This window comes from Talpa occidentalis, unplaced genomic scaffold, assembly GCF_014898055.3.
Source record: "Talpa occidentalis isolate TD23 unplaced genomic scaffold, MPIMG_talOcc4v2.1 talOcc4.14, whole genome shotgun sequence".
NCBI classification, from domain to species: domain Eukaryota; kingdom Metazoa; phylum Chordata; class Mammalia; order Eulipotyphla; family Talpidae; genus Talpa; species Talpa occidentalis.
In genome coordinates this window covers 78,354,626-78,476,773 of record NW_023601433.1, presented here as the reverse complement: position 1 = coordinate 78,476,773, position 122,148 = coordinate 78,354,626, and the positions used below count along the sequence as shown (strand labels likewise).

The 122,148-nt window shown below is 47.7% G+C and overlaps 4 protein-coding genes across 6 annotated transcripts; 1 reads left to right on the top strand and 3 right to left on the bottom strand.

Annotated features, from left to right (window-relative positions):
* Positions 1-16,432: 16,432 nt before the first annotated feature.
* HNF1A (HNF1 homeobox A) lies at positions 16,433-34,196 on the top strand. 2 transcript variants are annotated; one of them, XM_037511026.1, is made up of 10 exons: positions 16,433-16,985; positions 24,171-24,370; positions 27,292-27,478; positions 27,911-28,152; positions 28,957-29,105; positions 29,230-29,431; positions 30,118-30,309; positions 31,430-31,551; positions 31,636-31,777; positions 32,929-34,196. In XM_037511026.1, exons 1-10 carry the CDS (start codon positions 16,663-16,665, stop codon positions 33,054-33,056), a joined length of 1,887 nt encoding a protein of 628 aa, XP_037366923.1. In that variant the 5' UTR covers positions 16,433-16,662; the 3' UTR covers positions 33,057-34,196. The 2 variants fall into 2 exon arrangements, with proteins under 2 accessions (XP_037366923.1, XP_037366922.1); XM_037511025.2 differs by having other exon boundaries at positions 31,430-31,777.
* On the bottom strand, positions 34,111-41,764 carry CUNH12orf43 (chromosome unknown C12orf43 homolog). Of its 2 annotated transcripts, none has more exons than XM_037511028.2 (6): positions 41,612-41,764; positions 38,569-38,629; positions 38,316-38,414; positions 36,319-36,392; positions 35,986-36,076; positions 34,111-35,463 (listed from the first exon to the last, which is right to left on the bottom strand). In XM_037511028.2, exons 1-6 carry the CDS (start codon positions 41,757-41,759, stop codon positions 35,121-35,123), a joined length of 816 nt encoding a protein of 271 aa, XP_037366925.1. In that variant the 5' UTR covers positions 41,760-41,764; the 3' UTR covers positions 34,111-35,120. The 2 variants fall into 2 exon arrangements, with proteins under 2 accessions (XP_037366925.1, XP_037366926.1); XM_037511029.2 differs by having other exon boundaries at positions 38,569-38,611.
* Positions 41,765-43,919: 2,155 nt separating this feature from the next.
* On the bottom strand, positions 43,920-59,906 carry LOC119245302 (2'-5'-oligoadenylate synthase-like protein). Its single transcript, XM_037511525.2, has 6 exons — positions 59,695-59,906; positions 55,040-55,313; positions 53,831-54,006; positions 48,815-49,062; positions 46,380-46,524; positions 43,920-44,935 (listed from the first exon to the last, which is right to left on the bottom strand). The coding sequence occupies exons 1-6, from the start codon at positions 59,887-59,889 to the stop codon at positions 44,435-44,437; spliced, it is 1,539 nt and encodes a 512-aa protein (XP_037367422.1). The 5' UTR covers positions 59,890-59,906; the 3' UTR covers positions 43,920-44,434.
* A 5,957-nt stretch (positions 59,907-65,863) lies between these two features.
* LOC119245301 (2'-5'-oligoadenylate synthase-like protein 2) lies at positions 65,864-76,042 on the bottom strand. Its single transcript, XM_037511524.2, has 6 exons — positions 75,762-76,042; positions 72,384-72,672; positions 71,101-71,279; positions 69,450-69,691; positions 68,817-68,958; positions 65,864-66,769 (listed from the first exon to the last, which is right to left on the bottom strand). Exons 1-6 carry the CDS (start codon positions 75,954-75,956, stop codon positions 66,290-66,292), a joined length of 1,527 nt encoding a protein of 508 aa, XP_037367421.1. The 5' UTR covers positions 75,957-76,042; the 3' UTR covers positions 65,864-66,289.
* Positions 76,043-122,148: the final 46,106 nt, after the last annotated feature.

Below are 122,148 nucleotides of genomic sequence, written 5' to 3'. Positions count from 1 at the left end.
CGGAGTCTTTGTTTCACTGCCTCTGAGCTGCAGTCTTGGTGACATCCCAAACCAGGTTTCCTCATCTAGAAACCAGGTTTCTTCATCAAGCACACCTAGTTGTTGGCAGGACCCAATAACCGTGTTTTGGAAAATGCTAGCTGTTGCTATGGTATCAATAAGTTGCAGGGACCGATTTTACAGGCAGTGTCTTGTCACAGAATTGTGCAGTGACCAGCCCCTCCCCCCCCGACCTGATTCAGCCTGCCCAAGTCCAGTAACACTCAGAATTTGAATGCATTTAGGCTGAATATGATTTTTTTTTTTAATCACCATCTCTGTCATTACCTATATATGTATATTCTTGTCTTAATTTGCTTGCTTTGCTTTGCCTCTCTGGCCCCTAAAGTCTTCTGAGTTTGCAACTTCCCACCTAAATCGAGACTTCTAAAAAAAAAAAAATAGAGACTTCTGTGCCAGTCAGATGATATCTGACATGCTGCATTAATAATTCCAATCACTGCTATTTTTTGAGCCAGGCACCAAGCTGGATGAGTAATATACATAAGCCAAATATAACCAGGGCTTCTGGTTGCCTGGTCGCTCTGCATGGTGACTTATTTGGCAGAAAAATGTAATTGAAAGTCATTAAAATCGTTTCTCCAATCTCTCAAAAAAATGCAAAGGAGTGAATATGGTTTTAAAAAGAGCTTTGTTGAGGTATAAATGACATGCAGCCAACTGTACACATTTAAAGTGTGTGATTTTGATGTGTTTTGACGTAAGCATACACCTGAAAACCTATCACCGCAATCAGCATTTGAACATACCTTTAATTCCTAAAGTTCCCTAATGTGCTTGGCAATCCCTTCCTCCCACCCATCCTGCCCTCCTGGCCTCCCCCTTCACCGGTAACCATGACTCTGCTTTTTATCATTGCAGATTAGCTTGCATTTTCTAGAATTTTATTTAAGCGAAATCATACAGCATGTTCTCATTTCACTCAGCATAGTTATTTTGAGACTCACCCATGCCGCTGCTGCCCAAACCGTCCATTCCCTTTTGTTACCGAATTTAACACCATCAATTTTCTATCCATTATTTTCCCCTTCACTGGTTCTGCTCATTTGCTTGCTTCCAGTTTTGGGCTATCATGTAGACAGCTGTTAGGGACATCTGGGGTCCTCAGCCATGTGTGGACATGTTTTCATTTCACTTGGGTAAGTCCCTAGAAGTGGAACCATCAGATCATAAGATAGTTACATATTTAACTTTTTAGGAACTGGAACACTATTTTCCAAGGTCGTTGTACCACTTGACGTGCCTAACAGAGAGGATGAGAGTCCTGGAGGCTCCACATCCTCCAGCACTTGTTAAGGTCAGTCTTAAATTTTAATCCTTCTAGCTGTGATTTTGGAGTAAGCACATTTTCAGAGGAGAGTAGGAAGTCTTTAAACACCTTTTTCCTCCCCAGGGTGTCTCTGAAGGAGGCAGTAGTTAGTTGGAAGTAAAATCCTTAGACCCTGTAGTGTCAGCAAGGGATTGGGCAGGTTGGATCGATTGGGAGACGGGTATAGAAGAGTCCTGGAGCCCCCAGTGCCTTTTTCAGGCCTTTAATGTTCTTTCTACACCATTTGTAGTGAGGCAACCAGGTACAGGGCCGGCATGGGCGCCGGGAGAATGGCTGGCAGGCCTCCCAGCCCCCAGTGAATCTTTATTCTCCCTGGTCTGGGGTCCTCTCCTGGCCCTGACTCCATAGTCTCGTGTCCTCTCGTAGCCGTTCTGCCATCGTCTCGCCATTCTGCACTGTCCGCTATGACGCCGCTCTTTCAGGCTCCGTTTCTTGGCTCAGGTGTGGCCACTTATGCATGCCCACACCATGCTCCAGGTGCCCGCCGCAAGCATGCGTGCCTCGAGCCCGAGCTCCCAAGTGCCTCCTGCATTCAGGGCCACAGGTGATAGCCACAGAGGCCAGCTGTGCAAGAGCCCTCAGGCTTACCTCACTTACCCTGCAGACCCATACTCAGGTTTCCAGCTGGCTGACCACTTTTCTCCCAAGTGTAACCCATTGCTGGGGTCCTGATTATAAAAGGAGAGCTAAGGAAGTGAACCCTCTTCCCTTGGGAAGTGAGGAGGCAAAGAGTATGAAAAATCACCCCTAGATAATAAGAAATTAGCTCATCTCTGCCTCATATTAACCCCAAGAGATTGTAAACATTCTTTACCAAATTGTAGTGATAAAGTAAAAGGCTCAGGAAGAAGATGATTTGCCCCAGGTCACACAGCCAGTTCTAGGATTTGAATCCAGTCCCACTTGTTTCCACTGTTGGCTCCTGCAAAATTCCCTATTCTGGATACTACAGTCTTGGAAGGTCCCCAAAACTCTCGCAGAGTCACAAAGGTGCAAACAGACTGTGTGAAATATGTCAGCTGAAGATTGGACAATGGAATTAGGACTGTTTATCTAGGAAGAGAAAACTCCCAGCAGTGGTGTGAAAATAGTCTCCAGACATTTGAAGGATGGTATTTGACCCAGAACATTTTATTTTTAATACCCCCTTTGTCTAGGGCATAGAAATATTTTCCATATTAATCATGTAGAAGTCAATAAGCATCGTTGATTCAGTCTTTCATCTTAAAACAATGAACAATTGGACACTAGGAAGACATTTTAATTTTAAAGATATTATTGAAATTTGGTAAAATATTTCAGGCTGGAACTAAAATCAGCACGGACCAAACAAATCACACCTTGCCCTTCACACTTTTTGAAATTTTAAGCACAAATAAAAACTCCAAGTGGTTACATAGAGTTAACAATATTGAAGTAGAGTAGGTTCTGTTTCTTAGTCTTTATAATCACTGGGCTGTCATTGTTTTTATTTTTTTAATCTGTTGTTTAAATGAGGACTCTTTCATATAATTGGGTGTGGAGTACTGAGCTGTGCCCAGTGATTCTGTATTGTATAAACTTACTCTTGAAATCAGCATAGCTAGGACCATCTGGATCACGGGTCAGCTGTGTAGCTGGGAATTCTCCAAATGAATGAATGAATGAATGAACATAGATGACAATGTTTATTAAGAGGCAAGTTATTCAGAAGTGTTATTTTTTATAAAAATTTATTTATTTTTTACTTTTTATTTATTTTGCATAAAAGAATTGGGGTGTAGGTCATAATTGGGGTTGGTGAGAGGATTCACCAGAGACAGAGTGGGGAGCAGAACAGGCAGATCCACTGAAATACACTGCTTAAGGGGACAGCGGGCAAGACAGGTCTGCTGCGCCCTACGTGGGTTAGCTCCCTGGCCAGGGATCGAACTCAGGCCATCACATTGCTAGTGCTGAGACTTAAGCTCTAGGTGCCACAAGGTCCAAGAAGTGCTACCTTTAAACTTCTATTATTTGTGTTATATTTTATAGTATATTTATATTACTATATTATCATTTACATTATTAAAACTCAATGGTAACTGCAGCCGTGGTCTAGAACTTAAGCTCATGAGGGGAAGAATATTTGATCGTTGACAGTGTTTAGAATTGCCATTGCCTTTTGACAATCACTGACTTTTAGTTCTCGGTTTATATTATTGCTTTAAAATCCCCTACACATGGACCTCCCCGGTGGCGCAGCGGTTGAGCGCTGGGTTGCGAGGCTGCCCGCAGCCTCTGCAGCGCAGGTTCAATCCCCGGCTGCTCCCCAGCCACCAGGAGGAGGGTCCCACATGGCGCGCAGACCTCTCCTGCCGTCTGCTGCTCCCCTCAGCAGTGTACTTCGGTCCTTCTGCCTGCTCTGCTCCCTGCTCTGGCTCTGGTGAATTCTCTCACCCTCCCACGCTTCTGACTGTACCCAGTGCTTGTATAAACAAACAAATAAATAAATAAAACATGCCTCTATAAAAATAAAATAAAATCCCCTACACAAAATGCTCCTCTCTGTTATTTATCACTCCCTCTGGCCTGTCACTGGCCCATCACTGGGTGCATGGACAGGTTGGACGCCTAGTGAGGCAGAGAGGTTGGGCAGAGAGGGGTGGCCATGCTACCCTGGGAGATTCTTTCCATCTTCTCCAGTTTTAATACACTTCAATGTGCACATGGACTGTCCATTCATTTTCATCACTGTGCAACCTGGGGGTGGGATTAGTGACTCTGGGGGTAGTGGGGCTGCTCGGTAATTCTTGGAGGAGACGGGGCCAGCAACCTCAGCACTTAGACATCACACATGAGCAGCGCTCAGAGCTCATGACACTGACTGCCCCCTCGTTTCCTCCTCAATAGAGGAAAAGACAAGGTGCGGGGAGCTGGGGGTCAGCCTGAGCACAGAGGACACTGAGATTCCACAACCTGCAAACTAAGATCAGCCTCTGCATAGCCCTGCATGGACTGGACCTGATCTGGGAGGTTTCCATTCCTTGCAATAAAATAGCACGTCTGTTCTCATTTCTGTTCTGCTCAGAAGCTAATATGCCAGGGATGCACTTGCCCCAGCTGCTCTCAGCTTGTAGTCCCCATAACCTCAGAGACAGGCGCAGGAGTGCTCTTTGCCATCTGCTGTCACTCTCTGGAGACCCAGAGGTGTTCCATGAAAGGAGATAGTCGCTGAGAATGTTGTTCGAGTAACTTACACAGCTGTGTCTCTGGCAGGCTATAGTGTACAGTGAAACAAACAAGAGGGGGTCCCACACATGGAGAGCCACACTTTAAAAAGTACCTCCCCTGTCAAGACCTGGAACCAATCTTGTCCACTGAGGAATAAATGAATGAATGAAGAAAATGTCACACACACCGAGAGGTGGGGGAGTACTATTCAGCCACGAAAAGAAGGAAATCTTGTCAATTGTGACAACATAAACAGAATTTTGAGGGTATTGTGCTAAGTGAAATAAGTCAGACAGAGAAAGGCAAGGATTACATGATCGCACAGGTGGAACCTAAAAACAACAATGAACTTGTAAATAGAGAGAACCAATTGATGGCCAGCAGAGGAGATGGGAGAGGGTTAGGTGCAATGAGTGAAAGTAGTGGAAAGGGACAAACTTCCATTTACAAAATAAGTCCTGGGGATGTAAGGTACAACATGGAGACTAGAGTTGATAAGACTATATAGTGTATTTGAAAGTTGCTAAGAGTACATCTTTAAAGTTCTCATTACCAGAAAAAAATCTGTAACTCAACTCGACTTATGGTGGTAATCTTTTGCAATATATGTAGATAGATAGATAGATATCGCTATATATTTATCAAATTATTTGGTTGGACACCTGAAACTAATGAAAAGTTATTGATCCATTAGATCCCTGGCCTCTCCCATGTCTGGTGTCGCTGGGACTCCTGCCTGACAACTGCAGCTCCGTTCGCCTCCGCTTCTATCCCCACATAATGTCCTCTCTGTGTGTCCAGCTTGGGATTGTTTTCGCCGCTGACTTCCATAGGAAAACATCCTAACTGACCCCTACAGGGTTAAAGTTGCTTGATATTGGGGGCTGAGGGCGAGGGTGGAGGAGGTAGGAAGATAGCCAAAGAGAGCTCTGCCTTCGCCCTGGGCTCTCAGGAGGCCATCTCTGGGTCTCTGGGATGTCCTGGCTCACAGGAGTGTCTTTGTTTGCTGGGGACTTGGCCACCAAATGGCCTAACAAACAATGTGGTTTGTGACCAGGGAGGGCTTGGATTCTAAAGGTCAGCGAGGCAGGCAGCATGTGATAGGGGCCCAGTAATTGCCCGGGACACCCAAGGCTTGGGTGAGCTGGGGCGGGGGGAAGTACTCTGAGTATTGTTGCACAGCATAGCTGGGGGGAATAACTGTCCAGGACTCCCCAGAAAGAAGCTGCCTGGACCTTGTCCTGTACAGGTCTACATCAGGCTGGTTCTGATGTAGATCCTTTTGCTGTAATAAATCATCATCGTAAAGGCAGTGCTTTCCTGAGTTCTTCTAGTGAACTATTGAGCCAGAGGCGGTAGTGGGAACCCCCACATTTTTAGCCAGCTGGTCAGAGGTGAGGGCGGCCCAGGCACTCCTGCCCCCCCCCACACACACACACACTCATGGCTGGGTCTGCACTGAGGGGTCTCTGCAGAGAACGCCGCGTGGCACCTTGAGTTTAGCAAACTCATCGAGGTGCCTGGTCACCTGCCTCTAAAGTATACCCCATTTCCTTGCAATGTGGAGGAGGAATGGGTTTCTGCCACAGGGACTAGAATAGCACTTATTTCTTTCTGAAATCCAATCCTTCCTGACCCAAAACCTCCACATGTCCCAGGTCTTCTTGTTTACATCCAGTCTTGTACAAAGGTTGTGAGATTCTTACCCGGGTAACAATGTTTGAGGGGAGGCCTTATGGTCTTTGTCAACACTGGTTACCCTGATATGCCTCCGTTCAAGCCTGCAGAACCTCCCCAGGCTGGCAAGAAGACAGTCTCCATGCCAATTTTGGTGCAAGAATCTGCTCAGTCTATTCCAAACGTAGGCTCTCCAACTTTTGCCTCTGGAACCCCCAAACCACTTCTCTAATCTTGGGGCATCTCCCACGTCCTAGAATAGGGTTCCCTTTCTTCAGCCCCAGCCCTCCAAGCGCCTACCACCAGTGCCCCTTCCCGGGAGGGTCCATTGCAATCTCCTCCCCCTGGGCCTTAGAAATGGCCTGGGCCTTTTCTCTATGGGTGAGTGTGCTCTGGAGTTGTACAAAAACCCTGTAATCTTGCTCCCCTGCTGACCTGCCTCCTCCTGTCCTTCCTTTTTACAGCTCGTGCTCTCCCTCCTGCTCACTGCCCTGGTCCTCAGATGGAACATCACCCATCCCTGTAAAGATGTCAGACTCCAGGCCCAAGCCCCTTTCTGTAAATTGCTAAGCACACAGTTCCCAGTGTCTGGTGACTGTCAAAAGTCTTTGTTCTAGGCGTTTCTGCTGACTCTTGGAGGGGAAGGTAGGACTTCGGTCTCACTATTCTTGGCTCCTCTGGGGCAGGAAGGGGTGGGGTCAGCTGGAATGAGGGGGGTTGCCACACAGGTAGGGGCTGGTTTTCTCTTGTCCTTCTGAAAATATTCCCTCTTTATTTTCTACATGGGAAATAACATTTTCCTCCTAGTTTTGATTTTTTTTTTTTTTTTAGATTTATTTATTTATTTATACAAGCACTGGGTACAGTCAGAGCGCGGGAGGGTGAGAGAATTCACCAGAGCCAGAGCGGGGAGCAGAGCAGGCAGAAGGACCGAAGTACACTGCTGAGGGGAGCAGCGGGCGGCAGGAGAGGTCTGCGCGCCATGTGGGACCCTCCTCCGGTGGCCGGGGAGCAGCCGGGGATCGAACCGGCGCTGCAGAGGCTGCGGGCAGCTTCGCAATCCGGCGCTCAACCGCCGCGCCACCGGGGAGGCCCTCCTAGTTTTGATTTAATTTAATGAGCACCAATGATCCTGACCTTATTTTGTTAAGGAGACGTTACTCTTCCCTGCCTGGGTTCACAGTGGCTCACAGTGAAGGGACCCTGCTGAGACTGAATCCTCTCTCTCTCTCTCTCTCTCTCTCTCTCTCCCTCCAACCCCCACAAGGGGCATGTAAAGTCAGGAATGGACACAGGGCAGGTTTTCTAGGATCCCATGCAGACCGGGTAAAGGAGGAGTCAGAGTCCTCAGTGGTTTTGCAGGTCTTTTATTGGGGTTCACCAGGTACACGGCAGGCAGGGGTGCTGGGGGTGCCGGGAGGCTGGCAGGCCTCCCAGTCCCCAGCAGGTCTTCACTCTGGGCTCTCCGGCCTTCTCTGCTTCTCTCGGCTTCTGCTACTTCTTTCTCGGCTTCTCTTTCTGCTTCTGCTTCGGCTTCTCCTGGTGTCCCCGTGACGCTACCCTTAAAAGCAGTCTTGGGGCCTCCCCGGGGGTGCAGCGGTTGAGCGCTGGGTTGCGAAGCTGCCCGCAGCCTGCGTGGCACCGGTTCAATCCCCGGCTGCTCCCCGGCCACCGGAGGAGGGTCCCGCATGGAGCGCAGACCTCTCCTGCCGCCCGCTGCTCCCCAGCAGTGTCCTTCGGTCCTTCTGCCTGCTCTGCCCCGCTCTGGCTCTGGTGAATTCTCTCACCCTCCCGCGCTTCTGACTGTACCCAGTGCTTGTATAAATAAATAAATAAATAAATAAATAAATAAATAAATAAAAATAAATAAATAAATAAATCTTTAAAAAAAAAAAAAGGCACAGTCTTAGCCCAGGTGTACCCACTTCAGGTGCCCGCCATCAGGCATGCATTCAGGATCACAGGGTTCCCTCATCTATCCTGATGGCGGGAGGGCAGAAAAGCCTGACATTTTTCCTTACCCTACAGGGCACAAGGAATCTTGTTTGATTAGCCTATACTTACTAAGTGCTTAGCTCTATGTCTGGTACATAGTTGATGCTCAATGAATTTAATCTCATTGAATTCTCATCACAGCCCTGTGGAGACCCAGGTTCCCCTACTTCACAGATGAGGGGGCCAAAGCTCAGAGAGGTGGCGGCCTTGCCCCAGGTCACACAGCAGAGCAGTTTGCACGGGCTTGGGTCTGTGCTTCGTGGCTGCAACTAGCCCTGGAACTAAAGTGTTGTAAAGGCAGGAAAGACCACTGAGCAGGTTTCCTATGATCCAGCAGACCAGGTGAAGGAGGAGTCAGAGTCCTCAGTGGCTTTTGCAGGTGTTACTGATTTACTAGGCACATGGCAGGCAGGGGTGCTGGGGGGCTGGGAGGCTGGCAGTCCTCCCAGCCCCCAGCAAATCCTCACTCTATCTGGACTCTCTGGCCTTCTCTCTGCTTCTCTGCTCTTCTGTTCGTTCTGCTGCTTCTCGGCTTTTCTTTTGGCTTCTGCTGGCGTCCCCATGACGCCGCCCTTAAAAAAGCACAATCTTAGCTCAGCTGAATCCCATCTACCTAGGCCCACACCCTACTCCAGGTGCCCGCCATCAGGCATGCATTCAGGACTGCAATGATCCATCATCTATCCTGATGGCGGGAGGGCAGAAAAGCCTGACATTTTCTTTACCCTACATAGGGTAAGGAAAAATGTCAGGCTTTTCTGCCCTCCCACCATCAGGATAGATGATGGATCCTTGTCCTGAATGCATGCCTGATGGCGGGCACCTGGAGTAGGGTGTGGGCCTAGGTAGATGGGACTCACCTGGGCTGAGACTGGGCTTTTAAGGGCGGCGTCACGGGGACGCCAGCAGAAGCCAAAGCAGAAGAAGCCCAAAGAGAAGAAGCCCGAAGCAGAACGAACACCAGAGAGCCCAGATAGAGGGAAGACTTGCTGGGGGGCTGGGAGGCCTGCCAGCCTCCCAGCCAGCACCCCTGCCTGCCATATGCCTGGTGAACCCCAATAAAAGACCTGCAAAAAAGCCACTGAGGACTCTCACTCCTCCTTTACCCGTTCTGCATGGGATCAGGAAACCTGCCCTGTGTCTATTCCTGCCCTTTACACCCTACAAGTGTGAAGTCGCAGCGAACGTATTTATTTTTCACTTTGTTTCCCAGTGTTGATCTATAGTCCGTCTCCGGGCTTCTGCCCGTTGGGACAGGTTATCTGTCTTCTAAACACCTGGAACGCGGAAGCCACACCTGAGACAAGCAAGAGGTGGTATGAGACGTCTCGGTGTACTTGACTCTGAGAAAACTGCCTGAGGTGTTTGTTCCCACAGACTCTCTGGCATTTCTAGTGGCGAGCTGGATTCAGGAACAACTGGGGGCAGGGCCCTGGAGTCTCCATTATTTTAACCCAGTGACTGAAAATTCTTAGACGATGGCCAGTTTAGAAACCTTCGCCGAGTGGAGTCAGCGCGCCCTCTGCTGTCGATGAACGGGATGACAATAAAGGAGACGGAGGCTCTCTGGGGCCGGCCCCCAACTTTCTGCAGGGTTTTTCCCTCCGTAAAGTCTTTGCTCCAGCCTTGAGGATCAGGATGTGGCCAGATCAGAGCCAGGCAGGGGCAAGGGAAAGGAAAGTCGAGGTTCTTCCTTCAGAGTTTATAACTGAATCGACTTCACCTGGATTTAATGGGCCTCCCTGAAAACACCTTCAGAAAATCATGAGAAAAATGTTGGGATAGAGTGGATTGGGCTCCTTCTGGCAAGATTTCTTGGGCTCGCGCTGTGTGAAACTCAGGTGCGGAGGGACATTTACCAGCACCAGGAGATCATATGTGGTTCTTGTCATCTGTGATCCAGAGCCCTGGAAACCCAGAAAAAGCACCTGAGATGGGGCACAGAACTGTGCTTGACAGGTAGCCTGGCTCTTTGGCGGGGACAGGAAGGAGGTACCACCCAAGTAAAAATGACTTAATTTTTTTCTGAAATGAAAATATTTATGTTAAACTGTTCAACTAGTACAGAAAAGAATAAGCAAAAAAATAAAAACCACTCAATACCCTATGAGTTATGACAGACTTATCTTTTTTTTTTTAATAGAGGCATGATTTATTTATTTATTAATTTATTTGTTTGTTTGTACAAGCACTGGGTACAGTCAGAGGCGCAGGAGGGTGAGAGAATTCACCAGAGCCAGAGCAGGGAGCAGAGCAGGCAGAAGGACAGAAGTACACTGCTGAGGGGAGCAGCGGGCGGCAGGGGAGGTCTGCGCGCCATGTGGGACCCTCCTCCGGTGGCCGGGGAGCAGCCGGGTATCGAACCGGTGCCGCAGAGGCCGCGGGCAGCTTCGCAACCCAGCGCTCAACCGCTGCGCCACCGGGGAGGCCCATGACAGACTTATCTTTGGAGATTAACTTTGCACGTGGCCTCCCGTGCATGCTGACAGGATGGTGGTAAAGCTAGGTTTACGGCAGCTGAGGTGATAAAAGCAAGTATCATGTAAAAATTGGTGTGGAACGAACAGGAAATGAGGTCATGTCCAATCTAATTCCAGCTTGTATAGAGCGGAATAGCCTACACCCTTGAGCAGACAGAGTCATGTTCTGCATAAGATGGCTTTTGGTCCACAGCTTGTAGCAGGATGGCCCACCAAATCCTTATTGCCTAGTGACATCCCAGGCTAGTGTCCTATTGGAGCAACAAGGAGTCACGGATGACCCAGTTCCTCTTCCAAGAAGCCCTCCTGAACTGCTGTGCCAGCAAAATGAAGTACTGTTTGGAGAATAACGTCCACTCTGTGATGTTTGCACAATAAGAAACCACCTAAGGGTACATTTCTCAGAAATACCCCTGTTGTAAAGACACTGTGCTTAAGATTATTTGAGAAGGAAGTAAAATATTATTGTGTCCTTCAATTTGTGTACATCTGTCAAGTGGCTACTAAGTTGTCAGACGTATCTTCTTATGAGTTGTTTAGATCTAACTAGCTACTAACAGAATCAGTAGGGGTTTTTGTGTGTGTGTGTGGAAAGTACTGTGAAAAAATTATTGAAGTACCACCACCACCAACAACAACAACAAAAAAACAACCCAAAAAACCCCACAAAAGTCCCAGAAGCCAGAAAGCTTTTTTTCCAAATTGTATTATTTGTTTTAAGGAAATGTCAGTTTACAACACTGAGTATGGTTTAGGGTACAGGTTCACACCTTTTCAGATGTATGTTACTCCACCGTTAACCTCTACCACAGTCCCTAGGACCCCTCCTCTCTTATCCCTCACCTCCAGTCTCTCCCTTTGGTAGCCTCAATTATGCAGTCAGATCAGTTAGTGTCGTCTAGAACCCAGAAGATCTGAAATGTCTGCATTATGCTCTTACAAAAAGTGGTTTTAATCGACCCAGGAGATCCGCATCTCTATTTTATTGATGAGTCAAGAAAGATTAACTCACTTGCTTGAGGCCAGCTAGCAGGGGGTTGGGAGTGGTGTAGGGGGTAGTGAAATTCAAGATAGGTTCTATGTGCTTCTAAGAAGGCAAACTGGCACAATAGCTAAGATGTGGCAACGACATCAATACCCCAGATGAATGGATAAAGACGTGGTATGTGTATTCAGTGGAGTACTATTTGACTATAAAAAAGATGAAATCTTGCCCTGTGTTCCAAAGTGGATGAAACTGGGGCGGGATTGTGTTATGTGAAATGGCAGAAAATGTAGGATAATGGTCGAATTTAGACTATAACAACCAAAGCAAACAAATCACAACAAAAATGACTCTGACTCTCAGACTCTAGGAAAAATGTAACAGTTTCCAGAGGGGCAGGGGAGGGCGTGGGAGGGAAGAGAGGAGGTGCCAACCTGCAGGTGGGAAGGGCTTTACTCAAACATTGGTGTTGGGTGAGGGGATGTTTACACACTTAGCGCTGAAGAGGTCGCCCTGAAATCAATATAGTTTTGTAAATCAGTGGCAAATTAATGCCATCTTATTAAAAGAAAAAAAAAAAAACCAACTCCTCAGCTCAGTGTGGACACCCAGCCCCTTCTCCCTCTATAGCCAGAGGGGTGGGAGGAGGGGGTGGGAATTATCACCCCATCCTGCTGTGGGCAGATATTTGGCGCTTCCAGTAGAAGGAATTCTGCCTTGGGGCATGGAAATCCCTACAGGCCTTTGAGGAACTCTGGAAGGAGAACCACTTTAACCTGAAAGACCCCTGTGTTCTTCTGCAGCTGATAAAATCCTTGAACTCGGGCTGGTGTGTTCATGGTCTGGGAGGGGCTGCCTGCATTAAGACAGAATGAGGGTTGCTAGCAGAGTCCGAGCCAGCCCCACTTAAGGTGCATCTGCATTCAAGTTGGCAGGCACACCGCTCATAGAATGAGTCAGTAAAAAGCGCCCAGAAAGAAACCAGCTCGTGCTTAAGCCCAAAGAATAGCAGGTGGACAAAGTCCTCTTTGGCACTGCTTGGCGTGTGCCCTGGACCCAGCTCTTCATATTATTGACTGGGAAGCATATTTCCTAAGGCTGCTTTACTAATAAAGCTTTGAAAACTGGTGGGTTGGGGCCTGGTGAATATGGCAGACTCTCTCTCCTGATGTCAGATTAATTCGGATTTGTCCCCTGATTGCGTCAAGGTGCAAGCTGGGGCTGGAATGAGCCCCTTCTGATGGTGGAGAAGTAGGGTCAGGCTCCTGATGGCCCTTCTCACTCATCAGTGGGCTCCCCACCACAGGGCGCTGGGCTGGTCACCTCTGTATGTCCTACGAGAGTGGAAGTTGGGCCTTGGAGGTGCATCTGTCCCTGGACTCCCTGGATACTCTGCCTGGCTGCTGCTGCTCCTGCTTCCCACCAACTGTATCCACCCTCTGCCCTGGAGTCACCAGCTCAGCCTCTTGGCTGCTGGAGGACCTGGTGGTGAGTCCACGAGTTGTGCAAAGAATGCAGGTCCTATCCTGCCTGTTCCCTCTGGATCCTCCTTCCAGGTGAAAGTAACCAACGGACAGTGCAGGCAGCAAGCAACATTTTGGCTAGAAAGCATAAGCAGGAGAACCAAGCAACCCTAAGGGGACAGTAGCTGCATCCCTGTGGCCTTTACCCTGGATTTGAGGATTCTGCTTTCCTAGAGAAGTAGCATGTGAACACATGCATAATTAAAAATTTCTGGTAGTACCATTAAAAAGGTAAAAAACCCCCCAAAACCAGATGATCATCTTAAAATACAGAATGGGGTATACATATAGATAATGGAGGCACCTGACTTCAAAGCTGCACGCCTTGGAAGAAAATGAAAGCACTGGAGGAAAAATGGGGTTCCACTGCCCCCCCCCGAGGAAGGGGTGGCTGCCAGCATCATCCTGCACAAACTGCCCACCTCCAGGAGACTCAGCAGGTCATTCAGCCTCTCTGAGTTTCTGTCTCTGCAGAATGAGAATAATAACAGTGCCTACTTCATAGAGTTGTTTTGAGGATTATATAGATGATTACTAAAGCTTAGCGCAGAGCTAAGAATACAGGTCCTGTGTGCAATGAAGTCTAGTGACTCGTTCATCCAACAAATATTTATTGAGTATCAACTAGCAATATTCTAGACACTAGGAAAACAGCAGTGAATGAAACAGACAAAAGTCCTGCCCTCACAGAGCTTACATTCTAGCCAAGGAAGACTGACCTTATATAATAAACATAACACAAACATTATAGAGCAGCGCTGTTCTAGAGAAGTAGCATGTGAACACATAAGTAATGAAAAATTTCTGGTAGTGCCATTAAAAAGGTATAAAAGAAACAGGTGATTGTGGGTTCCTATGAGCTGACCTCTCATGGGCAACTGTGAACTATTTGCTATCTGCAAATCACAGCAAAGTATTCCTGGTTGACTGCGGATGAACAATAGCCTGTGTCATGAGGCAGTCCTGGGGATGCCTAGGCTGCTGTTGACCAGATTATGTGACTATCTCCATGGTGGTCTCAGGACAACTCTGCCTGTGTGAACATCAACATAAACTGTGCTGATGCAAATGTCTCTTGACATATGGTCACAATGTCTCCTCGTAAACCTTTGTCCTGGACCTTATTCCTCATACCATTGTCGCATGATCAGTTTTTACTAGCTTGTGTGCTTTCAATAAATGGCACAAAAATTTCTGCTCAAGCAGCAGAGTCTTGCCTTGCAAGCCTACTCCACAACTGTTGTGTCCCTCGTCATGTTCCTGTTGCAACAGGTGATCACTTTAAAATACAGAATGGTGTATACATATAGATAATGGAATATTACTCAGCCAGGAAAAAGAAAAAGGTGCAATAAATGTTTCTAATTTTTAATTTTGAAAATTTGAAAAAATTTACATTTCACCCTGTATTTCCAAAATATTGTCATTTAAATCTGTGGCATTGATTGTGCTCAGTAGCCACAGGTGGCTCGTGGCTTCTGTACTGGGCAGCACACTTGTGGTGTATGTTATAAGGGGAGTGTGTGAAGACATAATTTAAGGTCAGGGTGCTGGAATAGCAGGTAGGGGAACAGACAGACATTGAAGGTGGACTTGAGCTCCACTATCATTGTTAACCAGCCTTCTCTCCTCTCTGATGGCCTGGCTGGGCTGCAGAGAGGGTCTTGTGGCCAACCGCATCTTCTCTCTTGCTCCTTTGCCAAGCATGACCTTGGTTCTGCAGCCCCGGGAGAAATGCAGACCTTCAGGAAATGCTCCTACCTGGGGGCAGTCCCTCAGCATTACCCTGTCTACTCTTGGGCACACCCCCAGTTTGGGGGTGCAGGACATCAATTCAGGGATTCTGTTAAGACTCTGATTGCAAGAGGGAAGAGGTGGGTAGGGGTGTGTGAGTGATGGGTCTTGCCAGGGCTGGAATTAGAAGGGAGGTAAGTCAGCCCTGGAGCCTCTCTAAAAATCTTTGATAGTTTGTTCATCACAAGTTTTTTGCATTAATTAAAATATTATTTTTTAATTGACTCATACAACATAAAATCCAACCCATTTGAAAGTACACAATTTGGTAATTTTTATTACATTCATGGATTGGCATAACATTCTCCCAATCAATTTTAGGACATTTTCACCATCCCCAAAGAGACCCGTACCCATCAAGCTGCTAGTCCCGCTTCTCCCCACTCCCAGCCCCTGGCAATGGCTTACCTGCTTTCTGTCTCTATGGATTCGCCTGTGCTGGCTAGTTCCTAGAATAGAATCACACACTGTGTGGTCTTTTATGGCTTCTTTCTTTCAGCAAAATGCCTTCAAGTTTCACAAATGTTGCTGCCCATGCCAGCACTTCATTCCTCTTTATGGCTGAATAATAGTCCACCATACGGCTAGACTACATTTTCTTTATCCATTCATCTGTTGATGGATATTTGTGCTTTTCTTACTTTGGGCCTATCATGACAAATGCTGCTATGAACAGACATGAGCCAGTTTTTGTGCGGATGTCTGTATTAAATCCTTTTGTGTTTCTTTTGATTTTGCAATGTATTGTGTAAGCATATTGTTTTTCTTGATGACTGAGTTTTTCGGTGCACTTAATGTTTTCACCCCAGTCAAGGCCCTCACTTGCTTCACCCCATTCCCACCCCTCAAGTCTTGTCCCTTCAGAGCCTGGGCTGCCTCCCCTGTAAAATGGGGAGAGTCTCTGTAGCACCTACAGCTATCGGGGTGATGGGAGATAACGCTGCACGTCACAGACCCAGCACACAGTAGACAAGTGAACACGTCTTCACTACGTGGAGGCTGTGCTGGGGCTAGGGTGGGGCCATTCCCAAGATGGTTGTGAACTAGCTCTGCCCTTGAGGAGAGCTGGCCCACCTGCCTGGAACTTCCCACCACTCCTGTTCCTGCCGGACACCTCCTGTTTTTGCTTTCCTGCCTAGGCCTGACCCCCTACCAGGTCCTCTGCAGGGGGGACCTGACGCTGCTCTCCCGAAGGCCTCCCCGGCTCCTGGCACCTGCCATCCCAGCCGCCCTGGGCCTCACCACTGCCTCCCCCACCCTCTGTCAGCCATTCCGAGTGAAGGCCGCGCTCCCTGTCCTCTGCCTGCCATGAGGCCTGTGCTTTGCAGGGCTGAAGTCCAAAGTTCAGCCCCTTCGTTAAGCACACGGATAAATATGAACCTTGGAGAATTTCCCCAGCTCCAATGTAAACAGAGCGGGCAGGGGCCCTGATTCACCGGCCGCTGGGGCCAGGGTAGGGGGTTGGGGGTGCCCACGGGGCTTGGCTAGTGGGGTTTGGGGGGCAGTGGATGCAAGGAGCCTGGCTCGTGCCCGCCTGCTGGCTGGCCGGTAAGTAGGCAGGCCACGCGGTGGGGGAGGCGGCCAGCTTGGTGGCCCGGGCTCGCGTGGTCCAGTGGAGGCAGAGCCATGGTCTCTAAGCTGAGCCAGCTGCAGACCGAGCTCCTGGCGGCCCTGCTGGAGTCGGGGCTCAGCAAAGAGGCGCTGATCCAGGCGTTGGGTGAGCCGGGACCCTACCTGCTGGCTGGAGATGGCTCCCTGGACAAAGGGGAGGCCTGCGGTGGTCGCGGGGAGCTGGCCGAGCTGCCCAATGGGCTGGGGGAGACGCGGGGCTCCGAGGACGAGACGGATGATGATGGAGAAGACTTCACGCCACCCATCCTCAAAGAGCTGGAGAACCTCAGCCCCGAGGAGGCGGCCCACCAGAAAGCCGTGGTGGAGACCCTGCTGCAGTAAGGCCCCCGCCCCAGCCTCCCCTCCTGAGCTGCCCCCAGTCCAGAGCTCTAGGAGCCGCAGCTTTATCCTCCCCGTAGGCGAAGGGGTCAGTGCCCCTGAGAGCTGGTCGGGGGGTCCTTGCTTTGGGGTTGGAGCCTCCCCAAGCTGCTCTCTGCAGAGTCCCCAGTTCCTTGAGAGCCAAGGCTTTCAGCCCAGAGCCTGGGACGTGGGGACATGCCCCGGGGAGCTCCACAAAGGGGGCAACAGCAGGAGAGCCAGAGGGTGGTGGGAACTTTCACCCGTCTCAACCCTTTCCTCTCCCCAAACCCTAACTTCCCTGCTAAGCGCTCAGGCTGAGGCTCTGGGCTGGGAAACACGACAGAGGGGGGGACGCAGAGGATGGGGTTTGGGGGCTCCCCAGGCTGCCCCAGAGATTCGAGAATTCAGCCAGGAAAACCCAGGTCTTCCTTACCTGAAGGAGACAGAATCTGGGACTTGAGCTGCGCACATTTCCCAGGACAGCCTTAGCCCCCGCACCCCACCAGTAGGTGCCATTAGAGGCTTCCCGGCTATGTACCCCCATCTCCTGGCTGACTCCCCATCTCCTGGAGAACTGGGTGGGTCTGAGCCAATGCCTCCCCTCTCCTCAGCAGAGCTGACCTGGTTACTAATTACCCACGGGCGTTATTATTTCTCTTTTGTTTTATAAATTTATAAACAGCAAAAGGCTCTGATAAGGCCTGTGATCATTAACTCGTAGGGCTGGTGGCCTGGGAAGGCCTGGGTCAACCAACCTGGCCCCCAGAGGGGGGTGGGGGCTGAAGCGTGGGGAGTGCGGGGTGGGAGAGGTGGCCTGGGGGCTGCAGGGACAGCCCCCTAAACACTGTAGACCCCCCCCACCCCCACAGCTGCTTATGCATGGGTTCCTTGCGTATAATTTTGGAGAACGTTGAGGGGAAACCTGGGAGGAAGCCATGGGGGACTCTTTGACAGAACAGAAGCCCAGAGAGGGAGGTAGCTTGGTCAAGGTCACCCAGCTGGGGCCCCACACAGTAATGCTCTTAGACACTGTGACTGGTGGCCAGGGCCAGGCTGTGTGGGCTTGGGGGGTCTGAGGAAGAGCCCCAAAGATGCTCTGCAGGGGGCCACCTCTTTTCTGTTTAAGGTCCTGGTCCCAGCTAGGGGTGGGGAGACCTGGTGCCCTCCTCAGTGAGTGCTCAGGGTCTGCCAGGCCTCAGGAGGGCCTGGGCAGGGGGCAGGGGCCCAGTCAGGGCCCCCTGACTTGGCAGGAAGTGGAGGGCAAAGGGCTGCCGGGCCCGCAGGGGAGGGGCACTGCCAGACCCAGGGTGAGGGCAACAGGGACAGGGACGGGGTGGGGCTGGGCAGATCTGCTCAGGGCCCCAGATGGGATTGGGAGCCTTTGGGTGGGAGTGAGGGCTGGGGGTGCCAAAGGCCTTTCTTACCTGACTGGGTGGGGCCTCTTGATCAGCAGCCCCTTTGGTGGGATGGTGGGTGGGGGGGTGGCTTGATCCACAGCACCTGAGGGGGGAGCAGAGGTCAAAGTGCTCCCTGGGACCAGCAGAGACCTGGAGGCCGAGGGAGAGAGGGGAGACAGGCAGGAAGAGCGAGGATGCCCAGGGAGATGGAGAGCTGCTGGGCAGCAGAGAGCAGGAGCCTGGAAGGGAGAGGGGCTCACGCCCAGGGGGAGAAGGGGCTGGGGAGAGAGCAAGGCGCCCCAAGCTGAGAGGAGGCTGGAGTGTTTCTCGCCTGCCCCGATTGGGTTTTCTTTAATGCTAACAGCATGCTATTTACTTTCCATTTAAATTTGAGATGTTGCTATAAATTATCAACCAGCTCCTTGTTCCTGCGGAGTTTATAACTAACTACCTGGGTTACTTATTGTTCAGGTAACAAAAGGGATCTGAAAACGCCCCAAGGGAAAAAAGTGGGGCTTCCAGCCTCAGGGCACAGGAAAAAAGCAAGGGGTTGAGGTGGGGGACCCCCATAAAGTCTGAAGGAGGGAATTGAAGGCTGGGCAGGCTGGGGCAGAGTCAGGGCTTCAGGGGAAGCCACTTCTCTGACAGGACAGTGTCTGGGGTATGTGGGGACAGGTCTGGGTGCCCCCAGCTTGTGGTTACAGCAGGAACTTGTGCTCTTCCCTCAGCTCTTCTCCTTTACTTCACCATGTGACCTTGGGCAAATCTCTTCTCCTTCTGCCTCAGTTTTCCTACCTGGTCAATGAATAAAATTCAACTCCTTGGCCTGGTTTCCTGACCTCTTCCCAAGGGATCTCTCTTCCTCCCTTGCTTCAGTTACATTGACTCTGCCGATTCCCACCCCAGGGCCTTTGCATGTGCAGTTCTACCTGGAATCCTCTTTCCACATCTTCCCATGGTCCATTCCTTCTCTTTCTTTTGCTCAACTATCACCTCCTCAGGGAAGCCCTCCCTGATTGCCCCCATCTAAAGATAGCCACTCAAGTCCCAGTTCTCTCTCTTTCATTACCTTCCTTTACCTTATCTTTTCCATTATCATCATCATCATCATCATCATCATCATCATCATCTAATGTGTCTGTCTGTGTTCTATCCTGCCATGAAAATAGCAGTTCTTCAAGGGCAAGGCTTGTATTGGCTTGTTTACCACTTATACCCACTCATAGTCAGCCCAGCTGGCACACAGCATGAATGAATGAATGAATGAATGAGAGATAGGATTCTCTGAGTCCCTGGGTATATCTGCTGCCCCATTGACCAGGGGCCCAGGAGACTAAAGCTGTGGCCATGGGGTCCTTCCTGGGTATCCTTCTAAATCCTCCCTGTCCCTGACCACCTCCAAGTATAACCTTGAGGCCTCTGATTTTCTCCATCTGGTAGTGCCAGGGCATTGAGACCCAGGAGTCAGCAGCCAAGCTAGGACAAGCTGACATCGGACTGAGGCCAGTTGGCATGGGTCTGAATCCCAGCTCTGCCCCATTCTAGCTCGAGCAGGTGATTTCATTTTTCTGAGCTCATTTCCTCTTCAAGGTAGAGGTAATAGAAACACCCACGCATGGGGTTAAAGAGCACAGTGTGTGTAGAGTGCACATGTGGGGCGGCTGTAAGTGCCTGGAATCAGTGTAGTCCATGGTTGCTGTTATTAGCAGCAGAAGAGCAAAGGAAGGCTCACAGAAGTGAAGTGACTTGCCCAAGGTCACTCCTACAAAGCAGTAAGGCCAGGACTTGGACCCAGGTCCCCCAAGCCCCACATTCAGCTCAGCGTGAGGTTGGACGCCTGTCCTGATTGTGTTTATCTCTCTTTGACCCTCCCAGTCATTCTTGCTGCTCACCTTCGCCATCACCTCATTTTCACGCAGTGCTTCAGTGCTCACAAAGAGCGTACAGAGGCTTTAAACTAATTTCCTGTTCCTGACAGCCCATGAAATATTCTTGACCCATGTCACAGATGAGGAAACTGAAGCATATGGAGGTTAAGCAACTTCCAAGGCCTCTTGAGGTGCTGGGGTTCAGAGTGAGATAGAGGGTTCCACACTGAGAACTTGGGTCCTCTTCCAGGGGCTTGGTCCCTAAAACCTCAGGTGCTGGCTCCAGAGAGTCCCAAAGCCTCGAAGCCGACTCTAGAATCAGTAGGAGGAAGAAGGAGCAGATGGTCTTGTCTCCTGGGCCCTCTGCTCTCTGCTGTGGGGCCAGGGCCCCAGGGCTACATGGTAGTGGTGAGGACGAGCATGAGGATGATGGTGATGATGACAATGGGGTTCTGGTAACCGAGCGCTTAGTGTGCTCGCCCAGAGCTAAGGTTTCACTCCTATTTGAAAATCATTTACTTTGCCCAAAGGCACGGCGGGCAGGTGCGGATCACCTGTGTTAGGGGCTGTGCAAGGTCACACATGTGTGGGATCACACTGGTGGGATTCAAACCCTGGTTATTTTGAGACTCAAATCCATTAGACTCAAAGCAGGAGATGACTGGGGACTTGCCTCTTAGTTCTGGATTGGGGAAACTGTCCTGAAAAAAAGTCAAGTGTGTGTGTGTGTGTGTGTGTGTGTGTGTGTGTGTGTGTGTTGACTTGGCACTGCCAGATGGGTGAGAACGAGGTGGAACACACAGAGAGACACACAAAGATGGCAGGGAGAAGGAATCAGATGGACAGAGACAGCAAATCTTTAGTGTGAGCCCAGGAGTGGCTTTGCTGAGAGGGGGGCTCCTTCTGTGTGTGTGGGGGGGGAGGGGGGATGGGCAGAAGGGAGGATTACGCAGGAGGGTGGGGAGTTGGGGAGGCGGGAGGCCAAGGGACAGCTCAGCCCCAGAATCAGATAACCATGTTTGCCATGGAGCACAGAACTGGACTTTGTCCTGCCGTTCCCTCACGGCTCTGACTGGCGCCCAGGACGCAGGGGAGGTAGAGAAGAGAGGATTGGGGAAAAGCAGAGAGAGAGAGAGTAGTTACGAGGGTCTGGGGGGGTCAGAGATAAGTGAGCTATTCTTGAGTCCCAGTCAGGTCATCTGGAACAAGTGAGTCTCGCCTTTCTAAGCCTCAGTTGTCTCACCTGGAAAATGGGCTTATAAGTAGGCCTTGCTTCGTTGGGTTACAAGATTTATATGATCAGCTCCCAGCACAGTGCCCTCAAGAAACACACCTACTCAGGAAACATTCATTCTCACACTATCATTTTTCCACCAACGGCACTTTGCTGACCAGTTCAAGTTTTATCTGTCTCTACCTTTGTTTCTTTGTTTGTACGAGAACCACAGTAAAGCAGAAGGAAGCCCCAGGGCCAAAGCTGATGAAAGGTCCAGGAGTGCTGGACCTCTGAGGGAGGAGAGAAGGGCTGGCAGAGAAGACAACTCAATGGGCTTCAGAGTGCTGGGGGGCTTATTGGCTGGTAACTTTTACAGTTCTTTTTTAAATATTATATATGCATATGTAGTGCATGCGGAAAATAAAATAACATCTCACGCCTATGGTAATACATGAGGGCATATTAGCATCATAGTATAACATAAGCATTATGCTATATTATAGTGCCCATATTATGATATCTTATACACTTTTAAAAAGTACGAGACAGTAACCGCCCCACCCACCCTGTCCTCTGCACCCATTCCCTTCAATCAGTGTCGACACTTCCTTCTGGGCACTTCTGGTATTTCACGCAAGCACGACCAAATATGTAGAAATCTTCTTTCACCCCACTTTAAATTTTATACAAATTTATACACGGCAAACCTATCGGAGGGACCCTGGTCCCTCTGGGCACCTGCAGGGCTTCCTGGGGTGGGGGGGGGTGCAAGGCTTGAAGCTAATGAAGGTGCTGCAGTTGAACCACCGCCCTCCTGTTGGGCGCCTCTGTTGTTTCCAGTCCTTCGCTGCGGCAAGCCACGTGCAACAAACTGCCTCCTACAGGTGCTGTTTGTCACAACTGCAAACATCAGAACACACGTTCCAGGAGCAAATGGCTGAGTGCGGGGGGTGGTGATGATGCACTGAATGCCAGACCAGTCTGGTCCCAGCTCTGCCTGTTTGAACTGCTTTTTACGGGACACATATTTGTAACACAAGTGCAGGAGAGGAGGAAGGGGAGGGAGGAGGCTGGGAAGGGGGAAGACGTCTGTATCAAAGGCCATCTGATTCTTTCCCTTCCCCCACGAAGCAGAGGACAGGAATATGAACCATGGCTGACCCAGGTCCCTTGAGTCTGTCTAGAAAATCTCAGCCTAAAGAATGTGGTTCTGGGTCTCCCTGGTGGCACAGAGGGTTAAAGTCAGTGCTATCAAGCTATCACCAGCCAGTGCAGCATGAATTTGATCCCCGGCCAGGGAGCTGACCCACATGGCACAGCAGACCTCTCCTGTCTTACCCGCTGCTCCCCTCAGCAGTGTATTTCAGTCAATCTGTCCCCACTCTGTCTCTGGTGAATCCACTCACCACCTACTTCCCTGCACCGCTGGCCTACACCCCAGTTCTTATATGCATAAATAAATTAAAAAAAAAAACTTAAAAGAAAAAAGGAGTGGGAATCTGGTGCTCGAACATGCATGTCTCACAGTGAGGCTGCAGAACGCCAGCCCACAGCCTGCGCATGGCAGCCTGGCCTGGCGTTGCAGGGAACTGTCAGGCCACTCCCAGGATCAAGGGTAAACTTTCAGGAAGTGTGACCCTGAGTGATTTTCACCTGCTAGTTTGACTTAGACTGAGTCCTTTGGGTGGGATGGGTTCTTCTGGGTTGCTTCTGTGACCTTGGTAAGAGACACAGCACTTAACCTGTATCTTCAGGGACCTCAGCTGTGAAATGGGAGGATCCTGTTTCTTACCTTGTTTTCAGATCCAATTTTTTTCTCCAATAAATCTCCCTTATCCGTCCGTCCATCCATCCATCCATCCTTTTGTCCCTCTGTCTGTCCATCTATCTGTCCATCCATCCTCCCACCCCCCCACCTACACACTCATTCATTCATGCATTCATCAAGGGTATACTCTATGTCAGGCCTATTTTGGGTGCTGAGAACCAGACAGTTCTTGTCCTCAAGGTGTTTGCAGTCGCTTACAGTGGATAAGTATACAGCCAGAAATAACACTTCCAGTGGAATGAGGAGAAAAGGTTTATTTATTTATTTATTTAATATTATTTTTAAAATTTTTTTACATCACTGTTCATTTTTAAACATTTGCTTCCCCCCACCCCCTCAGGTGTAGTCCCCATAGAGTTTCCTTCCCCAAGGCACCCGTGCACCATCACCTCAGCCCCCTCTGCTCCTCCCTCCCTCCCTCTGATCCCTCTCCCGCCTCCTCCCCTGCAGGATGTCTCTGATTTATAATTGAGGAGACGAGTTTCAAAGAAACTAGATGGCCTGTGCAACTTCTTCTGGGAGTCTGTTCATGTCTGTCTCTGTCCTGTGTCTGCATCATGTTTCCAAACCCTTCTCTGCTCCCACGTCTGTGAGAGAGGACCGAGGCCTGTGACAACATGTCTGTAGTGTGTGTGTGTCTTTAAGTCTGTTACCCCACATCCGTGTACCGTGCCCCTGTGTCCTGGCATGAGAACCCACACCTCCCTGTCCCTGGGTCCAAGTGTAGGCTCTGGGCTCCGGACATGGTGATGGCCTCCACCATGTGCCCTCCCAGGGCGGACAGGGTTTCTAGTGCCCAAGACCCTGCCCTGCCTGTACCCCGCACTGAGTGGGCCTGCCTTGCTTGCTTCTAGGGAGGACCCCTGGCGCGTGGCTAAAATGGTCAAGTCCTATCTGCAGCAGCACAACATCCCCCAGCGGGAGGTGGTCGACACCACCGGCCTCAACCAGTCCCACCTGTCCCAGCACCTCAACAAGGGCACCCCCATGAAGACGCAGAAGCGGGCTGCTCTGTACACCTGGTATGTCCGCAAGCAGCGAGAGGTGGCCCAGCGTAAGTAACGACTGACCACAGCCCTCCTTCCCCGGCAGGGCTTGGGACTCAAGGGGTGGGGACCTGGAATTTTCCCCACCCCCTTTCTCCAACTGAGACTGAGAGGGAGTCAGTGGGATTCAATTAAATATATTACTTATTATGCACAAGGGGCTCTGGGGGCAGGGAGCAGGGTCCTGAGCATCCTGAGATTGATAAACTGAGTCTCTGCCTTCCAGGAGTTCTCTGCATAGTGGGGCAGCAGAAGGACAGCTCATTATGATACAGGGGAACATGTATTAGAATGCAATAGCAAAATAACAATAGCTAGCGTTTCGAGAGCACTCACTGTGTGCAAGGCCCAGGGAGGAGCCCTACGCAAAATATTTCGAAGTGTTGAGCTGGCACAAGAGGAGCGAGGGATCTCTTCTTCCTCAGGGAGGCAGGGCATCGGGGAGGATCACACTAGAATTAGAAGCTTTCAACTAGATTTTGAAGTGTAAGTTGAACTTTGATCCATGGACATGCAGGGAAGGGTGTTTCAGGCAGAAGGAACAGCATGCGTAAAGGCTCAGAAATGGATGCACAGGGAATCCCCCATTGCACACCATGGAGGACCTATTATTCAGGAAATGATGGGTTTCCGTAGGCAGGCTTTATGCTCTACCAAATCCTAAGTTCACATCCACACTTTTTTTTTTTAAAGATTTATTTATTTATTTATACAAGCACTGGGTACAGTCAGAAGCGCGGGAGGGCGAGAGAATTCACCAGAGCCAGAGCGGGGAGCAGAGCAGGCAGAAGGACCGAAGTCCACTGCTGAGGGGAGCAGCGGGCGGCAGGAGAGGTCTGCGCGCCATGCGGGACCCTCCTCCTGTGGCTGGGGAGCAGCCGGGGATTGAACCAGCGCTGCAGAGGCTGTGGGCAGCTTCGCATCCCAGCGCTCAACCGCTGTGCCACCGGGGAGGCCCTATTTAGATATTTTTTAGTTATCCAGGTTTTTAAAAAGGCAATACAGGCTTAATTTTAATTTAATTCCTCCCAAAGGAACCACTGGCATTCCATCTCATATGTCTCCTTCCGGAGATATTTTATGCATGCATTAACAATATATACAGATATATACATATATATGTATGGATGTGTGTACATATGGAGTTGATCCCTGGACAACACAGGTTGGGACTGTGTGGACTCATTTATATGTGGATTTTCATGTAAACAGTGGACATAAATGCATGGTATTCATAAATACAGTCCAGTACTAGAAATGTCTTTTTTTTATGATTTTCTTAATAACATCTTCTTTTCTCTGGATTCCTTTATTGTACGAATACGTATCACAACATAGAAAGTACAACCATGTGTCAGTCTTCTGTTGATGCTACTGGTGTGGTCCATGAACAAGTCGACACTGGTGCACTACCATTAAGTCAGGGCCAGAATGGGTTCAGATTGAGGTTTCTCCCCATGGCCTCTTTCTGGTCCAGGACCCATCCAGTTGTAAACATCTTACATTTAGTTGTCATATCGCCCTAGTCTCTTCGTGGTTGCGACCGTTTCTCAGATTTTCCCTGTTTTGCATGGCCTATGCAAGGTCACTTTTTTACCTGAAATATTTTCATTTGGGGGGGCTAAGTCATAGGGTCCTGGTGCCAGATCATATCGAGGCTGTGGGTGTAGATAGTCAGGCTCACTGGGCGTCAGTGTGATGGATGCTCCAGCCACAGCTGCTGAGATTGTTGGATTCTTGGCCAACTTGGCTTCTAGTCATGTCTCTGGTTGACTTCTGAAGGGTCTAACTGGTGCCGGCTTCTGCCTCTTGGTACGTGATGTTGGGGCACCCCTATTGCTTCCCCGCTAAGAATCTTCTTTCTCCCCTTTCATAAAAACATGCTGGCCCCTGTCTGCCCCATCCTTCTGGTGGCCTGCTCAGGGAAAACCTAATAGACTAGTTTCCACTAAAGTGGAACCAGCTGACAAGGGCTGGCTGGCTTCCTTCTCTCCTGGCTAACCCTTGCCCATAAGCCTGATTTCTTGGTCTGGAAAGTTGCAAATAGCTCTGAATCTCCTTAGGAGATAGAATCCAAGTTTCTGCCTGTAAGGGCAGGACCTGGACACAGGGCAGGTTTTCTGATCCCATGCAGACCGGGTAAAGGAGGAGTCAGAGTCCTCAGTAGCTTTTGTAGGTCTTTTATTGGGGTTTACCAGGCATATGGCAGGCAGGGGTGCTGGGGGGCCGGGAGGCTGGCAGTCCTCCCAGCCCCCAGCAAATCCTCACCCTCTGGGCTGTCTGGTGTTCTCTTTGCTTCTCTGCTCTTCTGTTCATTCTGCTGCTTCTCTTTCAGCTTCTCTTTGGCTTCTACTGCTGCTCTCTCGGCTTCTAGCGTCCCTGTGACGCCGCCCTTAAAAGCACAGTCTTAGCTCAGCTGAATCCCATCTTCCTATGCCCACACCCTATTCCAGGTGCCCGCCATCAGGCATGCGTTCAGGACAAGGATCCATCATCTATCCTGATGGCGGAAGGGCAGAAAAGCCTGATATTTTCTTTACCCTACACTGCCCCACTGTGTGACCCGGGGCAAAATAATCTCCCTGACATCAGCTTCCTCATCTGTAAAATGGGCTAGCAAGTGTGTCAGCTATGAATAAACACGTGTGCTTGACTGGAGCCTGGTATTGGGAAGGATTGGGAGAGAACGTCTTGGCTCAGTACAGCAGCGTATAGGGCTTGATTAGTGATGTCTTCCCTGGACACAGGTTAAGAAAGTGGTGGCATGTTTGGTGTGTGTATGTCATCCCTGGATTAGATGATTTTTAAGTTCTAGATGTAAACACTTCTGTATCTGCACCCTGGGAATGGGAAAACATGGGGTGTCAGGGAAGCCATGTGGGAAGGTGGAAGTGGCCGGTTCCCTGCTCACATCTCTCTGTGCCTGCAGAGTTCACCCATGCAGGGCAGGGTGGGCTGATTGAAGAGCCCACGGGCGATGAGCTACCAACCAAGAAGGGGCGGAGAAACCGTTTCAAGTGGGGCCCAGCATCCCAGCAGATTCTGTTCCAGGCCTACGAGAGGCAGAAGAACCCCAGCAAGGAGGAGCGAGAGGCGTTGGTGGAGGAGTGCAATAGGTAGGCTGGCCGGTGGGTACAGGGCTGGCGGGGTCTGGACTGGGGGAGAAAAGGGGGGCTGAAGGGCTCAGGGAGGCTACCCTGTTCTTCAGAGCTTCAGCTGTTGACCCAGGAGTTCTCAAGTCCTGCTCAGTGACTGGAATCTAGCTCCACAGCACCCCCCAGGCCCCACCTACCCAAGCAACCCTTGAACGGCTCCTTCTCTCTCTTCATCCTCACTACAACCTTGTGGCTATTTTGCTCGTTTTATGAATGAAGAGTAAAATAGCGATGTCATTTGCTCAAGGTCACACAGGCAGAACTGGGGTTGGAACCCAGATCTGCCAGCCTCAAACATTCAGGTAGAACCTCACTTCGCAGAACCCTCCCCCCAACCCCAGGAGAGGGTTTTCTGAGCCTGGCCTGGGGGCTCACCAATGGCCATTTCTGCAGAGCGGAGTGCATCCAGAGAGGGGTGTCGCCATCACAGGCCCAGGGGCTGGGCTCCAACCTCGTCACGGAGGTGCGTGTCTACAACTGGTTTGCCAATCGCCGCAAGGAAGAAGCCTTCCGACATAAGTTGGCCATGGACACGTACAACGGGCCCCCGCCTGGACCAGGCCCGGGCTCTGCACTGCCCGCCCACAGCTCCCCGGGCCTGCCCCCACCCACCCTCTCCCCCAGCAAAGTCCACGGTGAGTGCTACACAGGCAGGGGGATTCAAGGAGATGGTAGTGGAGACAGAGGGTAGGTTGGAGGGCCGGGTAGCACTTTCGGTTGGTTCCATATTCTACTCTACCCTAGTCAGGCTACTCTCTCCGCTCCAGTGACAGTTCAACTCCAGCCACTCCACTCCATCCTATTCAATCCATCCACCTTCATTTGAGTTCTTCATTTCCATTCCTTCGTTTCAGATTGAGTCCACACAATCCAATCCAATGCAGTGCTGCTCTCAACTCAGTTATCCAAGTTAGCTCACTTAAACTTGGTATAGTTTAATCCATTCCCATCCAATCCATTCAGTTTCCCTACACGTAATCCAGAGAAATTTGGTTCATCTGGTAGAGTTCAAGTCAATCCAATTCAATTTGATTCGATTCAGTTGAGCTCAATCAAGCTCCATTCATTTCAGGTCCCATTCAACTGGATTCAGATTCATTCCGTGAACTCTACTTCATTCTATTCAGTTCTGTTCAGCGCAGTTTCATTTCATTAGACTGGATTCCATTTGGTTCAACTGTCGTTTAATGAGCACTTACTGCGGTCAGGTGTTGCTGTAGGCGGTGGCAGTCACAGGCTGATCAAGCACAGCCTCCTAAGGAGGAGTCAGGAGCAGGGAGCACAGGGCCTGGCAGGAGGGGCACATGCAGGCCAGGTTAGCTGGCTGCCCAAAGATGGCACGCCTGCCTAAGCAAGCCATGTAGCCTGGAGAGATGTGGGCTGTGGAGGTGGGGCGGGCAGGGCAGGGCAGTGCTGAGGCTGGCCTGCTCCTGCTCCAGGGGTACGCTACGGACAGCCCACAACCAGTGAGGGAACGGAAGTACCCTCAAGCAGCGGGGGGCCCTTGGTGACGGTATCTACTCCCCTGCAAGTGTCCCCCACTGGCCTGGAGCCAAGCCACAGCCTGCTGAGCACAGAAGCCAAGCTGGTGAGTATCTACCGCTGCGGGAAGACCCTTCCAACCTCACCTTCCCTTGGCTGGAGATCCTGCAGTGGCCCCCAGGGGGGAGGTGTGGGGCTCCAACCTGACTCAGTGTGGCTTCCCCTCCAAGGTCTCGGCGACTGGAGGTCCCCTCCCCCCTGTCAGCACCCTGACAGCACTGCACAGCTTGGAGCAGACATCCCCAGGCCTCAACCAGCAGCCCCAGAATCTTATCATGGCCTCGCTTCCCGGGGTCATGACCATCGGGCCGGGTGAGCCTGCCTCCCTAGGCCCTACGTTCACCAACACAGGCGCCTCCACCCTGGTCATTGGTAAGCTGGTGAGATGGGGGTTTGGGAGCGACTGGGTAGGGGCCACATAGGACTCACATAGACTCCAGGGGCTGGAAGGGCTACAGGGGCTGGTCTATTTGTCTGTCCATCCATGCATGCATTGAGTGTCTACCCTATGCCGAGCACCATGCTTGGTCCCTGACACGGATCACACGAAAGAGCCAAACCAACCAAAAGCTCAGCAACTCTAGTGGGGAGCAGGCAATATACAGGAAACATAAATAGCATCTGAAAAGGCACAATGTTTATGGAAAACGGAGCAAGGAATGGGGGGGGGGGTGACGTTTTCCAAGTTTTAGTTTTTTTTTTTTAAGATCAGAAAGACTTTTTGCAGGAACTACATGCAGAATTCAATATAGAAGACGGAGAGGGAAGTGCTAGGAGAGGAAACAGTTAAGCCCCAGGGCCTTTGCTCTGTGGTAGCACCCCAGGGCCCCAGGGAACCTGGTTTCACATCCACCCCAGCTCTATAATGAACTCAAGGCTTAGAAACTGGGAGAGACTTGCCAGGGCCAGGGAAGTCAGGGAGGTCCCAGAGCATGGGTGTTTCCTGTCCCAGGGCATGGTCCCAACTCATTGGTGCTGGGAGGGAGGGTGCGGGGGTCTGTGCTGGTGCTAGGGAGTAGTGGTGGGAGGCCTGGTTGACTCCTGCCCTCCCGCTCCAGGCCTGGCCTCTACACAGGCACAGAGTGTGCCAGTCATCAACAGCATGGGGAGCAGCCTCACCACCCTGCAGCCGGTCCAGTTCTCCCAGCCACTGCACCCCTCCTACCAGCAGCCACTCATGCCCCCAGTGCAGAGCCATGTAACCCAGAGCCCCTTCATGGCCACCATGGCCCAGCTGCAGAGCCCTCACGGTGAGCACCCTGGGCCCCGGGCTTGGCAGGTGGGGGAAGAGGTTGGCTGCCAATGTGCACAGGGGAAGGGTGTGGCTTAGATCCCGTGGGGTCTGAGAATGCGTGGTACAAGTGTCCGTGCTTCTGTGACAGGGCGTGACTGCAGGCCAGAACATGTTTTGTGTGAGTACATGTGGCTGCGTGTACACACGAGTGTGTGAAGGGCTGTGCATCTGAGGGCTCGTCGCTGTTTGTGTGTGCCTGCCCACGAGTGGGATACAGGGCGCAGCCTTTCTCTGAAACCTTGGGTGTTTCACAATTTCTCAGGTGTCAGAGTGCAATGTGGTAGCCACACCCCATATTCTATAACACCTCAGCAGGCCTGGGGATGGGGGGGCACCTGGTCTTCAAAGCACTGCGATTTCTGCAGCAGGAGGTAGAATGCCATGGAGTCGCTTTACTGAGCACTCGCACCAAGTTCAGGTCTGATTGTGCCAGGAGCCCCAGTGCAGACCCTATGAAAGCGTGTTGGTTTTCAGGCCTTTTAGGCATTTGGGCCGGGGCGTCAGGGAGTGTGCGTCTGTGTGTATGTGGCTGCACAGATTTATGAGCGTATGTGGGCGGTTGTCTTCATCTGAGTCAGTGTGAGAATATGCGGTTTATGTGTTTTTCTGCTGGTATCTCCGTGTGTGTGTTTTCTTCCAGGGGGGGGAGGGGTGCCGTAGGTGAGACGGGTACATTTAGGAGCAGTGTCCTGGAGATGGCGACGCTGCTGACTTCGGCTCCCCCTCACCCCTAGCAGGGGTAGTGGCCTTTTCCTCTGCAGCCTGGACTTAGTACACCCCCATCTCCCACTCCCTTTCACACCTGTCATCTCCGGGGGATGGGAGGAGCTGAGTGTGGGTTCCTGGCTGCCCTAGGCTTCTTTCCACCAAGATGGGCTGAGCGGGCCCCTGTAGTCGGGGAGAGCGTCTACCTTTCTACCTGGAAACCAGCCCTGAGTCCCCAGGCACTGCCCCATTGGGCATTTACCAGGTCCCACCCTTCTCCCCCCAGAGCACCAGGCCTTGAGGACCTCCTGGGAGGGCTCCAGCCCCGCCCAAGGTGCATGTCTATACCCTATCTCCTTCCCCCTGCCCAGCCCTCTACAGCCACAAACCTGAGGTGACCCAGTACACCCACACGGGCCTGCTTCCGCAGACCATGCTCATCACCGACACCACCAACCTGAGTGCCCTGGCTAGCCTCACGCCCACCAAGCAGGTAAGGCCCAAGCCTGCCCTGGCCCTCCCTCAAGACCTGTCCTGGGGTATACCTCAGGGGCTCAGGAGGCTACCGTTCCCCCAGGTCTTCACCTCAGACACAGAGGCCTCTAGTGAGTCCGGACTTCACACGCCGGTGTCCCAGACTACCACCATCCACATCCCCAGCCAGGACCCTGGCATCCAGCACCTGCAGCCTGCCCATCGGCTCAGCACCAGCCCCACTGGTGAGCGGTCCCCTTGTTGCTGTCACCACGGCGGGGGGAGGGGAGTGGGAGGAGCCACAGCCAGGCATTGGTGGTGCCTTGTGCTTCCCTAAGTGGGCCAAGAGGGGTGTGAAACGGAGGGAGATGGGTTCCCTCCTCAGGAACATCTCGCTGACTTGATGGAGGAGAAAGACCGAGTCACTGGGAGGGTCAGTAGAGACCAATGAGTAAACTGGGCTTGCTGTGGGATAAGGGGACGCATGGCGGTGTAGATTTGGCTCAGGGTTTAGCACTCTTTTAATTTGCTGCCAATATTTAAACATCAGGGGTTTTTGCAATGTAGTCCTGACATCTGGCTTCTCTGGGAAAATTAGACTGACTCCATTCCCAGAGCACGGCAGCTCAGCAGCCACCACGTCCCACCTAGTCCTTCATTCCCAACCCCCAAGGACCTGAGTCTGCAGCCTATGGTCACAGTTAAGAGAGCGGGCACTTGAGACGGCAGTTGGGCCTTGAGGCCTGGCGCCTCCGCTTGCTAATTGCGTGACTTTAGCTAAGCTGTCCTCCCTGAGCCTCAGATGCCTGGTGGCTGCCAGGGCAGTCCATGCTTTGCCCTGTGAGGTGCCTGTCTCATCACCCCCACTGTGATGATGCCCCAGCAGGCTTGAGACTTGGCCTGGCTACTGGGTGGCAGGGTGAGCATGTGAACCCAGGCCAGCCCATTCTTTAGCCATCTGCATCTGTCAGACCCCCCTCCACCCGGAGACACAGCACCAATAGGAATCTATACATGTAAGGAGTTGGGTGGCAGGACTGAGGGGCTGGCAAATCCGAGAGCTTGGAGCAGGCCAGCCTGCAGGTGAGGAGGGAGGAGTGAAGGCTGCAGTCTTGAGGCAGAATTCCTTCTTCAGGGAACTGGAGCCTAGAGCTCAATGACCGGGCAGGACAGCCGAGCCCCCCACGCCATCAGCTCCTGCTAAAAATGTCCTAAGGCCACTCCCAGGCTGGCCCCTGAGTTGGGCTGGGGCTAATGAGGACAGAGAGGTTTTGCTTTGGGATCCCGTTAGCTGCTGAGATTCAATTCAGCAGGCGAGGCACTGCCTCCCCCGTGCTGGGACCCCCTGAGGACCAGTGGGTGGTCTGGGTGCTCAGCAGCATCATTTGTCCCGCAGTGTCCTCCAGCAGCCTGGTGCTGTACCAGAGCTCTGACTCCACCAACGGCCACAGCCACCTGCTGCCATCCAACCACAGCGTCATCGAGACATTCATCTCCACGCAGATGGCCTCTTCCTCCCAGTAACCATGGCAACTGCCTCCCAGGGAGTGGGCCCTAGAGCCTGCTTGGGGGGTGACAAGGACATCTGAGCCTGCAACTTTTGCTGCCGTGGGGTTGCTGCTCTTCCCTGGAAACCTGCCATGGTCCCCAACCCTCTCTGCCAGCGTCAGAAAGGGAGGCTCTAAGGTGCCCAAGGAGCACAGCTTGGGATGACCCATTGCTGCTGCTTGTCACTGGCAGCAGAAGGGGACAGACTCTGGGTTCTGGGCCTGTGGACAGTCCTGGTACCACGAAGGGGACTCTGCTGCCACACCTCAGGACACAGGCCAGTGTAGCCGTGACTTGCTGAGCTCTGAGAGGGCCTAGATCAACATGGCCTCGTTCTGTCACCTTTGACCTGACCAGGCCACTCCACCTGCCCTCCTTAACCCACATGCCCATCTGGACCTGCCCGTCATCCACTCACATTATATTCCCTCAGTGGCTCCTCTGTACTAGGGCCTGAGGCGCCGAGCCCTGGGGGACCCCAAGCTGATAGGGAAGGCCTGCTGGGCTCTCCCAGCATCCTCATCCTGAGTCATCCCTCTCCTCAGTCCCCATGACCTCATTTTGGACATTTGTCCCCCTGAGCATCACGCCTTCTTATGCCAGCCTGGCATCTTGCCTCCACCGGACATCTCCTTCTGGACTGGGACGCCCTGTGCTCCTGTGGGAGCCTAGAGACTCCGTGCCTGGTGCTAAGTCCAGGTCCCTGGGCAGCCCTTTCTCAGACTATGGACCCTGCAGACCCTTCCTCAGTTTGGGGGAGAAGCTGCTGAGCTCAGCAAGGCAGAGCAGCTGGTGGAGCGCAGGAGCCTGAAGGGAGAGGAAATAGCTGTGTGGCCAGAGCAGTGCCTGGGAGCATGGGAGCCTGGCTGGTTGAGGACGGGGGCGTGGTCTAGGCGGTTTGTAGCCACCCTGAAGAGTGTGAGGCCCCAGGCACCACTGGGGGGCAGGGTCATGTGCCTGGGGCCCTCATCTCCCTGGGGCTGCTGCAGATGAACTGGCCTGCAGCGACCATCTCCCTCCTGGGCTAGAGAAAGCAGCCGGGAGAACCAGTACCATTGTGGGTGAGCCTGTGCATTTATTTAACTTTTAGTAAAGTAAATGAGGAACATAAGGAAATTTCTTGCTTGTTCCCCTGGCCCTTACATGCGGTTGAGCAGAGGGAGGCTGAGGGGGCTGGGGCCTGAGTAGCCGGCTCAGAACACCCTCACACCCCGCCCCTCTCCCCCACCAGAGCCAAGGCCGGGTGAGAAGGCCCGCATCTCACCTTGCGCCCTGGCTGCTTCTGCAGACTGTCTACAGCAACCCAGTCCACGAGTGCTGGGATTCTCCCTACAGTCTTGAAGTGTGCAAAGGAACACAGCTGGGGTACAGGCAGAAGGGCACCCCGACTGTGACACTTACCTAACATACAAAGAGTCAGCTCTGGTAGGGACGCAGCACCCACACCACTCTGTTGTATTTTGTGTCCCGACAACTTATTTCCAATAATCTGTTTGGCTCAGGCACGATTGTGCCTGGTATATTCACAGATAGGCAGAAAGAAAATTCTAGAAAACAAGGGGGAAAAAAAAATCTCTCTCCTTGTTTTTCAGACAATGTTGTATCAAGTCTGTGTGGCCTGAAGGGAGAAGTACAAAACTCTGTGGGCGCTGGCATCTCGGGATCCCCTTCCCTCATGTTTTAAAGGTCATCACCCACACCAGGCTGAGGAGGTGGAGGGGAAGAGAAGGCCTCCCTTCACTTGCTGGCCTCAGACAGTCCTGGGGAGATGGAGGGAGCTTTACTGAGTGGCTATCAGTCTTGAAAGGCTGGGAGGCACTTCTGGAGGCCATGGAATGTTCTGGTGTCACAGGTTTACCCCAGCCTGCAGCAGAACACAGCAGGGCACTGTATCACTCAGGAAACTCACCCTATGACCAATGCCTCAGACAAACCACACCATGACTGAGTCTGGACTTGTAGGGAGGCAGGGCTTGGAAATGGCTGTTCTCGGGGGTGCCTTGTCCTCAGAGCTGCTGGGCCCCGAGCCCAGAGGCTGGGTCAGTTTGCAGGCACGCTTGCTGCGCTCTGTGCTGGTGGGAATGGGGAAGCCTCACTGGCTTTCTTTGCCTTTTTCTTCCTTTTCTTCTTTTTGGTTCCAAATGATACCTGGTCACCGTTGAGCTGGGCTGACTCCTTTTCCTGCCTCCCGACCATGGCCTTGTTTATGGTGGCCAGGTCGGCGCTGGCCTCCTTCTTGGCTTTCTTTTTCAGCTTTTGCTTCTTCTTTTTTGCCTCTTTCTCCACCTTGACAGGGCTATGGATGGCAGACTCCTGGAGAATGTCAGAGGCCGACACGGCGGCCTCCCGGCACCTCTGCCATTCTTCATCACCACTCTCACTGCTGCAAGGGGAGGGCAGACTGGGTCAGCTGGAGTTGGGATGGGGCCTCACAGCTGCTGCTTGCTGGCCTCCCTCAGTCCAAGCCACCAGAGAGAGGCCACAGTGGGAGGCAGTTAGGAAGCTTGGGCTTGGGAATGAGGCCAACCTGGGTTCCAATACTGGCTTCTGTGCTTCCTGCTGTGTGACCTTAGTAAGTGACTCAACCTCTCTGACCTTCAGTGTCTTTATCTATAAAATAGGGACCTTCTATTCTTCTCTCTAAAAAAAAGAGCCCAGGCTTCACAGGCATGTCCCAGGAGTGAGTTGTCTGGCACAAGCTGGGTGCTCAGGAAGAGTAAATGTACTATCCACTCTTACCAGATGCCTATCCCCTCCTACTGAGGGTTACTATTTCTCCAGCTACCTGACAAGGCTCCTTCTTGGCCTGGACCTGACTGGAATCTGCCTGGCTATTTGGGGGTTCTTGCCAAGACAGAAAAGGGTCAAAATGGAGGGAACTTGAGGAACTGGTGGGAGAACGTACCTGGAGCTGGAAGGCAATCGCTTTCGGCGGGGCACAGAGGAAGTTTCCTTCTCAGGGACTCCAGGGATGGACGTGAAGAAAAGGCGGAAGCCTAAAATTCCAAGGGGCAGAGTCAGCTCTGAGTCAGACATGCGAGGGGACCTCAGAGAAATGGCTTCATTTCTTAAGAGTCTCAGTTTTCCTTACAGTTCCCCCTATAAATGGAAGCATCATATGTGCCTCAGGGCAGGGCTGCGGATGAAAGAACACACCAAACCACGCTTCCTGGCTCCAGGCTCACGGGAGGCGTTTAACAAAGCAGAGCTGTTACTATCAGCATGAAGAGCTACTTACCGTCATCCTCGGAGTCAACATTTTGTACCCCAACCTTTGCTGGTTCCTTCACTACTTCTGAGATGGTAATGGAGCTAAGGGGAAAAGAGATGGCTGATTTAGGACGAGGTTTTGGATAACAACAAAAAATTAGAACAACTTGTTTTTCTTTTTAAGATTTATTTATTCACACATACAAGAATCGGGGTACAGGCCAGATGTGGGGGAGGGTGAGAGGATTCACCAGAGACAGAGTGGGGAGCAGAACAGGCAGATTGACTGAAATACACTGCTGAGTGGAGCAGTGGGCGAGACAGGAGAGGTCTGCTTCGCCATGTGGGATTCTCTCCGGCTGGCTGGGATTGAACACATGCTGCAGAGGCGGCGGACAGCTTCACAGCGCTGCGCTCAACCGCCTGCCCCATCAGGGGAGGCCCTAGAACAACTTTATTTTAAAATGGTGGGAATAGGATCATGTTTTTGAAATGCAATAGCAGAAAAAAAAAAAAAAATGCAACAGCAGAGGACAATGGCCTGAGAAGAATGCTGGTGCCTACAGCTACTGAACAGCTTAAACTAGTGTTTCATTTATTTAAGCCTCACTTTATTCCAGAAAGTATTGAAGAAGTTTTAAAGATACAACATAAGGAATGCAATTTCAAGTAGGGCAAAGAGAAAATAATGGCAGGAGGGTCTGAAGAGCCAGATGTGTGGTCAGGATGTCCTAGAGACTTGTTAGAGGGCACACATTGTGTTCTGAGTTTCCTGGCAGCAAGCAAGAAAAGGGAAATATGGCCAGTCTAGACATGTGTTTTAGAGGTCAGGTTCTAGGGGAGGACAGATTTGTTATGTTTTTCTAAAATTTTTAAATTTAAAAAAAAAAAATTGGTTCTTGATTGGCATGCATTTGCAAGAAATAATACAAAGATCCTAAAATCCTCTTCACCAAATTTCTCCCTAAGGTAACACTGTACATAACGGAAGCTCTATCACAACCAGGTAACTGACATTGATAAAATCCATCTACTTTATTCAGACCTCAGAGACCTGGTTTCAGTCTGGCTTTGTCACTTACTAGCTGTGTCTCCTTTGGCAGGAGACTTTTCTCTCCAAGCCTCTGCTACCCACTTACACACTGGGAATGATCCCAGTCCCCTCTCTTAGGAGGGGACTAAAGTGTCACAAAGACTAAAAGTGACAGTGGACATCAAGCACTTAGCGCAGGGCCTGTCACAAGCAGGTACTCAGTAAATGGACTATGAAGAAGATGAAAATGATTACTTTGTCAAGACAGGCAATAAGCTTTGCAGAACCTCTAACATGAAAACAAACCCTCTCTCTAGGAGCCTAGAGAAAGCAGGGAGCACTGCCGAGGTCAGGAAGCCTGTTTCGGGTGAAGGCTGACGGAGGTGTCTGCATGTGCTACAGAGAACAATGCTCTCGACAGGGCCCGCAGCAGACACAGCCAGGCTCTGGGTGCTTTCTCCTAACTACCTTCCTGGGGTGCCAAAGGTATCCCCCAATAGTTTCTCAACTTCCTTACAGTTGGATCCCTTTCTTTTAGAGCCACACTTTGGACTAGGATCCCTTGGCACCTGCTTTACACATGTGTAATCTCAAGTGTAAGGAAGAGAACTGGCACAGTGCCTGGCTAGAGAAAGCACCAAAGAAAGAGCAATTCTGTCTCGTAATCGCTTGCCCTCTTGTGGCGATCTCAGGTGCGTCCATTCTCACAACAGCAGGCCAACAAGGTGGTTAAGAGCGCTGCTTTTGGGTCAAACATACTTGAGTTGTGTCCCAGCTCTGCTCCTTACTCCCTGTGACTTCATGCAAACACTTCTTGTAGAGAATCTGCTTCCTCACTGAGAGGTCTGAGGACCATATGACTGACGTGGGAGGGGGATGATGAGTTACGAGGGGATGTATAAAGTATGGGAGCACATCTGGAACTCCCAGTCAATGTGAGCCATTATGGTGTACATTCAGGAGGGCTGGGAGAGAAATGCGTTCTTGCTTACCTGTCCAGTAGCGCTCCCAGCTTCTTGGCTATGTGGGCTCGGAATTCAGGGGTGGTCTGAAGCTCGTTGCCATCTTGCTCATGCTCATCCACCTTATGCCTATAACACACACAAAAGGACCTCACTTCCTGCCAGCTCAAAAGCTGCCCCCTTGAGGGCAGGAACTTCGTGGGTCTTGTTCATGCTGACATCCCAGGGGCTAACCTAGCAAGGAACAGTATTTGTTGAACATATGGATGAAAGTGCACAGTACCTGAGACTTGGTTGTGTGGTTGGCAACTGATTATTTGCAGCATCTGTGGAAATAATGGAAACTGAGACATTTAAGGAGGAAAAACAAGAAACATCTATTATATGCCAGGAAATATTTTAAGTGATTTACATGTATAAATGATTGAATCTTCCCACCAACCACATTAGACAGGTCACTATTATCCCAATGTTGCAGAAGCAGAAACTGATGCAAGGAGATGTAAAATAACTTAGAGTCAAACAGTTAATAAGTGAGAGATGGGATGAAGACCCAGGCCATTTGGTTCAAGGGCCCTCCCCACTCCAACCAGCATGCCGAACAGGTAACTAAGTTACTAAGTGTAACTTGATTCCAGCATTTATTGAGTGCCTACTATGTGCCTGTTGTGTGCTACCATGTTGGGAGAAGACAAAAAAAGGTGGCTCAGTTATGTTGATTACATTTTTTAAGCAAAGACATTGGAGATGGTGGTCATTCACTCAGCTAAATACTGGATGTCTAATATGACCCAGGTGGTGTCCTAGTTGCTGAACAACTTACACAACGATCCTGCCCTCGTGGAGCTTACATTCCAGTAGGTGGAGACAGATGACAAAAAGTATAGATAATTAAAAAACAAAATTGCTTGAGACTCACAAAAACTTAGGAGTTAGACATTTAACTGATAAGGAAACTGTGGCTCCCAGGAGTTATGTTACTTGTCCAGGACCAGCATTCACTGCCATATGGGAATTCATTCTGTCAAGGCAGAATCAAGCACGGGTCCGGGGTGAGTCTCCCCGCTCATTCATTAGAGAAGTGCCTTTATGGCAAGTTCATTCATTCCAGCACTATTTTCCTGAGCACAGAGCCAGGCCCTGTGGATACCAAAATTAAGGGACAGCCCAGAACCCTGCCTTTATGAAGGTCACAATATGTAAACTTTTAATAAATATTTGTGTAGCAAGTAGGTGCCCTGGTTTACTCAAGATGTTAGGGATGCAGGGATGAAAGGAAAAAGACATGTAAGGGGGCAATAGTAGGAAGAAAGGAAAGCACTATCAAGGAAAGGAATCATACAAAATATGATGGCGGTACAGAGAAGGCATGCAACCCCGTTTCCCTTAAAAGGTGGGAGCTCAACTAGATTAAAGGATGATTGAGCGTTAGGCAGGAGGGAGAAAGTAGTCCATGTAGAGAGATCGAACACAAAATTCTGCCATTTATTAGGCCTATAATATATGCCAAGTACTGCAGATGTTGTAGACTCATCATCTCAGTTACTTTTCAACCTGATGGGGTGTCTACTACCTACCATTACACCCATTTTACAGATGAAGAAATCCAGGCAGAGTGCGAGTTAGGTACCTTGCCTGAGTTCTCACTAATTGCTAGTACTAGTGAGTGGTGGAAATGGAAAGAGATCTTTACATGGAAGCTGAAGAGAAAACTGCAGAACTGTGGTACCAGAGATGAGAGGGCATAGTGTGGGTGGGGGACTACTTTCCGGAGGTGCAGTGTGGCTGGGAGGCAGGAAGGGAAAGTCAGGCAGGGAATGGATTACCAAAGGGTTTTAAAGTCCTTTTAAATAAAAGCAGGGATCTTAAACTTGTTTTGCCTTGGCTGATGCCAGCTAGCTCTGAAAGTCTGGATCCCTTCTCAGAATATGTTTTAAAATGCATAAAATACAATGCCTAGGTTACAGAGAAAACCAATGATACTGAATTTAGTTATCATCAATAGTAAAAAAAAACAAATTTGGGATATTAATACAAATAAGAGCTACTGATGGGCCTAAAAAATTACTGCAATTTTAAAGCAGAGATGGTAGAATAACTTTTTCCTAGCATTTTGTTGTGAATAAAATGACATTTTGCTATCTGCAGAGATAGAAATTGGATATGAAAATTTGTGACTTTTGTTAGGACAAAATAACAGGTTTTAACAGACCTACTGTGGCTTGTTGCTCACAAGCACAATGGAAATTGAGGTGTTAAATTTCAAAGGGAGATAAATAAGAATAAAGATAAAAGTTTTCCCATTCCAAATTTACAGGCCACCCATGAATTCTATTGTGATTCCAGATCAGGCTGTCCCAAGATGTGCCAAAGTGGCATACAGATTGTTTTAAACTAAAAAAACAGTCCATGAAATTACTGATTTCCTAAATTTCACTTTCAACTAAAAGTGGGAATTTTCTCTAGCTCTTCTTCTGTCTGTACCCCTTGAAAACAGTAAATAAATGTGTGAAAGGTATTTCCCTTCCTTCCCCATCCACAAATCTGAGACACCCTTGCGGACAGAAATAGGGATATGAAACTATGCAACAAGTTCTACTTAACTCATGAAATCAGTTGTTCAAACTTTCAAACATTTCTTTGTCCTATCTGTTCTTTACAGATCTATTGCTTCTTTGTTGAAAATTTTATTATATAAACTTGCTGTTTGGGTCATTTACAGCAATATGTCATATTCACAATGGCACCTTCATGAATAGGAGATTAAATTTTTTTTCTCTCCTATTAACCTGTCTTGTGCCAATTTAATTAATTTTCATCCATAAGGACCTAAAAGAATAGAGGAAGATTAGCTTCCTCCCCAACACTATCCATGGTTAGCGACGCTTATGTTGAGGGGTTCTGGGTTTATTCCTAGGGTGCTGGGGAGTCAAGGTTACAGTTACACGTTGAACACAGCTCGCTGCAGTCCCAGCGTGTGAGACCGCACAGAAGTGATGAAGACTGGAAGCGAGAATCCAAGGGGGCTGGGAGCATCGCAGTCATCTGAGAGTTGCGGGCTGCCCAGTGTGAGGCAGTGTGCTGCAATGAGGATTGACGGAAAGCATCGGAGTACAGACATCCATGTGCCTCAATTTCTCTGACTAGGATAATGGGGTCCTCCCTGCCGTACTCACCCACGTTTGAATCTGAACCCCACAAATTTCAGAATTCTCTCCGGGAAGGTAGAGAGCAGGTGAGTACCTCATTATTCTCATTATCCTGCCTCTCTGCCACATGGGAAAAATCACGCCCTGAAGCCAAACTCCCCGAACATAGTTCCCTACCGGCTCTCGGTTTCTCTGGGCCCTTTGAGCACTGCTTCAAGCCCCAAGCAGGCATCGCTGCTTCGCGACACCGCGCCAGCTCCTCCGCATCGCTGCCGCTACTGCTACTACTTTCCGAATCGCTCACAGAGCCATTGGGCGCCGCCATCTTGGCCATCGCAAAGGATTGTGGGAGCTCTGCGCATGCGACCAGCGTTAAGACCCAATGTGCGAGGGAAGCGCAGGGCATTGTGGGGATTGTAGTTCTTTGGTTTGGTCCTCATTGCCTCTGAACTGTCCTGGGGTTTCCTCAAAAGTGAGCGCTGAAAGGGCCCAAGAGATCAGCTTCTCCATCCCTTTCCCGATGAGGAAAATGAGACCTAGAGAGGGTAAGGAATTGCCTAAGGTCACACCAGGTGTAATGACAAAACCAGGATTGGTTCCCATGGTTTGAATCAATGTAGTTTCAATAGTATTTCTTTACTCCAGTTATTATTCTAAGATCCATCTGGGAATTTAAGCGCCTTAGGGAGCTTGTTAAAATGCAGATCTAACTAAAATTAACTGAATTTTAGTTGAGTCTAACTAAAATTAACTGAATCAGTATTTCTGGGAGTTGGGACTCAGGAACTTCTATTTCCTCCAGTGCTTTAGAGTCTTGCTACTGGAAGTTTGTTACAAATACAGAATCTTGATTTCAATGCATACCTGAACAGAAATGGCATTTATTGTTTGTTCATATATTAAAATAATTATCTATTTTTGCATAGAGGAACTGGGGTGTAGGCCAGAAGTGTGGGAGGAGAGGGGTTGGTGAGAGGATTTACCAAGACAGAGTGGGGAGCAGAACAGGTGGAGCTACTGAAATACACTGCTGAGGGGAGCAGTGGGTGAGACAGGAGAGGTCTGCTGTGCCATGTGGGTCAGCTCCCTTGCCAGGATTGAACTCAGGCTACAGTAGTGATAGCTCTGAGACTTAACCCCTAGGCTACCAGGGAGGCCCAGACACTGCATTTAAACAAGGTTTCCAGGTGATTTGTGTGCACATTAAAGTTTGAGAGGTGATTCTGATGCATAGTTTGGGAAACATCCTGCAGTTTTCTAGCTCAGGACTTCACTTTGCCTGCACTTTGGAGACATTTGTGGGATCTTTTCAGTACTGAATCTCTGAGGATCCACTCAAGTCCTCCATGCTAGAATCTGAAGTTAAGGCACTCCTCTAGTAAGGATGAACAAAATCATTTTTTGTCTTTGGCATGCTTTTCTTCATGTTTTGTTTTTTAAGTTAAGAGTGTCAGACTTGGTTTTTTTGTTGAAACAAATTTTCTCACTTTGGGCTTTTCTATTACAAAAGAGAGGTGACTTACTTCTTTTTTAAAAAACAACAACAACAACAACAACAACAAGAATTTGCCACTACCTACAATGTGGGCTGTACGAATATTGCAAAGGGTACAAAGATGTGGGGTGAACCAGCCTGTCTACCCCATGGAAAGGAGACACTTTCTGACTGTGAAGGCAAAAAGTGGTGGGAAATAGGTTACTGTTGATACATTTCCCAGAGACTGTTAAGAACCACCTCTAAAGTGCAGTTTATATTCTATGGTAAGAAATCTACCAGAAAGCAGGGCAAAAGGGAGGGGGGAAAAGAAATGTCATTGGTTGGTGTCAATGTGGTCACATGATGTCTTTGGGTAATAAAGAGGCTAACATTTTCCTAAACTCATTGGACCATTATGCACTCTCTGTTATGTGTACTTCAGGAATTGAGGGGATTTTTTTATACTATTGAAAGGTCCATGCAGGAGGCCGGAATGCAGAAGCCAACCAGGAAGCCCACCTGGGGGGCAGGAATGCGGATACCTGCCTGGAGGATTCAGGCAATGAGCCTCCCGCCTCCCCCTACGAGTCTCTTCTCAGACAAAGAACCTCTACCTCCCCCCCACAACAAACTTTCTCCCGCTATAGGAGCCCAACTTCCCACCTGACCCCTCCTTACCCTATAAAACCCTGCTTCCCCCTAACAACGTGCATGGCTTCACTGACCCCCACCTTGGGTGTGTGAGGTCCGCCCAGGGCGCAATGAACTTTCCCTCCCTTTGAGAAATTTAGCCTGGCTCTCCTTTTCTTTACCGCACCGAACCTTTCAACTATGTCACCCTCGCTTGTTCAGACTTTGCCTCTCTTTGTCTCAGTTTCTTTATAGTCTTCACTTCCAGAGTTGAGAGGCTCAAATGATTAAGCAATAGCAACTGGGATGGCATTAGCACTATGGAAATAAACAAAGGACACCTAAATGAGAATGAATAAAGGTTATTTATTCCCAACTCTCTATAGAAGGGAGTCAGTCATTATCCCATGTGTTTAGCAGAGACTTAAAGACAGGTATGGCAGTGGGAAAGCTTTATAGTGGGATCAGAAAAGATCCTGATTAAGGTTGTTGGCATGGGGTAGGTGTAGGTAGGCTAACAAGAAGCGGGGCATCCTGAGTGACTGGTTAGGGAGCTTATTTGGCTTTTTCTGTTTATCTTAAGTTGGAAGCGGGGCTGGGGATTAGGGAATCTGTCAATTGTTGACCAAGTCTTGATGGTTTTGGGTTGACTACTTGCAGAGATTGTGGTCAGGATTCTATTGTCATATATGGTCTGGCCATTGTCCATTTGTATGTCTGATCTTTCAAATCTCTCCTCTTTCCTCTATTGGCAGAGCTAGGATAACTATTTACAAAGTTGGTTGTGACATGGGACCTCCCCAACAGAGAGCTGGAAGGACGGCTTGATAGGATGAGTCCAGGATTAGAGTGCCGTCAGAGGTAGAAACTACAGAGAGGTTTCCCAGAGGAAACTAGCTGGGTGGGAGTAGAGCCTTTCCAGCTATTTTCCTGGAAAGCATGATTATGTCATTGTTTTGGATACCATAGTTCCTAAAAACCAACCAGTCCTGCAGGACCTGGCCTCGGAACTCCAGCTGTTGCTGATTTTTGAGCAATCCCTGCTTGTTTTCAATTTGCTGCTTCAGGCTCAGGATTAAGCTGTTGGGGTGGAGGGTATAGGCGTGACTCCCACCATTAGGATTCTTCACAAAGATCTGGATTTCAAGGGAGATATTCTCCTCCAGACAGATGTCAGTGTCATAGAAGATCCCGTAATCAGCCAAGGAGCAGTGGGTTTTGAGGAACTGCCTCTTGCCACTCGGTTCCTGGAAGGACAGATGATGCTGGTCGAAGTAGCCCCAGGCCCGCTGAACTTTAATTTTAATCTTCTTTATGATATCATAAGGGTTCACCCAGAGGGTCAAATCTGAGGAACCCCATTGCTCCACCGTCACTTGGATGTCTCGTGCTCCCTGGAAAGGAGAGGAAAGAGGGGTTGAGTGGAGCCCATATTCCTCTGTCTGATGTGCAAAAGTTCCCTTCACCTGTTCTTATCTTTCCAACAACAGCAAAAGCAGCAAACATTTAGGGGATGCCACCTACCTTCTAGTTCCCGTGTCACACACTTTTCAGATTCTTAGTGCCTCTTATTCTCAGTCTGAGGACTGGTTCTACGAGTATCCCGTTTTACACAAGAGCACAATGGAGCTGAGCAGGGCGAAGTAATTTACCAACCGTCATAAGGTAGTGACAGCAGAACAGGTATTCAGACTGAGGTCAGACATACATTGGACCTTCACCAAAATTCTGTCCTTTTAACACCCGGGCCCACCTTCAAGGGCCTGAGATTCCCTGGGGGCTGAAGAACATCTGGGCTCCTGGGGAGGGCTGGACCTCTAGCAGATGTATGCCTGGCATTGCCAAGTCTTCTAATTTTTCCAGATAAAAATCTTTGCACGGTACTTTCTTTACTCAGGAAAAAACAAAAGGCATGTATATTTCAGTCTCATTTGCTTTCCCAGCTTGTAATCTCTGCACCTTATTAGAGAGGCTCTGTTCTGCTTCTGCCTTTTGCTCCAAGCAGGCCAGTCTTTTGTTCCAGCCTCCATCTCCATTCAGCCCTTTGCCCTAACCCTTTACCAGGGGGAGTGCCCTATGGTTTGAGTGTCTACATCCACCCACAGCTTTTAGGGCCCATTTCAAGCCTCAACTTCTTCAAGTAATCCACTGCAGTGACTTCAGATAACATTTACTTTCCATTCCCAGAGCCCCACAAACTCCTGGGTGTGAAAGCTGGCTCTGTTGCCTCTCAGCTGAGTGACTTTGGTTAATTAACCTCTCTGTTACTCGGGTTCCTTATCTGCAAAATGGGGATGATAATGATGATGATAATCATGATAAAGTACTTGATCTTTCTACTTTACAAAGATGTCCCCGTCAAGCACTTTGCGAATTGTAAAGCACTACGTGAATAAAACAGATTGTTAACAGTATTGGCTACAAGCACAGACGTTAGAGATTTCGTCTCCTGTGTGAGCCCCCATTAACCAGGTCTTGTTTCTATCCTATGGTTGCCCCCTTTCCTCCACCTTGGGGCTGGTGCAGTAGAGCTCGTTGACTTGATTTGCCTGGGTTCAGCTCATGCAAAGAATGATCAGAACCAGGACTGATTCTCAGATAGGTTATGGGATGAAGAACCAGAAAAAAAAGGCGGAGGGATAGAGTGAGGGAATAAGAATTTGGAGGTAAGAAATCTGAAACTCAGAGAGTTAAACAATTTCTCTAAGCTCACTAGCCTTAAACTATCTAACTTGCAAGCCCTGTTTGCTGCATTGAGGCAGGAGTAAAAACATAAATACTACATAGTTATTTCATTCTCAGTCTCACGCTCCTGGCAGTCCAGAGCTGTGTCATTACCCTCACTTCCCAGGTGGGGACTGGGTCCTCCCCATCGTAGCAACAGTCCTGCTTCAGGCAATGTCTGGCGCGCTGGGCAACTATGTCCCATCTGTATCCTTCTGCCACGTTGTGGGTGGGGTCAGCTGGATCCAGGATGATGGGCCTGCAACACAGGAAGAGGGTGATCAGGCTCCTTGTTTGGAAGCCGGAAGGAAGCCTTCTCCAGAGTCTTCATTTCAAGCCACTGAGCATCCGCTACATTCAGAGTCCCGGGTTGTGAGTGCTGGAGGGCGGAAAGCAATAGCAGAATGGAATGGAGATGATTCTTTTTCCAGGAAATTCTCTTGGGAAGAATAGGGGTCTGCAAGACATTTTGGGGGTGGGACCCCAAAAGCTATGCTGGTCAGGGGACCCAGAACTGGATGCTCTGGATTCTGTGTTTGTTCCTCCCAACATCCCTGGACCATTCCTGCCTGGAAGAGTCTGGCAGCAGTGCCAGGCTGTCTCCAGGCTGGGGGCCAACATGCAGGGCCTGTGTGCACTGATCAGACTGGCTCCTTTGGGGGTTTGCACCAGGGATGATGGAAGTCCCTCACCAACAGGCAGTAGGAGAGCTGCGGGACAGGTGGGCGAGAGAAGCAGAGCATTGAGGGGAGAGGGCACCTGGGCCACGAGAGCGTGAGAAGGCGTCTACAGGCTTGTCTAGGCCCCAGCAGTTTCCAACCTCAAGTTTCTTGGCATCCTTGCTAGTATCCTCTTTTCATAAGGAAACTGGATTTTTCTTCTGTGTAAAATAGCACCCAAAACTCACGTAAGGGGCCATAGACATTCTGGTGACACTGATCATACTGACCTGGAGCTTCCAATATAAAAATGGCTTCTGCTGCTGGGTCCCCCCAGGAGCAGATCCCAAGATAAGGATCTTGGAGTGCAAGTAATTTATTTGGAAGGAGTTGCCAGGAAGCACCAATTAGGGAGTGGGAGAGTAAGATGGGGAAGGGAAAGAAGCCAATAAAGCAGCTGTGTTATGGTTACCACTGTGGGCAACTGGAGATTACTCTGACAGGGGGGACTCTGGGAAACAGTAGAGGCCACGTGATCCAGAGAGACTTCTTCCATCAGAGATGTGAGGGAGCTGGGGAATTTAGCCAACAACTGCCACCAACCATTGGGTAAGCTGCTTTCAGAGCGGGAGGAAAACCCTCAGCCAAGGGCTGCAGGCACCAACAACTGAAGACTGAGCCAGACTTCACAGAGTTGGTGAAGGCCCAGGGGATGTGGACAGGGTGCAATAATTTGAGCATCAATCTGATATCTCCCAGAGGTTAGATACCGTAGGCCCTTTATATATGCTTTCCTAGCGGCCAAATATTATATTTTATGGGCAAGGCACAGGGGCTCACAAAGTGGGGAAAATGGCAGAGCTGGGCAACAACTTGGGTTTCCACAATCCTTTCCACTTTCTTTTTTTCTTTCTTTTTTTTAAATTTATTTTTATTTTTAAACAATATTTACTTCCCTCCACCCTTTCCACTTTCTTATGCTCAGACCATTTCAAAAGCACTGAAATGATCTGAGGGCAAAGAATGGGGTAAGGTGAGTTGCAGCTTAAAAAACAAGGATAAGCTACTGGGTCTCTATCTGAAGGACATGAAAACATTAATTCAAAAAGATATATATGCTTCATATGTTTGTTGCAGCACTAGTCCCAATAGCCAAGATACGGAAACAACCCGAGTGCCCGATGATGGATGCGTGGATAAAGATGTGGTGTATATACACAATGGAATACTACCCAGCCATAAAAAAGGTTGAAACCTTGCCAGTTGCAACAACTTGAATGGGCCTTGATGGGATTAGGCTAAGGAGAAATAAATCAGAAGGAAAAAGACAACATTATATGATTTCACTTACTTGTGGGAGATATAGAAAGAAACACAATCAAGCAAACAAAACAAAACAAACAAATCCAAATCCAAACCCTAGACTCTCACACCGAAATGGTAGTTACAAGTGGGGAAGAAGTGCAGAAGCAATAATTTGGTGGTGAAGGATGACCTGACATTTGGTAGGTGGGGAGGTGTGAAATATACATATACGGTCGCTAAGGTGGGAAACTGTCCACCTAAAGCCTATACAGTGATGTAAATCAACCTTACCTCAATAAAAAGAAAAAAATTGCTATAAAAGATCAAATGATTCACAGAACTTTCCAGGTCCTCACTTAAATGTGTATGCATCGTATGTAAATTATACTTTAATGAGGTTGATTTAAAAAAAAGAAAAAGCATAGATACGCCTAATAGCTCAAGGCCCCTGGCAATTTTAAAGGTGCTGACTTGAGGAGTCAGCTATGTGAGCATAAGATCTTGGGTGCAGTTTTTTACTTAATAATGTGTAATACCACCTTTTTCCTTAATACTTTTTTCTCTGTGGGAAAGCTGGCTCAGTACCTCTCTTTTTTGAGCTGATTTCTGACGAAGTCGCTGATGCGTGTGTTCTGGAGCTGGAACGTGTAGAACTTGGTCCAATAGATGCATAGGTACTGGTATTCCTTCAGCAGCAGCATCACAGTGGCAAAGCCCTCATCCAGCTCGAAATTCACATTCTCCTGTGTACCTATTTCCCAGGCATAGATGGTCAGGAGCTCCAGGGCATAGAGAGGGGGCAGCTCCACCCATGGAGACTTGGCTCGCACATACTGTTGCAAGAGAAGGAGAGAGAGAATCCCCAATATGCCATGTGAGGACACTGGCCCAGAAAGTGGGAAACGCATGTTCTTGTCTCAGCTCTGCCACCTGCTGCTGTGCTATCTTGGCCAAGTCACCCTCGCTCTCAGCTCCTTAATGGGGTTGCCCATCTCCCAATTAAAGGGCTGGCTTAGTCCACTGATTCTTATGTTCGAGGTAACTCCTGGAATGGAATTCTGAAGAGGTGTCCCAAGTTATGAGCACATTGGGCTCTGCCTTTGGTATCCCAGCCCAAGCAGCTCCATTTTAGCTTGTTGTAAAGTCCTGGGCTTCAGAGAAAGGATTCTTCCTAATGAAAAGCTACCTCGCTAAAGGGAGGGGGTGGGGAGAGGGAACTCTGGGACTAGGTAATAGCTGGGATTCTGCGGTGAACAGAGAGATAACATGGGGGTTATCTCTCTAGCAGTGGTTGAAAAAAAGCCCTCTCTGGTGTTGGGTGTAAGGGCAGGAACAGCGGTGGCCATTTTGTCATAATAAGGGAAACCAGTCTGAGGACCAAGTTGACATAATAGAAGAGAGAAAGTGAGAGAATTATTGAGAAACAGAGCCAGGGCTCTCACCAACAGAGCCTGAAACTCCCTTCCCACCTTAGGGGTTTTCACACAGGAACTGATAATTTTCTTCATAATTTAAGCCAGTTTGAATTTTTTTTTTTTCTGTTACTAGCAAAGGAAAGCACCTTAGTTCAATCCAGGCACTTGCTGTCTTAAAAACCTCTCTAGTATTCATCTAGAAAATGAAAATTTTTCTTTATTTAACATCCAGCTATTTAGTTTGTGGAAGCAAAATTAACATCTTGTCCTATGGTCATTATAAATAAGATCTATATCACCTTACAGTTAAAGGGGGACCACCCCTACCTTCACCTTGAAACAAACAAAAACAGGGTCATCTTATCTAGTTCTAGCTTAGTCCCCAAAATAAATAAAACCTTGAGCTTTTCCTAGAAGTTACTGCCTGATTCACTAACAAAAACAATTTTATCTGTGACTTTAAAATAATTTTTAACGGTGTTCAAATTGATTTAAAAATTTGTGAATTTGTTTTCATAACATTTTGTGAATTCACACCTAATTATACTGTAAATCTTGATCAATAAAGTTATAATTTTAAGAGTGAAAGCTCATTTATTTTCTCCAGTACTACTGAGGTTTTATATTCTTAAAACTAAGATGATAAATAAAATGTGGAATGCTTGTAATCATACGATGTTAATGTAAGGAAAAATGAATGCATTTGCTTTGATTTCTTCATGTTTTGGATTTCTCTGACTTTTGCAAATTCCTGTCTGAAAATATATCATGACCTTACTAGATGTTATAAGCATGTGATAAAATTATTATTTTTCCATCATCAACAGAGACTAACCATAAACCTAGTAATCTTGGTAATCATTTTTTTCTTTAACTATCTATCCTATTGTATATATAAATACAAATATCTACTATATATATTATTGGATTAAGCCTTTTCTTCTGCAGTCTGATTCCCTTGCAACTTCCCTTGCAAGTTCTTATTTAATAAATGATTTTTATCTCAGTTTTTTTTTTCCCTGCAGTTGAAGATTCCTCTGAGATTGAACTTATTTCCAAAACTGACTAAACTGTGTCACCTGAGAAGTGTACCCAGGGACTGTTTATACTCAAACATGCCTCGTGTTCAAGCTGGAGGATGATTCTTCTCCTCTCTTAAGTGGCAATAGCTTTTACTCTTGCTCATGTGGTCTCTCTCTTCCAGCTCTATTTCTATTTCTGATTCTGGATTAGAACTGATCTTGAGTAAGAGGAGAAAAAAAAAAAAAAGACAAAACTACCAGGCAAACTATAGATCTGAGACAAACAGCAGGGGAGGGCGAGGGAGGGGGTCAAAACATAGGGGGAACAGCACAAGGGACTATGGTGATAGTATTAAAAAAAGAAAAAATTCTTTTCCTGATAAATGTGTTAGCTAACAATGTTTATGCATGCGTAGCCATGGAGTATTAGCTCTGGAATGAGGCAGAGTTTATTGAGTTGGATCAATTTGTTCACAACATATTTCTCAAATTTCTTGATGTTTCTGGATATTGTAATTTCAAGGTCATATATTTTGTAAAACTAGAATTAGAAACTGGGCCCTTACTTCTTTCCCCATAATATTAATTACAGCAGGGCAGTCCCATAAGACATACTCTGTGCATCAAGAAATAAAAGTAAGATTTCAGGTTCAAAAAAAAAACCTGATCTTGGTGAAGTCAGTTTCTGGCTTTTGTTCATATTTGTATGGGCTCACTTTTGTTCCTGTGGATAACAACAACCTGTGAATCTGGTTTTATGATTGAACCATCTGGTCGTCCCTACTGGGAGACAGATGATAGGAAGTTATTCTCTGCTGGGTGATATTCGATAGGAATTTGAATGTATGTATTTCCTCTCATGCTTTTGGTTTGTTTGTCTTAAGAATTCTCCTATCTCCTGGGAGCCTCACTACTATTGTCATGCACACCCTGATGCATTTAAATCACTCAGAAATGTGTGTGTGCCTGTGAGTGTGCACAAGACTTGGGATATTAGCTTTATGAGATTAGGAGCTGATTGTCTGGTGGGGCTTTCTTATGCTGTTTGTTTTTAACACATAATTAAAGTAGGAAAGCCAAAGCTACTAGGTCATTTTGTCTTTATGTAAGGAAATGTAAAAAGTATTTTACAAAAGAATGGTCTGGCTACAATACAATCTATCTGCAGACTGATGTCTTTCTCCCCACTCCATGATAGAAAGTGCGGGGAATGTATTGGGAATAAATTCACAGAGAAAGGCTCATACCCTGCTCCCCGGCCACCAGAGGAGGGTCCCACAGGGCGCGCAGACCTCTCCTGCCGTGCCCGCTGCTCCCCTCAGCAGTGGACTTCGGTCCTTCTGCCTACTCTGCTCCCCGCTCTGGCTCTGGTGAATTCTCTCACCCTCCTGCGCTTCTGACTGTACCCAGTGCTTGTATAAATAAATGAATTAAAAAAAAAAATCTTAAAAAAAAATCCTACCATACATTATAATTAACAAATAACCAGAATAACAAAGATAATTATTCTGTAAGAACAATGGCCTTAAAATAAAATGAACATAAACTGACCTTGCTTACAAACTTTTTAGAGTGATAGTGACTATTCAAAATGTCTGTTTTACATGACTGTGGTATTTATATAAGCTCAATGAAAAATTTGTCTGTCTTTCTAAGATAGATGGATAAATTAATTTATCAATAAATCAATAATAAATTTATAAGTAAATTTATATTCATGCCAGAAATTTCACTCATATAAGTATGCTTAGCCCACGATTAAGAATCAGGACATGGGCCTCTGTGGCACAGGGGTTAAATCTCAGTGCTATCAAGCTATTGCCAGCTACTGTGGCTTCTCCCCTCAGCAGAATGGGCCAATATAATGTTCTGTGGAAATAACAAATAAATGCGATTGTACAAGGAAAAAAAGACGTTGTAGCCTGAAACCAAGCAACCCAGCAACCTAGCAACCTAGCAACCAAGCCATCTAGCAACCAGACAGACATCAAGCCAAGCAGGCAAGCACATGAACCATTCTGTTTAGTTCTAGTTCTCCGAATCCACAAAACCTGGGCACGCTTCCTGTGACTGACTCATCAATAAAAACAACGTCATCTTTAGCTTTGGCGTTGCTGTGGTATGAAGATAGGTCCCAACTCTGGCTGGTGTGATGGCCATGTAAGGAAATTGTTGCTTTCCTACCATAAGCAGAGTGTAAATTTACTAACTTCGGTCAGAAAATGACAGTCTGCTTTCTTCTTTTCTCACTGAGCCAGTTAAAAAAAAATTGACCTATTTATTTTCTAAGAAAACATTTTTTCCCTGCTAATTTTTGTGTTTGTTTCTGAGTCTGCTTTCCTCAGTTTATTTATTTATTTATTTATTTATTTATTTATTTATTTATTTATTTTTAAAGGTTTATTTATTTATTTATACAAGCACTGGGTACAGTCAGAAGCACGGGAGGGTGAGAGAATTCACCAGAGCCAGAGCGGGGAGCAGAACAGGCAGACTGACGAAATACATTGCTGAGGGGAGCAGCGGGCACGGCAGGAGAGGTCTGCGCGCCATGTGGGACCCTCGCCGGCAGCCGGGGATCGCGAACCGGCACTGCAGAGCCTGCGGGCAGCTTCGCAACCCAGCGCTCAACCGCTGTGCCACTGGGGGAGGCCCTGCTTTCCTCAGTTTAGATGACTCTGGATCATCTGGATATTTTGAAATACACTCAGCACTATTGCAAAAGTCACATGTGAAATCTAAACAGTGACTACCACATATATCCATGTATCCACTCGGTAAGCGTCATGGTACTCAGGAACTCGGCCATTTGGAGGGGAAATTGGTGTGGGTAGAATTTAATGAATTTCTCCTTCTGTTTGTTCTTAACCAGCTGGGATTAAGTCAGGGCACCCTGGTAACTGACATTACTGGGCTGTCACTGGAGCATTTTAAGTCCTTGTTGACTGAACTACTGTAAGTTCTTTATTTTCCTCTCCTCCTCCTCCAGCCCTCTCTGTCTCCATGTCTTCATTGTTTCACTTGACAGTTCAAAAGGCAGCGGGTCCCTTCTCTTCCCTCCCACTTGCCCTGGAAGCAGTTTCCTGAGATGGCAAATCTGCTCCTGTCTCTCCGCCCCCTCCTGTCCCCTCCTTCCCTGCTGGCTGTCCTGGCAGCCCCCTTACCTGCAGATACCAGTGTTTCACCAGTCTCAGGAGGCTTTTCAACTTGGTTGGCCGATGTTTCACGAAGTTTCTCTGCAGCTCGCTGAAGGATGGGGAGAAGCTGCCAGGGTAGCCCTCGGCCTCTATCAGATCGTTGTAGATCTCAGGATGCAGCTGCGAGTTGGGAACAGAAGGCCCTGGGGAGGGAGAGGGAGGCACTGAGGAAGCGCCAGGTGGGGTGTACCTGGGGAGAGCCTGCTAAGTCCTGGGAGTGTCTCTCTGGGGAAACCTGAGACCTCAGAGTGGAAAGGGCCAGAGGTTTGCCTGGCTCTTTGTCCTGGACAACCCAAATTTTTTTCTTTCCTTTCCTCAGGCCTCCCAAGGACTCTTGTCTTCTCTGGTTTCCCTTAATCTTCTGGGTCTCTTTCTCGCTGTTTATCGAGCCTCCCAACACCTATAAGGGAGACCAAGTTCCAGAAGAGAAAGCTGGGCTCAAAGAGCTCGTTTACAGAGGGGTGTGTTCTGTGGCACCTCATGAAAGCATCCAGACACTCTGTCGCTCAGGTGGGGACCCATGACACCTCTGCAGAGTGACTCTGGCAGCCTTCTGGTTAATAGGGGCCGGCACACAAGATGAAAGCTCTGATGTTGGTGCTGTGGCCTATACGGTTAACAGCACAGGCCAAGAACTCTTCACCTGAGGATAAATTAGAAGCAGCTCTTGGTCCGTGGCTGATGGGGATTTATTTGGTGGGTAAACTTCCAACATCCCCCTGGGATATGGCTGAGCCCCACTGCTCCCACAGGTGGCTTGCTCTGTGCCCACCTGGCAATGCTCCTTCCCTGCCCGGCTCTCTCCACTTTCTTACCCGTGTTTCCTGGGACTGCTTGTCTTTAAACCCTTGTCTCGGGGTTTGTATCTGGGAAAACCCCAGACAGGACCCCACACCTGGAGGAAGTGTTAGGGAGGCACCCTTGGTTGTTCTTCCAACTCCTTCCTCTCCCTGTGTCTCACCTCCCCCTGACTGTCCTCCTGAGAAGGCTCTTCCCCAGCAGGCTTTCTGTGGTCACCCAGTTCCTTTCCTGTGGCCTTTACCACCATTTGCAATCATCTATCTGCAAGATTCTTTGATAAAACTGTTTCCCAAGCTGACTGACAGAGTTGGGTCAGTGGATGGGGAGTTGAGGAGGGAAGGGCGGGAGTGAGTGGGGTGGGCATCCCTCCCTTACCCAGGGCCCTGTAGGCAGGCATGATGGTGACTGTGATGGGCTCTGCCATCCTCCAGTTCTGGATGGTGCAGACGAGGGCTCCCTGGTCCACCCTCACATTCTGGAGCCCGAGGTCCTTCAGGTCTTGGCAGCGCCAGGCCTCCCTCCGTAGCAGGTGCAGAGCGGCTTGGCTAAGATTGGCCTGATCCTGGAAACTTCGGAAGCAGCTCAGGAAGGCCACCAGTTCCACCTCTGCCACGTCCTTGAGCGCCGTGCCGTTCCCGAAGGAGCCCACCTGCCCAACACAGAGGCGGTCACCCACAGGCCGCTGCTGGGGCCAGGCGCTCCTGAGTCCCCAGCCTCCCCACACGGCGGGTCCCCATTCATGCCCACTGCCCTCTCCATGGGTGAGCAGACTGAGACATCAAGAGAATGAGCCACTCATCTGCGCCACACAGGATGGCACGTGGCAGAGCTGGGGCTGGAACCCAGCCTGCCTGATGCTGGGGCTCAGGCTTCTTAGCCAGCACCCAGCGCAGCTTCTGAGAGCGCTCTGCCCAGTAATACCAATCCCAAAGAGGCCATGTCTACCCCTGGGGTTGGAGAGAGAGAGAGAGAGAGAGAGAGAGAGAGAGAGAGAGAGAGTATGTGTATGTAGTGTGTGAGTATTCTGAGTAGTTTTCTGACATTAAAAAGGGGGCAGCAGGGGCCTCCCCTGGCGCAGCGGTTGAGCACTGGGCTGCGAAGCTGCCCGCAGCCTCTGCAGTGCCAGTTCCATCCTGGGCCACAGCGAGGGTCCCACATGGCGCGCAGACCTCTCCTGCCGCCCGCTGCTCCCCTCAGCAGTGTACTTTGGTCCTTCTGCCTGCTCTGCTCCCCGCTCTGTCTCTGTTGAATTCTCTCACCCTCCCGCGCTTCTGACTGTACCCAGTGCATGTATAAATAAATAAATAAATAAATATTAAAAAAAGGGGGGGGGCAGCAGGATTGCTGGTGGGTAAGAGCCATGGCTCTGTAACTGGGCATCTGACTTGGATCTTCCTCCCACCCTTGTTCCTTAGCTGCATGATCATTCTGGATCTTAGTTCTTTATCTATTAAATGAGAGTCGTGTTGGTGCGTGAGTCATCGGACTGGGCTCCAGTGAGTTAGTGTGGGTGAAGTTTGCATGGCGCCTGCCACAAGGAAGTTGCTGGCATTTTCTTCCTCTTTATCTAGTTGACCAAATGCGCCTCTGCGCTGCTTGGCATTCAGTTTCCTCCTCTGAAAGGAAGAAGCCTGAGCTGAAACTTCTAAAGGGCATTTTTGATGTCCTGGCTGCCCTCCAGTCCTGACTGCCTCTGGTGGACAGAGCCTGGCAACTCTGCCCTCCCTCTTTTTTTTTTTTTATTTAAAATTTATTTATTCATACATACAAGAACCAGGATACAGGAGGGTGAGAGGATTCACCAGAGACAGAGTGGGGAACAGAACAGGCAGACTGACTGAAATACACTGCTGAGGGCAGCAGCGGGTGAGACAGGAGAGGTCTGCCGTGCCATGTGGGTTTCTCTGAGTTTCTCACCGGCCAGCTGGGATCGAACCTGTGCTGCAGAGGCTGCAGACAGGTTCACAGCACTGAGCTCAAACGCCTGTGCCATCAGGTGGTTTGTCACTCTGTTATAGGACAGGGAGAGGGGCAGCCCAAACCCCGCAAACCTGCCTATTCTAAATGGGTTCTGCCATCCGCCGCATCAACACAAAACACATGAGACTAATGGGAAGGATCTTTAATAAAACTAGGAAACAATACAGGTAAGGCAAAGAGTCTAGTTTCTAAATGAAGCACCCAAAGTTACCTGTCCCCTCGTGGGTAAAAGTCCATCCATATGGGATCGGCCCAGAACAAGGCCCCAAAGCCTGCTACAAGTCTAAAGCATCTTCCAGTGGGGACCCACAGAAAAGGGTCACAAACAACCGGACAAGCCCGGAAGGAAAAGAGCAAAATCAACATCAAGATAAAAGCTGCCATTGTCACCTCTCCACAGGTCTCACCCACATCTGTGTCACCCAGTCCACGACCAAAAGACAAGCGCAGTTTCTTTACGTGTCTCTAGGCTCCATGCGCCTCCTCCAGGTCTCCTGGCTCCATCCTGCTTCCTTCTTAGTCTCTTCTCCAGCTTCTCCCCTTCCTGCTCAGCTCCACCCTCCCTTGGGTGGGGCAGGGAACCTCCCCCTTTCCTGGGGACCACCCTGTTGCAACTCCTGCAGGGAGTCAGCCCCCGGGTCAGCTGCTTCTCCTGGCAAGTGGGGTCATTGCTCACAATAGAATCCTGTCGTCTCAGGTTGAACACTCTTGTGTCTTTTAATTTTCACATCCGCTGATGAAGTGGGCACTGTGAGAATTAGCCCTGATGTACGGACAAGAAAGCTGAGGCAGCAGGGGTTAACCAGGCTGCTGTGGACTCAGAGCCAAGAGTCATAGTCAAACTGAGGGTCAGATGACATGGGTTCCTCCACTTCCTCTGCCTTATGACCCGAGTCTATGAGCCAGGCCGTGCTTCTGGGGACTCTGCCATCTTCTTTTGCCTTTGTTTCCCATTCTCTTTCCCCAACATCCTTCCCTATGTGAGAGGGCCAGGGAATGGGACACTGTGTGTGGATGAAAGGCACATTCCCCCCGAAGGCTGTGCCTTAACTGCCTTTCCCAGTGGTGAGACCCAAACGGAGAGGAAAGAACATTCTAGAATCAACCTCATAACTTGCTTCAGTTCAAACCTCTTTAAACCCAATTCAATTGCAAGGACAAGCATTCACTCATGTGTGAAAGGTCCATGCAGGGGGCCGGAATGCAGGAGTCAACCAGGAAGCCCACCTGGGGGGCAGGAATGCGGATACCTGCCTGGAGGATTCAGGCGGTGCGCCTCCCCCCTTCCCCCACGAGTCTCTTCTCAGACAAAGAACTCCTACCTGCCCCACGAACCTTTTCGCGCCCTACAAACTTTTCCCGCTGAACGAGCCCACCTGACCTCTCCTCACCCTATAAAACCCTGCTTCCCCCTGACAACGCGCGCGACTCCACTGACCCCCGCCTTGGGTCTGTGAGGTCCGCCCGGGAGCAATAAACTTTCCCTTCCCCCCAAGGAAACTTGGCCTGGCTCTTCTTTACCGCGCCGAACCTTTCAATGTGGACCAACCCAGCTCACTAGATTTTGGGGATGGGATGGGAGTAAGGTTTAGGTTTCAGATAAAGTTACTTCTCATCAGTCATTGCTCTTTGGGTATTTCCATTATTTAGTAGTCTTGAGAGGAAGTGGCTATGGTCCAAGGGCAGAAATTGAGTGTTGGATAAATACCACATCCTGTGGCCAAAACTCATTCTGTTTGTAACACCTGTCTGTCCCTAGACTTCCCCATTCTTTATTTTCAGGGTTATCGGGGGTCTGGAAGGGTCTCCTTGCCTCAGGCTGGCACCCAAGCTCAGAAGGAAGGTTCAGTAACAATTCATGATTTAAAAAAAATTTTTAACCTGTGTCATGCACTAATCTAACCTACACTGCCTCGTTTGCTTAAAGGGATACTATGTTGAGGATGAGGATGGTGTCTCAATTACAGATAAGTAGAATGAGTGTTTAAGAGAGAAGTCTAAGGTCACAACTGGCCAGGGGAGAAGTCAAGAGTCAAACTTAGGCCTTATCTAATGTTAAAACTTTTGGTTTCTCACTTCTAAATCATATAACCACAGTTTCCAGATGTTGAGAACAGGTGTCCAGATGGAATGGGAGCCTGAGGTTTCTAAATCCTTCCCTGTTGTGGCTGCCACTGGAGAGGGAACAAAGGAACTAGGCAAGTAGCTCTTGCCCTTGCTACTCATCGGCCTGTGACTTTGGAACGTCTCTTACCTTCTCTGAACCCGAATTTCCCTCATACTTAAATGAGGGCTTGGTTGAGGCAGGGTTGGATCTCAAGGACCTGTCTAGCTTTGGTGCTCTTGAATTTTGATACTGTGGCAACAGTTGGATCTTTGGCGTCAGATAGATGCTGGTTCAAATCTTAGTTCCACCATTAGCTGTGATATCGGGCAAGTCACCTCCTCTCTCTGAACATCCACTAAGAAAACTTTGTTTTATTAAATCATTTTAGAAGAAACTGCAGACGCCAAGGAACTTTGTCCCTAAATATTTTAGCATTTGTGGCCAACAGTGAACAGTATTTCCCCCCATAACTAAAAAACTCTTTCACCACCAAAACCAACCATAGTTCTCTTATTTGATCTATTTAAAGTTGTCCCAGTTGTTTCCCAACTATATTCTACTGGCGGGCTATCCACCCCAGATCTAATCAGAGATCTTACATTGCATTTGGTGGTTTTAAATCTCAAGCCTCCATTTTTTTCTCCTCTCTACAATGGGAAAGGAATAGTACCTCCCTCACAGGGTGCACAAATTAAAGCTAATATACGTGGAGGGCTTGGTTAGTGTGCCCGCAAAAGTCAACTATTATTAACTTCCTTGCCAGACTCATTCTGCTCAAGGCAGCAGTGAGGTGGGGTGCAGGCTGGTAGGTGGGGTGTTCTGAGATGTCAGCAGCATGGGCTGGAGATAATGAGACAAGAGGACCCCAGAATCTGCAGGGACATGGACCCTCAGCTGGGTTTTCCCCCCACCTCATCTGTGGATAGGAGGGAACCAGTCTTACCTTGACCACCTTCAGCACCCGCACCTGGTCCAGTCCCCGCTCCCCTTGGAAGTGGCCTTCCCTCAGGAAGTTCTCCACTGTCCACACAGCCCCCAGCACCTCTTCTTTCCACTCGCGGCAGGGCTGCAGCCATTGGGCCACAAAGGAGTTCAGCCGGGAGGCAGGGATCTCATATAGCTCCGGGGGCAGTGCCATCTCGGTCTGAAGGGTACAACTGCAGGGCAGATATAAGGCCACAGGCTCATCTGGCTCCTGATGCACACACCCCTTTTTTAAGGGGGCTCCTCTTCAGCTGACCTCCAGCATCTTATGGGATAAAGGACCAGAGCCAAGGGGAAACCAGGAGTGACTGGCTGACCTGGGGCTCCCTTTCTTGCAGATCCCTTGTCACAGCAGGGGTACTGGGGGACACTGCACTGGGGCTGGAAAACTTCGGGCCACCTTAACAGACTTGGCTTCTAGCCAAACTCTCTGCTGTCGGTTTCGATTCTCAGCTGGTAGAATTTCCCTTTTATGACGTTTGGAAACTGAAATTGGCTTGACTTCGGCTCTGGATGAGGCAACTCTCCTTATAGGTCAGAGTTGGATGGTGTGTTGATCTAATCACCCCATCCTGGAATATGAGGCTCATAAAGAGAGTGGGCTTGTGCCTCCCTCCCCAGTGGTGCAGCGGTTGAGCGCTGGGTTGCGAAGCTGCCCGCGGCCTCTGCAGCTCTGGTTCGATCCCGGCTGCTCCCCGGCCACCGGAGGAGGGTCCCACATGGCGCACAGACCTCTCCTGCCACCCGCTGCTCCCCTCAGCATTGTGCTTCGGTCCTTCTGCCTGCTCTGCTCCCCGCTCTGACTCTGGTGAATTCTCTCACCCTCCCGCACTTCTGACTGTACCCAGTGCTTGTATAAATAAATAAATAAATAAATAAATAAATAAATACATACATACATACATACATCTTCAAAAAAAAAAAAAAAAAAGAGAGAGTGGGCTTATGATTTGGGGTGAGCTGTGGGAACTCTGGAGTCCAACAGAACAGTCTTTGAATGCCAGACAGTCCTTCACCATCTGTCAACCTCTCTAACCCTCACAAATTTATGCAGAAAGTGGGTTTAATAATAATACCCACTCCATAGATGGTTGTGTGTAAACTTGAGAATGGTGAGCAGAGAAAACAGCAAAAGTGGTATTATTGTTATTTTCAACTTCTGAGTTTTTATTAACATGAGTTTTCAGTAACATGCTGATAAGCATCTTTATCAGTGAAGGTGGGAGAATGGACGGGGGGAAGAAATTCTGCTGTATTGATAATGAAGTTCCAGCTTCATCTCGTCACAAGACTCATGGTCCTTCAAAACTATGTGCCACTTCTTTGAGACAATCTGTTCCAATGTGCATCGGTTTGGGCTACAGTCAGCTTCTTAAGGGCCCCGATGGTGTCACGTGTATTGCACTTAACACGGACCTTCTTTCCATACCATCATTTCAGACCCCCAACATTCTGTCGGGAGCCGGAATGGCCTGGACCCTGCCAATGCATGACATCTTTGTCCAAGTGTGTGTTCTTAGTCCCTCATTAAACAGCTGTTGAGTGCCTGTGAGGTGCCACATATTGTGGTAAGAAAACAAAATAAGTTCCTGCACCCAGGGGTCCCCAGAGCAGTGGGGGAGATGGACAAGAAACTCTGAGTGCAGTGTGATGCATGCTAGGTAAAAAAAAAAAAAAAAAAAAAAAAGGCATAGAAACCTGGTGGAAATTTATGAAGAAGAGTTTCTTTTGGGTCACCTGTGGTATGAGTGGACACCTGCTTGAAATGAATCTTAAAAGACTGGGGCTGACAGTCCGGATAACCCTTGTGTATCCCAGTTTTGATTTAGTTGTCAAAAATGCCTTGGAATGGAGGGTAAGGATAAGAGAGGTAAGCCATAGGCCTGCATGGGTAGGGGCTGAATCTTGGAATGCTGTTGACACAGCAAATATATATTGAGCAGCTACTATGTGTCATGCAGATGCTTGGAATACAGCTGTCACTAGGCAAGGATATCTGCTTGCAGAGGGCTTCTATCAGTCATAATGAACAATATAGTGATAATACTAAGCAGAAAAATAAAGCAGGAGGGGGCCTCCCTGGTGGTGCAAGGGGTTAAGTGTCAGCACTATGAAGCAATCCGCAGCTATGAGTTTGATTCCCCAGCACGAGTTTGATCTCTGGCCAGGGAAATGACCACATGGCGCAGCAGACTTCTCCTGTCTTGCCCACTGCTCCCCTCAGCAGTGTATTTCAGTAGATCTGCCTGTTCTGCTCCCCACTCTGTCTCTCATGAATCCTCTCCCCCTGCCCCGTGAATCCACACCTGCAGCCCGTAACTCAGTTCTCGTATGCAGAAATAAGTAAATCTTAAAAAAAAAAAAAGAGAGAAAGAAAGCAGGAAAGAGATTAGGAGGTACTGTGGGACATGCGCGTTGTGTTGAGGTGTTCCATTTTAAATACTGTGGTTAGGGAAGGTCTGAAAAGGCATTTGAGCAAAGAGGTGAAGCAGGGAAAGACTGAATCAAGAAGGTGTCAAATGGGCCTCCCTGGTGGCGCAGTGGTTGAGCGCTGGCTTGCGAGGCTGCCCGCAGCCTCTGCAGCGCTGGTTCCATCCCTGGCTGCTCCCCGGCCACCAGAGGAGGGTCCCACATGGCGCGCAGACCTCTCCTGCCGCCCGCTGCTCCCCTCAGCAGTGTACTTCGGTCCTTCTACCTGCTCTGCTCCCTGCTCTGGCTCTGGTGAATTCTCTCACCCTCCCGCACTTCTGACTGTACCCAGTGCTTGTATAAATAAATAGATAAATAAATCTTAAAAAAAAAAAAAAAAGAATGTGTCAAAGGGAAAAGGATCATTCATGACAGAAGGAACAGGAAGTCCAAAGGTCCTGTGGCAGCAAAGCCTGGTGTGTATGAGGAAGAGTGGTGACTGGATGGAATGATCAAGGTGGACAAGAAAGGGGATGAGGCTTGAGCGGTGAAAGGGGTTTGAGGGTGGTGTTGGTGCTTGAAGATTACTGAGACTTTGCCTTAACGCGATTGAGATGAGGGGACCTTGGAGACTTTCAAGCAGGGGAGGGATATGGTTTGATTTTCTTTTTATCTTTTTTTTTAATTGATGTCAATTACATTTATTTATTTACTTTTTAAATTTTAAACCATGAGTTTTTTATTTTTATTTTTTAAAGATTTATTTATTTATTTATACAAGCACTGGGTACAGTCAGAAGCGCGGGAGGGTGAGAGAATTCACCAGAGCCAGAGCGGGGAGCAGAGCAGGCAGAAGGACCGAAGCACAATGCTGAGGGGAGCAGCGGGTGGCAGGAGAGGTCTGCGCGCCATGTGGGACCCTCCTCCGGTGGCCGGGGAGCAGCCGGGGATCGAACCGGCGCTGCAGAGGCTGTGGGCAGCTTCGCAACCCAGCGCTCAACCACTGCGCCACGGGGAGGCCCTCTTTTTATCTTTTTTGACTTAGTCATTTACTTTAATATTCAAAACACTTTTTTATTAAACTTTTAAATTATCTTACATTGTTGTTCATTTTTGTATAATGTTTGATTTCTCCCCCAGGTGTATTTCCCACAAATCTCCCACCACCACCTCACCCAGTGAACCAACCTTGTGCTCTTCCCTCCTCTATTTGACCCTTCTCCCTCTCCCTCCCCTCCGAATAACTCAGATTTGTAGTTTGCAAGTTTTATCTTTCTTTTTCAACCCTTTGTTCAGTTTCTCTATAATTCTCCTATAAGTGAAACCATCTGATATTTTTCTTTTTTCTTCTGACTTATTTCCTGAACAGGATCACATGGTTGCAGGGCTGGGGTGGGAAGATTAGATTAAAGCAGAGGGTGAGGATGGAGGTGAGAGGGGAAGCAGGAGTTCAGTTAAGAAGCTCCTGCAATAGTGGAGGGAGAGAGGTGGCAGCTTGGATCACATGGCGCAGAGAAGGTAAGGAGTAGTCTGATTTATTTCTTTTATTATGGGAAATTTCAATCATAACAAAAGTAGAATAATATAATGAACTTCCACACACCATCTTCCAGCTTCAATAATTATCAGCCTGTAGGCAATCTTGTTTCAGTTATACCCTCTCACATCGCTTCCCTCCTGTATTATTGTGAGGACAGGGAAGGAGAGGAGGCGCCTTCAATCGCCAAGCTCCAGCTCACTGATCATCCAGCGTGATGCCCTCCCAACCACTTCCTCCAACAAGTGGTCACTGATACCATGGGGAAGGATGACTAATGCCAACATTTAAATGATGGGCAGAGAAAGTGAAATTTGGAATACTGGATGGAATGGCCACATCGGAGGGGACAAAGCCAGAGAACTTAAACATGTGGTCCAGAAGTTAGTGCTTCTCATAAGTTATGAAATATAGTTCTGAGAAGTACTCAGGAAGTCCCTGGTGACTGGAGGGGGCTGTTTCAGGGGAGAACTGAGAGTTGAAGGCAGATTAAGGAGAGTCAGAGGAGTCAGAGGAACAAACACCAAGAGTGTGGATAACCCTTTGAGGAAGTTTATCATGACAGGCGAAGGGGGAGAAGACAGGTTATGAGCTAGAGCAGATAGATAGTAGGGTGCAGAGTGCTGCTTGTCTTAAATATCATTCCGAAAAGCCCCCTCAATCACTACACATTTCAATTTAAACCTCCAAACTGGCTCACTCTAAATGGAAAGCATGACATCTTTTATTACCTAAACTTATGTATTTATGTATTTCCAATGCTTGGTAGTGGCTAGTCCTTAAATATTGTAGTAGTTTAAAGAGCAGAGGCCATTTCATACCTAAGTCAACAAGAAAGTAAGACTTGCCAAACATTTGCCAGAGGTTTATGACGGCAGGTAATTAACTCCCGGGGCATGTAGAATTTATTCAAACAACAAACATTCAGACCTTATATATCTGTCTTTATTCAGCTTCATGAAATATCTCAAGAGTTGAACAGCTTTCAATTAGTTGATTGGTAAGACTGTGGATGGCATTTGAGAATTTTACAAGGGAACTTGGAGTGAGTAATGGGCTGTCTTTATGGTTTGTCAAAATGCCACCCAGTTGGGTTTGTTTCTATGGGCCAGACAAGAGCCAGTGCGTAGGAAGGGAGTGCTCCAGGCTTGGGGCAGGAGGAAGAGATGTGAAGTTGGGTGTTGTCTTAGCTTGGGTTCCTCCAAGAGCAGAGCCTGAGACTAGGGTTTCCATGAGGGTGGTTTGTTTGGGAAATGATCCCACGGGATAGGTGTGGGGGTACCCCCTTGAGAAGGAGGGAAAACCAATCTAAAAACTATTATTAAATTGATTACTGTGGGAAACTGGGGTTCAATCTCACTTGGGACCCCCTGAGATGTAGCGTAGAATATGCCTTAGAAGTACCCACCTGAGAGGTGGAGGAGGGGTGCCTACATTCACTGGTGCCTGTCCCCCCAGTGACTCCCCATCAGTCAAGGGTTTCCCTGTGGGATGTTAATGCCCTTGAATTTCCAGGCTTGTTCATGCATCATAATGGCTGCATGGGTGCCCACGGCAGAGAAGACCCCGTCTCCATTTCCCCTCCCATGCAGAGAGACATTATCTTAGAAAATCAAAAATAACGTCTTTAAAAATTTTCCCATCTCTTGTGTGCACATCCCTCTGTGATGCTGAATTTGCAGTTCCCTCCATCAAGAGGCACAGCCTATTTCTCCACTCTTTGAAGCAGGGCTTGGGCACGTGGCTAATGTGACATTAATGAGCATAATGCACGTAAAGCCTTAAAAAATACTTGTCTGTTGGGGCTTGTCTTATTTCTCGCTATTTGCAGTGCCCAGTGACTGTGAATGGGCTCAGACCAGCCTGTTGGATAATGAAAACCACATGGTAAAGGCATTTCTAATTTTCGAACTTCCATCCACGTGAGGGTGTTGTGGACTTCCAGCTTCGGGGAGGCCAGAACAAACCAGAAAATCTGCTCAACCAATTCAGAGAACCAAGCACAAATAAAGGTGTGCTTTGGGATGGTTTGTTATGTGGTGTGAACTAACTGATGTGCCTTGTAGAGTCACTTGAATTCCAGGATCCAGCTGTGCCGGATGTTAGTTATCCCTAGACTCTTAGGGGTTGTTGTGGTCTACTTATTTTTACTTCATTTTTTTAAAGATTTATTTATTTATGCATACAAGGAATTGGGGCACAGGCCAGAGGTGTGGGGGGTGAGAGGATTCACTAGAGACAGAGTGGGGAGCAGAACGGGCAGATCTACTGAAATACACTGCTGAGGGGAGCAGCGGGCAAGACAGGAGAGGTCTGCTGCACCATGTGGGTCGGCTTCCTGGCCGGGGATCGAACTCCTGCTGCAGAGGCTGTGGATAGCTTCACAGTGCTGTGCTTAACCCCTTGCGCCACCAGGGAGGCCCGCTTCAACTTAATTTGAATAGGGTCTCCATCACTTGAGATGAAAAGGCCCTTGATGATTCAAGGTTAAAATGTGTGTTCTTAGTTATGCCTCAGAAAAGTGGAGTGGTGTGGGGAGAAAGGAGTGGGATGTGGGGTGTAGCCGTTCACATTGGACCTCTCCTGCCTCCATGGGCATTCGTGGGGACTAGCGGTCTCCCTTAATGAACATCATGATGGTGTCACAGTCCTTGATCTGCAGGTCGGAAAGGGTGCTGCTATTCCACACCTTCCGATCTGGGAGCTTCAGGGTCTGGCTGTTGGCGAGAGGCCCTCCAGCCTCCTCAATCTTATATTTCAAGTCACGGATGGTGTCATCAGGCTCAACGGCGTAAGATTTGCTGCGGCCACTGGCCTCCTTCACAAAGACCTGGATCTCCGGAGGGAAGGTCTCTAGCATCCAGACGCGCACCTTGGAGAAGATCCCGTAATCTGCCAGGGTCTTCCGGCTGCTCAGCAGCTGCCGCTCCTCCCCACGCTCCTGGAAGGAGAGACGCTGCCTCCCACTGCAATAATATTTCTTCTTGAGCTCCGCTTTCATCTTCCAGATGGGCTGGTAAGGGTTCACCGAGAGGGTGTGGGCTTTCTCCCCTCTCTGTCTCACTGTCACCAGCACATCCCTGGCTGGCTGCAAGGGAGGAATAGATAATACAAGGGTAGCTGGTGGCCATGGCAGTCTGTGGTTTCTGTCTCCTTCCCCTTCTGGCTACTGACAATATAATTTATTGCCTACTAAGACACTTTTAGAAGTGGAAAGAGCTGTTAGGAATAATGTTCTCAGCCAACAGGCATAAACCAGGACTGTCCCAGGCAAAGTAGAATGTTCGATGATCCTAGACTTTCCGGGGCCTTAAGTCATCTTGTTATAAGGCAGCCCCAATATTGAATGGGTTGGACATCCTTTTCCCCCTAACAATCTTTGTCCTCTGACTCACCTCAACCAGAGGAATGACTAGCAGTAGTTTTCCAAATAACCACACCTCCTATCTGGACTGAGTTTCCATTCCTCAGATGGAGATAACATTAGCCTGTACTCCATAGGTACATCATGGGGCTGTCGTGAGGTTAGGTGATTTAATGTATGTCAGGCACTGGAATATATAGTCAAGGATATTTACTGTAATAGTGAAATCTGAAACATCCTAAAAACATATCAGAGGGGTACTTAAGTAAGTTAAGGGACTTTCATTCACTGGGTGATATTTTCAGTGATACAATGGTGATCTTTTTGGTGATCTTTCAGTGATATAGTGATATAGATTGAAAAGATTGATTAGATCCAGGATGACTCTATGTCCCTTATCCAGGGCAGCCCTGGTACATGCCCCTTGTCCTGGCATAATTAACAACACCCCATTTCATGCTCCAAAGTATCCCTGGTTCAGACCTAATGTTCCATGTTATGCCTTTTAGGTCTATGTGTGTGGATATGGAATTGTCTTTCAGATCATTTGATTGAGTCATCGAATAACCTGATCATTTAAGCAAATAAAAGTAAAAGCTCAAAAGATAGGATGTCAGACCCAGGCATGCACTTTTGTGCAAGGGGAACACCCATGGAAGAAGGTGTGATAAAGTGATAAGTGGGGGTTGGGCAGGGAACGGTACTGGGAGAACGGGGGTCAGGATGAGAGGAAGACAGTTGCTTATGAACCCTTTCCAATAGTTTGGTTTTGAATGTGTGTTGCCTTTTTACAAGACATGAAATACTAACAACAACGCTGCTGCTGATGAGGACGATGACAGGGGGACGGTTCTTGGCAAGAGCTGGAGGACTATTCCCTGGATCTTGTCTCCTGGGAGACCCCGGTCAACCCACTGGACATTCCACACAATGGGATGGCTGGGTGACAGGTCCCTTGGATGTGTTACGTATTTGGTCCAGTGGTGGCTGGTTTGCCTATGAGATGAAACTCAGAGTTTTTCCTACAGGATATGAAATGTGGGACGGGCTACAAGATTTCTCTGGGAGTAGCAGGTTGGGGAAATTAGAGCAGATCAAGCAGAGTCCTGATCTTCGAACCCTGCATTGAGACCCAGGAATGCTGAGATTGTGCTGGACGCGCCATGTGGAGGGAGGGGGCCTGGGCAGCCAAGATTGCTGCCTACAGTAGCATCTTTCCTATGTTCCTCATTTGTGGATTTTGGGGATGTATTTAGTCATGTGTTGTAATGAAATACCGAAGGGGATGTATTTTGAGAAATACATTGTTGGGCGATGTCATCATTGAGTAAGCATCATCGAGTGTCATTACAGGACCCAAGGTGGTGTAGCTGACTACACACCTAGGTGGGGGACCACTGTCTACTGTCTGTCCTTGACCACAGCATCATTAAGCAACGTGTGAATGTAGGCAGTCTCTTCTTGCTTGAACAACAAGAAGTTGAGCTTTCAACAACCCATAAAATCTTACCTCTCCAGGATGTATGTAGGTTAGTAAATTCTTCGACTATATCCTTCAAATAGCTACTGAGCAGGGCAGACATGGTCTGCCCATTTTACAGATGAAATAACTGAGGCTCAGACACTTAAACCACACAACTGGTTGGCTGGAACGTCTCCATGGAGGTGTTGCCTGTTCTGGGGACTGACAAGTGATGTGACAGAAGTTGGGGAGATTCATGTGGGGCTGAAGTGAGGAGATCACCAAGTCGTTGGTGCGGGTGGGTTGTACCTGTACGTGCCAGCCTTCGGTGGGGTCTTCAGTTCTGCAACAGGCCTGCTTCAGGCAGTGAGCAGCCTCCTTGGCCACCAGGTCCCATCCTCTTGTTTTGCCCAGGTTGTTGGTGGGATCAGCTGGGTCCAGTATAACGGGCCTGGGAGCGAGAAGGACAGTGAATTTCCATTGCGCTCAAGACACTGGCCTCTGTCACTCAAGTCTGTGGGATTGTACAGGTCTCTCTGTAGGGAGGTCTCCCCAAAAACTGAATCTCTGGGTTCAAGATTGAAGACAAAGTAGATGTCAGCTCAGTCAGAGTGAATCTCAGAGATTTTGCTGGAATGCTAGGGCAGACATGCCCTCCCTCTTGCACTAGAAGGTATGAGTTCAGTTGAGAATCCTGGAACTGGTGCAGCCATGAAGGAATTAGCCTGAATTCGATAGTAAAACTGGGAAGGGCAGAGCTGAGTCTCTCACAGAATAGTAACCTGATGACATAACAAACACCTGGATCATGCTATACCTGAAACTTCACTTATTTTCAGCCTTTTCAGCTACAAAAGCCAATATATTTCCTTTACTTTTAAACTTGTTTGAGTTGGATTTTCCAGTCCTTGCAGCTGAAAGTAGTGCAACCAACATACCCACCTGCTTTCTTTCAACTGTCGTTTGATAAAGGTTCTGACAACCTTATTTTGGAAATCATAGTACTTGGTCCAATATATGCAGATAGCTTCATATTCTCGGAGGAGTTTCATCACAGCTATAAATCCTTCATCCAGGTTGAAGTTCTCACTTTCACTTGTACCCCATTCCCAGGAGTAGATAGTCAGTAGCTCCATCGCATATTTTGAGGGCAGTGCTACTTTTTGATATTTAGGTTTCAAACACTGGAAAGAAGATAGATAGATGAGGCATTTGGGGGGAGAAAGAATATGAGATCATTGCTCTGGGAACTGAAATGTTTTCTGGCCACTCTGTTTTCAGGTACTATTTCATCAACTTCATTTTATATCTGGATTATGGGGCACATCCATAACATTACATGTAGACCCAGCAGCCTGGGGTCCAGATGAAATTATGTCTTGGGGTCATCAAGGTTTTAATTAAAGAGGAAGTTATGGCCTCTTGTGGATCTTCTGGGTCTTAACCCATATTACTCAGTTGGAATGGGGGAGGCAATATAATACAGTGAATATAGGGTATAATTGGAGAAAACAAAAACACACAGACTCTGAAATTATAAAACAGTGTCAGAATAAACAGAAAGGTGAAGAAGACTGGGTGATAATCTGAACTTTCCAATTCTTCCAAAATTTAGAAAGTTATTGCAATTATTTTTATGATCCACAATGCCTGAGGTCTGAAGCCTGTGGAAAACGAGGTTTGTGCACATCAGGAAGCATTTACTGGTCATCGAGCAACCTGCCATTGGAATCAGAGTCTGTAACCGGGACATGATGCCTCAGAAGTTAACAGAACACAGCTGCAACAAACAATAGAGTGCAAAACATTGTCCAGCTCACTATCGTTTACAAAGAGCTTCTGATAATCCTAATTCATCTATATGCTAATTCCCCTTATAGGAGGGGGGATACCTTCCAAGACCCCCCATGGACACCTGAAAGCTGCCGATAGTACTGAACCCTGTAGTTATAGACTATATTTTTTCTATACATACATACATACCTATGATTGTTTAATTTATAAATTAGGCTTAGTAAGAGATCAACTACAATAACTAATAATAAAATAGAATAACTATGGGGCCTCCCTGGTGGCCTAGGGTTCAAGTCTCAGTGCTATCACCTTTACAGCTTTAGTTCGATCCCCGGCCAGGGAGGTGACCCACATGGCGCAGCAGACCTCTCCTGTCTCGCCCACTGCTCCCCTCAGCAGTGTATTTCAGCAAATCTTCCTGTTCTGTTCGCCACTCTGTCTCTGGTGAATCCTCTTACTCTTGCACCTCTGGCCTACCTTCCAGTTCTTCTACTTAAAAAAAAGTGAAAGTACTAAAGATGTAAATTAAAAAAAAAATAGAGCAACTGTCATAATAGACTGTAATTGAAGTTATGCGAATGTGATCTCTTTCTCTTACTCCATTTAATATTTGCAGATCAAGGTTGACCTTGGGTAGCTGAAATCACAGAAAGGCAAGATAATGCAAACTACTGTTCTATTTAACCCAGTCCCTACCCTGAGATAGGTTGGTTCCATTTTTTTCCTCTTTGAAAAATGCTAGGATGCACCCCCCTCCCTCTTTTCCCTGCACCTCCCAACTCAACACCCGTGCTCACACCTGCAGGTACCAGTGCTTCACCAGCCGCAGCAGATTCTTCAGCTTAGCAGGGCGACTCTTCACAAAGCGTCTCTGCAACACCACAAAGCTGGGTGAGAACTCCCCAGGGTGGGAATAGCTGTTTATTAAGTTTTCATAGATTTCTGGTGATTTTTTTAATGTATCTGGACACATGTTTCCTGGGATGAGAAAAAGACCTGGTCAGGAGAATCCAATTTCTGAGGGGAGGAAGATGGAAGGTGTATATAAAAGATCCCAAGCCATCCTCACTGGAGCTTTATCTCCCTCATTTTACATGCAAATAAGTGGAGGCCTAGAGGGCTTAACAGTCCACCCAACAGTCACGTAGATTTTATTTTATTATATTATTATTTTTAAAGATCTATTTATGTATGCACACAAGAACTGGGGTATAGGCTAGAGGTGCGGGGGGGGTAGGGGGGAGTGTGTGTGTGAGAGGATTCACCAGAGACAGAGTGGGGAGAAGAACAGGCAGATAGACTGAAACACACTGCTGAGGGGAGCTGTGGGCGAGGCAGGAGAGGTCTGCTGCACCATGTGGGTTAGCTCTCTGGCCGGCCGAGGATTGAGCTTGTGCTGCCGATAGCTTGATAGCACTTGTGTCTTTAACCCCTGCGCCATGAGGGAGGCCCCACAGAGATTTTAAATAACTCGCATTAACCACAGATTTGCCAAGTGTCAGGCATGACTCATGGAGTCCTCAGAACAACTCTACAATATAGGTAAAATTAAGCTGAACCATAGAAAATTGCCTTTTTGGGGGGGGGAGGCTTCAAATTTGATAAAATACTGTCAGTTTTCTGTGGCTCAATCCAAATTATTATCCTGTTTAACAGGTTGGTACACTGAGACTTGGAGGGGTTACATTTCTTGTCCAAGGTCACACAATTACTAAATCTTAGAGTCATATTTGAAGACATTAAGAACCCTATTTTTAAAATGATTCTAATTCACTTCTAAACTGCAAAGACCTTCTAAGGGCTTGTTTCCCAGGAAGTCTGAGAAGAACCTGCTCCTTGAGCTGGGTGGGAATCCATTCTCTGGGAAAAGTCCTCTTTCCCCCAAGATAGTGGGACATGGCTGCACAAGCATTTATGGGAGGACTGAACCTTCAAAGTGTCACTCCAGTCACCTCCCTCCACCCCTGAAAAGAGCAAACTCCACTTTCTTCCCATTGGTTTCCACTTTCCCAAACCTCCCGCAGGCCAGCTTGGTGAAGGGCCCCCAGTAGTTCTCTGGATAAGACCCAACACTCTTTTTACCTAGAACATCGAAAGCTGGGAGCAGGTCCACCTTAATAGCTTCACTGCGCTTCTTGGCCTGCACATGGAAGGACAGGGATCGGGGGTCCCTCTTCCCCTCTCTGTGGTGGACTATGCTGATGCTGTAGGCCAGTGTCTTGCTATATTGAGTCAATTTCAACTCGATGAGGTCAATGATGACTTTACGGAGCAGCGCCTGGTTTTGGAAGCTGGAGAAGCAGCTGAGGAACAGGACTAAGTCCACGTCGGAGGTATGGTTCAGTGTTGTCCCCTTTCCAGAAGAACCACCCTGGGGAGGACAGCAATATTGAGTTTTACCTTCCCTGAGGCCTAAAGCTTAGAGGTTGGGGGAGAAGCCAGAGGCACCCATGTCAGAATGCTCACACGAAAGGTGTCCTGGTCTCCATCGGACACGGTGGCCTTTGCTGTGGGCATTACCACCTCTTTTCATGGATTGGAAAATGAAACACCTGATGCTTAATTCAAATGATACAAATGAAATGCAAAACTCCATCCCACCCACACCCTACCGCCCTTCTCTAGAGGCAACCACAGTTCAGTTACCCTGCCTTTTGAATACTCATTCAATAAATAGACGTCTGATCTCTAGACTTGTGCTATCCAACATGGTAGCCGATGGCCACAGGTGATTCTTTAAATTTAAATTAATTCAATCAAACTCCATCTTTCAGTCTCACTAACCTTGAGTGCTCAATAACCACCCAGGGATAGCGACTATGATGCTGGACAGCACATATAGAGAACATTTTCATCATTGTAGAAAGTTCTATTGGATCGTTCTGGCTACACAACATAATTTTGTGTATGTATTTGTGTATATATCTTGGACACATGCTTTAGGTGTGTGTATGAACACGTTTGTCCTTTTAAACTCTTTTATTTTGAAATAATTACAGATTCAAGGAAAGCTGTCAGGAGAGGTGTGCCTTTCACCCAGTGGGCTTTGAGGGTCACAGTTACATAACGACAGTAGAATTCCAAACCTGGAAGTTGATACTGCTGTGGGGTGTGCGTGTTTATGTCATTTATACAGCTTCTTGTAGTCACCACCAAAATCAATATACAGAAATACTCCATTTTACTTTCTCATTCTATTTCTTTGAGGCAGCACCCCTGCCTCCCTGCCACTACCCTTACACCCTGGAAGACACAAGTCTGTTTTCCATCTCCATAATCTTGTCTTTCCCAGAATTATCCAAGTGGAATTATACAGTATGTGACCTTTTGACGCTGACTTCTCCCCCCACCCTCAGCACAATGCCTCTGCTACCACCCATGTTTTGCATGGATTCATAGTCTGTCTGCTGTAATCGCCCTCTTACGGCTTGTCATTTTGAAGCAAGAAGTCGCTCAATCTGCTGCTGGGATTCTGTTGTTGCTGGAGCGGAAAGTTCCCAGGGTGTGCTGCTTGCCACAGCAGTAGCCATGGCTGCCTTGACCCCCTTCCCCAACAAAAAAGAAAGTCCATGATGGATGGGGTGACAAGCTTCTGCATACAAACTGTGTAAAACCTTACCACGCCTGCAATTCGGGGCTCAGACTTTTAGGAACTATCCCACTGGGCCCACCAGTGTGACAAATAAACCTCTCTCTCCACCTCTCCGAGTGCCGTCTCGTTTCTCTGGGAAATAGCAGTAACAATTTCAGTTTTGATTTTGCAGTCCCCAATTGGCCTGTGATTGTTTACTTTTCAGAGTGAACGCTTGCTCTGATGTCTGTCTAGAGTTTTAGTTGTATTTTGCATGAGAGGCCATTTGCAAGCATCTTTCTCCATCTGGGTTGCCACCAGAAGCTTATAATCCCTTTGAAAATAAATGTATTTATTAATGCACAGGAAGATGTTTTCTGAGTACTTGTAAGCATATAAAACGTGATCATAGCCTACTGATGTAAGATGAGCAAGACTGCAGCCATCTTGAGAGATAACTGTCATCTCAAAAGGGCACAGCTAGTTTCGTTTTGGGGCAAAAACCACAAGCCAAGGGTAAATGAAACCTAGCTGGCACCATGAGAGCTATCCAATCAGGGTGGATCCTGCCCCAGGTGTGAAAAATCCCCGCATCCTGTCAACAAAGTACAAAAACAGCTGGTTGCTCTGGGAGGGGGTCCCTCTCTCAACCTGATGAGACTGCTGTGTCAGTCCTCCAGGCAGAGTTGGGCCCTAGCTTAAGCTAGCAATAAAGCCTTTTTGCTTTTGCATTTCTGGCTCCGTGTGGTCTTTAGGAACCCCGGACAGAGTTGAGGCGCCAACTCCTAACACTAAAATGTGAATAGTGCTTCTTGGTGCATGGTAACTTTGCAGTTTCTGGGGGTACTTTCTTCTTTGTTTTTGTGACGAAGTGTGTGATTCAAAATCATGAAGTAATTTTGACCTCTGATTTCTATGTAGCCTGGAACATTTTCAGCCCATTTCTGGTGCTGATGGGAATTTCCTTTTTCGGTTTTAGATCCTGGAAGCAAAGATGCCTGATAACATAGTTGTAAAGCAGAAAGCATAAGATGCACTTTCTCCAGGAAGTTCAGATATTTACAAGTCAGAGTCCAGAAGTGCAAAGTTGAGTTTCTGTTCTGAAGCTCTGGGTTTGTTGAGAGCACCCTGGATCCTTGGTTTGAATGCTTAAAGGTTCTTTAAGGAGATATGTCTTTCCTTTTCAGTCTCACCCTTGGGAGCTGTTACCATTCTCAGGAAATGCCTAATTTACTAACGTTAATGCTAAGTGGTCAAGACACTGTTGTTTAGATACATTCAGATTTGAATTACAAGTGAGTCCTTTCCCAGGTGAAATCAAGCTATAAAAGGGTGTTGAATTACATGGTCATTCTCTAAAAACCCATTTCACTGAGGAAATACTCAGCTATCACAAAATTCCTCTGATAGCACATAACTATAATGGAATAGTGTCATTTCAGAAGAAAAAGATAGGTGATCATCTTTATGAGTGATGGAAAGTAGGTTTTCTTAAATAAGACACAAAGTATCAATTTTCTAGAGATCTGCTATCCACATTTCACTGGCCTCTCTGGTTCTCCGAGAGTTGGATCCCAAATCATGCACCTAATTCTAACCACAGCAATAATTAAGATCATGGGGATAACAGTTTATCAAACTTTAGCTTTGAGGAGTGATTTACTGTTTAAAAGCACTGTCCCACATTGCATCTCATTTTAACTTCTTATAACAATCCAGGATAAAGAGGAGGAGACTGTCAAGGGGGAAAAAACATACATAAAAACAAAACAAGCAAGCAAAAAAGGTCGAGACTGAGGTATGACTTAGGAAATGACCCCTCCCCAAGGTTGTACATGCCCCAAGCAGCAGACCTGGGAGTCCAGCCCCCGGGGCTCCTGTGTGCTTACCTTGACTATCTTTATCACTCGGGTCGAGCTCAGCAGTGGCTCATCCTGGAAGCAGTGATCCCTTAAGAACTTACAGATTCTCTGCCAAGCATCCTGCACTTCCTCCTTCCAGTCCCCCTTTGGCTGAAGGCTCTGCTCCACAAAAGTGTCCAAAGAGTCTGAGGGGGTCTCATACAGGCTCTGGGAGGCCTCCATCTCGCCACAAGTCCTGTCTGCCCAGCCCTCTTAAGTGAGCATTCACCTTTCGGCCTTTCTCCAGGGGACTGCAGGACTGGCTGGCACTTTGCTCTTCCTTCCCGGACTGTCTTCCCTGTTTCGGCTGAATGGAAACTGAAACTGAATTTGTTGGTCTGCGGTTTCTGTTTTTGTGTAAGCTGCCAGCAGAAAAAAGACTGGGAAGTGGGACTTTGTGTCCCTTTGGATTTCCCTGACAGACTCATCTAGGAATTTCCCGGTGCCCCGAAGTTGAGGTCTCTCCATGTGTTATAGGGCAGGGAGAGGGGCAGCCCAAACCCCGCAAACCTGCCTTTTCTAAATGGGTTCTGCCATCCGCCGCATCAACACAAAACATAGGAGACTTTAATGGGAAGGGACTTTAATAAAACTAGGAAACAATACAGGTAAGGCAAAGAGTCTAGTTTCTAAATCAAGCACCCAAAGTTACCCATCCCCTCGTGGGTAAAAGTCCATCCAAATGGGATTGGCCCAGAACAAGGCCCCAAAGCCTGCCACAAGTCTAAAGCATCTTCCAGTGGGGACCCACAGAAAAGGGTCAGAAACAACCAGACAAGCCCGGAAGGAAAAGAGCAAAATCAACATCAAGATAAAAGCCGCCATTGTCACCTCCCCACGGGTCTCACCCACATCTGTGTCACCCAGTCCATGACCAAAAGACAAGCACAGTTTCTTCACGTGTCTCTAGGCTCCATGCGCCTCCTCCAGGTCTCCTGGCTCCATCCTGCTTCCTTCCTCAGTCTCTTCTGCAGCTTCTCCTCTTCCTGCTCAGCTCCACCCTCCCTTGGGTGGGGCAGGGAACCTGCCCCTTTCCTGGGGACCACCCTGTTACACATGCTCCATTTGCAGCTGCATGGAGAGGAGTCCCCCTATAGCAACTGGATCTTCTCTGCCCCTGGGGTTGAGAGGGGCTGATGTACAGGTGAGGGCGTTGGGAGGCTGAGCCTGAACCCCAGGATCTGTCACAGGGCAACCCCAATGTATAGTCCTTGGTGTCTTGGGGGGCTTCCCTGGTGGCGCAAGGGGTTGAGTCTCAGTGCTATGAAGCTATCTGCAGCCACTGCTGCGCGAGTTCGATCCCCGGCCAGCGAGTTACCCACATGGTACAGCAGACCTCTCCTGTCTCTTCCAGGGAACTGACACACATGGTGCAGCGGACCTCTCCTGTCATGCCCACTGTGCCCACTGCTCCTGCCTTGGTGTCTTGGATCTCTTTGGTCTGGGGTGAAGGTGGGTCCATAAGACCTATTTGTGGAGTTTGTTCAGGACATCCATTCCCCCCCCCCCCAATAGATCCTGGGGGCTAGGATGAACTAAGCTCTTTATTTTCTTACTTTTTAATTTTCTTACATCATTGTTCTTTTTTGTACAATATTTGATTTCTCCCCTGAGGTGTAGTCCCCCTAAATCTCCCAGCACCACATCACCCATGAACCATCGCCATAGTCCCTTGTGCTCTTCTCTCCCCTGTTTTGATCCTCTCTCCCTCTCCCCTGCGGTACGCCTCAGCTCTATGGTTTGCCTGCCAGTTTTGTCTTTTTTTCTGACACTTTGTTCAGTTTCACTATATTCCTCCGATAAGTGAAACCATCCTATTTCACTGGAAGCTCTTTATTTTCTAAGAGCAAAGGTGTCTACCTCCTTTATTTGCTATTTTGGTCCTGATACTTGGTTAAACATCTTCCTCATTCCCAATAACTCCAACCCTAATAATTCAGGTGGCAATTAAAAAGGCAAAGCATGTTTATTTCATATCAAAACATTCCAGTCTGGGGTACCCGAAGAACCTAAAATGTTCTCCAAGTGAGCCATAGGCAAGAGGGTAGTTTCTGGGGTCATTATAGCATAAGGAAATGCCTCAGAGGAATAAGGGAGGCTCCAGAGACAGGTGCAGCAAATTCCAAAGGGAATTAACCAGACGCTCCCTGAACTAAGATCAGTGAAGGACTAACAGGACATTCCTGGACAAGGACAATAAAGAAAAAAGGACTCTAAGCTAAGGGCTGGGATGTAAGCTGTAATTGAGGCACAGCAGCATTAAGGCAGAATGCGTGAGACCATCGCGAGTGAACCATCACAAGGAGACTGATGGGGCTTCAGAATAATTAGGGGAAGAAGATAGATACTCTCTGAGGCCTGACTCCATTGGGGCTGGAGTCCCACTTTATTTCTGCTTCTTTTCTCCTTAATAAGCTTTCCCTCATATCTATTTCTCTAAACAAATTTACCTCTTTCGCTTGCTTGCCTGAGAGTCAGTGAAGTTGCTGCCGTGGCTTGGGGCAGACACCACCCCCCGCGGTGCTCTGCTGGTTAGGACTCAGCGTCTGGCTGGGGAACTAGACCTGGAAACCTGAAATTAAAACCACAATAAATAGGGATAAAAGTTCGTTTATGTTCCTATAAGGGAACACTTACTAGACTGCCCAGGGACTTTTTAATGGAAAACTCACCAGCAAGAGGAACTGGCAAGAGATATTTAAAGTAATCAAAGAAAAAGATTTCCCGTCTAGAATACTTTATCTTACAAGACCATCATTCTGGACAAGAGAAGGGTAAGGAACTTCACTGGCAAGCAAAGATGAAAAGGATATATACTACTAGGGAATTTTAACACTCTTACCTACAACCATGGACAGATCAATAACAAAGAGGCTAAGGAGACAATAGCCGTAGATGAGGAGCTAGAACAAAAGTTCTATGTTCTGCGATGTTGACTGCAACACAACTAGAACATGGAAAAAGCATGAGTGCCTGCTGACAGAGGGCTGGATTAAGATGTTTTCTATCCACATAGCACAGCAGGGTGCTTGGAAGGACTGTGACAGGACGCAGCAGGGGACCTGGTGAGCTGTGCTTGTTCTGAGACAAAGGACATGCAGAGGTGGCAACTCCAGCAGATTCCAAGACAGCTAAGGGCCTGGAGAGTTCTGCTTCCTCCTGCATTTCCCCCATGGTGGATTAAAAGGGAGAGTGGGAGTGAGGGTCGGGGGGAGTGGGCTGGAAAGACAGCTGGTAGGGGGGCAGTGCCTGCAGGTGGAGCGGGGCTCAAGCACACACACTGGGGTGGCAAGGAGGGGTGCTCTCAGCTGCCAGGCCACACACAGTGTGTTCTGTCATTCCCTCCTTTGTCTGTATATTAATCTGGGGGGGGGGGTGGGTCTCCGCTCCTGCCTGGAGCAGTGGGTGGCATCTGCTTTTCCTTGTACCCATGGGTGCCACAGACCTCAGGGGGACCAGGATCTGGGACCAGCTCATCAACCCAGACTCAGCCTGCACCATGGACATGATGGGAGCTCAAGCAAGTGTTGCTCTCAAGACCCAGAAGAGGCTGTGGAGCTCAGGACGTGCATAAAAAATCCTGGGATGGGATCTCCCCTGATCCTCAAACCTGATTTGCTTTGCAAATGGTCCCCCAGGACAGAGGACCTTTGTCTGATTTATTTGTTTTGTAGTTCTAGGAGTGGGCGGCATGGAAGCTACCTCAATGTCCATTTGCTGGATGATTGGATCAAGATGTGGTTATCCACACCATGGAGTATTATACAGCCACGAGAAAGGATGAAAGCAGTCATTTTCAACAAAATGGAGGGAATTTGAGAGAGAGTTTTATGTAGTAAAGTAGGTCATTTTGATAAAAATGATAAAAACAAACTGGATATTTACATAGCAGACAATTCAATAATGTGAAACATTCAAAATCCAGCGGACATCACTAAACACCCTGTGGGAGCTGAGGCTCAGAAGGAGGAGGAAGGAAAGAGACGAGGGGACATAAGCAATGGTGGGAGTGAACGGGGAGAAAAACGACAAATGCAAATAAGAGAAAAAAAGAAAGTGGGAGGTAGTTTGGCGATTTGTGTAGAACGGACCCAGGTTTAGGCTCTGGCTCTCTCGCTGGCTGTGTGGCCCTGGGCAAGTCGCTTTCCCTCTCCGAGCCTCTGCCTCCCAGATAGAGACTAGTCATCCCTCCTGAGGTGGGTAGTGGTGGTGATGAGCAATGACGGGCCCTGGTGAGCTTGGAGAAATCGGGGGTACTTAATAAATGTCACCTCCCTGCTCCTTCGTCCTTTGGAATTATTCTATTAGTAAAATTTTCTACTTGACAGATTAAAAACATTATTTTCCACTAACAAATAGAATTATATTTGCCTGTCTGTATTTTATAAAGCCATATGAACATTATTCACACTGGACACCAATACTTCGCCTTTTTTATGTCCTTCAACCTGACTGGAAATGGTAAATATAGTAAAGGAATTTCCATCAAACGTTCTGAGGAAAAGCGGGCCCTTTGCTTTTCTCTTGATAATGATGATGACAATGACGATGATGATGATGATGAAGGTGCAGGAGAGGCCTCCAGGCGTGGGTCCACCGTGGGCCTGGTGCTCACTCCACTTCTCCATCCTCCTCAGCTCTGAGCAGGCTCCAGCAGCATCTCTGCGAGGCAAGCACCAGGGAGAAGACTGGTTTGCTCTGAATTCTTGTGACGGAAGGAGGCGGGAGGAGGGCTGGTGGGCAGGCCTGAGGGAAGGCAGAGGAAGGATGGAGAAGGGTAGAGGACAGCATGTGTCTGTCCCTGCTCAGCACAGACCAGCAGAGCCAGAAACTGAGGGACCTGATGTCAGAGGGAGTTGAGGTCGGGGTTCCGCAGGCCTGGCTGTGCCCTTACAGCCCTGGCCCCTGAGTGCTGGGGCTGTGGGGTGCTGGCAGCAGAGCTGGGCACAGGTAGGTGGAGCAGAGGGTGAAGATTGCCTCTGAGTCCACAAGACCCGGAGACCCAGTTCGCAGCGAAGCCTGGCGGGAGGAGAGGGCCTCCTGATCCGTTGTCACTTGGGGTTCGGACTCATCCTGGGTCCTGTTAAGGTGACCTTGTCTCATCCCCTCCCCTCCTGGGGACACCAGCACAGGCAGGCCCCTCCCTGGCTTCTCTGCTCACTTTGCCCCAGCCTTTAAAGCTCACGCTTCCAAAAGTCCCTGTGACACTGTCACTTCCCTGCTCCTCCACTAGATGCTGCTCTGCACCCACCGAAGACGGTTGCCACATCTGATTGCCAGGGTCCCAGTGTCCACAAGACCAGGAGGTGACCTGTTCAGTTGTCCTCGTTTTCCGCACAGGATTGGGGCTGGGAGTGTTTACCAGGCTCTGACAGTGTTAACTCCAAACGCGGGCCTCAGCGTGTTCCAGGCTCTTTACACGGACCAGCTTGTGCAACCCTGCGGAACTCTATGATGTGCGTTCCCACCCTACCTGCGAGGCAGCTGAGTCCCAGAGAGGGTGTGTCCTGCCCAGAGTCGCACAGCATGCTAGTGGAAGAGCCGGGATTTGAATCCAGCTTCCCAGGGCAGAGACTTGACCACTATGCTGTCCCGCTGCACAAGGCGGATGCTGATGCTGGAGCAGCTGTGATGTGCTGGGCACAGGGCGAGGCTCAGAGAACATGGAGATGAATAAGTCAGACCCGTTCTCAGGGTGGTTCGTCCCGAGTCCTCTCCTGTGGGAAGCTTGGAGGTAGCACTGGCTTATCTCTAGCACCTGTCGCAGAGCGTTGCTCATAGTAGGGCCTCAGTTAATGCGCAATGAACGAATGAACTACTGCAGTCTTACAACAAGCACAAGTTGGGCACAAAATCTTAGTTTTCAAGGGACATGGTCCAAGATCTTGGATTTTTGGGGACCTGGAGATTGGAGGTGGAGGAAGACATCATAGAAAAAAATTCTACATTTTGTTTGTAAGGACAAGAAACACCAAATAAACCCACTATATTATCATTTCATTAAAGAAAGGCCATTTTAACACACAAAGAACATCCCGGGTCCAGGATGACTGTCCTACACAGAGGATTTTGTTTGGGAAAACTTCTGAAAGAAAACTTGTGCCACTGGTTTATGAATTTGAATCTTGTTTCCAATCCCACCTAGCTGTGTGACCTTGGGTGAGCAACTCCACCTCTCTGCACCTCACCACCTCCTTTTTGTGGTTGTTTTGAGGATTCAATGATTTAACCCAGGTAAAAAGCCCTTAGCAGGCTCCACAATGACTGAGGCTAACGCGGGTTTAGGGCCACCATGATGCACCAGAGACAACAGCGCCACCCAGTGGTCCATGTGGGGGTAGGGACAATAGCGATCCCACCATTGGGTGGAGAGTGGGGACTGTGTATCTCCTCCAAGGCTGAGGCAGAAGCAGGGAAAAGCCATAAATATTCATGGTATCATTTAAAGCTCAGGCCTGTCTGTCTCCCTGAGAATAAAGTTTGTTCCTTGGGAGCTACTGTCCAAGATGTCAGCCCTGGAATAGGAGAGAAAATGAAATCTCTCTCCCTTGGGGGCTGCTTCATTTGGGGAGAGGGAGCTGTCTTTCCATGGTGGTTGACAGGGCAGTGGGGTGTTGGCACTGTAACCCACTGGGGTTGGGGCTGGGAGTGGGGTGCTGTCAGCCACAGCCCTCCCTTCCTCTTGCTTTCCTGTGAGGTTTGGAGATGAAGAAGGGGCAGTCAACTGAAGGTGGGGCCTTTGTGATGGTCACAAAACAGGGACAAATGTAAGCTCTGCATGCGCTCCGATAAGGGTCTTGCGCCGAGGGAGCCATTAGCCATTGGAACAGCCCTTTATCCTCAGAAGAGTAGTTGCAGGAGAGTCTGTGAGATTGGAAAGCCGACTTGAGCTCTCTCTCTTTTTACAAGCCTTCCCAGCGCGAGAGATTGACATTGATTTTCCTTTCCTGCCTCTGCGAGCAGACTTTCATTTAGCTGGTGAGCCTGGGAGGGAAGCTTGGCAAAGGACAAAGAAGGCTGGTTGGAATCCTGTTCTGACACTTGCTGCCGTGTGACCTTGGGCGAGGCATTGTCTCCTTGATCCCATTTCTGCCTCTGCAGACTGGAGCCGATAATGGTTCATTCCTTAGGGCTTCGGTTGTGCCACTTGAATGTGCTAATTTATCCCACCATCTTAGATGCCTACAGGGGCCAGGTTGGCATCGAGAATGAGAGAAATGGGCCAGGTGCAGGGCATTAGGGAGTGGTGGGGACTGTGGTAAATCAGGAGCATAAAACCCCATGTGATGGGGGCAGCTGCTGGTCAGGGTAATCTGATCCAGAGCATAATAGACAACCTCGAAATCCTAGAATCTGTCCTTTTTGTTTGCTTGTTTGTTTTGCTCAAGAAGGCTTTTGTATAACTACTCTCAGGTAGCTGACCTGAGAGAATAGATTTCCTTGGCAGTGAAGTGTGGTAGAAAGAAATGAAGGCCCCTTGTTGTCCTTTTTCCCCCTCAAAGTTCAAGAACAACAGGGAATCAATTCCATTTTCTAGGACTGGCAATTAAACCCTTTAACAAATCAATACCGTGTGATCCAGACTAAACCCTGTATTAGCAGTGTGACCTTGGGTAAGTCTCTTAACATCGCTGAGCTTCTATTTCTTTGTGACATACGAGAGTAAGACTACACCTAACTTCTGATCTAAGCAATTTACACAAGCAAATTGCACTATTCATTTCATTTACACTGACCCTCATGTCTCAGTACAGATGAGGGAACAGGGAGCTAAGGAACTCATTCAGAACCCCACAGCTTATAAACGACAGGACTATTGTGAGACTTTAGAAATACGCATATAAAGTGGTCAGTGACTATTACCTGCTATTGTGTCATCATCATTATTATCATTATTATGAATAATACAAATGGCTGGAGGTCAGTTCTCACGCCAAGTTCATGGCCAATGGAAGCCACAAAGATCAGGGGCCAGCTCTAATGAGGTATGTATTTTTGCAGGTAGCTCTGACTGTTTTAACAGTTCCTTTTCCCCGTAGGGGCTGGGCCACCCCTGCCATGGTCTTCCTGGGGTGATAATTAGATTTAGACCCCGTGCAGTGGAGAGATTCTCATCTTGAGGTGACCAAGCCAATCACGCCCAGCAATTTACAGCTTGAGTTGCTCTGAAATCAATATGGATTTGCTCTTCATGGAGTGGGCTGTAAAACATGGGGAATGGGAGGCCTGAAAAACAGCTGACAGGGAGTGGAGAGCAGCTGACTTGGAGAGGAGCCAGTAGGGGTGGTGGAGTGACCTCTAGGGGGTGGTGATCAGAGCGCGGGGGTTCCCTTGGGGGCCTACTCAATCTTGTTGAGAGATTAGATTTGCTTGGCAGTGAGGTATGGGAGAGAGCCGCGTTGGCGGGGACCTATATGTTGGGTGCCCCATTTTTTTGTGGTACTCTAGGGAGTGGGCTCCTGCACCTGATACTCAGCTTCTCCGTGCAGTGGAAGCAAACCTGTGGCCCCGGGTGGGGCTGAAATGAGTCCGCATTGGCAAAGCTCTTTCTTACTGCAATGCGAGGCTAATATGAAGTCGGGCAGAATCCTGCCTCTCTCACCTCCTGAGTGATGTCCATTCATTGCGTCACCCTAGGAGGCTGCACCTCAGGGTGCTGACCAGGGGGCTGTGATCGTTTCATTGGCCAAAGTACATAAAAACCCATTAGCGCCACCCAGAATGTGCTGCAATGTCAGGTAAAGAGGGCGTTTCTGATCAGCCTGATCTCCCCACTCCCAGCTGGGCACAGAGGGGACTTCAGTGGACACTGGCTCAACTGCATGATGGATTAATGTTCTTCAGGAACTTGAGGACAATTACCCAGGAAGCTGGATAATTGGCAGAGAGCTTAATAAAAATAATCTGTAGCGTTAATATATGTCTAAATAATAAAATAGCCACTACAATCATACCCTCATGGGCTATAGATACATGGGTTAAAGGGCACTGAAATCCAACAAGGGAAATGTGTGCTGGGGCCAGGGTGGTCACTTGCCAACCTGAGTAGCTGAGACCATCTTTCCGGCCAGGTGATCTTGTGTTGCCTCCCAGGCAAATTGGAAGAAGAACCTTTCTATTCCATGGTCTGGAGCTTGACCATGTGACTTGCTTAGGGCACTAGGATATGCAGTAGGTTGTGCTATGAGCAGAGGTTAGATCTGTGGCTGCATAGTTTGGCTCACTCTCTTGTGCTCTGTCCTTTGCCATGAGAAGAACATGCTCCAGGGACCTGGTGGCCTCAGCAGGAGGACATCTGAGGAGCAGATCTGACTCCAACTGATAGCCTGGGCCTAGATCAGCTGAGCCCAGCAGCGCTGTGGCCCCAGAGCACAACCACACAATGTTCGCTCCTGCAGCCTGCTGAGATCATGAGGTTGTTTGTAAGGTAAAATCTACTAATGCTTATCTCTAGATTAGGGGGAGCTCATGGAGGTGCTGTTACTTGCTTTGCTTGGCAGACAGGAACTGTGACTTCAGTGCAGGGGAATACACGATGCACCCACAGCAGGGCCTGGAATAATGCTCTTCTGTTTAGCATCCTTTTGTTTTAACATGGATGAGGAAAGAGTGTATTCCCTGTTGGGGCTGCTGTTTGGAGTTTGCACCTTCTCCCCAAGTTTGCATGGGTTTCTCCACACTCTTGGTTTACTCGTAGCCCTCAAAGATGTGCAGGTTGGCTTCACTGGCTGTGAAGTGTGTGTGAATGTGTGTAGGTGTGAGTGTGTCTTATGATCAAAGTCCCCTGCCCAGGGTGGGGGTCCCACCTTGCTCCCTGAGTTTCCAGCCTCTGGCCATCTGCAAGCCTGCCCTGGAATAAGGGGGTTGGAAAATGAATGAATACAAATTATTGTTTAACTAGAAGTGTTTTGGTTTGGAAGTTAGGTGATGTTTTTGGTGATCAAAAATATGCCAAGGGAACTTAACTCTTGTATACATCAATTTGCCTATGGCAAAACTGGCTTCATTACACATCTCTTTTATTTTATTTTTTTTTTTTTTTTAAAGATTTATTTTTATTTATTTATACAAGCACTGGGTACAGTCAGAAGCGCGGGAGGGTGAGAGAATTCACCAGAGCCAGAGCGGGGAGCAGAGCAGGCAGAAGGACCGAAGTACACTGCTGAGGGGAGCAGCGGGCGGCAGGAGAGGTCTGCGCGCCATGTGGGACCCTCCTCCGGTGGCCGGGGAGCAGCCGGGGATCGAACCGGCGCTGCAGAGGCTGCGGGCAGCTTCGCAACCCAGCGCTCAACCGCTGCGCCACCGGGGAGGCCCTACACATCTCTTTTAAAGTCACAGTTTTAAGAACATTGTAAGCGAGGACTGACTGTACTCCCTTTAATCTTCTGCTGGCACCTGCTGGCTGGACTCAACTAGAAGTGGAAGCAAAGGAAACTTTAGGGCCACTAAAGATACATGAAGCCAGACCAACTTGACTTTGTTTTGGGCTCTGCCACGTGGTTGATGGGTGTCCTTGTACCAATCGCAACATTTTATTAAGCTTCAGTTTCCTCATTTGTTTAGTAGGAGTCATAATTGCTTCTATGCCAAAGGATCATGGTGAACACTAAGTAAGTTAATGTTAAATAAGTGGACTTGTTGTGAGAGGGTCTCATAGCAAAGAATTGCAGATGTCTTCAAGGATCGTAGAGCAACTGCAGCTTTCAACCAGCAAGTAAACAGGAACCTCAGTCCTACAACCACAAGTCACTGAATTCTGCTAACACCCATGTGAGCTTGAAAGGGGACCTGAGCTCCAGAAAGGAGTCAACTGACACCTCAATTGTAGCATGGTAGGACCACAAAAAGAGCCAGCTAAGCTGTGCCTGGACAACTAATTCACAGAAACAGATACTGTGTGTTGTTTTAAGCCACTAATTTTGAAGTCATTTTCCATGTGACAATAGATAATTAAGACATTAAGTAACTTGCCCAAGATTACATAGTTCCTCAGTGTTAGAGCTGGCATTCAGAATAAGAGTGAGCCACCACACTTGTTGGAAGATAACATGCTAGAGGGGTTAAAATGCAAAAGATTTTCTGATTAGCACTCAATTGACTGGAAAATTCAATTAATCAGGATCTCTAATTCTTGGACCTTATGATTAGTCAAGGACTTTCTGAATTTTTGAAATCAAGTTTTCAAAGGCAATAGGGTCAAATACCATGGATGCCTAGTGCTGCTGGAGATGTGAGCTAGACCTTCGCTAAGCCCAGGTCTGTTGCAGAACAGTGAAGTGGTTCCATTTCCAAAACATGATGGCGTTGCTCATTGCCATCTGCCTTTGTGCCTCTGCTGTGTGGTCCTCACTGCACCCCAGGGTCCTTTCAGCCCCCCTGCACCCCAGGGGCTGAAAAAAATTGCATCTCTGAATATATGACTTATTCTTTTTAAAGAGAATGACTCTGTGGGGGTGATGGTTTAGCAATCAAATAGCCCTCACTACCAAAATGGCAGCACACCATCATCTAGATGTTTCCTGAGTCTAACCCATTGACTTCTTGAGACCTCTGGGTTACCTAGGTAGGCTTTTAATTTGACACCTTCATCATTTATTTATTGGAAGTCAGGAAAATGAAGTTTCTATTAATAAAATGACATGCTTTTTTCAAACTTAGAATGTGGACTATCTACTTCACTCAAGCACAGCAGGAAAGGAAAAAAAGTCATATCTACTCATTCACACCCTGGGGCCAGCAGGGTATCAACTACCAACTACCTGAAAACTTTGGACAAAAGATTTCTCCCTTTTCTTTATTCCCTTTTCTCACATGACTTTTCCTTTGTGGCTCCTTCAGAGATATGTTGAAGGAATCAACATTCGGGTCATAAAACTGTGGATGGAAATGGTTTAGTAACTTGCCCAAGAAAACCTTAGGACTATATGATGGAGAAAACAAATTGAGTCCATGTCTGCTTGGCTGAAAGCTCATGGTCTCTTGACCCATGACTGCTGAAGAGAAGCACAATTATTTGCCAAGTGTCACCTTCAGTGTGGAAGAAGATAGGATGTGTAACTGGCCAGAACTCCTGCCTCCTAGGAGATTAACATCTGGAAGGAGAGACGGAAGCTGGTGAGAAATGTCTATATAGTGCTTACAATGCAAGCATCCGCACGACCCAGGCTAGGGAGCTCCTGAGTCTAATATTCCAGGAGTAACTTCCAAATAACTCACATTTGCCTCTTGTAATTCTTCAACACTGTGAAGGGGAGTCATGGTCCATACAAACATTTCTTAAACCCCCTTATCCTCTCTCCACTGATGCTCCCCTTTCCAGCCTCTTTTTGCCTTTAGTTTAAGATTCCACATCACTGAAGCTCCAAACAGCAGATAAAACTTGAACTAACACCTTTGTAATTCATGGACTGTCTCCTGAAAATTGTTCAAGTGCATGTGTCTAGATGCAGGCATCTGAGCTTGCACAGGTGTGTATACACACACACACACACACACACACACACACTGGTTCCACTGGTTTGCCTGTCATTTTAAACCATCCACAGACCTCCAGAATCTTCCCCACAGTTTCTGAGTGAGAACCCTGCTGTTGGTAATCTGAAAAGCCTTCAGCTCCTTAGCATTTGCCAAAGGAAGAGGGCCTCTCCTCTTTGCGTGTGCATGAAAGAATTTCAGAACTCGATGTAAAAATAGATGCACCCTCAACCAAATAAACCCCATGCTTGCTGCTTCAGAAGCTTGTCTTTCTGCACATTTTTCAGCCTGAAATGGCTTTTGTCTTCCAGAGAGCGGTGTGCTGTGTAATTAGGTTAGCTGATGACAAAGGCCTTAGTAGCGCTCCAGCTGTTAGTGCTAGTGGAAAGAGCTGGAACCATCGCTTCCTTTTTAGTCTGAGTCCAGCTTGTTGATGAGTTCCTGCGTGGTTTTAATTCAACCAGATGCCATGGCTCCGGAGACCAGCCGTTCTCAGCCACTGCGTATCGTCATTCAGTATCGGTTACCAGGGATATTGAAAAATAATTTGAACTATTGGAGAAATGCAACGTTAACAAATTATTTGCTTAAAAAACAAACTCGAGAGCATTTAAGTTTCTCCCTACAGTGACACTGTCTTCAATGCCCTGTTTTCAGGTGTGCTTTCCTGCAGGTGGGGGATGGTGGGAATGGTCCGAGGGTGGCATCTGGAGAATTCTGAACAACCCTGGGCTACCCCCACATGACTTGGCCTTGCTCTTCATGGTTCTTGATTTTCTTTTTAATGTTAGAAAGGGCTTGTTAACCCCAAGATACTTTTGTGTCAGTTTTCTTTTCTAGAACCATGTTTCACAAACCCCAGTTATTTTAATATTTCCTTGAAGATTTTTGCCCGAGATGCTATTGTTTTTTTATTTGAGATTTTACCTCCAAATATTCAGCCCTCATCATCTTGTCCTAAGCAATAATATTCATGACATCATGGCATCAATGTCTTTGTGATTTCCCCCTAAGGCACATTAAAGAAGTACACAAGTTTAGAAATAAAAGTCACTATCCATGCACCATCAAAAATCATTCTCCACACCTCCCTAGAGAATATTCACCACATTGGAGGACACACAGTTCTAATAAGTGCCTTCCTAGGTTGAAGAAATGAACTTTGGTCCATTTATTATTTGGTGCATTCCATTTCTTCTTTCAAAATCATCTTTGAGGGGCTAACCATTGCCAGGCACTGAACAAGGCATGTTTGTGCTCAGTATGTCATTTAATTCTTGCAACAAATCCTTGAGGTTGATCTTGTTATTCCCATTTTTACAGATGGAGGAAAAGAGGCTCAGAGAGTCTGAGGGCTTTGCTTAAGATCACACAACCTGGATTTTTCCAAGAGAAAAGAACTAGGAACCTATTTTAGGGTGGAGAAAAATGACCAGCCACAATGGGGATGCTGGCTGACCTCCTCAAGTACCGGGAACTAGATTTCCAAGACAGCTCCAGTTCCTCTAAATAGTCAAACCACAGTGGAGACATTTGTTTGTGAAATATGTCACTGTGTTCTAGCAGCACAGGTTCTTTCCAAGAGTTTCTCAAATCCAGCAGAATAAATATCAGATTTTTTATTGCCCACCACATAATAGGAATATAACTTATTACCGTAGGAGCGCCAGACTTTCAGCAGCCTCCATAAATCTGGCGCTCCAATTGACTCCATATGCATTTAAGCAAAACCCGGCCCACGTAGGGGAGCAGTGGATGTAATTGGAATATGGAGTGAGGCTTTTGGATTAATCACATTCTGAATATTAACTGTGCATTATGCTGATTTCCTTGTAAATATATTCAGAAGCCCCAGCGTGTATACCTGACTTGGTCTTGTACAATCAGAATAGCAAATATCCTGAATTGGGATTGGTCACAGTCGCAATGGCAGTATATGAGACTGAGTCTCATTTCCCCAGAGGGGGGAAAAAATATTTCAACCATCTGCAGGAGGCCTCAAAACACAATGTATGGTTTTCCGACACCAGGAAAAGGAGCGTGTCTGTTTTCAGCTGCGTGGTTCAGAATAGATTTTGCCAAAGAACAAGTCCGCACTTGGCAGTGAATTTTTGGAGGGTTTTTCTGGCCCTAGAACAAGTCACTCCATGCATTGCCTCACTGGGTAGTTGGTGGGGTTGGAAGGTGTGGACGAGGGAGCAGGATGGGAAACTGTCTGACCAAGGATTGAAGATTAGAAGGCAAACCCTGAATGACTCCCAGCCCTGCCAAGGGCATTGCTGGGGTGACAACCTCTTCCATGACTTGTTCACTCACGAAGCCAAGCAGCCACCTGCAGCATCAAACTTCAGACTCAGCTCTGAGTGGCAGGTATGATGATGAGACAAACCTGGACCTTGAGTTGAGAATAAGCAAGGTAGGAATGAAGGACCTGGACTTAGGCACAAGGTGAAGGCAGCCCCAACAAACTCAGCAGTCAAGAGCAAACATATTTTGATGCCATATTTCAAAATGATGGCAAGAAACATCTATGATGAACAAAATATTGAAATTTTATTTTATTTAAAAGATTTATTTATGCATACAAAAGCTGGGGTACAGGCCAGAGGTGTGGGGGGTGAGAGGATCCACCAGAGACAGAGCGGGGAACAGAACAGGCAGACTAATTGAAATACACTGCTGAGGGGAGCAGCGGGCGAGTCAGGAGAGGTCTGCTGCGCCATGTGGGTAGCTCCCTGGCTGGCCGGGGATCGAACTCATGCTGCAGAGGCTCTGGACTTCCGGACAGCTTCATAGGTTGCATCTTAACCCCTTGCACCACCAAGGAGACCCAAAATATTGAAATTTTAAATGCAGATGTGCTTTGCTGAGCCCTATTGGAGCCTGAGGCAAAAGGAAATACCAATAATCCCTAGCTTGTCTTTATGTATCTTGATGTTGGAGATTTTTTTGACTTTTCTTTAAGCTTGGTGCCTGAGATGCATCCTTGCTTGTCGCACCCCAGGTCTGGGCCTGTGTTGAGCCAGAATGATGGCTTCAAATCACATGTGTGACCACATCAGGCCTCTGACCGAGTCCCTCTGGGGGATCCCTGTTACCTACATGAAAAAGTCTGGATGCCCAGGCTTGACTGGAAAAGCCTTCTGGAATTGAAGGAGCACTGACTGAATGGGGCTCTGTGCTTCATATCAACAGATGATTATAATTTTGGGACTTAGGACACAGGCTCTGGCCGTAGGGTGGAGAGGGGTGTCAGCTTCCAAGCGAGACATTCTTTTTGGCCAAAGGCAATTCTTGAGATAAGAGGGCAGCTCTTTCATGAATGGGCGTACCTCTCGGAACAGGTACTGAGTGTCAACTCTATGTACAGAGGTGTGGGAACAAAGTACATATGTCATTTCCCATTTCTTCTTTCTAGACTGTATGTATTTTGCCTGAAGCTACCACTACCTTAATTAACAGTCTGCCTTGTTAACACTCTAGACGGTTCCCTTGCTGTGGACTGTGTCATGCCAATTAAGGTGAAGAGGGTGCTGAGCAGGAGGGCAGCATGTACTCACTTACTGGGGAACCCAGCCTTCTCTTGCTGGCTGCGCCCCCACATTTCTGCTGGGAGGTCACTATGACACAGGGTTCTGGAATGACAGTGGCTCCCAGGCAGTAAGTGGCTGTCACGTGGTGTGGGCTACCCACAGAGGTGGGAGCATCATGGGGTTGGAGCTACTGAGAAGTCCGTGTGTGTTCTGGTCCCTTTCTGTGCCTCAGTTTCCATATCTGTACCTACCTCGTGGGATGAGACCATGTTTAACTCATGAGCAGTGGTGAGGCTTGAATGAAGAGATTTGTGTGCAGGTACTTAGCACAGGACTTGGCGTTAAGCATTGAAGTTCTTCGCCCCTCCCTCTCCATCTGCTGCTAGTGGATGTTATTTGTCTTTTTGGCCTAATGTTCTTCCTTGATTGGGGTGTTTTGCCTTTGGTGGGTAGGGGGTCTCTCCTCCTCCAAGGAAAAATAACTCAGTTGTACGCATGTGCCCTAATCCTGAGACCCAGCCTGGGAATCTTGGATTTTGTTTGGGCAAGCTTTTTTTTTTTAAAGATTTTTATTTATTTATTTATACAAGCACTGGGTACATTCAGAAGCGTGGGAGGGTGAGAGGATTCACCAGAGCCAGAGTGGGGAGCAGAACATGCAGACTGACGAAATACACTGCTGAGGGGAGCAGCTGACCCAGCAGGAGAGGTCTGCGTGCCATGTGGGACCCTCGCCGGTGGCCGGAGATCAAACCGGCGCTGCAGAGGCTGCGGGCAGCTTCAGAGCCCAGCGCTCAATCGCTGCGCCACCAGGGGAGGCCCTGGGCAAACTTTTTTTTAAATTGAGGTAACACTGGTTTACAGCTCTGAATGTGACTCTGGGGCTCAGGGTCACATCTCCTCAGGTGCCTGTCCCCGCACCACACCCACCACCAAGGTTGTCCACTATAGTCTACTATGCCTCCTCCTCACATTGCTTCTTCCTCCCCTTCCCTATCTTGTAGCCTCAAATCCACAGTCAGATTTCTAGGGCTTGTTATTGGTTTGGTTTGTTCTAATCTTTTGCTTTGCTTTTCTATATTCTACATATAAATGGAACCATTTGGTATTTGTCATTCTTCTGATTTACTTCGCTTAGCATAATGCCCTCCTCTGCTTCCATCCATGTGGTCACAAATGGCAGATGTTCATCCTTTTTACAGTTGAGTAGTATTCCATTGCGTTGATATACCACATTTTTCTAATCCACTCATCTGTCCTTGGGCCCTTAGTTTGTTTCCATAACTTGGCTATTTCAAACAGTGCTGCAGCGAACGAAGGAGTGCATATATCCCTATATCCCTTCAAATAAGTTATTTTGCATTCTGTGGGTAGATACCTAAGAGTGGAATTGTTGGATTGTAGATACATCTAGTTTTAGAATTCTTATTACTTCATACTGTTTTCAATAGGAGCTGGATCAGTCTACATTCCCGCCAACATTGTACAAGGTTTCCTTTTTCTCCACACCCTTGCCAACATTTGTTGCTTCTGTTTTTTTTTTTTTTTTTCCAATTTGGGCCATTCTTTCCAGAGTGAGGTGGTGTAAAGGCAGGAACGGGCACAGTGCAGGTTTTCTAATATCCAGCAGACCGGGTAAAGGAGGAGTCAGAGTCCTCAGTGGTTTTTTTGCAGGTCTTTTATTGGGGTTACCAGGTACACGGCAGGCAGGGGGACAGGAGGGGGGCCGGGAGGCTGGCAGTTCTCCCAGCTCCCAGCAAATCCTCATTCTATCTGGGCTCTCTGGCGTTCTCTCTGCTGCTCTGCTCTTTCGTTTGTTCTGCTGCTTCTTGGCTTCTTTTTCGGCTTCTGCTGCTGCTGGTGTCCCCGTGACGCCACCCTTAAAAAGCACAGTCTTAGCCCAGGTGAATCCCATCTACCTATGCCCACACCCTGCCCCAGGTGCCAGCCATCAGGCATGCGTTCCGGACCGCAAGGATTCATCATCTATCCTGATGGCGGGAGGGTAGAAAAGCCTGACATTTTTCCTTACCCTACAGGTGGTATCTCATTGTGGTTTTGATTTGCATTTCCCAGATAATAAGTGATGAGTGTTTTTTCACATACCCGTTTGCTATCTGTATGGGCAGAATTAACTCTTCTGTCCATTTTTAAAATTGGGCTTTTTTTTTTTTTGTTGAGTTGTAGAAGTTATTTATACATCTTGAATACCATCTCTTTGTCAGGTGTATAATGTGCAAATATTTTCTTCCATTCAGTAGGATGTCTTTTTGTTTTAATGATAGCTCCTTTTGCTGTAAAGAAGGTTTTAAAGTTTGATATAGTCTCATTTGTTTATATTCATTTTTATTTCTCTTGCTGTTGGAGGTGAGTCCACAAAGACCTCACTGAGGCCAATGTCATGGAGTCTTTTGTCTATGTTTTCTTCAATGTATTTTATGGTTTTGGGTCTAACATCCATGTCTTTAATCCATTTTGAGCATTTTGTGAATTATATAAGAAATTGTTGCTTATCCCAAGGTGGTGAAGCTATTCTCCCATATTTTATTGTTTTACCTTCCACAGTTAGCTGTTCAATTCATCTGGAGTTGATTTTTGCATATGGTGTGAGGTAAGGATCAAGGTGGCACCTTTTTCTCCCATGAGGATAATCAATTGATCCAGTGCAGTGTTTGAAAACAACAACTGTTCCCCTCGGCTTCCAGTGAATTTTCTTTTATAAGCCAGGTGATTATATGTGTGAGTTTATTTCTGGAATTAATTTTATTCCATCGGTCTTTATGGTTAACCTTTAGGAAATTTTATTTTATTAATTATTATTATTTTTATTAATTAATTAATTTTTAAATTTTCTTACAACATTGTTCATTTTTGTACAATATTTGATTTCTCCCCTCCCTTTCAGAAACTTTCATGTGGAAGAGAGGTCTGTGAAGAAGGAGGCACTGCAAGGAGTCCATTTTTGGTAATGGCTGCGGGAAATTCGGGAATCCATCCATCCAGTTTCTGGAGCTAGCTGTGCAGGGTCCTGGAGCCTTGGTAGTAGCTACACTGTGTCTGTAGCCTCAGTGGCATTGGCTATAGGGTCTATCCCAGAGCATTCCAGGGGCATAAAGTCGACTTTCCCCTTGGCCATGTAGACTTGAAGCTTAATTATTTCTTCCTTCCATCATATTGGATACAAAGAATTAGAATCCTCTGTGCTTGCCTTCCCCTGAAAGCAATTTGCCCCCATGTGTTCCTTCCCCAGTAAGCTGTGAAATACAAGGTCTTCTTGTAATACTTTTATACACTGCTCGCTGCAGTTTAATATATGAGACACTGCATCATAGTCTGGAGGTTCAAAATTACCTCGAAGTAATCATTTCCTAGAGGGCTGGTAGTAAACATTCTGTCACACAGCTATAGATTGTTGCCTGTCACCATCAATCAGCCCCCAGGGAGCTACTAGGGGGAATGATATGGGAATGGATTGAGAACTGGTGCACGTGGCTGCTAGGTCTCTGCAGAGCAAAACAGGCTTGGTGGTCCATGGCAGCTGGCTTTGTGGGGGGTGGGCTCTGTCTGCACTCTTACCAGAGGTTGCGGGTTTGAGCTCCGGGTAGCCTGTGGAATCCCAACCCTACTCTGGGCTGTCTGCCGGCTTCCCTACAGGCTTCAGACCAAAGTCTTCACCAGTTTTGCAGAATAATAACAGTTGCCACTTAAGGGCAATTTACTCTGGCCCACTGAGTCTGCTAATCCCTTTCATGCCTCATTTTATTAATCTTCAGAGTGGCCTGACGAAGGAGCGAACTGAGTCTTGGGGATGTTGGGAAACTTGTGAAGTCCTATTTGGTCAGTGACAGAGCCAGGATTTGTACCTGGGTATTCTGTCTCCATAGGCCAAGTGCTAACTCAGTGGCTCCTGATAAACCCTTAGCACAGCACTGATGCCTTGTCTCCTCACTAAACTTCTTGCTGTCCCAGTGTGCAGCTGAGGAAACCAAGGCTCTGAGAAGTGCAGCCTCCCAGCCAAGTCCAGCAAGTGGATGGTATTGCTGAGTCCAGGGCTTGCTGGCTGCACACCTTGGGAACTCACTGACTTCCTCCTTGGGAAGGAGTAGAGAGAGCTCCTCACAGGGCTGCAGAGCAGATTACATGCCCTAACGGAGCATCGGAATCACTGGGAGGTGTCCTGGGCTGCCTCAGACCAAGTGGGTCAGCATCTCCAGGTGGGCCCTAGTATCAACGTTGTTTAAAGACTCCCAGGGGCTGGGCCTCCTCTGGTGGCGCAGAGGTTGAGCGCTGGGCTGTGAAGCTGCCCGCAGCCTCTGCAGCGCCAGTTCGATCCCTGGCCGCCTGTGAGGGTCCCACATGGCGCACAGACCTCTCCTGCCACGCCCACTGCTCCCCTCAGCAGTGTACTTCATCAGTCTGCCTGTTCTGTTCTCCACTCTGGCTCTGGTGAATTCTTTCACCCTCCTGCGCTTCTGACTGTACCCAGTGCTTGTATAAATAAATAAATCTTTAAAAAAAAAAAAAAGACTCCCAGGGGCTTCTGGTGTACAGTTGGTATATTAGTCAGAGAGGGCTGCAGCAGCACTGTGAAATACACAACTCACAAATATCAGTGGCTTACAATAGCAAACATTTCCTCTTCACTTCTGTGTCTAAAGATGGGCTGAGATGTGTGTGATTTCAGTTGGATATGACTCCAGGCTGAGAGTCTTGTTCTGGGGTGGCAGGAATGGAGGAGACAAGAAACACGTGAACCTCTGAGGCGCGGCTTAGAGCATTGACTCGATGGGGCCTCCCTGGTGGCCGAGGGGTCAAGTCTCCGCACTGTCACCACTATAGCCTGACTTTGATACCTCACCAGGGAGCTGCCCCACATAAGGCGCAGCAGACCTCTCCTGTCTCGCCTACCGCTCCCTTTAGTGGTGTATTTCTGTAGACCTGCTTGTTCTGCTCCCCACTCTGTCTCTGGTGAATCTTCTCACCCCCTGAAGCTCTAGCCTGTACCCCAGTTCTTGCATGCAAAAAAAAAAAAAAAGAACTTTGGCTTGATGGCTTCCTCCACATCTCACTGACCAAGCCAAGTGAAGTTACTAGACTTTGCCACCCCCAAGTCATGTGGCAAAGGAAATGGATGTATAATTACATTGAGGCAAGATGTGGAATGCGGAACAGTCATCCAATTTGCCACCGATGCTAACCACTGATACAGGGGCAAGCCCTGAGCGCAGGCAGCCCACAGTAGGTGCTCAATTAACACTTTGTCTTCTCCTAGAGAGCAGACTCTGCGGTCGCCTTGGAGGCTGTCATGGGAGAGTGGTTTTCCCTCTGTGATGGGTTCCAGGGACAAGTAGACTTCCCACCCCGGCATTAGGTCAGTCTCCAGGGACAGAGGTCTGTGCTGTAATGTATCAAATGCTTTGAGTTCCTAGGAAGAAAGATCCCAATGGGAAGTGGCCAGAACTATTATCAGCTGCTTAAATAGCTATTTCCCATCCACCGCTCACACAGCGCTCTATTTATTTGCACACTCTGTAATATAGCAGCGGAGGGAGAATTCATTAAGGCAAATTGTGAGGGTAGCTTTCAAAAAAAAATTCATCTCTCTGTTTTATGCAGTGCGTACTTGCCTGTTTAATGAGAACTCTGCAAGTCCATTTTCCTTAAGGGTTTAATAAAAGTATAATTTAAAAAATTAAGACAGATGGGGAAAGTGCCGAGGGAAGCTATTTCTCCCATTAACCCACGGAGTAGACCTTCACCATGCCGCAAGATGGGTGGGGAGGGGAGAGAGTTCTTTAAGGTTACATAAAAGCCCAGCCTGGGTTTATGTGGCCCAGGGATTCCTGCCCAACAGATAGGAATTAGATTTATTGGCTGAGTAATGGGACTGTTACTAGCTGGCAGTTTAATTAATGCTGATATAGGAGCTTTGCTTTCTCTTAGAATATGAACTACGGAGCACAAAGAGGAAGACATTTACATTTCTAAAACTTTCTGAATAATCTTGGCTGCATTTGGAAGGAAGAAGGGAACAGGATTTTTGAGAGAGGGAGATTTGGGGTGTTGGGGGTTGATGTCCAGGAGATGCCCTGCACCCGGCTTGTGGTATCAAGGCAAATTGTTGCAACTTGGTCTCCTTCTATCCTTCTGTTCCACCGGCTTGAAGCAGAATAGAACTTGAGATACAATCATTTGATAGTAAATAATAATAATATTATTAAAAAAACAAGAATTAGCATTCGTCCATTTTTGAGGGCTAATTTTTATTAATTTTCATTGGGAAGCTGGTGTTACCATCACCCCCATTTTTCAGACTGGGAAACCAAGGCTCAGTCATACAGAGTGCTGAGCTGGGAGCTGGACTTTGTGTCCTTGTCGCAACCCTGTGCGACCCTTTACTGTGTGCATGGGCCAACTGAGGCTCAGAGGAATGGGGTCAGATTCCCAAGACTCAATAGCAAGTGAAGTACAATGTGGGGACTAATTTCTTAGCCAGCATTTTTACCCACTCATTTTTCAAAAAAAATTTTTTAAGATTTATTTTTATTTATGCATACAAGAACTGGGGTATAGGCCAGAGGTGCAAGGGGTGAGAGGATTCACCAGAGACAGAGTGGGGAGCAGAACAGCAGATCTACTGAAATACACTGCTGAGGGGAGCAGCGGGTGAGACAGGAGGGGTCTGCTGTGCCATGTGGGTCAGCTCCCTGGCTGGGGATCAAACTCATGCTGCAGTGACTGCTGATAGCTTGATAGCTCTGACTTTAACCCCTGCACCACCAGGGAGGTCCCTCATTTTTCAAATTTAATGAGGAGATTCTAATTAATTTTAATATTAGTTTGTATAACACCCATTAAGAAATATCAGTGTGCTCGCCTGCCTCATCTTGAAAATAGTAAGCAAGTTGACAAATTCTCATAATACCTATTAGAAGGAGGGTGTATAACTCTCCACTGTCCAGATAAAGACTGCGTCTCAGAGAGGTAAAATGACTTGCCCAAGGTCACACAGCAGGATGTGGTCCAAACAGGATTCAGGATTGGGATACAGGTCTGTCTGAAACCACAAAGCCTTGGCACGGAACCCCCAGGCTAAGTAGAAATGATGGCTGGGTTTTCCTCTCCTTCACTTTACCTGTGTCTCAGGTTGCTTCGTAAGTAATAATTGAGAGGTGAAGGATGCACTGCAGCCTGTCACACCTGGGAGTTCCTTTTAGCCAGTTTCCACATAAATCCTTCTTCTGCGCAGGTGGGAAGGAGCCTGCTTTTCTTGGTGCATTCCCCAGTTGGCATATTGTTTTATGGTCTCATTGCCATAATGTGTCGTAAATTAGGAGACTCTTGGACCTTGTTGAGACAGACGGGCCCCTGAGTCAGCAGTTTGGGAAACATGCTCCTCTCTGCTTTTCTCACGCTACAATTCATTAAGTGAGACTTAAGAGAACATGATTCCTCTTAGACCAAGAAAATGCCTTTGGCTTCTCCCCAAGTTCAATGCAAAAGTAATCGGAAACAATTTTTTGTTTCTTCATCGTGTTGGCAAGGACATTGAAATGGATGGATAGAAGCAGAGAATGGAGAGGATGACCCCTAAATTCATGTTCACATCATCAAAGTTGGTAACTGGTTTCAAGTTCAATTAATTTCTACCTTGACCAAAGGAAATAAGGGGGCAGGTTTTGATTTTGTAAGAATCCTTGCATTTTCAATTTAGGATGAGCGGAAATGACTTTTGCATTACACAGACCTCTGCTGTCTAATTCTTCATCCATGCTGGATGGGCCTATGCCTGCCTTAGCATCCTTCCCAGCAGAGGGTACCAGGCAGCCTCTGCCACTGAGCAAAATTGGATTAGAAGGTGGAATCAATTTACCAAGTTTGACTGAGTGCTGTTTTACGTCCTTTTTGAATTGAGGCATCCGGGTTTCCCTAGCAGACAATCCACGATCCAGGCCAGAGCGGATTGAGTTAAGCTGCTAATCAAAGCATCTGATGGGAAAGCCAATGATGCTCCAATTTTTAAATAACTGGAAATGAAGCTTTGAATGGTGATTTGTTGAAGGTCACCCGAAGAGTAAGTGAGGGAGAGGGTTTAGTAGAGTGGGTGTCCAATAGACCCAGGTTCATGTTTTGTCTATACCACATTCTCACTTAGTGTTGTTGGGCGAGTCCCTTCAACTCCGTGGGTCAATTTCCAGCTCTGTGAAGCTGGAATACTACCTACCTCCCTGAATCATGGTGAGGACTAAAATGAGAGAATGCATGTGAGATGCTTAGGAGAGGACCTGGTAGCTAGAGGAAGTGCCGAATAAATGTTGGCCATTATTTTTCCAGCTTTCTTACAAACTCTTAGTCTCATGAAAAACCTAACAGATATTATCATGAAATCTGACAACCCTGGGGGATGGGTGCCACTAGTCTCATTTTATAAATTGCTAAATGGAGAGTCAGAGAAATAAGTTGGCAACATACAGAAAATAAGTAGAAGCACTAGAATTCAAATCCCAGAAATGGAGGGCACAACCCTTAGTTCCTTACAGTTTTAATCAGATCCCCCCCATCTCTAGGTGGTATACTGTGACCATCCTTTAGGGTCCCAGCCTCTCTGGGGCCTCTCTCTTCCTCCTGCCACTGTTTTATTTGTCTCACCAATACACCTCTTACTCTCTGCCTTACTGTATAGTATGCTTATTTTATATGCATGTGTTTTTTTTTAAAGTTTTTTTTTAAGATTTATTTATTTATTCATATAAGCACTGGGTACAGTCAGAAGCGCGGGAGGGTGAGAGAATTCACCAGAGCCAGAGAGGAGAACAGAACAGGCAGAGTGATGAAATGTACTGCTGAGGGGAACAGCAGGCGGCAGGAGAGGTCTGCGCGCCATGTGGGACCCTCGCCCTTTGGCCAGGGATCGAACCGGCACTGCTGAGGCTGCACGCAGCTTCACAGCCCAGCACTCAACCACTGCGCCATCAGGGGAGGCCCTATGCGTGTATTTTTATTGTCTCTTTTCCTCCCCCTAGGCCAGGAATTTGATCCATTTTGTTAACTGCTGCATTCCCTGGTTGAGCACGGATGTATTCACTCATACTTGACACATAGTAAGGGCTCAGTCAAGATTTGTTGAGTCCATTTGCAGCATTTAGCAACACTTTGTTCTTTTTCATTGTTGTATAATATACCACTGTATGGATATACCACTTTTATCTGTTTGCCAATGGATGGTTTTTTCAACAATGTGTTGCCATTAATGTATTGTCCCAGTAAATATCCCAATCTCTGGTCAAGGGGCTCAGGCATATGCATGAAACCAATGCAGTTTTATACTGCATTATGTTTTCTTTGGTCTCCCCCTACTAAACAACAACGAAGATCATTGTGACTCTTGGTACGTCAGAGGATGAGCTGGACCCTCTGCTAAGTGCACTGTAGTGCTTGCCTATCACTAGTGATGATCATCATTGTCATAAGGAGTACTATGTGCAATATTTTCTATTCATGACCTCATTTTATATTCAAAACACCCCTCAATGATAAAACCCATTTTGCAGGTAGAAAAGTTGAGGCTCAGAGAGGCACACATATAACAAGCATATAGCATGTATTTGAACTTAAGTATCTTTATTTTTTTTTAAAAGATTTATTTATTTATACAAGCACTGTGGTACTGATCAGATGTGCGGGAAGGTGAGAAAATTCACCAGAGACAGAGCTGGGCGCCAAACAGGCAGAAGGACCGAAATACACAGCTGAGAGGAGCAGTGGGCGCAACAGGAGAGGTTTGCTGCACCATGTGGGAATCTCCCTGGCCGGCCGGGAATCTAATCCACACTGCAGAGGCTGCGGACAGCTTCACAGTGCTGTGCTCAACAGGCTGTGCCACCGCGGAGACCAGAACCCAAGTATCTTTAGCATGAAACTCTGGCCGTTTCCAGCCCTTCTCATGTCATCACTCAGGTGGGTAGGGAATCTTGCCAATACATTGTTCTTACATTGCCACTCACTTTGGCTGCAGACCTTGTAGTTAATGAGCACAGTACTTACAAGCTGATCCTGACCCTTGTTAAATGACAAGAAATGACTTTGTTCTCAGCGCCTGTTTTTGATTTTCATCTTTGGATCAAAATTTTTGCTTGAGAATCATACCCTTGATCAACATAAAACACATTAGACCTCATGAGAGGACTCTATATTATACATATTCCAGGACCTACTGAAACAGAATCCCTGAAACAGAATCATCTAGTACAAACCTAGATGATTTCTATGATCAGGCAATCTAGAAAACAAGAATGGAATTTTTCTATATAGCCATCTAGACTTCTGTGCATCCACCCATCCAGCTCATTGTCTTTAAAGTAGAGATAATACCAATACCCACTTTATAGAGTTGTTGTAAGAATGAAATAAAAATATTTGTAGAAAGTCTTAAAACAGTGCCTGCCATGTCATAGAGCTGATGAAAAGAAACTTATACTTGGACACCTCTTATGGGCCTGACCCTCTTCTGGTTACCAGTAATATAGCAGAAATAGACAGACAAGGCCTTGCTCTTCTGGGGCTGACCATCTAGCAGCAATTATTAGGCACCAATTATGGCATCAGACAAAACTGGTGGAATCACCCAATCATGTTAGTCATACTCAAGTATAAGCATGAAAAAACTACTGAACTTCTCTGGACCCATTTGCTCAAATGTAAAGTGAGGATCATGAAGTGCTTATTAAATGACAAAAAATGTTTTCTAACATTTTTATTAGAGGAGACTGAGGTTCAGAGAGGCAAAGCAACTTGCCAAAGGTCACACAGCTAGTAGGTGGCAAAACTGGGATTTGAGCCCCTGCTTGTTAGGCTCTGAGGATATAATGTTACCTGTCATGCTTCATGGCTCCCCACAGAGAGAAATGGCTATCAGGAATCAACGGAAAGGTTTACAAATCAGTGAAGGTTTCATTCAACTGGCCAACACATACAAACTGAAGCACATGACACTGAGGGCCTGTGAAAACCCAGCACCATAGAATGCCCGGACTTGCCTCGTTTCCACTGGCTTCACACCAAGTTCTGCAAAGCGGGAATTTGGAGAGCCCCTTGGAGAGATTTGATTTCTCTAATCTCACCAGGCACAGGGAGAGTTGGGGAACATGAAAGGCAGCAGTTATTTATTTCATGAATAGATAACGGCAAGCCATTTAGAGGGAGCAGAGGCAGGAAGATGAAAAAGCTATTAATACAGTGGGAAGCTCATTTCTTTCAGAGTGGTCAGCAGCCGCCGGAGAGGACAAAAATGAGAAAATATTGCAATGGGTGCTCCTGACAACACAAATTATTCAGGAGCTATTAAAGTGCATTGTTCACCATCGTAAACATTTTTTTTTTATGTTTATGAGATCTGTTCAAAGGCATCTTGATGGATGAAACCCAATAACATTTATAGAGGTGTGTGTGTGTACTCACATTCTTTTGTTCCAGTATCCTTTGTAAATCATTTCTTTGAGCCAATGGACTCAGTTGTGGCTAGTCTGGGCCAACATAATCCAAAGTGAAGTCCAGGCCTCTGTGTCTGCTGCTTTGCAGATGGCGGCAAAAAGATATGCTCCAATTACAGAAGGACAACCAGCAGGATCCTGGAGATGAGAAACAAGTAGAAGCGCCTGCAAACATCTGCTGAGAACTGTATATTTCCACCCAAGAGGGCCCCATGGGAATGGAATTTGGGAAACTCTTGTACTTCTGATACCTGTGGGAGATTCACAGTGTGTAGAAACCTGTTCAAAGCTGTGTGATTCTGGAGGTGAAGTGATCCCCTTGACATGTCTTAGCTCTTCTTTTCCTGGTTGCTCACCGTAGGACAATACCTGAGGTAACACTGGTTCCTCAGAGAATGCCTTCAGGAATTCCATCTATAAGTGATAAAATTGAGCTAAAACTGTTAGTCATTGTAACTAAGTCACAATTTCATCTCTGCACATGATCATGAGCTCAATTACTTTAAATGGAATGACTTGTCAATTTAGCTAAGTGCTGACCGAATTAGTCTACTAGTTTGATAGATGTTTTGTTCCCCACTTGAATCGGTTTATTGTTTGATTTAGGACTCATGCACATAGCCATCTTACCTTTAATCCATAATTTAACTGTATGGATAATATTATCTGTTACCCAGTTTTGTAGACTGATTAAGAACCCCCCAGTTTGGGAGTCAAACACATATAATTAATTCTGCCACATTTATTTTTAGAGGTGTGACTTCGGGAAACTCATCATTTAAGCTTCAGTTTGCTCATATATAAACTGGGGACAATAATAACTGCACCTGTTTTAGTGGATTGTAAAGATTAACTGAAATAATGCAGATAAAAAGCTTAATATAGAGGGCCTCCCCGGTGGCGCAGCGGTTGAGCGCTGGGTTGCGAAGCTGCCAGCAGCCTCTGCAGCGCCGGTTCGATCCCCGGCTGCTCCCCGGCCACCGGAGGAGGGTCCCACATGGCGCGCAGACCTCTCCTGCCGCCCGCTGCTCCCCTCAGCAGTGTACTTCGGTCCTTCTGCCTGCTCTGCTCCCCGCTCTGGCTCTGGTGAATTCTCTCACCCTCCCGCGCTTCTGACTGTACCCAGTGCATGTATAAACAAAAACAAACAAATGAATAAATAAATAAATAAAACATGCCTCTATTAAAAAAAAAATAGTTAAAAAAAAAAAAGCTTAATATAGAGATGGCACATAGTGGATTCTCAAAAGTGTTGGTTATCACCATCATCATCACCACTACCACCACCACCACCATGATCATCACCACCACCACCATCATCATCACTGTCTTCAGAAGGAAGGAGTTGCAGTTAACAGGTGAACTGTAAAAATATTTCTTTCAGTATCAGGGATGCTTGAGAAAAGCTCGACTTTTCATGATGTCAGCGGATGGAAAGTATCTATTAGAGGTGAGTGATGGTCTCAATGGGATAGTTACATGCTGATCACAGACCCAACAGTGTCCTAAGCACACTGTAACTAGGTTGTCAGTTTTGTTTATTGCATGACCTGTAGTTTATGGAGTGAAGCTGTGCTGAAGAATGGGAGGGGCAAAAGCACCCTCCAGGCACTGACATGAACAAGGTAGTCAAGCTGAGGGACCAGAGATCCCGAGTCTTCCCTTTGTGACTCATGTGGCATGACCCACAGTCATGCCAAAATGGCATTTGGGACATTGGCCATTGACTCTGGATGTCCAAGGCCATTCTCATGCTGTTAGCCCACATGTTGCTCTGCTCATTATATTGTATCCCTGTATAGGTGAGGTAAACCTTGTGCCTGGTAAGTCTGTCATGTCTTGTGAATTTCAGTCAGCCCGAACTTGAATGCTATTCCAGTGATCTTGAAAGTATTATGAGATTTGCACCAAAAATGCCCGGACTTGGTTTGACACTGCCACTTACTCACTTACTAAGTAACTTTAGGTGAGTTACTTACTCTCTCTGAGCCCTAGGTTTCTCCTCTGTAAAATGGGAACAAAACCACATACATATCATAGAGTTGAGATTCACGAAAGGAGATAATCTACGCCAGATGTCTAGGACAGTGTCTGACCCCCAAACTGAATGATGGTTATGTAAAGTCTGACATAATATCCTAAACGAGGAGATATTCCACAGACTTCTCTCCTGCTCACCAGGGACAGCCTGGGTCAGGATTCAAATTCCCAGTTAGTTATAAAGTGGTCCCTTGCCCAACACTTAGTTATTTCTGGACTTTCACTAGGGTTGTCTTAATCTAATAAATCATTAGTTTCATGAGCCAGGAAAGTCTAATTCATGTCTAAGTTCCTTTCCTCTCATATGGCAAAGGGCTATAAACACCTACAGAGTTGTATGATTAATGTGTAGGACACATGTCAGAGAGTTGAAGAAATTAAACCGGGACAGGTACGATGATGTCATGTAGTGAAGGAGTGTGGACTCTAGTATGTACAGTGGGGAGCCATGGATGGTGTTTGAGCAAGGGAGTAGTAGGATGAGCTCTATACTATATTTACAAGAGCAATGATGCTGCCTTTCACAAGACAATGGTACTGATAATGGGAACATTTGAGCTCTTCTTTTGTACCCAAAACTGTACTAAATCCTCACAATGACTCTCTGAGCTAAGAATATTGGGTAATTGGTCGTATATGGATGGATTGAAGGACAGAATAAGTATCTTTTGATACTCAAAACAGGTCTCAATTAAGGGAGCACAGTGAAAATGGAATTGACAAGCCCCTAAGCCCATAGCACATATTTGTCAATTTCACTGGTTGGCCAAACACCTCCTTAGTTCAATAAAATGTTCAACCAAATCCATTTCGTCCCTTGTGCTGGAACAGCCGAAGTAGTCATGACTTGTACAAAAAGAGACTTATTAGGTCTAAAGGGGACAGTGTGACTCATGTTCCCGGGGGCGGAAGATCCTGGGAGAACACATTCGAAGAAGCATCTGTGGCAGGGGCTTTGATGGTGTAGGTAATTTGGGGCAATTTTCTCCTAGCTAGAGGTCAAGCCCTCCTGACTTCAGATTGCCCTTTCAGTTCAGTGAATAGCTCTTCTGGGATCATTGTGAGACTTCCTTAGGCCCTTGACAACGCTATCCTTCCCACAATTTCTGCTCCGCATGAGGCCACCTTTCTCTCACTTATTTAAGTCAGAAACAACTGTCTTCCTAGCAGCCCTCTCTGCCCCATCCTGTTAGTCACCACACTGGCCTAAACACAACCCCCAACAGTGCTTGTTCTTCTCTCCATCCCTGCTGCCCACACCCTCCACCCCCCACTCACCCTAGTGCCCTCCCTCCAGGGCACCAATGCTCCTACAGGGTCTGCCACGGCTTCCTTATTGAGATCCCCACCCCGATCCCCCCATTTTGCCTCTCCAATCTATTCTCCACATTGCACTTAGAATGTAGTTTTGAAGATTCAAATTTGATCTGTCATTCTCTGGCTTCCTGACCCAAACCCTGCATCCTGGCCTTCAATGGTAGTCATAACCCAGCCCCTCCCCACTCCGTTTTTAGCTGCCACTCCTTGCTTGCTTCTGCCATGCCACACCTTAACACAGATCCCCAAATACCAGACTCCTTTGGGGAATCGAGTCCTCAGCCTGACCCTGCAAATCCCTTGCAGGTAACTCTATTTCTCCTGCCTTCTTTTTCTTAGCCCCATCAGCATGGGGGGCTGGCAAATGGGGCCATATTTCCCCAGGAAGCTCCTCTGAGGCCATAGCTGCAGTTCCAGCTGAGATTGATGAACTTTCAAATGATGAGGTTTCAGGGGGCACTTACTGACATATAAATCAAACTCTAATTTATGTGAAGGAAAATCCCAGCTGGTTTACATGGCAAGATTATGAAACAGGTTTTTTTTGGGGGGTCTTCATGCACAGCCTCTTATACAATGTAAAATTATTTTACTTTCCACAAAGAAAGCTTGGCTTTTTAACTTCTGCTGGCGTTTTCCTGGGATGATTCTAGCTTGGGATTCAGTTGGATCACTGGTTCAACTGAAGGGGGAATGGTGAGTAAAATTTATTGCGTGTCTACTGTGTGGCAGGCACATCCCTGAAATAGCCAATTTTAACCCTCACAACAATAGGCAGGGGACTTGGAATCATATTGAAGGTCTCCCTCTCAGCCACATGACTGTTTCTGTTTTGTTCCTGAGAGGGAATTAATATACCCTCTTAATTACTTACTGCTGCTGAATTACATACCATGTAGCTTAAAGAAACTCACATTTTTATCTCTCCTTTTCAGTGGGTTGAGAATCTAGACACAGTTTAACCATCCTCTACTCAGGGTCTTACAAGATTGCAGTCAAAATTTTGGCCAGGGCTGTGGTCTCATCTGAGGCTCAGCTGGGGAAGGCTCTGTTTCCAAGCTCAAGCATGTCCTAGCAGCAGTCCTCAACTAATGATCTATGCAACTGAGGATTTAGTTTCTGGTTGCCTGTTGGCCAGAAATCACTCTTAGTTCCTTGAAGCCTGGCATTCCCATCATGATCACTTACTTCTCCAAGCCAGGGAGCCCAAACAGAGTCTTCAAGCAAGATGGAAATAACAACCTTATGGAAAGTATCATGGAGGGATGGCAATCCATCATCTTCATCATATTTATTGGTTGGAAGCCAGACACTGGTCTTGTCCACACTCAAGGGCATGAGTACTGGGAGGTGGTCATCATGGAGACCACCTCAGAGTCTGTTTGTCCCAGATGGGTTAAGACACTCCAGTTCATTCAGGCAGCTGTTTGTGGAGCTGGGATTTCATTTAAGAGGTTACACTCTTACCATCATGGTTTCCAGTCAGGTGATTCCACAGTCTGTGGGGAATTTATCCTGACTTCCGAATTCTGGTGATTTCTTCATATCTGGAGCTACTGTAGGTTATCAACACCCAAGTCATTAATACTGAAGTGAAAGTGAGGCCATTCTTTAAAAGACAACTCAAGTCATTACCCTGAATGGAGAAGGGATGTTGAGTGTGTCCACCCCTGCTGGGCACAGGCCTGCACAGGCTGTTCTCTGATGGAGAGAACACATCCTCAGCTGGTCATCATCTCGGCCTGTGATGCTCTGTGACCTTTGGAAGAAACCCATCTGGCCACATGGGGCAAATGCCATCACAAATCTCGTGCCTTGTGGTCACCCTTGACAAAAGAGGATTTCACCATCTGGCTTATTTAGCAGGGTAATGCTGCTGTGTTTTTAATTTTCCACAAACATGCACAGCCTCCAATTTGAATCTTGGCACTCTTCCAACTCTTGGATTACGAACAAGACTTGTGTTAACTCCTACATGGCTGTCATGTATCGTTGTATGGATTGTGCACTGCATAAGGGGTGCTGGTGGAGCAGACCCTATGCACAGTAAACACACTGAGACCATGTTTCCAGTGGGTGAACACACTTCTTCAATAACAACACCCTAGTTTTTATGCTTTATTTTGTCTTGGGAGTCTGCCCCCTGACTCTTCCGCCTTCTTGCCTCTCATTAAGCTGGGGAGAGCTGTTTCTGTCTGGGGAAAGAGGCCCCCCTTTTCAGTTCACATAAGGAGTCCCATCTAGGCTTGCAAATGCAGCCTTGATGACTATTGCATGAGGCAGGGTTTTCTGCTGGGCTGGGGCCGTGACATGCTCTGTCCAAACTGACTTTGAGAGCAAGCAACTCAGCTTTTAAAACCAACCGACAGCTGCCTAATCACGAAGGAAATTCTGCTTTCAACATGCTGCACCTAAATTCTTAAGTCCATATGTAGAGTCATTTAACTAAGGAATGAACAGCTCTGCTGTCATGTGCCTTTAAATAAACCTTAAAATTGACAGCAAGGTTGGGCTCAATGCTGAATTTCAGACACAAAGGCTGTGCTCGGGGAGTGAGTATTGAAAAGCCACATTAAAAAATATGCAATCAACACCAGCTGTGGTCCAATTAAATTCAACGATCACAGGTGTTTATACAGATTACACACACACACACACACACACACACACACACACTTTACCCAATAATTCACTTCCTTTAAATGCAGAGTTTGAAAACCACTTCACGATCAGGTCCATGGATCCCCCACACCCAAATCATACAAAATCCTGAATAAAATTGTAGATGTTTTTGGTCCTCACCTTAGATCCAAGTGTCTTAGGGGTGGGAGGCCCAAGAATCTGAATTCTGGAAAGCACCTGAAGAAGTTTTAATGCCCAGTGCGACTGAAGACCTCGGCTCCCAGGCGTGGGCTGCAGTCTAAGGGCATCTGGATTACTGAGCTGTGTTGCTCTGAACTCTAAACCCAGAATAAATGGTTTACACTGGGTCAGTCAGGGCCTAAGCCCCTGGGAGAAACCTCTGGAGATGCAGTTATTCTGGTCTCAGCAGTTGCTTTCTCCATCAGGATCCTGTAGATATTTTACAAGAATGCCTTTCTCTGAGTCTTTTCTCTCAAGCCCCTGACATCCCCAAGTGACCATGTCAGGAACTGTGCATCAGAACATGGGGAACAGGGCTTCCCTGGTGGTGCAAGGGGGTTAAGTCTCAGCACTATGAAGCTGTCCGTAGTCACTGCAGCACGAGTTTGATACTCAGCCAGGGAGCCAACCCATATGGCACAGCAGACCTCTCCTGCCTCGCCCGCTGCTCCCCTCAGCAGTGTATTTCAGTCAGTCTGCCTGTTCTGCTCCCCACTCTGTCTCTGGTGGGTTCTCTCACTCCTTGCACCTCTGGGCTGCACCCCAGCCCTTGTATGCATAAATAAATAAAATAAATCTTTAAAAAAAGGAACCTGGGGAACATTTAAAAGTGACACCACCTGGCCCCCCTATTTCAAATCATTTAGTGCAGCAGTTTGGGTGAATTTGGCACAAGTAGTTGAAAACCTGTCATGGTTCAAATTGTTACCTCGGTGATGAAGAGGTCTCAAGGGAGGGTGCAAGGTTCCCACAGGGCCCTGGACTGTGAAGTGGGGCTGCAACCCTTTGCCCACTTGCCAGCCCCACCCCACAGTGGAGAGGGTGAGAAGCTCCAACCTCTGGCCTCATCCACCTGCTTTCAAAAGGGAGGAAAAAGAGGCTGAGGAAGCAACGGGGCCTTGGAGGTGGAAGGGATCTTGTGGGTTCCTGAGGCCAGGTAGGAAGACACCTGTGGAGAGGTCACCAGTCCTCAATGGCAAACCGTCTCAGCTGAACTCCCAGCTCACTGTCAGCATGGACCCCCCTTCTTGGATGGACCAACCTAAGTGCACCTGTGTGTAAATGCAGTCACAGCCATCACCTGTAATACACAAGAATCTCCTACATCACTATCACTGGACAGAGACAGATAATCCATTGTTTCACAACACTACCTTTGGGGGTGACCAAGATGAATCCCTGGAGAACAAACAACCCCCCAGGATGTGAACACGGGAAATTTACATGACAAGGGAAGCTTTCCAACTTCTTGCAGCCTTTGGTTGACAGCTGCTGCAGGAAGAAAGTGAGAGGAGTATATTCCTCATGCTTCCTGCTCTGAAATGAGACAGAGAAGGTTCCATAGGCAGAGGGCGAGTATCCCCAAAGAATTGGATGAATGGGCAGCCGGAAGACAGTTGACCAGTGGGTGCACAGAAATGGTTGGTGGTGAGGGAGTGTGGAGAGGCTGAGGGCACACCAGCTTCTACCATACCTTGTCTAAGGAAGCAGTGGCCCAGATCTGGATGACCGTAGCCATAGAGGAACATGCACTGCACAGCATCTTGGCCAACAGTGGACCTTATATATAGTAGTGGTTCCCAGGTGTGAAGGGGGTTGCACCATCTAGGTTTGTATTTTACATTCTATGATATTTGCACCATGATGAAATTGCCTAATATTTCTCAAAATATATCTCCATTTTAAAGTGAGGCACATGTGGTGGCAGAGTTATTGAATCTCTGGCTTCTCAAGAAAAATCAAAAGGCTGGATATCCATGTACAATGTCACAAATTTTGAAAGTTGGAAAATGAAAAAAAAGTTGTACAGCTGAACCATAAAGGTCAAACAAAAACATGTTTAGGGGTGGATGTTGTGGGGATCAGTGCAAGATGGAATGGAGAGATCACTGAACCCATGGGGACGTGCCCGCTGGTGTCCAAAGCTCTGCCAAGGGCTGTGAGTGGTGGTGTTGGAGAGGATAGTTCTTGAATGCAGACTCACTTGGGCTTATAAATCCAGGCAGTTTTTGGAGGCGAGCAAGGGATATGATCAGACTGGTGATTGGGAAAGATCATATGTGTTGCTCTGGGCAGAAGGAGCTGTAAGACTATAGAATGTCAGAACATTGATTCATGCAACTCCCTTTCATTATAATGTTGATGAGAAAATAACTTCCTGACTGACAATGAATAAAATGAAGTCATATGAGGACTTCCTTTCACTCTATTTGTTTTGCTTAAGGTCACAGTTTCCAAGAACCCATCCCTGATGTTGTGAGGTCTTATAATAGTTAAAATACTAATTTAGGAGACTGTTCTGGTAATTCAAGTTTAAACTGATGGCCAGAAGTGAATAGATTGGGATGTATTTAAGAGACATGAGCAGCAGGATGTGGGTAAAAGAGAGGAGGACCGGAATGTTAAGATTGATAACAGGTTTTCAGCAACTGGGTGGATGGTGGAGGGAGCAGTTTTATGGTACAGAGACTGAGTGTGGGAGAGATGCTTAACTCTTAGCTGGCTCTTCTCCCCCCGCCCCCCTCTCCCTCTCTCTGCATACAAGAAGTAGAATGTAGGCCAGAGGTACAGAGGGTAAGAGGATTCACCCAAGACAGAGTGGGGAGCAGAACAGGCAGATTTACTGAAATATACTGCTAAGGAGACGAGTGGATTGTTCCATATATTGGTTAGCTCCCTAGCCTGGTGCCACAGTGGTGATAGCATGATAGCACTGAGATTTACCCCTTACACCACCAGGGAGGTACCTTAGCTGGTTCTTCTTAACCTCTAAGCCACATACCTCTTTAGATTAAATTCAAGGATCTCAATTGAACTTGCCAGTCATTCTTTCTGAATCTTGGACCAATGTAATAAATACTTTAGGAGGCAAGTTGGGAAAGTTCTTGTAAGTGTATCCTCTTGAAATGCCCAATTTTCTGCACATCTTTAAACTCAGTACAACAAAATGTATTCCTCATCTACTCTGTCACTTTCTGTGCTCTTTGTGTTGAACAAGGAAAACATGGCTCCTGCCCTCATGGGACTTATCAGTACATTCTAACTTACATTCTGGTATCTTCATCTAAGTGCTAAATCCGCCTGTCTGCTAGGGGGTGCCTGAACATGAATAGGAGTATATTAGTAAGTTATTGCTATGTAACAAAATGCCCTCAAAATCAAGTGACTTAAAGTAGCAACCATTTTGTTTAGCTTAAAATTCTCCCATTGGTAATTTAGGCTGGGCTCAGCTGGGTGGTTCTTCTGATATCAGCTGGACATATTCATTTATCTGTGTTCCCATACAGGTTGGGTAGATAGCTTTATTGATCCTGGTTGAACTTTCAGATGCTTGAGGCCTCAGTTGGATAATGGTTCTGGATTGCCTCTCATTCTACCACCAACTAGTGCAGGTGATTCATGTGGCAGCCAGGAAGGTTTCCCAGAGAGTGGAAATGTGCAAATGTCTATGTTCAGAAATGACACACTATCACTTCTGCTGTGTTCTGTTGGCCAAAGGTAGTCATGAAATCCAGTGCAGATCCCGGGGCGGGGGGGGGGGAGTGGAATAGGCTCCATTCTTTGGTGGCATCAGCATCTGTCTTATTGCAAAGGACATGGCATAGCCAGAGGAAAAATTGAGGCAATTTTAGTAATCTACTCTGAGAACTCATATATTCCTAATTCTTACCAGATGTGAAAGTAACCACAAAAGAGAACTCTAATGAACAGATGATGGCAATAGAACTATTTCTTATCTTTCCAAGCCAAACAGGACACATATTGAGACCTGTTTTTTTTCCCAAGAGGGCATTTACTCTACCCCTTTTAGCTGCCGGATCAGTCAATTTTTTCCATTTTAGTTTTCTGACTGTGTCCATTCTCGCCTTTTCATCTCCCGGACAACAGCCTGGGATTCTCTGCACAGATGTCAAAGAAATGAAATGTCAGTGGAGCCCATTGTGACCCTGGAGGCCCAGACTCTCCCCATCTCCTCCTTGTAGTTGCCTTTGGCAGGGCTGGTCAGCACTATTAATAAACCTTCCCCTTGCCTCAGGGGAACAGTATCAGATAGGCCCCATCTATCTCCCAGCTCACTCCTGCCAGCTGAAGAGAAGGTCCCCTGACATGGAGATAAGAAATCCCGACATTACAGGCATGTAGGGGAAGCTCGGGGTTCCATTTTCCTTATGAAAGGTCAAACTGTTTCTCTTGCAGTGTTTGGAAAGAAAAGAGCCAACATAATGTGCTTTCTAAATGCCAATGGCCTTGACGTCTCTGATAAGAAGTCAGTGAAGGGAGAGAATAGTCCAGAAGGAGAGCTGACTTCTAAGTGCCGGCTGGAGAAGGAAAGCATTTTTAATAACTCATGTTAAAGTCTGTGTTTAATTTGATCCTGGGTTAGGTTAATGCAATTATTGCTATTTAAAAAAAATTCCTGCTTTATTGCACTGAATATAAGCAGCAATAATAGTTTCTCTTCAATAGGCTTAGGACAGGTGTGGGAAACTGGCTGTACCAGCTTTTCATTTATTTATTCTTTCATTGCATACCTATCTGTTGAGAGGCCTCTCGTGCCACACACTGTGCTGGGCAGCACAGGTTCTGCTCTTAAGGAGCTCACTATGTAATTGAGAGCACGACAAGTCACCAGACAGCAGCTATTGAGAGTGATGGGTGTCAGCCTGGGAAGAGCAGCGTGTTATAAGAGCATCTCTACCCAACTAGGGAACATTATCACCTAAAGTTGCTTTCTCAAGCATTAGTGGCTCCAGGAAGCTGTGAGTCTGGTCTGGCATATCCACTACTATATCCTTGGTGCCTGGCACTTAGTAGGGCTTCATTCCTATTTATTCATTGATTTAGTGGTGGGAATCCTATATTTTCATCCCATGGGGCCACAGTCCTTCTCCAAACATCCCATGTATTCTTTTTTTTTTTTTTTTAAAGATTTATTTATTTATTTATACAGATTGATTGATTGATTAATTGATACAAGCACTGGGTACAGTCAGAAGCGCGGGAGGGTGAGAGAATTCACCAGAGCCAGAGTGGGGAGCAGAGCAGGCAGAAGGACTGAAGTACACTGCTGAGGGGAGCAGCGGGCGGCAGGAGAGGTCTGCGCGCCATGTGGGACCCTCCTCCGGTGTCCGGGGAGCAGCCGGGGATCGAGCTGGCGCTGCAGAGGCTGCGGGAAGCTTCGCAACCCAACGCTCAACCTCTGCGCCACCGGGGAGGCCCCCATGTATTCTTATTTCTGTGAGCCTTGGCAAATATTACCTGGAATCTCACTCTCTCTTGAGAGCTTAGAAAACTCTTATGTGTCTTTCAGCCCCAGACCAAATGCCCTCTATTTTGCAAAGACTTTTCTGAATCTGCTGAATAGAATCCATCCTCTCTCCATAATGCCTCTAAGCACCTTGGTTATATATCAAGTTTGCTCCTTATAGCAAAGGACTATTTTCTTGTATTACTGGGTTTTTTTTTAAAGATTTAATTGTTTGTTTGTTTGTTTGTTTGTTTATACAAGCACTGGGTACAGTCAGAAGCGCGGGAGGGTGAGAGAATTCACCAGAGCCAGAGCGGGGAGCAGAGCAGGCAGAAGGACCCAAGTACACTGCTGAGGGGAGCAGCGGGCGGCAGGAGAGGTCTGCGCGCCATGTGGGACCCTCCTCCGGTGGCCGGGGAGCAGCCGGGGATCGAACCGGCGCTGCAGAGGCCGCGGGCAGCTTCGCACCCCAGCGCTCAACCGCTGCGCCACCGGGGAGGCCCTCACATGTACATTTTTATTTGTTTTCTTGCCTATCTCCTCCTGCTCGCTGTGAAGTGTACAGAGCCATGGCTCGGCCCATGTGTGTCCATTCGTGTATCTCTTATGCCTGAAATTGTCGCTGGCATGCGGTCCAGTGCGGGGTTTGATTAATGAATACATGTGCTCACCAGACCTTCAAACAGCTCCGTGAAGGAGATCTTGGGATTATTACCATCCTATTTCTTGCAGGAGACATTCGGGGCTCTAAGCGGGGAGAGGCTTATTGAAGCTGCTTTTCTAGTCAAGATAATTGAGCTGCCAGGACTGTAGAAAGTGGTTTTTTTCAGATGGCTGAAGGAAACAGCTTAATTTATAGACATGTATGATTCCAGAAGGACTGGGAGGGAGAAATGGAAGACTGTGAGGACTCCCCGCCCCCCGGGCAGGACTATCACTAGGGTGTGCGCATGTCAGGGCCAGTGTCTTCTGTGGTCTTTGGTCTGTATCGACAAGAGTTAATCTGCTCCAGCAAGTCACGCCATTTTGTGGATCAGTTGCACGCAGTGCCGCCGTTGAGGAAACCCCACACTGGTGGAAACACTAACTCAGAAGGCCCTGGGCCCAGAACAACCCAATCTCTGGAGTCTCTGGTCAACCTGACACATGGGGTAAAAGTTCCCTGCAAGGGAGGAGCAGAGACTGGAGCTTATATGGGTGCTCATCTGGGTTTTAGGGAATCCTGCCTGGATGGCACTACAGCCTTAGCAGCTTCTAGGCTCTAGAGAGGGGGACTCAGAAAGTTTACAGGAAAGCAAGAAAGCCCTCCAAAGCCCAGGTCTCTTGAGCTGTCCGGCCTAGGGACCCTGCTATGTCAGGTCTCTGTTTCTCTGTCTTTCTCTGCCACAGGCCTCTCTGGCCCCAACTCTATTCTCTATTTCATTCATGTCTCTTTCAGTGCTTTGTCAGGCTGGCTACCTAGAGGAAGGCACCTCTTTTCTCCACGGTGGCCTTGGCTTCCTGATTTATACCCTTGTCGGCACATGTAGCTGAGTGCCTCGCAGCCCTCGATCCTCATTCCAGCCCTGGTAAAGACAGCCCCACTGGTGCTCTGTGATCCGGTGCACCTGCCTGGCCCAGCAGCCCCCACGGTGGGGGGTGGGTGTTGTGCCCAGTGACAGCTCGGTCCTGGCTGCAGTGCTGGGGACAGGATGGTGATAGTGGGCAAACGCCCTCGAAGTATTTGCTGTGGCTTATCAGGAAAAGCAAGGCTTCCCGCTGAGTATTCAACAGCCAAAGCTTGTATTCTAGAACAGCCACTGACCATTCTCCTACTTCAATATCTCCACCTGAGGGGCCGACAGGACCCCAGAATCCTGATGACCCTATCAAGTGAGAGCCATGCTCTGGCTTTCAAGTCTTTTTAGCTTATTCTTCATGGAATGGGATGTAGGCTCTGGAGAAAGTGGGCACATCCTGTCTGCAGACGAGCTGACACCCATAGCAGGCCGCCCTCTGCACAGCCAGGTGCTGAGCACACACACATAAAACCCAGCAAATTACACTGGGATGAAAGCACATTAAAAGCACATTAATTGGGTCATCTTCTCCCTTGGGCCTAAGCAGGGCACCTTGTCACACTAACAGGACAGAACTTGGGGTAACATCCAGATGTTGCCATTAGGCCAGACTCCCTGCTCAGCACTTCCTCCCCAGTCTCTATGGGACACCTGCAGCGCAGGTGGGAGGTGCTGGTGCAGCAAGGGGCCCAGGTCCACTGGGGAGCAGCCGAGTGGGCACAGGAGAGGGGTGGCCTGGGGGGAGGTGAGAGTAGACTTTAGTTGTCTGAAAGTTTGTCCAGTGCCAGAGGCAGCAGAACTGGGAATACAGTTACAAGAGCAGGTTCAGTCAGACGCAAGAAATGTTTTTTAACAAGCCTTTTTTTTTTCTTTTGTAATTTTCTTACATCATTGTTCATTTTTGTTCAGTGACTGGTTTCTACCCTCAGCTGTAGTCCCTGCAATTCCCCCACCGCTATAACACCCGTGATCCATCACCACAGTCCCTGGTGTTCTTCCCACCCCTGTTTGACCCCCTCCATCCCCCTCTGATCTATGGACAGCTTGCAAGTTTTGTCTTCTCCTTGACCTTTTGTTAGATTTCTCTGTATCATGCATAGAAGTGAAACCCTCCAATATTTCTCTTTTGCCCTCTGACTTATTTTGTTTAGCATAATTGCTTCCAGCTCCATCCATGTTGCCCTAAATGGCACGAGTTTGTCTTTTTTGATCACTGAGTAATATTCATTGTGTAAATATACCACAACTTTTTGATCCATTGGTCTATTTTGGGACATTTGGATTGCTTCCATATCTTGGTATTGTAAATAGTGCTGCAATAAACATAGAGGTGCAGGTTTCCTTTTGAATTAGTGTTTTCCTGTTCTTTGTGTGGATTCCTAGAAGTGGAATTGCTGGACACTACAGGAGTTCCATTTTTAGTGTTCTGAGGAACCTCCACAGTTTTCCAATGGCTGGACCAGTTTGCACTCCCACCAGCAGTGTGGGAGGCTCCTTTATCACCACGTTCTTCCCCATTATTTATTGTTTCCAGTTTTTTTAATGTGTGCCATTCTCACTGGTGGGAGGTGGTATCTTATTGTGTGTGTGTGTTTTTAAAGATTTATTTATTTATGCATACAAGAACAAGGTACAGGCCAGAGGAGTGAGTAGTGAGAGGATTCACCAGAGTCAGAGTGGGGAGCAGAACAGGCCGATTGACTAAAATACACTGCTGAGGAGAGCAGCAGGAGAGACAGGAGAGGTCTGCTGACAGTCATGCTTAGCTTCTTTCTTCTCTAGAGGACTGTGGTCCAGAATGCCTGCCCCTAGTGGCCTTCTTCTCACCCCCCCCTTTTTTTTAACCCTTTCTACCTTCACATTTCTTTCAAAATCTGATTAAGATGTCCAGGGCCAGTTTGGACAATGTCACCGGGGTCCAATATCTAGGGGGACAAAGGAGGTCCAGTCCATGTTTGTTTAGGACCATGGACAGCAACATATATTTGTACTTGCTCCTGCAACTGAAGTTAGGTTACATCCAAGATGTCAGGAGCCACAACGAAGCAGAAGCTGGGGGCTACCTGCCATAACTGACGCACTTAGATTCCTATATGGCCATTCACTTAATTCATCATCCATCCATCCATTGAGCCATATTGAGGAGGGGAGTGGGGTGAAGGATGGAAAGCATAGATATCTATTGACTTTTGATTATCAAAAAAGCCCTGTGGTTTTCCCCATCATTGAGGTTCACAAGATTACCCTTTATACACTCAGTCAAGCTCATTTAGCCTCAGTCAGTGAAAGGGGTTTTCATCCCTTTAACAAAATAGTTCTTGAAAAAGATAGCATTATTGGATAGAAGCCCCCACCCAAAATGACCAGTCATTGTTTTTCTGCTCCTGGGAGAGCTTTGGGCATGGAGGCCTCCAAGATACAGAGAGCGTGGATGAAGGGCAGAGCTTGGGGTGGACTCTCATGAGACATGTGTCCTGGGCACAGAAGAAATGGGCTTGCTCTCTGCCCATGTGGGTGGTGCAGCCACCATCACTTTTGGGACACAGATGTCAAGCAACACCAACAAATTAGACCCTGCTGGTGCTTGCTTTACTGAAACACTCAGTTTAATGAGTCTTTCTCTGACACACAAAGTTCTACTTGCTCCATCAGCAAGTGTGACCTGTTTGCTGTAAATAATTTAGTGTTTTGCAGGGGTTCTGACTTCCACCGAGAATGCAGCACTGTCAAAGATTGTTAACTACTCCTATGGAGCAGAACGGAGCTCTGGTTCACCGCTGAATCAGAAAACACTTGGGAAAACAGTAAAAAGAGAATAAAAGAGGAAAAATACTTTCCCCAACTAAGAACAGAGACCACTCTCCCCAAATTCCACTGACGCATATATCAGTGTGCAACTCTCCTCTCTGCAAAGACTCACTCCTCGTCTGGGGAGATTTTGGTCAAAAAGAAATTTATGAGGTGACATTTCCAAGTCAAACAAGGAAACTTAAGTGGAAAAATCCAGCTCCGAATGAAGTGTGCTGGCTGACTCTGCCCAGAAAATGCAAGGGATCTGGAAAAATGATGAAATGCTGACCACTAGCAGCTCAAAGACCTTCTCCTGCCTCCCTCTCTCCCTCCTTCCTTCCCTTCTGATCTTGGCCAAGTCAATTCCTCTCTGGACTCATTTGTAAAAATAGAACCTTGGATTAGAGATGAGAAATTCTTTTTTTTTTTTTTTTAAATTTATACAAGAGCCGGGGTACAGGCCAGAATCACGGGAGGGTGGAGGATTCACCAGAGACAGAGCGGGGAGCAGGACAGGCAGATGGACCGAAAGCACTGCTGAGGGGAGCAGCAGGTGAGTCAGGAGAGGTCTGCCGTGCCATGTGGGATTCTCCCTGGCCAGCTGGGAATCAAACCAGCACTGCAGACGCTGCGGACAGCTTCATAGTACGGCGCTCAACCCACTGCACCACCAGGGAGGCCCCAAGATGAGAAATTCTTAACCAAGAACTCTGATCCATATGTGGTCAATGAAGTCTCTGAAATTACCATGCAAAATTCTGTAGATATGTGCAATCGATGAAGGGGACAGGTTCTATAGCTTTCATCAGATTCTCAAAGTGCCCATGACTTCCAAAGCTGGAAAACTCCTACACTAGACAATTGGTAAGTCTCAGGTCAGTCCTAAGTCATGTCACAATTCTGATGTTTTCTGTGGGTCTGGAAAGCTATGTTTCTGTACCTGGCCTGCTCGTGATGACAGTGGAGGGGGCTTTGAGTGTTTCTATCTTTCAAATTCTTGAGCCAAGTTAGGGGGCTCAAGCCCTGGATGCAACAAGTTTGTGTTTGTGTGTGGACAGGTAGAGAAGATGTTCGTTCCTTTATTGGCATGAATAAAGGGTTCAAGTATTTATTGAACCCTCCTCTATGGTAAGCCTTCTGCTGCCCATCATCTTCCTGGAGTTCAGATAGGAGATAGACAGTGGGGAAAATTATGGATAACTCTGACTGTAGAGTACGACAAGAGCTCTTCAGGGCCTCTAAGAGTTTTGTTGAGAAGTGATAAGAAGTGACCTTCTTCGGTGCCACATTCCACACTCATTCAATGCATGGTGGACTCAAAAAATAGTTGACCTTTCCTGATCCCAGTGCTACCACCCTAGTTCAAGTCTCTTTCATCTCCTATGTGAACCCCTCAACCCTCTTCATTTTTGCCTCCATTTTTGTCTAATTGGACTTTTGTCTAAACTAAAATAGGGAGACTCTTAGATGGGGGTGTGAGTAGGATTCAGACATATACTATGTGTGAGGATATAAAATCAAACAATACCATTCCTGCCTGGGAAGAGCTCCCAGCCTTGGGGAAAGGGAGTGGGGAGGGAGGCTGGGGCAGTGCTCCTGGCACTCAAGGTAGGCTGACGGGAAATCATTACCTTCTCAAGGTGAGAACTTGGAAGGGCAATGTTCTCTTGGATGTGTGACTTACAGCAGTGGGGAAAAAAATGAACATGATTCAGTTGGCATCACACCTGGTGTTGCACAAAACAAAACAGCCTGCACGTGACGGCTGAGGCTGCCGATTCTCAGCCTGCAACAGGGTTCAACGCAGTCTAAATAAAGCAAGCAAGCAAATCCAAACCCACAAACCAGGCAAATTAGGGGGTGATTACATCCATTTGTGTTTCAGAAGCACTCTTTGATTTACAAAGGGTTGTCTTTAAATAGCATCCTTGGAGTGTTTACAGCTCTGTAACTGTTCGTTGGAAGGTCTGAAAAAAGGGGAGGGAGACCAAAAGCAAATGCAATATCCCTGGCCAATAGAAGCCCATTCTAAGGAGTGTGTAAACTGATTTAAAGCTCCAGAGGGAGGGATCTACTTGAGATGTGCAGAGAGGCACGCAGAGCATCAAGGCTGACAGCAATTGGGATCTGGGTTCTTCTGGGAGAAAACGCATTGAATCATTTGATATGCACACGCCGCACAATGAGCGCCCAGTGCAAATCAGTCATCATGGCCTTTCCCTGGATTCCAATAATTCCCTAACACCAGCTGGATGTCCTGCAGTTCAATCCAGTTCTGATGTGACCCTGAGTGAGGGCAGCTGTCCCCCAGGCGCCCACACTTCTGCTACAAACCTGGAGGTTCCTATGACTTCCCTTTGTTACAGGGAAGGGTGAGGGGTACCCTGGGACTCCCCAACCTGTCTGCTCTAAAAAGGTTCTGTCATAGGCCGCATTCTCTACTGTGTAAGGCCTTCAGTGGAGAGGCACTCTAACAGGACTAGCATGCCACAGAGAGAAGAGGCGGAAAGAATATAATTAAAATATTTTTTACACAAAATACCCAAAGTTACTCATCCCCTTGTGGGTAAATGCTCAGCCAAACAGGGTTGTCCCAAAGCAGGACCTCTAGGGTCAGAAAACTTGCCATAAGTCTAAGGCCCCTTCTGGTGGGGACCCGCAGGAAGGGGCAGAAGGGGCCAGACAAGTCTGGAAGGGAAAGAGCAAAAGCAAAATCCAAGTCCAGATCAAGGCAGCCATTGTCAGCCTCCCCAGGGTCGCTCACCCATGTCTCTGTCTCTTTCAAGTGTCTCCTTCCATGTCCCCCAAGTCCCTGGTGCAAGTCCAAGGCCGAGAAGCAAGGGTGGCTTCTTCACATGTCTCTGCTCCATGCACCTCCTTCAGATCCTCTTGATCCCCTTCCTGCCTTTTCCATGTCTTCAGTCTTTTCCCCTTACTGTTCAGCTCCTCCCTCCCTTGGTTGGGGCAGGGAACCTGGAACCTCCCCTTTCCCTGGGGACCCCCTAGTTACACCTTCAGATTTGATAATTGACTAGATCAAGTCAAGGAACTCACTCGATGTGC

What these genes read in the sequence shown, in the direction of transcription:
- HNF1A (XM_037511025.2), top strand. Translation starts at nt 16,663, where the DNA reads ATGGTCTCTAAGCTGAGCCAGCTGCAGACCGAGCTCCTGGCGGCCCTG. An exon ending in CTCCCCCAGCAAAGTCCACG is followed by an intron (nt 28,153 to 28,956) that starts GTGAGTGCTACA and finishes CTCCTGCTCCAG; the next exon opens with GGGTACGCTACGGACAGCCC. An exon ending in CGCCTCCACCCTGGTCATTG is followed by an intron (nt 29,432 to 30,117) that starts GTAAGCTGGTGA and finishes CTCCCGCTCCAG; the next exon opens with GCCTGGCCTCTACACAGGCA.
- CUNH12orf43 (XM_037511028.2), bottom strand. Translation starts at nt 41,759, where the DNA reads ATGGCGGCGCCCAATGGCTCTGTGAGCGATTCGGAAAGTAGTAGCAGT. An exon ending in CTGGGAGCGCTACTGGACAG is followed by an intron (nt 36,393 to 38,315) that starts GTAAGCAAGAAC and finishes TTTTCCCCTTAG; the next exon opens with CTCCATTACCATCTCAGAAG. An exon ending in TGTTGACTCCGAGGATGACG is followed by an intron (nt 36,077 to 36,318) that starts GTAAGTAGCTCT and finishes TTGGAATTTTAG; the next exon opens with GCTTCCGCCTTTTCTTCACG.
- LOC119245302 (XM_037511525.2), bottom strand. Translation starts at nt 59,889, where the DNA reads ATGGCACTGCCCCCGGAGCTATATGAGATCCCTGCCTCCCGGCTGAAC. An exon ending in GGGTGCTGAAGGTGGTCAAG is followed by an intron (nt 55,314 to 59,694) that starts GTAAGACTGGTT and finishes TGTGTTGGGCAG; the next exon opens with GTGGGCTCCTTCGGGAACGG. An exon ending in GCCTGCCTACAGGGCCCTGG is followed by an intron (nt 54,007 to 55,039) that starts GTAAGGGAGGGA and finishes CTCCCTCCCCAG; the next exon opens with GGCCTTCTGTTCCCAACTCG.
- LOC119245301 (XM_037511524.2), bottom strand. Translation starts at nt 75,956, where the DNA reads ATGGAGGCCTCCCAGAGCCTGTATGAGACCCCCTCAGACTCTTTGGAC. An exon ending in TGAAGCACTGGTACCTGCAG is followed by an intron (nt 69,692 to 71,100) that starts GTGTGAGCACGG and finishes TCTTCTTTCCAG; the next exon opens with TGTTTGAAACCTAAATATCA. An exon ending in CCGAAGGCTGGCACGTACAG is followed by an intron (nt 66,770 to 68,816) that starts GTACAACCCACC and finishes CCTCCCTTGCAG; the next exon opens with CCAGCCAGGGATGTGCTGGT.